Consider the following 144,179-nt stretch of genomic DNA (forward strand, 5'->3'; position numbering starts at 1 on the left):
ACTTTCATGATTCCTTTCCGTGTTTCAATCTTGCTTGCATTATTATCCAACAATCCGTAGGATAATAAATTTTTCTTCAGGCCTTTCACGTGCCGCACATCTCGAACAACTTTAATTGTTCCGTCATACATCTTCAATTTGATGGTTCCCACGCCAACGATCTCTAAGGCATGATCATTGCAACTATAAACAGATCCTCCTGAGACAGGTTCATAATGATGGAACCATTCTCTTCTTGAGGTCATGTGATATGTTGCTCCCGAATCAATGAGCCATATATCTGCAAATCGTTTTCTTCATTCCACGGTGGTTGACGCTTCACAACATAGAGCATCTCCATCATCTGAAGTGTTTGCGGTATTGCCTTGTGGATTGGAGTTTTTATTTAGACTCCAACAATCATTCTTCAAATGACCCTTCTTTCCACAGTTGTAACATTTTAAATTCTTCTTGCTCATCGACTTCGATCTACCATGTTTGTGACTGTTGCTTTGGCCACGTTCTGTTGATCTCCCTCTCATCGTTGTCATCGTTGTTAACGCTTCTGTTTGTTGCAGATTTACTTGTCTGTCTTCCTTGTTCTTGCACCGATTTTCTTCTTGTAGAACAGCAGCTGCAATATCATCAAAGACTAGGCTAGTGACATTATTGTTTGTCAAGTTGATGATGAGTTGATCATACGAATCCGATAGACTTTGAAGTAGAAGTTCAGCACGTTCTTGTTCTCCTATTTTACAACTTAAGGATGTAAGCTGAGAAAATAAAGTATTCAGTGTATTTAAGCGCTCTGTCACTAAAGTAGATTCTGGCATACGGAGAGTGTACAATTTTCTCTTAAGGAAAATTTTATTGTGCAGCGAAGTGGCCTCGTACAGTTTGGTGAGATGATCCCATATCTCCTTAGCTATTTTTTTCTCCTCGATGCTTGACAATACTTCATCTGCTAATGCTATATGAAAGTTTGCCATAGCATTCCCGTTCATTTCGATCCATTTGTTGTCATCTGTGAAATCTACCGGCCTTTCACTGATAGATGCTAGACACCCGTCTTTCCTCAGGATGGCCTTCATCTTCAATTTCCACAATGAGAAATTTCTCCCATTGAATTTTTCAATATCAAATTTCGTTGCCATAGCTTCTTTTACGGATAGCTCCCACTATTTCACTATCGTGAATAGTTCTCTGGAACCTTCAAAGAATGGGTAATACATTCTTACTTTCTTATGTTGGAGAATCCACCTTTTGGTGGCAACCACAAAGACAATAAGCAGATATTACACACTCTAATCTAGCTCAGATACCAATTATTACGGAAGACGGCTATCGGATAGAGAAAAATCGCAACTGATAATTTGAGAAAATAAAAATGAAGATAAAAGAGACACAAATTTTTACGTTGAAAACCCCTAAATAATATAGGGTAAAAACCACAGGCAACGGTAGAAGAATTTCACTACGAGAAAAATAAGAATTACAACCTCTCTCGATCTACCAAGGAGAAAACAATGATAATTCTCTCTTGATAAAAAGGAGAAAACAACTCTCAAGAAACTCTCTAAATTCTCTTTAGTATTGGAAGAAAGCTAGAATGCTTTGGGATGGTTTTGAAGCTAAATGAGCTAGGATATTTATAGTTGAAGCTTTAAGGACTAATTTGTAAATACCCTAAATTACAATGACTAATTGCATAGTTTTACCATCCAAAATTTTCAACAATTTGGTGGCCAAATTTTGACCAATTTTGCCACCCATTAATGCCACCAAATTGCCACCCATAATGTTGACAATTGATGCAATTTGGTGTGCCAATTTTCAACAAATAGTTATTATCTTATAAATTTTTACAGCGAATGCCGCATATTAATATTCACCATTAATTTTCTTTTTATGTATTAATAATTTCATGAGATGAAATTTACAAATCTTTATTAAATTATATCAAAATATTTTTTTTGAATATTAAAATTTTAAAAATTATATAATAGAATTTAAATTTTGAAATTTGTTAAAAAATGAACCCATCTTTATTTTTCATTAAAAGATTGACTTGACATATTAAATTAATAGACAAATTTATGAAAATATCTCATTTGATCTTTAAATTATAATTATAATTATAATTTTATTTTTCTCTATATTTTTAAACAACGATTAAAAATTAAAAGCAAACTAATTTTTTACAATATATAAAGATTCATGATTCATTAAAAAATTATCAAACAATGACATCGTTTTTAGGTTTAATGAAAAAATAAGTGCTCTAATTATATCATTTATTAATTTTATGTGTTTATAAATTTTTCGTTTCAAATAGATGCGTAACGTTTCTGACGGTTGTCTTTTAAGTGTCTACATCGTAGTAACCATTAAAAAAATTATCTAACACATGTCATGTTTATATTTTCTTTGAAATTTTTATTTTTAAAAAAAAAGTAATTTTAATTCTATCAATCAAGCAACTTGATTTTAATTACATATTTAATTTTCATTATTTACATATCCTATCAATTTAATTCAATTAATTTAATCACTCAGTCAGATGTCACTGTCTGACCTACGGAATTTTCTCATAATTTTAATTTATTTAGTTCAATATTTTTATAAAAATATTAATAAATATAATTTAAATATCAAATAATATTTTTATGAAAATAATAAATTATATTAGTCAATTGTGAAATCAAATATCAATGATTATATCAAAAAATAAACTGTTATTAATTATTTTAAATATTAAATACTATTTTTTATAATTATATATTAATTATTGATTTACTACAATTTAAATTATACATCTTAATAAGGTAATGGATTTGCTTAAGTGGTTAAGTATTCTTTTATCCTAAAAAAATCCTTACTTTAAATTAACTTAATCTCATTTTATTTAGTTTTTAGCAATAAAATAACTTTTAATAAAATATATTATCAACCGATTATTAAATTAAAGGATAAACTATATGAATGGTCCGTTATGTTTTCAGTTTATCTGATCTTGGTCATCAATTAAAATAGGGAATAGTTTTGATCCGTTAAATTATCGATGCATTTGATTCTTTGTTGGCCTACATAAAAAATGGGTAAAGAAATTAGTTCCTTGGAAAGGTAGGTGGGTATCCCTCACTGGCGAAATCATCCATGTAAGATGGTTTCATATGGAAAGGCAATATGATAATTTTCGATATGGGCTCCAATGCCATGTGTAATATATGGGTTCAAAGAGGAGCCACTTATGAGTTTCTAAGATCATAAAGACACATTAATTCTTTCTGAGGAAACTTGTTCCTTATTGCAGGGTTGCTATAAGTAGGAAGATTGTATTTTAGGCGGCGAGGATAAAACTGTATGTTATACTTGATTACTTGGGCCTAAGAAATTGTGCAGTAGAGGAATAATTTCTTTTCAAGAATGTTTCTCGTCTCTTGTAATTTACTAAAACTTGGCTTCAACTTTCACGAAATGTTACGTAATACCATACATTCGACTTTCATATTCTGAAAAAAAAAAAAACCAGGTTAGTAAGTCCGGATAAAATGTGTAAGATGATCTCTTAATACCACACATTCAACGTAAATCGAACAAACAAGCAACAAACCATACCATTGTAATGGGTCTATTTAATGCACACACATATCTTGGCAAACCCAAAAATCGGAGAAAATCGATCCGTGCAAAGGAAAATGTCACCAAAACTGAGGGCTTTGTATGAAAAATAACCAGTTATAGGCAGCAATTGCGGGACAGGGGGGGTGGAATCTGCCCATTTTTACCAAAATGAAATTTGAAATCCATATTTTCTCTTCAAAATTAGAGTTAGATGTTACCAAATCCAAATTTAAATCCATTTTATTGAATATCCAGGCAAAATTTGGATTCCAAGTTCCCAAACATAGCAAAAAGAGAATTTCTAAGAAAAAAGAAATTGTTCATGCGGATAAAATTAATGTTAAGGCTGGAGTGACTTGATCTAATGCAAATCTCCACCAGAACTTAAAAAAGACTATACTAGAGTTGCATCTGCTGCCCCAGTCACTATTGGAGATTCTTATGTTGGTAATTGGAGATATCATATATACGGCAATGGATCCAGTAATGGCAATCTGAATAGTGTCAGTGGTAGATAGTTTTGTAAAATATTTGCATGTGTAATTTGGAGTACTTGGAAAAGTATAAATGGCATTACAAGTTCACAGGTATTCTATGTTAATCTTGGATGCATATGAAAGGGAGTGCCATAATAGGGTAAGGGAATAAAGTTCAAAATGAGAATGAAGACAAAGCAGAAGAAATTAAGCACACAGATGAAATTAACAAATTCTACACTGTAACTGGATCCTACCTCTATATATTTTTCTAGTTGCCTGCATCAGTTTAAAACACAATTTTCAATAAAATTAAACAGAGCAAATGCCAAGGGTAGAACAACTTAAAATCCAATCTGCAGTCATATGACATTCATTCATCAACTAAAAGAGCTACTCTGTTCACTTCCAAACTGTAACAACAAAGCTATGAATCTTGCCTGCTTCATTTCAACTGGTTGAGTCCAATTTATGGACCTACTTTCAAACTCTAGCCCTCTTGCTACTGCAACTTGGGCACTTATACTGCTTGATATGTTCAGCCTTTGCGGGTGTAATTTTCACGCATTTTCCATGGAACCATCTCTCACAGATATCGCAGCAAATCCAGAACTCATCGGTTCCATAGCTATCCCCACATGCACCACAAGTGGCACCCTGTTCATCATCCTCTTCATCTTCTTCCCCACTCTCATCCTCTTCCTTGGATGGTTGAGACATCTTCACCATCTTGCTCTGAGGTTCAGATTGGCGAGACTGCAAGCACCAAGTTATCAATGTGACATTAAATAAGAGACGCATATAAAAGGAATCCAGACAGAAAACAGTCAATACCGCCTTGGCACTTGATTTGCTTTTGCTGCTGCCATTGTGATTGGCAGATTGGTCTTTCGGTTGCTTGACATTTCCTGTGACAACTTCAAATATAGTTGGAAGGTCATTTATCATCTGGAAGAGTCTTTTCCTGCAAAATAAGACAAAAGTCATAAACCCTATTAGCTGTATCTAATTTAGATTACACCGGATAAGGTAATACGAGGAGCTATTGGTTGATATTATGGAAATATCATTTAAGAGATAGCAAGTGAACAGTTATTGCTCTATATCCCCAGTAAACAGGGTCATTCCTTTTCCCAGACAACAGCCTTTGTCCCTTACGGTTTTATCTTTCAATATGCTTCCTCACCGTTACCACCAGACCACTGCAAGTATGGAACCGCAGACTCATTTTGCTTCTTTAAAATTCAAATTCAAAATCTCTGGGACAAATCCATGGGTAAATATCCCTCCTAAAGCACATTCTGTCCTACTAATCATTATCACTCAATTTGGTTTGTCCGTTTGCTTTCCAACTCTTTCCATTTGACCCTTGTTTTCAGTTCATTTTGTATTTTTTTTTAACCTATCTCTTATCTACTACAAAAAGAAAAAAAGAGCACCAGCCAGTGTAGGGAAGGCCGCCAGGTGCACTCAAGGCGCCAAGACCTCCATCTAACCCGAGGCACAAGGTGCTAAAACAGTGCCCACCCGAGTTAAATGAGACACACATATAGGTAACCATATATATGTAAAACGCATATGGAAAATTACGGAGTATATGTAAATAAGAAATAAAATAAATAATAAAATAAATTTACCTTATCCAATTAATTAAAGTACTTTTAATTAAAACATGATATTAATAATAATTCATAACCTATTTTCAATTTTAGATGTTAAAATAATAATTTCAATTCAACATGATTCATAAATTTAAATTTTAACGATTGATAAAAGTCGCATTAATAATAGACATCATCCGCTCATTAGTAAAACAGCATAGTATTATTGGCTACAAAACGTAAAACAGCACATTTTAAACCATTAGAAAATTCTAGAACAAAGACTGGCCAAATATTTAGGTGGAATCAATTAGGGAAGATCTTTTAGAATAGTCTTTTTTCTGTTTTTACCACATTTTCTTTTATCTCTCACTTTTCATTTTCCCCCAACTCACTACTCAAAATCTGATTCATTTTCTTTCCTTCTCTTTATTCTCTAAAAATATTATACTCTATTTTTGGCCTGGGAAAGCTAAAATTGGCTTCTTCTTTTTCAAGTTTTCAACTTTATTTTTCTGGGCTGATGACCTCATTGAAGCAATTTTCTAATCTTCTCTTTTTCACACGCAACAAAGACATCGGCCTCAATGAAGCCAGCTTTTTCTAGCCTTGCTTTGAAGCCCAATGCATACTAAAGCACCAAGAGGCAATCGCCCCTTTAAACCCACCCCGCCTGGGCATGTCTGAAACGTAACCCTCATTTTTCATGGCACCTGGGCAGGCCTAAGCACGCCTTGACAACACTGGCACCAACCAAATGGACATACCTAAACAATGTATATTCATGTGCCTATGTGTATGTTTGACCTTAGCTTAGCCATATTAGAAAATACACATGCAAGTAAGCAATTTCTCTTTAATAGGAAAATAATAATGTGCAAGAATTACAATAGACTTGGTTAGCATTACATGTTAGAAGAGTTGTCAAGGACACAACAAGCACTATAGGTGTTAGAATCCATATATTTCTGACGTGAAGGGCAAAAGGAAGTGCCCACCAGAGTGAAGGAGCAATATGTACAAGTATGTAGTTTTCTTATTTCTGTTTGTCTGTATATATAAAATAAGGTTAACATTTATGATTGATGAACTCTAAAGAGTCATCCAATTTATCCTACAAAACAAGGAGTTTTCCTTTTGTCGTTGGCAGAAAATAAGCTGTGTAAAGTGTAAACTGAGAGTCAATGAGCGATACTTGGCAAACATACCTCTCATTCTTGCCAAACCCAAATCGTGCACCAAAATAGAAAGCAACAGCAAGCAACCACGAATCACTGTGAACAGCAACCAATGATAGCCAGTCCTTTTCCTGCATTCCATCTCTAGCAAAGTTTATGCCCAATGCAGGTTCTGGAAGCTCAGGAGGCACCTCCTCAACAGGCAAGTTAACTTCCCATGTCTCATTTGGAAGTCCATAGAGGCATAAGTTCTCCTTCTCTGAAAATAAATTTAATTAATCCAGGGGGAAAATGAAAACCCAGAATTTTAAAGAAATAAGCTAGCTGAAATGAATTATAACAAACATATAAAACATTATCAGGTCTTAAGTCATAAAGAATGAATCATGATAGAAATATTCAATGATAATCTCAAAATTTTCTAGTAAAACATAAATATAATCTGGTAGAGAAATAAATATTCAGTTTAATCAAACAACTATTAGCACCACATTCCAGCTGTGATTTGTTAAATAGAATCAAAATCCAAACTGCTCCCTGGAACTGAAATTTAAGAAGGTATAATTACATCTGAGATACCACGTGAAATCAAGGAGGGTATAAACAGCATATTCAAATCAAAGAGTAATCTTCAACCATAAATTAAGAGAATGAAACATTTCATTCCCACTCTAAGTTCACTGAAAGCAAATCTAAAGCCGTGATGGTCGAACCCATAATGAAAACATTATAAGTTCAGAGAGTGACACTAAAGAGGACAAACAGCTCAAAGACACCAGCGCAGTCAACGTTGCCGCACCTTTAACTACCAAAATGGTGAAATATAGAGAAAAGACAGAGATAGAGAGAGAGAAAGTAAGCCTACCAGGATCACACTGTTGGTAGAACTTTTCAACATCTGCCATAAGAAAACCCAAGTAAATAAATTGAATTTCTTTGTAATTCCCAAACCAAAATAAAAAAAATTAAAGGAAAAAATAAAGGCAATCGAACCAGTGGTGAGAGCCTTAATCAAGCCAAAGCGTCTGCCCTTGAAGTCATTGAAGACCTCTTCTACCGTTCTGGGTATTGGGTGTGATATACCTTCCATTCGCTTCTCAATTTCTCTTCACAAGTAAAACTATATGAAGGTAGCACGTTGAGGAAATGTAAAACTATATGAAGGTTGCACGTTGAGGAAATGCAAAAATATAAGGGTTTTCGCTTTGATAAGAATTGCTAATTAGGGAGCAGCAAATCAGAATTAAAGCAAAATCTGAATTAGGGCTCGGTGTAGGGTTCAGGGAAGAGGGAAATTTGGGGATTTGCTTTAATCGGTAAATAATATACTTAGTGGAAGAGGGGAGGAGACGGATAACGAAAAACAAAAGCCAATGTTAGAACATACAAAAAGACTTGACAATTAGGCTAGTTTTGTTTCCACCTGTCTTCATTATTTAATGATTATTTTGTATAATTTAAATATGTAAATATAAAATATTTGAAAGAATAAGGAATTTCAAATTAAAATTCGAGTATTTTTTTAAATCTTAAATAAAAATTTTATTTAATATACAATTTTGGAATAAACTATATTTATATCACTGTTAAATTACTCATTTTCATTTTGATCATCGATCTCTTAATATTATCAATCAAACCATTAAATAATTTAGTTGTTGTCAATCAAGTCACTCGCCATTAATATTTAAGTGATAAGGTGGCGTGATAATTAAAAATTTAGTATAATTACACATTTGATCTATATTATTTATATATTCTATCAATTGAATCTTATTTTTTTTATAAATTAAAATAAATTTAACCCTCAAATTAAATATCATTCTCTAATTAAAAGACAATCAACAATGCCTAAATGGTAGGGGTGTGCAAATCCGGGTACCCGGACTTTCAGGTACCCGTAATATCCGGGTCGGTAATTTCTCGGCCCGTGTCCTGACCCAGATGTTGCAGGTACCCGGTAATCGAGTACTCGATTTTTTTTCATTTTTAAATTATTAATTTTAAAAAATATACACAAATTTAAATGTTTGAAACTTCGAGTTACATACTCCACCATCTGAACATAAAATTTAAAAGTTCGAAATACAAAATCTAATAATTCATAATATAAATAATCCATTTTATTTTTTATATTTATAAAAAATAAAAAAATAAAAACTATCCAGGTACTCGTTGAGAAACTAAATTTTGTGATATGGACCCGACCCAGGAAATGTCGGGACCCGGTAGGGTAATTTTTTTAAAAAAAATTAATCGAATTTTTTAAGTTCGGGTCGGCGAGCCGGTCAACTAGGTCGGATATTTTTCTACTACCCTACTAATTGGGGATATAGAAGATCGATCCTGGGTTTTTTGAATAGCCAAAAATATATTCAAGTAGAGGATGATAGATCTTTCAACCAGAGGATTGTCTTGGTAATCAAGAATATACCGGATGATATGACATCGTTTCATTTATATTTATCATATTAAATTTGAATATACGTGTTATTAAATAGTTATCCTTTTATAGTTATAAGTTATTAAATAATATAAAATTTATAACTTATTATTCATCTATAAATTAAAATTAAAGTGCAATTTAATATTTTAATTATTTAATATAATAATAATAAAATTATCATTAACAAATAATAATTAATTTAAAATAAAAAATAATGACTTATAAATCTCAAACATAACCATCAATCATCGCATAAATTCTTAACTTATAAATCTCATATCAAAACTATAAATAACATTAAACGTAATTAAGGACTTCAAATTATGATTAGCATACAAGGATTGCTCTAAAAACAAGGCCAATAATTAACAATGCTTTTAGTTATTAAACAATTTCAACCTCATCGATACCCTACCATTTGGTATTGATATTAGTTTTAAGTATCGACACTATATGAGGTAAGGGTGAGCGTTCGATCGAATTGAGTAATTTTTTTTGATTTATTCGAGTTTACGAGTCCTATTTTATAACTCGGACTTGACTTGAAATTTTCTTGAGTCGAATCGAGTTTATAAAATTCGAGTCGAGTCAACTTTCCGAGTTTTCATTTAAATTTAATTATAAATATTTACAATATTATGATATTATTTTATTCTAATTTAAATAATATTTTATAACCATATACAATACATATATATTTTTTCTTATTTTTTTCATATATGATTCACATATACCATATAAAGTCGAGGGATTCGACTCAAACTTAAAAATCAATATAATAATTAAATTTTTCCGAGTCGACTCTAGTTTTGTTGAGTCCTATTATAAGGATAGGGTATTGATACATTTTTTAACTTCAAACATAAAATAAATTGAGTAAAATATAATAGGTGTTAATACCTACAAATCAATATTAATTTGGGTAAATTCTAAAAAACATCATTAATATTTGAATAAATTTTTGTTTTTCTCACTGAAGTTTGAGAAGTAACATATTAGGCATTAACATTAGAGAAAATCGCCTCAGTAACAAAAAATGCCTTATAATATACGATTTTAACCAACTTTTTTTGGATTTTCCAAAATGACCAACAAAATCGCAATGCGAAATAAAAATCGCAACGCGATCTCCAGAATCGCAAATCAGTTCTCAGAATCGCAATGTGATAGTACAAATTCGCATTGCGATTTTCCAGAATCACAACGCGAATATGAAAATCGCAACGCGAACATATAAATCGCAACGCGATTCTGACTATCGCAAAGAGTATCCGTAAAATCACAACGCGTATCCGTAAATCGCAACGACAATACGTAAAATCGCAACGCGTGTCCGTAAATCGCAACGCGTATCTGTAAATCGCAACGAGAATACGTAAATCGTAATGCGTATCCGTAAATCTCAACGACAATACGTAAAATTGCAACGTGTATCCGTAAATCGCAACGCGATTTTTAAAGCGCCATTAGAATCGCTACGTGTATTTTATTTTCAAATTCCAAACACGAATATTAATTATCGGAACACTGAACCGTCCACAGTATATCCCGTAATCGCAACTCATAACCTAAAACCTAAAAAAAATCACAACACAATTCCATCTCCATCTCTCACTCTCTACGGCGAAATCCGTCCCCATCTCCGAAGATTTCCGTCCCCATCTCCGGCGAAATCCCTCACAACCATTCACGGTCAGAAATCCCTCACAATCATTCAGAAATGGAAAATCAACCTCTGAGGGTTAGTTTTTTTAATTATTTTTATTTTGAAATTTTTGCATTATTTTAGGTTTTTCATATTGAAATTGATGATAAGTTTACTGATAATTTCAATAATAGATTAACCATTTCACTTAGATTTCTTATTAAATTCATTCGATTGTTGTCAATACTGCTAAACTGTTTAGTCTTTAACCCTGTGAAGTTAGTGTTTGTCTTTGTTTTGTCTTTTGGTTGAAGTAATGCAATCCATTAAAGTTTCAATTTGCAGAAGAAGAATAGTTTCTAAACTTAAAATCGCAACACGAAAATGACTATCGCAACGCGAAACCAAAATCGCATTGCGATTTTCATTTCGCGTTGCGATTCTCTCGTTGCGATTTTCATTTCGCATTGCGATAGTCATTTGAGCGTTGCGATTTTCATTCTCTCGTTGCGATTTTTATTTCAACCAAAAGACAAAACAGTGTTGCAAATTTTAGTTTCAAGAATAAACTACTACTCTTTATGTTTATTGTTTTTGGTATATCTTCATAGTGTAGTTTTTGGTATATCTAACTTGGTATGTTTATTGTTTTTGTAGAAATTTTTTTCGGCTTCATTGACATTAAGGAATAAAGTTAGCCTAGCCACTACAATTGCTTCGAAGCTTTCACCTGCACAAAGAAAATTGTTTGAGGAAACCTGCTTCGGGCCATGGCTGAGAGTACAACATCCGGGTGGAGATGCTAATTTGACCCATTTGTGGCTTCAGACCATGACTAGCGATCTACACGACAGTATACAACGTGGTGAGGAAGAGATATGGTTTCATTTTCCACCGGCGTATACTTGTTTTGGGTAGAAGGAGTTCTGCTTAATCAATGGTCTACGATTCGGACACGATGATGTAGGTCGGTACACTCGTCATATCACCCGTCCATCATGGTTATCCCGGGTTTTTCCTGATGAGTCAATAGAGAATATGAACTTACACTTCGAAGACCTGAAGAAATTGTTTAATAAGAAATATGGTTTTACTCGGATGAATGACATCGATATTGTCCGAGTATGCCTTCTAGTACTTTTGTATGCCGGCTTTTTAGGCAGAGAGGACAGACAACCTATTCCTTATGAGCTAATATTATTAGTAGAGGACCTAAATGCATGTAATCTGTTTTCGTGGGGTTCGTATATATGGAAAGCTACCTGGACTAAGTTGTCATCTGCCTTTGATGACCGCAAAAGTTTGCGTGGCGATGGGTCGAAATACATTTTGTCAATCTTTGTTTGGGCCTTTCAGGTAAGAATTTCTATATAATGTTTTCAAAATTATAATTAATTATTTAACAATTACTAATGTTTGTTATTATATTGTTTGTAGATTTGGATATTCGAGGCTTTCCCCAGCATGCGGACATATGCATTAAAAACTTCAAATGATATTCCTAGGGCTATTTCTTGGAAGAGGAAATGTATGTTGGATTGGGAAGACTTAATAACATATGCGACAATAAATAATGTAAGTTAACATAACTACTATCATATATAAACAAGTTATTAATAGTAGACGCTTAACTTTGTTTGAGTTTTATATTTTTAGGAGGCCAACACTCCATTACAAAGACTGACACCCACGGAGGCTGAGCTTGCCACTGATTGGTGGTAAGCTAGTCAGCGTTTTTTTGATGGCACGAATGATGAGCAACCTCCACTTCCTCCACTTCGAGAGCCATCACCTCACCCAGAGCCATCACCTGATCGACCCGACTATACACCTCTACAACGAGAGCCATCACCTATCCCGTCATATCATCGAGCCTCTTCTCCACCATCACCTCATGATAGGCGACCGACAAAGATGCCACGACTTCTATCTCCCTGTTCTCTACCTCCACGGGATGAGTCCAGGGAGTTACGTGATGAGGTCAATGCCTTGCGTGAGGAGATCGGTACTCTTCGTGATAACGATGGTGCATGGCGTGTGGAGGTGTCTACTTTACGTGGTGAGGTTGTCGCTCTACGTGAGATGGTAGTATCGTTGCAGAATGAGGTTCATACTCTACGCAACGAGGTAAGTTTAAGATTTTCCATATTTAACTTGATGATAAATTTACTCGTAATTTCACTTAGATTAACTATTTCACTTAGATTGCTTAGTAAATTTATCCGGTTGCTGCCAATACTGCTAAACTGTCTATTCTTTAACACTGTGAAGTTAGTATTTGTCTTTTATTTTGTCTTTTGGTTGAAGTAAATTTATTCGGTTGCTGTCAATTCTGCTAAACTGTGTATTCTTTAACACTGTGAAGTTAGTATTTGTCTTTGTTTTGTCTTTTGGTTGAAAGTAAATTTGTTCGGTTGCTGCCAATTCTGCTAAACTATTTATTCTTTAACACTGTGAAGTTAGTATTTGTCTTTTGGTTGAAAGTAAATTTGTTCGGTTGCTGCCAATTCTGCTAAACTGTGTATTCTTTAATACTCTGAAGTTAGTATTTGTCTTTGTTTTGTCTTTTGGTTGAAGTAATGCAATCCATGCGATTTTCATTTCGTATTGCGATTCTCTCGTTGCGATTTTCATTTCGCGTTGCGATTCTCTCATTGCGAATTTCATTTCGCGTTGCGATTATCTCGTTGCGATTCATTTCGCGTTGCGATAGTCATTTTTCACGTTGCGATTTTAAGTTCCAGAAACTATTCTTCTTCTGCAAATTAAAACTTGAATGAATTGCATTACTTCAACCAATAGACAAAGACAAATACTAACTTGACAGTGTTGCAAGTTTGAAACATATTTGTCTTTGTTATCTGATGCATTTTGTGAACTATGATAGAATAATGACTTGGGTGAATACAATGCAAGTTTGAAACATATTTGTCTTTGTTTTCACTATTTAAATATCATGTCTGTTTATTTACTGATTTTTGTATTTAATTATTTAGAGGCTCGATAAGGTGGATGCTTTATGTCAGGTTTTTCTTGCACGACGGAGTTCACGCATCAGACGGCGTGCACGTGCTATTAAGTCTCCGAACACCCCAATAGTACGAAGACACCGCAAGAAGAAGCCCGACTCGCCTGTCATCCCTCAAGAGTCCACTCCTATCGTTGAAGAGGCCCCTATCATTCCTCGAGAGTCCCCTCCCACCGTTCAAGAGGCCACTGTCATCGTTGAAGAGGTCTCTCCCACCATTCAAGAGCCCGATTCACATGGCGTCATATGTAAGATTCTTGAGGAACCCTCTGACGTGCCGGACATGATGGATGAGAGTTGGCTCTCGTATGAGTTACCGGCCAGTACCATTCCGGTATCTGAAGTGGAGATGAGACAACTACCGGACACAATTCTGGATAACACCCTTTGGGCTAAGACCGCAGTTGATTTTTATCTACATGAGCGGAGCCAGGGGTGTTTCACTGACATATGCAAGCTCAACGATGATATCTATTTGTTGCTTGATCGGTCTTGGTGGGGTGTATTATTAGGGGTCGAAGACAATGACTATTACGATGGAGGGGTAAGTCTTATATTTTTCTTATATTTTAATTTGATTATTTTTTTTAAATTTATGTAAGTTACTAATATATGTCTTTTTTTGTAAAACAGCATATCGATGCGTGGGTGTCACGTCTTCTAATAATTAGGAAACTTAAGGAAAATAAAAGAAATACACTATATACAATTATGCCGACGTATTTTAACGCCGTTCACTTGAAGAATCAACGAGATGAATCATTTGCGTTGGGCAATGGACAAGCTAAACTTTATCCTGCATGGTGGGAGGTCGATAAGGTTAGTGTTTATTTTAGATTGAGTTTAAAGGTATTCATAAATAAGTGCGCAAATGAATGAATTATTACTTATGATTGCAGATGTTTATCCCTGTTTGGAACGTAAACATTGGCTTCTCGTCGAGCTTCAGATCCCATCCCTTAAGGTAATAGTATATGACAGCATGATAAATTACATATCATTGGCTGATTTAAGAGATATTATTAAGGGATGGAGCTCTCATTTGGCTAAATTCTTGGATGAGATAAATTATTGCACTCGTTCTGGAAACAAGAAGCCAAAGAAGCTCAATATTATAGTTAGCAGAGACGAGACCGCACCACAACAAACGAAAGGACCCAGAGGGGATTGTGGTCCTCTCGTATGCTTGGCGTTGGAGCGTTTGATCACAGGAAGTATAAAGTATCTACCTCCCACCGATAGAGATAGAGCTGCAGTAGGCTTGTGATTTCGGCATTATATGGGTAGATCGATATATACGAGACGCTGCCTACCTGCATCCACGTTATAAAAATGTCCATAAACAATTGGTAAGTTTATAGGCTTTTGGTTTGAAAATGTTTGGTTAAGTACCTAAAATTCAATAATTTGATGTTTATAGGTTTTAGATGTGTAGAAAGTGTTGTTTGAGCAAATGTTTGGTTTCTGCAAGTTAATCTCAGAAGTGAGCTGCGTGAAAATGATGTATGGCTGCAAAATTTGATTCAATAGTAGATGAGGAAATAAGACTTATTGCTTATTTTTTGATTGTTTAATTGATTTGTAAAAGATGATTTGTTTAATTGATGTGAACATAATTCTTATTTGTGCTTGTTTTATTGATTGAAATGTAATTGTTGATTTTGTTGATTTCAATCTGCATTATGTTGAAGGCAAAAATGACTATCGCAATGCGAAATGAAAATCGCAACGAGAGAATCACAATGCGAAATGAAAACCGCAACGACAAAATCGCAACGCGAAATTAAATTCGCGTTGCGATTTTCATTTCGCTTTGCGATTCTCTCGTTGCGATTTTCATTTCGCATTGCGATAGTCATTTCCGCGTTGCGATTTTCATTTCGCATTGCGATTCTCTCGTTGCGATAGTAATTTCCGCGTTGCGATAGACATTAAGATGATTGCGAATGTCATTTCCGTGTTGCGATAGTCAAATGAATGCCTAATAAGTGATAACAACTGAACAGATCATAGCAATTTTTAAACTCAAGTTACTAATACATGCCTAACTGAAAATGTTAAAAGTTCACACATAAAATCCACATAATACAACGTTTGTATTTAAAAATCACCTAATTTAACAGTCCCAAAAGGTGAAGCCGGTTGTGATTGGGATTTTAAAGATGATTGCGATTTTGATTATCTTTTGCTTGACACCATATGAGCTTTGGATTTTAATGAGGATCCATATTTTGGTAGATGAAAATATGATTGTGATGGCACTGGTGATCCACATGTCAACCTTGTATGACCACTTTCCTTGCACCGACTACATGTCGATCTCTTCTTCTCTTCACCCTTAGACGGTATATGATCGTGACTTTTTGGTCGGCCAGGTAGCCTTCTTTCCATGGCTGGTGGCAAAACTGTTTGTAAGTCATCTGGTATGCCTCACTCAGAAGGATGTGGAATAGGGTAGACAATCTCTCCATAAGTCTGTCGATATACTTATGTAGTGTAGCAATCCATAGCGTATGCGCTTGAATCATCTTGGTTTAGATGAAAATAAACTTTTATAACATGGCTACACGGATAACCAGATGTTTGTCATTTCATACAACTACACGTCTTTGCATTTAGATCGACAAGCCCATTTAAGTTATTATCCAGTACTTCAAACAAAGTGTTTGAACATGGTTCAACTCTCCATGACGTTGACTTCACAACACGTTTCGTTATCTTTTTTTCTGTCCATGGTGTAACATGATGTTCCAATGTTCTTGTAAATTTAAATAAATAATACTTAGTAAAATATATGATAAGTTACGAATTTAAAGAAATAATACTTGCATGGTTTCTTTTCTTGTAGTACCAATGTTGAATAGAGGCTCGAAAAAACTCCATTAACATAGTAATGGGTAATTTCCGGGAATGACGACTTAGAGCGTTGATTGATTCTGCACTATTAGACGTCATGAAACCATATCTTGCTCCAAGTTGATGTACTCTTGACCATCTTTCAAACCCGAAATCTTCTAGTGTTTGAGCACACTGAGGCAAAACACGTCTTAAACAGTTTATATGCTTATTAAAATCCACTTCCCGATAAGCTTTTACAGCCTTTCAGTATGTTCATTTATGATTTTTTATACCAGCAGACCTTGATTTTAGATTTCTATACAAATTAACACCACAGAGTCCATGAAAAGCATCTGGGAAACACCTTCTAACAGCGTTGTCAATTGAGTTTGCCCCATCGGATATGATTGCCAGATTGCTAATAGGACCTATGCAATCCCTAAGATGCCCCATAAACCATGTCTATGAATCAGAGGTTTCAGATTTGCCAACCCCGTAAGCTATTGGCAGTATCCCATTGTTAGCATCCATGGCTACTGCTAATAAGTTTACTCCAAGGTATCGACCTTTTAAATGTGCTCCGTCAACTATAATAACTGGGCGCATGCAATTAATAAACGAATGAATCTACAAAATCATATACACAAGAAATATAATCATTTAAATGTGAAATGCATGTAACTAACAAAAATGAGTCAACAAAATTATATTGATTTACTAACCGCAGCACCAATGGCGATAAACAGTAACTCAAAGCGTCCATCTCTATCTGTTTTGATATGAGTTACCGACCCAGGATTTTTCAGCTTTAAATTGTGACAATAAGCCGACAGTTGGGCAAACGATGCTTCTGGCGACCCCCTCAACAATTCCAAGGCATAACATTTGGCTCTCCAAGATTGAGAATATGAGATACTAATCTTGAACCGAGCATTCATGTCAGTCATAATTTCATGTCCCCGATATACCCTACCATTCAAAAACATTAACTCAGCCAGAAAACCACCCAACACCTTTTTGTTTGCCTGTCTATGGTGAGGAAAAACTTGGGTTCTTGAACATGTATATTTATCAATAAAAGTCCTAACTTGAAACATTTCGCAATCTTTGATCCTCTTTGCAATCATACGCCACATACAGTTTTTGTCAATCATACACCTTGTTTCGAAACGATCTTTGCTTGATTTGTTAACTTTTAGTTGATAGTCATCTTCCACACATTTCGTATACAAAGCTATCTTCAAGTCTTCCTTTGTATCAAAACAATCATCTTTCTTGATACGAATAATTTTTGTGTAACAATCAACTACTATCTTTGCCAACTCTTCTTCCGGTATCTGAAGTAATTCTGGCATATTCCAGTTATACTCCCGTGGCATTTTCTTCGGGGACTTTTCTTTGGGGATTTCTTCTTCTTCTTTTTCTTCTTCAGTGTTATATGAATTACAGAATGGATGTTCAACATGTTCATTTACAGTCGTAACTTTCTCCTCATTATCATCAACAACATCTTCCTCGGCAACAGCTGTTTCATCATCAAAATTCGGGTATTGACCAATATCAAAATCATTATACAAAGGGTCTGTTTCTTCTTCTGAAAAATCATCAAAATCCAAGTATTGACCAAGATCAAAGTCCGAGTATTGACCAAGATCAAATTTCGAATACTAACTAGTACTCACAATTTTTTCTATTGGCTCATCATCGTCTAACTGGTCAATACGAAAACCGAAATTTGGTGCTGAAAGTTGATTGGTATTTGGATTAGGGAAAGGTTGTGGGTTTTGAGATTGTGTTTGGTATTGGAAATATGGTGAAACAACATTTGCTTGGTGATGAAATTGTGGTGGAACCATTAAATTTTGAGCACCATGAACTGGGGTTGAAAAACTTAGTTGATTACTACCCGCTACTGACCCAACTTCACTACCTTTAGGTTTAACAACATACAATGTAACATCATCACTTGAAACACTAATATAAGCAATGAATCATTCAACATATTCATTGTCGGTTAACAAATAAACTTTACCATTTCTCTGATAAGATAGCCTAAATCCACTTAGGGGCTCTAAATTCAATTTATTTGCAACACGTAACATTAGAGTTTCATAAGTTAACTTTTTTAATGACAGTTTTAGTTGAAGATTCATGGCTAAAGACATATATTGTAAAACACCATGAACATTCTCCCATGACCCTCCAAAACACAAATCTATCCAAACATGATCAACATTAGATGATTTCATTATTGTAAATTAATTTACTAAACAAACGAGCTGCGAAACTAAAACCTGTTGCCGGATGGGAAAGGATGTCGTTGGATATAGGAACGGATGTCGCCGGAGAGAGTGATAGATGGAGATGGAATGAGTTGCGATTTAGGGATTTAGGTTATGAGTTGCTGCTGCTGCGTAGTTATATACCCAAAACATTTGTGTTGCGAAATTAAAACCTGTTGCGAATTCAGAAATCGAGTTGCGAATTTGAAATTCAGTATTGCGATAGTCATAATCTCGTTGCGATTACGTATTCGCATTGCGATTTACGTATTCGTATTGCGAATTAGGAAAATCACAACGCGAATTTGGGAAATCGCAATGCGATAGTAAGAATCGCGTTGCGAATCTGGAAACTGATTTGCGATACCGGAGATCGCGTTGCGAATTATCGATCGCATTGCGATTTAGTTGGTCATTTTGGCAAATCCAAAAAAAGTTGGTTAAAATCGTATATTATAAGGCATTTTTGATCACTGAGGTTATTTTCTCTTAACATTATTGATTTGTAAAAAATGGTAATTGACATTATCAATTTGTGATAAAATAGTCACTCCATCATCGTTATCAATAAATTAATGATGTGACAACATTAACAAAAAAAGACTAATATTTAGTTTTATCCTTAAACTATGGTTAAAAATTCAAATATATTCTTAAACAATAATTTTATATTTAATTTAGTCCAAAAACCTTTTATTTTTTATTTTTCCCAAATACCCACCACCACCATATTCCTCCTTCCTGTCCCACCTCACCAACTCCTAAACCCGAACTTGAAAAATTATCTACACTGCATTAAAGTTTGATCACAGAGCAAAGCCGTGGAGTTTATTAGAAACGAACATCCTATTTGATCATATGATACAAAAATCACAATTCAATCATCGATACAAAGTTTATGGAGTCATTTGTGTTTTTTTTAATATGGAAAACTTATTAAAATATTTTATGTTATATAGATAATCTTTCTAAAAAAAAATCTCAAATATCCGTTAGAAAGTCACAAACTATTGACAAGAGTTATTAGAACTAAATCCACCATCATCTTATCATATCCATCTTGCCAGTTAATCTACGGGCAGTCATGATGACCTTACGACTAACATGCGCAAGAAGGATCTCTATATAACTTATCCACCGAAAAAGAGAGAATGGATTGAACCACCTCACCTCACCTCACCTTCACTCCATTTTATTTTGCCTCCCTATAAAGATAAAACACTTTGACATCAACCAACAATCGATAAATCATCAGATGCGACTCTTCGTCTAAACTAGAAAGAGTGAACTATTTACAACCGTCACAATTTTTTGGTCTCATCTGCACTATTATATGTTTAAAACAATATGCCACGTCAAATACGTAAATTTTAAAAAACTTAGAAAAAGACTAAATCAATAAAAGAACACATAGTACAAGGACCTTGTTTAGAATTTAACTTAAAATGTAAAAGAAGAGAGAAAATATGCATAAAATATACGTAGCTTTCCGGAAAGAATTTGTCAGACATAACTATAAACGGAACAACAGTTTAAAGTTCCCTAACATGTAGTGTACAAAATGGATCAGAATTCGAGGTTGGCCTTACATCTCTCCTACATGCATGACTCCATGTTTAAACCACACTATCTTCCTTTAGGTTTGAATATAGAATTCTTTACTCCAATTCACCAGCATTTCATTAATTATTCTGTAATTAACAAAACAATTCCTTCTTCTTTCTTGTGCACTCTACATCAATAAGCGTACCTTTGATCATCTCCTTCCAAGAAAGAAACAGAATTAAAGGATCCTTGGTAATCCAAAGAAAGAATACACTACATCCATTGCTGCTAAAGCTTCTCCTCTCTGGATTGTTTACCCACCCTTTTCATGTTGTATCGATGGTGATGGGCACGCACATAGCCAGGCATGTGCGCACACCGAACGTTTCGTTAATTCTTCTGCTTTTATCTTTATCACAGTTGCTCTTCTTCTCGACCGGTGACGGTACAGATATGGAGAACCTTTTAATATTCAAGGATTCATTAGAAAACCCCGCAAATCTCAGAAACTGGAACGCTTCCATCCGTCCGTGCAACGGGGATCAAGCGAACTGGATGGGCGTGATCTGCGTTGGAAACAAAATATGGGGTCTGCAACTCGAAAACATGGGCCTGGGAGGGATGGTGAACCTCGAAATCCTCAATGAAATGCCTACGTTGCGCATCATAAACCTGATGAACAACAATTTCGAGGGCAGAATCCCTGAGATGAAGAAACTAGGTGAGTTGAAGGCTTTGTATTTGTCAAACAATCACTTTACCGGGGACATTCCTGATAATGCGTTCCAAGGCTCGAGATCCTTGAAGAACCTGTTTCTGGCGAATAACGGTCTCAGCGGCGAAATTCCATCGTCGCTGGCGGCGCTGCCGAATCTTGTAGTCCTGAAACTGGAGGGGAACCAGTTTGTGGGTCGGATACCTGATTTTAAGCAGAGTGTGAAGGTGGCCAACTTTGCTAACAATGAGCTAGAAGGTCCTATCCCTGCAAGTTTAAGCAGCATGAGTGCAAGCATCTTTACAGGTAGCTGTTGCATTCATGCATCTATAGTTTAAAAATGCTTGTATTCTTCTCCCTTCCAATTAATTGTAATTGTAGTCCATCTTTAAATCGGGGGAAGTTTGAAAGTTTTCTGTTGAGGTTGAGACAAAATTATAAGTTTTTTGGGAGGGTAAAGTTAAAATATTTTATGTTACAAAGATTAAATTAAATTATGATTTTCTTTGAGAAACATCTATTTTATTACTTAAATATTACTTGTAGCTCCTTTTAGAAAAAAATTTGTATTACTTGCAGTTTTTCTCTTTGGTATTTCTACTAATTTTTTCTTAAATTTGTAAAAATGTATTACTTACTATTTAGATAATGATATCCTTAATTTTATTATTATTTATATTTATTCTTTAAAATTTTATCTTGACTTTGTTTTTAAAATAAGATTTAAAACTAAATTTAAAATCAACCATGTTTAATATTTAACGTTTATAGTTTGAGTATTCAATTTTTATATTAATTTGAGTTAAAAATAAGTTTTTTTAGTTTTTTAGTAGTACTAGATAATTATAAAATAGTATATATTTATAATATTTATTAATTATTGACCACAGAGACACACTATATGTAGGTGTAGAGGAGAACAATATTCCCTTTATACATTGAAATTATTCGATGGATTTTATAGAATTATATGTTAAAAAGCATAATGAAAATTTATTAATATCAACATGCGATTTTACATGCACAGCGAATAATGAAATGCCAAATATATTGATGAGCATAATGGTGTCAGGTTTTCATGTTTTAACGGCTTATTAGTTGAAATGCATATATATATGTTATTGCAGACAACAAAAATTTGTGCGGGCCACCTCTGGAGATCAAATGCTCCGTGACCAGTCCTCCACCACCTACCCCACCACCGACCGCCGCCACAGCTAGCCTCCCTAGCCCCCAAGTTTCACCCGTATATAAAAGGGCAACATCAGCTCTGGAAATTGCACTGATCTTGACATCTATACTGTTACTATTGGCACTCATTGCAGCAATCATTTTCATTCTGTGCAAAAGGAAGCAAAAACGTGGAGAATCAAAGGAATGGGATGGTGATGACTCCTACAGGTTGTCAGCTGCCAGTGTCGACCAAGACAAGAATAAGTTTTCCGAGTGTGGAAGCATGGTGAAGAGGAACGTGGACTACGGGAAATTGGTGTTCTTGAAGGGCGAAGCCGATAGGTTTGATCTGCAGGATCTGTTGAAAGCGTCAGCTGAGGTTCTTGGAAGTGGGAATTTTGGGGCTTCGTACAAGGCGGTCATAATGAGTGGAGAAGCTGTGGTGGTGAAGAGGTATAAACAGATGAATAGTGTGGGGAGGGAGGATTTTCATGGTCATATGAGAAGGTTGGGAAGGTTGAACCATGAAAACTTGTTGCCACTTGAGGCTTATTACTATAGGAGAGAAGAAAAGTTGTTGGTTTGCCGTTTCATGGAGGATGGCAGCTTGGCCAGTCATCTTCATGGTAAGTTTTTGGTAGACTATAATCATACCTATGATGATAATGATTTTTTTTAAGAACAAAACAATTTTAATTATTGTTACATCTTCCTACTTTCTTCCCTAATAAATTCCCTTATCATTGAAGTTTTCGAGATAAGAGGAGATCTGAAAGAGTTTTTTTCCACCAACTACATATTTTGGTGTTTCATACACTTTGATCATCATCTTTTCTTGACATGATTATTGACAGAATCACGTTATATGTCGAAATTAAATTTAATTTTAAGCAGTCATATTCATCCAACCTATCAACCTATGAATAACAATCATGACTCTAAATCTTACATTAACATTAAAATTCACTATAAAATCTCAGGACTGTGAAATTAAAAGGGCTTCCTTCATCTTCTTTTTAAACCCTATATTTCCTAGATATTAGAAAACCAAATGACGTTAACCATATGTATAATCATCATCATTGATCATTGGTTGCGATTTTATGCTAATTTTTTTTTGATTATTTGATATAGTCCTAAAAATTCTCCTGGACTATTTAGTTTAATTAAATAATTATTTACACTTGTTTTGTGTAGGCAACCATTCATCAGATAAACCAAGTCTGGATTGGCGAACTCGATTGAAGATCGTAAAGGGCATTGGCAGAGGTCTAGCATATCTCTACAACGAACTCCCCAGCCTAGTCGTACCGCACGGTCATCTGAAATCTTCCAACGTGCTTCTAAACGAGAATTTCGAGGCATTGTTGTGTGACTACGCTCTAAGACCGGTGATGAACCAGGAGCAAGCCCACATGCACATGACTGCCTACAAATCACCGGAGCATGCCATAAACGGCCGCATCAACAGGAAAACAGACGTGTGGTGCCTTGGAATACTGATACTAGAGATCTTAACGGGCAAGTTCCCAGAGAACTATCTAAAACCAAGCTATGACAGCTACACGAATCTAGCCACATGGGTGAATGAGATGGTTAAACAGAAGAGAACCAGTGAGCTTTTCGATACGGAGATGTTGGGAACTAAGAACAGCAAGGGAGGAATGATAAACCTTTTGAAGATTGGATTGAGTTGCTGTGAAGATGATCCTGAGACAAGGCCGGAGCTGAAGGAAGTAGTGCGAGAGATTGAGGAGTTGAAGGATAGAGATGAGCGTGAGTTCTCGTCAACATTAGGTGAAGTAAATGCAGCTATCTTTGGTAGAAAGGCGAGGGGTGGATCTTTTTCATCCTTTAATCTTTGATCATTTCGATGTATTGTGGGTTTAGTTGATAGTAATTATCTTAACCCCTCTCTCTCAGTTAGTCTCTAAATCACATGCTGAACAGATTACATGAATAAACAACCATGAAAGCTGTTGATGTAATGTTGGGATCTTGATTTTAATAATATAGATCTCTTCCATGAACAAGAAGACTCCATGACATTTAGTATTAAATTAGGGTTATTAGTCAGGTCAGGTCTTCTTCAATCCCTCGGGGAGAAGCCGAAACACATCTTTAAATAAATAGATAAAAAGTTCCGTCGAGCTTAGAATTAAGAGGGAAATGGATTACGTGAGGTGAATCTTCTGGAAGGAGGTCTCAACTATGGTTCATTTTTTGTATGGCCAACTATCATTTTTGTTCATTTTTATCACTCAATGATTAATTTTTTTAAAACCATATATAAAGTTACGTTTCGGTATCATTTTGATTATTTATTATTAAAAAATTAACGAAATCTCATACTTTTAGAACAATTTATACGGAAACTATTACATTAGTGCATTTTTAAAAATTTTATGTAACTTTTTATTTTTTAAATTATTGTTTGAAATGTTAAAAACATTAAAATAAATTTTAATTTTAATTAAGAGGTATATATGATATTATCCCTTAATTTAATAGACCAACGACATACTGTTCATTTTGTAATAAAATCAAAATTTCAATATTACTTTTATAATTTTAAAAGTTCTAATTTTATAGTTTTTGAAAATTTAATACTCATTTGTGAAATTTACACAAAAAACAAATACAAGCCTATTGAACGACCCTAAAATTCACCCATTCGGCTAATCTACAAAAATTGAAAGAAAAAAAAAAAACTGCAAAAGAAGAAGAAGAAGAAGAAGAAATTGTTATTCAATTACCCCAACTCAACCGGCTAGCTAATCCTTTTTCGTTGTACTGCTGCCATATTCAGGTAAGCTGCTTTTCTCTTCCAGGTGTCTGCTTCATTTACCATGTACTACTATATATATTCTCCTAGTTCTTTTATTAAAAGAATAAGAAAAAATCAGCCTTTTCCGTTGCAGCTCTTCTGGGAAAATAATGAACACTTCCAGCAAATAGTTACTAGCTTATATAGCTAAAGTGAAGAGCTTTGATTATTCTTGTTCTTGTGAATGTTGATTACTTGATTTTTCACTATTATACTTGCTTCTACGGTCTTCGTTTTAAAGGGAATATTGTTCTTTTCAGCTTTGTTTTTTCAGTGTGAGTTCAGCCATTTATGCGTGGGTTTCTCTGGGGGTGTTGAGCAAAGTTCCCCCACATGTCCGTTAAAACCTTCTCTTTTCACTGGAGTATGAAATCTCTGTCTCCAAACATCAGTTTTCTCCCTTTGCTTCGCAGATGCTCTCCGAATGCTCTCGCCCTCTCATTTCTTCACTACCCTAGAAGCCTTTCTCCGAAGCCATGTGTTCCTCAACCCATCTTGGCTCAGTCCCATCACTGTAACCAAAGTCCTCATGATCTAACACAAGCCCAGGAGTCGATTGCAGAGTACCTCCAGCAAATGGGGCTTCCATTGGAGGAATCCATTTCTATAGCTTCTAATTCCCCCAAGTACACGTAAATGCTGGTGGATGGTGTCAAGGAACTGGATGAATGGAATGATGGTGAAGGAGATAATTTGGGGTTTAAGGAAATGGTTATTTGTATTGCCAATGAGAAGGGTGATAATGGAAAGGTTGCCTTCTTGGAGAGTGTGGGTTTGCCTCTCTCTTCTGCCATGGGCGTTGCGCATTATTTGACCTCGGAATCTCTGCCCAGTATAATTCAGAAGGTTAGCGAGAAAGCTCAGTTTATGTATATATGTTTTCTAGCTCACTTTTTGGTTTGTCAGTCAGTAATGCATTCTGGTGATCTTTGTTTTGAAAGTAACTCGAATTTACAAAATTCTAGATGTGAAATGTTTCCCTAATCTCGGAGAGGGAGATTATTGTTAGACACATACCGAGGAGCTGCATTTGTGAGGCTGATACTCTAGCTAAACAAGGGATTGGATGATTAATTTTTGTTGCTTTAGAGGTTTTTCAGTAGGGTTATGGTGGCCTATTGAGGTTGTTGGGGCTGAGCTAGTTGTGTTGTTTAAGGGTCGTTTGGTTGTATTGGTGGTTTTGATTTTATGTTCTGTAATTTTTAAGGTTCTGTTAGTTTGTCTTCTGGTTGTATTTTATGTACTTTGCCTTGATTAATAAAATCCTAAGGTACTCTTTTCCTCCTTCCGCTGATTAAGGAGCTTTCCTAAAAGATCCATTAATCAAGAAGGGGGGTTTTAATGAGGCCTGAAATTCTTATAAAAAAATATGTGAAATGTTTCTTAGGCATTATTTGAACCATGCTTATCCTTTTTGGCCTAAAAAATAAAAACATATGAACTTTACAAATGAGGAGTTTAACGAAGCAGACAAAACATCACCCTAATTTTTTCACATTGAGACACAAGTTGACAAAGTCAAATTGTGAACAATGACATCATCATGCCTTAACAGTTACCAGTATGCAGGAATGTTATGGGTCTCATGTTGTAGGAACTAATGGATATTTTTCAATTTGGGCAGTATTTAAGTAATGTTTTTGAAGGTGGTGTTAGATGGGTTAATAAGACAGCTAACCTAGAGGCAGATGCCCTAGCTAAGGCTGGAATAGGTTGATTTATGTGTTGTTGTCTAGGGCTGTTTTTTTATGTTTTTATAATTCCTACTAAGGGACTCTTAGGTTGTTGTAACTCCTATGTACTTTTCATGATTCTAATATATTTCTAAGGCACTCTTTTCCTCCTTCCGTTGATTAAGGAGCTTACTATGAGTTCCATTAATCATGAAGGGTTTTTTTAATGAGGCCTCCTATTCTTATCAAATTAAAAAAAGAGACATACCTCTTGATTTCATATGTTGATCTATGGTTTGTTGTTTGAGTGTTCCTAGCTATTTCATTTTTTGGTTGGGAGTTCAATACCCCATATTAGTTTCATTGCATAAATTTTTTTCCTGCATAATCGTTTTTCTTTTTGTTCCATATATTAGAAGTGAATGATCATTTGGGACCAATTTTTTCATGGAGATTTCTTTGTCAAATTACATCAGTCTTCTTATTTTCTTCTATAAGCACTGTATTTAAGAAGGCATATGCCTAGAAAAAAGCTTTGATTTTTTTTTTGTATTAACCCTAAAGTGATAATCAGGCCAATTTTTTTTGGTTTTTGATGGCTTGCTTAGTAGTGGGTGTACATTAGTAACCTACCATATGGTCAAGCTGTTGTCATCCTTTTCAAGATTTACTTTAAGCTGACATCTAGTTGTACTCTTGCATTCTGACATGTCTAACCTGCTGCTTTTTCTTTTCATGGTTAAAATATTTTACGAATTGGTTCACCTTTTGGGTGGTAAAAGTCTAAAGAATTCCTTTTATATATTGGCCATAACTTTGTTCTTTTGGTAACCAGCCATAATGATCGTTTGGTAGAATGCATGTTCCTGAAAGAAAAAAAAAAGAATCTTCTGCTTTAGCGCAATGCTCCTTGTTTGTGTTCTCAAGCTCTTATAGTGTATCTTTTTGATGTAGGAGAATTCTAAAATTAAACCTTTTTGCCAATCTGATCAGGAAACAGTAATGTGGTACTTATCTTGCTTCAAATGAGTTCTGCTCTTTTGTGAATCGACTGAAATGAGCTCTTCATCTAAATTTGTTTCCTGGAGTCCTTACTTATCTTGCTTCAAGGGAGTTGTTCTGAGTTGGGTTTCTAGGAGTTGCAATATGGAGGCAGATAGGTTAGCTAAACAGGGAATCGGTTGAGTGTTGTAGGCTTAGTGTTGTACTATACGATAGTGTTGGTGTGGGGTTAGGCTGATGGGTGATTTTTTCCCATTGCTATTTGCATTATGGTCATGTTGTATTTTCGAGGGTTAGAGTGTTATGTTTATCCTGTGTCTCTCAGGATCAGGATGTATTGTGTATCTTATGTAATTCTGGTTTATCAATAAAATGAGGTGCTCTTTTCCTCCCTCAATTAGTTTACATCAAATGTAAACTATGAGGGAGGTTCCTAATGAGTCCTCCTATTCCTATCAAAAAAAAAAGGTTAAGTATATGAAGGAAATAATATTTTCTGTCAGTGATGATAAAGGGATTATTGGGAAAAATGCTCGTCTAATGAAATTAGCTGACCCTATTCCCATATATAATGGGGTAAGGGGGAGGTAGGATAGTAGGTTGCCCCCAACGCCAGGTTGAGAGCAGCTTCTGTGGGAGACCTCCGGCAGTCAGAATTTTGAATTGCCCACAAGGAAGGACAAAACGACATCTTCAGGCTTGCAAAATCCAGGGAAAATAGGAAAAATGATCTAGGTAGCATTAGGTTTATTAAGAACAACAATGATGTTCTTTTAGTGAAAGATCATGATATTAAGAGAGTTTGGGATAGTTACTTCTCTGGCTTATTTAATGAAGGTGCCTCTCCCTGTAGAGATAGTACCATTGATGGGTCAGCCGACCAATATACTACGGCCAATGACTGCCCTACAAGTAAGATTGAGTTTGAGGAAGTCAAAATGGCTCTTAGAAAGATGGGGAGGGATAAAGCTGTCGGTCCAGATCAAATTCCTATCACTGTGTGGTTGGCCCTAGGAGAAGAGGGAGTTAAGTGGTTGACCTACATCTTTAATATTATTTTAGAGACTGCAAAGATGCCAGAGGAGTGGAGAGAGTCTACGGTGATACCAATCTACAATATTAAAGGAGATCCCCAACGTCGTGGCAACTACAGAGGTATTAAACTACTCAGCCATACCATGAAACCATGGGAAAGGGTGATAAAGGCTAGGTTGAGACAAGTTACTAGGGTTTCGGAAAACCAATTTGGCTTTATGCCAGGCAGGTCTACTACGGAGGCGATTCATCTACTTCGACTGCTTATGGAGAAATATAGGGAAAAAATAGAGATCACCATATGGCGTTCATTGACCTTGAGAAGGCGTATGATAGCGTTCCCCGCGATACGATCTGGAAGACCTTGGAAACGAGACGGATCTCAACTGCTTCTATCCGGGAGATTCGTGATATGTACTATAGATTTACTACATATGTCAGGACTACAGTGGGCGACACCGAGGCATTCCCGGTGGAAATCGGACTCCACTAGGGGTCGGCTCTTAGCCCTTACATCTTCGCCTTGATTATGGACGACATCTATTGTGCGACACCAGACGGTGTTCCATGGTGTATGCTTTTCGCTGACGACATTGTCCTAGTTGCTGAAACAAAAACTGAGTTGAATAGTAGACTGGCTACCTGGAAGACTGCTTTAGAAGAAAAAAGTCTAAGGATCAACATTGAAGACAGTATGTTTGTTCAAACTTTAGTGGGAAACAAAACACTAAAGATGTAGAAGTATGCATAGGAGGACACGTTCTTCCCTCAAAAGATTATTTCAAGTACTTAGGATCTATGATACATAAAGATGGGGGTGTAGATGATGACGTTACACACTGTATAAAGGTGGGATGGCTAAAGTGGAGGGCTGCTACTGGAGTTTTGTGTGACAAGAAGGTGACTCTAAAACTTAAGGAAAAATTTTATAGAATGACAATAAGACCAGCGCTGCTGTATGGATCAGAATGCTGGGCAATAAAGAAGGATCACGTAAGGAGGATTGAGGCCGCAGAAATGAGAATGCTTCGATGGGCATGTGGTAGGACTCTGTGGGACATGACACCAAACTTTGCTATTAGGATGTCCTTGGGGGTAGTGCCTGTATCCGAAAAATTGAGAGAGAGAAGACTACGGTGGTTTGGACATGTCCATTGGCGATGCGGTCAGGAGGGTAGAGTCGATTACAGTCGACGGTGTCAGAAAGAGAGGACGATCAAGGAGTAAGTGGGAAGACTGCTTGAGATATGATTTGAAGGATTTAGCCCTTACCGAGGACATGACCTCTGATAAGAAAGTATGGAGACTTAAGACCAGGGTAGCCGAGTAGTGAGGATCACAACCATAGGGTGTAACATCTCTGTCTTCTTTTTATGCCTATGTAGTAATTTCAATGACTTCTAATTTTTATATGTTTCTTTCATTGGAATTTATGAAGGCTTAGAACTAGGGTAGCGAAGTAGTGTTGCCTTAGTTTGGGTTTTAACCCATTTGACTTTATTCCTTCTAGTAGCCTGCTATCATTGACTTCTGTGTATCCTTATTTTCAGGTTTCCTCTTTTTAAAATTTAACCAAGTCTTACGTTTCTGTCTATACACAGAGATTTTTACGCAGAGATTTATTTGCAGGGATTACTTCCCATTACATATGCGCATATGAAGACAGCGTATGAAGACTGTTCAACTACGTATTTATTTATTTATTTATACATGCATTGCATTTTATCTTTATTTTTAATTTTCTGACTGCCGGAGGTCTTTTACGGAAGCTGCTCTCAACATGGCGTTAGGGACAGCCTACTACCCTATCTTCCCCTTACCCCATTGCATATGGGAATAGGGTTTTGTTGTTGTTGTTATTGCTCTTCTAATGATGATGCACTTGTCAATTCCTTCTGATGAAGATGTGCAACAAACATTATCCTTCTTTGAGAGGGTATAATATGACTTCCAATCTTTTACCTTATGTGAAATGATATCATGTTTTTTTTTTTGCCTAATAATTTTTGTTCTCTCCCTCCCCCCAATTTTTAAACTTTTCAATCGGCATTTAAGTTGTTCATTTGCTTCCTGCCATGACAAAATTAAGCAATATATGTTGCAGATTGAAGCAAGACATGGAGGTTTAGAGATGTTGACTTCATTTGATGATTCTTTTAGATTTCTGTTGGAATCATTTCCACGTCTTTTATTGTTACTGGAGGAGTCCCATTTGGAACCTGTTGTTGATTTTCTTGAAAATGTCGGAGTTCCAAGAAGATCTTTGGGAAAAGTATTTTTGTTGTTTCCCCCCATCTTGTTTTGCAAGATTCAGGGCATTAAATCAAAAGTTTCAGCTTTTGAGAAGGCATCTTTCAAAATTTAAATACTAGTTTCATTTAACTGAGTGTGATTCTCTATTTGCAAATGAGATGAATACCTTTTTTCTTTTTAGTGGATGGAATTCTATTTTAAATTTTAATATGATTTATATGTTGTTTGTCCATAATTGAAGTATTATTTTTATGAATTTTCTTCTAGGTTGGTGCTGCATATGAAGATATTGGGAAAATGTTACTAAAATATCCGTGGATACTTTCAACAAGTATTCAAGAAAATTATGAGCAGATCCTTTTGTTTTCTGAGGAAGAGAAGGTATACTGATTTTATAACCTAACTTGACCTCCTAGCTAGGGTGTATTTGATATAAAACAATGTAAGAAAGCCGTTATGTCAGTTGACATTCATGTATTGACTAATCTTAGAAAGTTTGTTGTAAAATCTGTTAGAACTAGTTAATGATATTTGGCTTATAACTCATGTAATAATTACTCTTTTCTATCTTGGCTAATAATACAGATTCTGCTTCTCTTTTCTCTCAATTTTCTTTATTTCTTCTTTGACTTCACTTGAGAGCTGTTCTTTCTCATCAACTCTCTTGTGTTTAGCCTTGACTAACCAATGCACATCAGTCTTACATTTGCCTTATATTCATGTGCTTGACTGTATACTTGGATTATGTGTGATTGTGTTTTGATTTCGTCCTGATATTCATGTTTATTTACTGCTTAATTGAGGTGCTAATGTTTTGTTATTTGTTTTGAAATTGTTAATTTAATTGTTCAGAAAAAATAACCAGGAGCTTATTTTTTATAGTTACTAAAAGAAGAAATTGTTGGAGGATATGATAGTCTCTGAAAGTTGCCATTTGAGTCTGAGAATGTATTCTCCATAGTTAGTTTTATTCTTCTCTGACACTTCCAATTGACGTAATGTACAACCTTTTTTTTGTTTTGTTTACTGCTCTTTATTGGTAAGTATTTTTTCTTTCCATTTAACCGGACAAGTAATTATGCTTCTGTCAGGCACCTAAAGTTGGTGTTTTGCATCATTTGATTACATCTCCAAGCATAAATATTCTCTATTGAAGTCATAACCTTGGCTAGAAAGTTGCATTGTCTTCATCCCATCTCTATATGTTGAATCGCCTCTTAAAAAAACAACTAGGTTTAACATAACTCTGAAAGGTGAGATAATTCACGTTTAGCAAGTCCATGCTATATGTTTGAAGGAATTGACATGCAGTACAATTATATCTCATTGCTGACATGAAAAAAATGAGGATGCTATCCTTCCCATGGTCCTACCGGTTGCTCCTGGACAGTGCCTTGTACATTTCTGTTTCTATGGATGTTTCGTTGTCGTAATTTATCTTAATGATGTTGTAACCATACATATAAATTCTAATTATTGAGGAAGTTTGAAAACTAGACTTATGGGAGGTATCCATCCCTTTTTTTGATGCTCTATATTCAATTCTTCCTTGTTGAACTGATTGACTGAAGTTTGATCACACACAACACACCCACAAGAAGACATATATTTGAAACAGAGGGAAGGGGTCGGGGTTACTGATGTCTCCTCTGGCTTTTCAATTTTTTTTATACTTCTTTCCTTTCAGTTAATTCATTAGCAATAACATGTTTTCATTGCCGTGAAACCAGATTTTTGTTGATTTCTGGGTATTAGGGAGTAGGGACAACTCCAAGAGTCCAACTCTACTGTTTTTCAGTGGTCAATATTGGTTGATTTGTTTCTTTAACTGCATAATCCTAGCATTTTGTTTATGAAGCTTAGGTGCTTCTTAAGTATAACTTGTATCGCCTCAAGGGTTGTAAAACAGACTAGTCCCCATGGATTATGAAAGTAAAATTGTGGCATTAAATCCTAACTTTGAAATAATGTATTCATTTACGGTTTCAATTAATGGACTTGATTTTGCACTGTTTTTCCTTTTGGTTTATTCTGTTTTTTTTATTTTCTTATATAATTATGGTTATTTCCCTTTTTACAGGTTGTTCTATTTTTCAAAGCTCTTGGTCTTGACCAGGAAAGTGTGGGAAAGCTACTCTCTCGCTGTCCATAAGTTTTTTTCTGCCAAAACTTTGAAGAAAAAGGTTGAATTTCTTGCAGAGTTTGGTATTTCCAGAGACTACTTTCCTATCGTCATCAAAAAGTATCCAGAGCTTCTTGTGTCTGACATGGGCAAAACACCGCTTCCTCGGTAATGCTTTTATTCCAGTACACTTTGTCTATATTAGTTGAGGTGCTGGTGTGGTGGAAGAATACACAAATATCAACCACGCCTCCCATGGAAAAAGAAAACTGTCCAAAAAGAAAATAACATAAAATGAAAATCTGAGTTTCGTTAATGCTATTGTAGATGGTATTGAAGGTATTGGCCAAAAGGAAAAGGTACTCAGGCTTTGCTTGGTATGAAGGATGGAAAATGTGTTAATCAAATGGTTAAGATTCATGACCACTTTCTTATTTTGAATCTTATCCATTTGATTAACAATTTTTCTATCCTTCCTCATTTCCATCCTTAATATCAAGCAAGGCCTAAAAACTCTTCGTTTTTTTCTATCAAGTTATAGATCACAAACGAAATGAGTTTTGATGTCGATGCCACATGTCCTTCTAATCTTGAGGTGCAGTACCTTGAACCAACTTAGGAATGGATATGAAAGTTGGAAATATAAACATTTGGTGTCATGCCTTTTTATTTTTACTTCAATTTTATGATGAAAACCATGTTTGTAAAGTTACAGATTATGCAGTGATGAAAAAAAATCATTGTTGTTGTAACTCAATCTAGTTGTTATATGAACAGGATGAATTATTTGATGGAGATGGGGCTGTCGAGGAGGGAGATCAGTTTAATGGTCTGTAGGTTTTCCCCTTTACTAGGATACAGCATCGAGGAGGTATTAAAACCGAAACTAGAATTCCTTTTAAACGGCATAGGAAAGCCAGTGAAGGATGTGGTGGGGTATCCAAGGTTCTTCAGTTATTCACCGGAGAAGAGAATAAAACCCAGATTCTGGGTACTTAAGGGAAGGAATATTGAATGCAGCTTAGAAGAAATGTTAGGGAAAAATGACCAAGAGTTTGCTGTCGAGTTTATGGGAATGTCTTCCGCTACTTAATTGTTTTAACGTTGAAGTGATTCTCACTTTGTAAATTTCAATGGCAAGGGGGATATTTTAATTCTATCGTCCTTTCAAGCTGGGCTTCACATTTCATACGTCCACTGTAGCTAAAATGTGCTTTGTTTGATCGGTTTTTTGGCCCAATATGACGTACCAGTTTTTATTTTGCAATCTACGGTAAATACTATAGTATGGGTGACGAGTTCGATTGGATATATTATTTTAATGGTCTCAGTTTAGTAGATCTTATGTGGATCATTATTTTAATGTATTTAGTGGGACTTGTCACCTCTTAGGAAATTATTTTTTAAAAATAATTTATAAAATTAATTAAAAATTAAAAAATTTATGGAATCAGTTATCTCGACGTGATTATTTCTCTTAAATTCGAAAAAACTAACCGATTAGAACCGTTGATAACAGGCAAAAACAATGGTTACCTCGAGTATTGGGCCAAATAATTCTCGGACCCTCGGTATTAAAAAAAAAACTTGTTTGATCTTCCGCTCCAGCCCATTACAACCCTTTTTCAACTGTTTGTATCTTCCCACCAGGTATTGTTGTATTAACATCAACTGCTGATTCCTTACCAAATGCACCTTGCTGCTTCTGCTGTTGTTGCTGCTGTGGCTGCATGGCCGTAAGCCCCCCAGGATTGGAACCCGTATTAAACACTGCATGCAAAAAAGCCCAAAATCAAAATGTTTTAAGTCTCGACTCACATCGAACAGTTTATGAATGAGGAAAGAAGCAACCAAGCACCACTAGATATAAAAATATAATAATATTATTATTATGTATATGTTATGCATATATGAAAGAATGTCAAAACCATTATCATTCATACTTTGGTCGCTTAAGATTTGAGATGCGTGTGTCCGATGAGGATTGCTACCAGGTAGTCCATACTGCAATTAACGAACTACATTACACTTGATGAGTTACGACAAGAAATAATGTATGTAGGCATATAAATAAGGACAACCATACAGATGCACTAGATACAAACAACAATGGCTATATGCCAAGGATCTACCCGATTTGCTGCAAAATAATGTGTTTCGGCAATCCAAACTACATAGAGCCTTGAACAAGATGTGCCAATCTCTAACAGCGTGTAAGGGAACACGAGTGAGGGCTGGGAAACAACAGGATTAATAAATTGCACTTACCTAAGTTTGCATATATGGCCAAACCATGCTCCCTTACTCTTGTTTTTATGCTTATATAATTAACCTCTCTTTCTAGTTTATTAGATAAGAAATACAAATGCTAAGGACCATCAACAGTGTGTTTAAAAAACCAGCCTAAATCTTACTTATCAATCGTATACAGAGAACCAAAGATCAAAGGCTTAGCTAACAGCTCTTTTAGTCCTTTATTTAGAGCCCTTATTTTTAATTTTCTTACTTTTAAGTCGTTTATTCAAACAAGTAAACCTATGTAACCTCTATTTAAAGAGGCTGGTTGGCAGCAATAAAATTGTCAGATTTTTTTTTTTTTAATAACAGAGGTTTGAGACTCATTCCAAAGAAGACTAAGGTTGGTAACTCCCTTTGACGAGTTGCACGCATTTGTCATAGGTCACTCTCGCAGTAGGAATCGTATAATGGGGAAGCCCCCTCTCGTATAAATTATTTATATTTATATTTATGATAATTTCATGTTTTATCAGTTTATTATTACCTCACTAAGTTATACTTAGCGCATGATGATTTTCATGCGTAGGTTATAATAGATATAAGGACGAGCAGTGATGAGCCTCTCAAGCATCTTTTTGGAAGTCATATCTATCATCAATATCAGTAAGACATCTACGATGTTATTTTTGACTTTTAGTGGCATGCATAATTATGTTAGTAGTTTTATTTATCGAATTTGCTTTTAAATAGTCTGTAATAGTAAACTATGACTTATTTATTTTGTCTAGACTAGTGTTATCAATATTATGCACGAGTAGAATAGTTAGTAGAATTCAGGCAGGTCTAAATGATTTACGAAAAATACACTAAACTATCTAATCTCTGCTTGAAAATTGAATTTGTTTTACGACAATCTATTAATTTATAATTATGTGCTTTTAAGAAAATAGATTTAAAGTTTAAAATATGAGAATTTTAAAGCGAAACAAAATTTTAAGCATTTACGCTCAATGAACATTTGTAAAGTTGATGTAACATTTATGACTCATATTTTAAGATGTATATGGGTTATGGATGTTACAAGGATAACATAATCTTTTAGTGTTTTATGATAAGCATCATCGTTGCCCATATGATACACTATTCATTTAGCACAATTTTCAATTTCATGTTGATTATCTATTAATAATTTGTCACTCGTTTTTATTTTCACTTTTCTCACAACCTATTGAAAGGTTTGGGATTTGATTTATACATGATACATCATCGCTACCTCAATATTCACATGGTATGAGGTTCATCTAATATATTATTCACGTAGTACATAGGGATGGCAACGGGCCGGGTATTGGTCCCCGTCCCCGTTTAAAAAACTCATATCTGTCACCGCTTAAAAAATCGTGAGAATTTAAACGTGGATTCCCATCTGATAATCGGGAAAAACCGCGGGAAAACGGATATCCCCGTTTAGCATAAACGGTTATTTAAACGAGTATCGGGATGGGTATATATATTTAAATTAAATATATAAATATTATATATATATATATATATTAATTTAAATTAAATTTATTAATATATATATAATAATAATAATTATTTTTAATATTTATCGGGCCGGGTATCGGGCCGGGTAATCAGGGCGGGGATTACCAAACCCTTCCCCTTCCCCGTTTAGCATAAATGATTTTTCCCCGTCCCCGTTTATCATCCCTGAATCCGACCCGTTTAATTCGATTTTCCCTGTCGGATTCGGGTTTTTTTGTCATCCCTAATAGTACATCATTCTATATATGAGTATTCATTCTAAAATGATTCATTGTTCACATTTATTTCTTAATGTTCAATTGTGCTAATTATTTCAAATGGTAAATACATTATTTACTTGATAGATGGCTTATGCACCATTGATTTATCAGTCTATTTTGATACGAGTATATTTAAGGACACTTTTGAAGTTTTTTACCCATCAAGAATATTTTGGTCATTTATACCATTTAAAATTATTATTTTTATTTCATGAGTTAAGACCCCTTTTCCAAGCTTGCTTGTACATTCCATGGTGATTCACAATTATTTGAATGCAACAAGAGATGTTTCTGAACTTTCGACATTGGAGAGTATGGATACCCAATTAGAGAGTATAGGTACTCAATAAACAATATGGATATTTAAACAAGGAGTACATGGACCTCGATATCAATACACACTTATTAGTATCGATATCAAACCCACAGTATCAATACAAAATGATGGTATCGGCACCGAAAAATGTCTCAAAATTCCCCGATACTAATATCCAACCATATAAATACTCAAGCTGAGTTGAAATTTCTTAGATTTCTTCACAAATTCATCTAATGTCAATAAATTTAAAAATTTATATTTTAAGCTCAATAATCATTTTAAAACCCTTTTAAATATTTTAGTTTAAGCCCAAATCAATTTTTAAGGTTAGGAGAATTTTGTAAGGTCATTTAGCACAATAAAACCACATGTTGGACCGTCCAAGGATAATCTACGACATAAATCATGCAAAATACTCAACATGTTTCAAAACTCAAATCCACACGTAAAACATCATATTTATAAAAGTCATAAAATCACAAAGTATCAGAAATATAATCAACTCTCACGTGTTGACTTAGGAATTCGAGACGTTACAAAACTATAGCCCACTATGACTCGTCACTAGCCCAACTGAGTGCAGCCCAAACACACCTGGACCTAGACTATACCGCTTGAGCCCTGTCTGTTATAACCCATCAAGACCTGCCTGTTAGTGGAACTGAACCGCCCAAGCTCAATAGCTTTCGACGCAAATGTTGTTGACCTAAATGGTTTATCAAGCACGAGGCCTATACGTATACTCGATTCATACATGACTTGTTTATTGACTGTTATCAATTTATATCCAATCTATTAACTGAATCATATACGACCCATTGATTAATTCATATATGACTCATTGATTTGACCTGAACTTTATATATATCCACACCTGAATCGAACCTGATTTATAACTTTTTTTTACTCATATTTGTTAACCCGAATCATTTTAATCCATAGACCTAATTTATTGATTATTGACTTTGATTGTTGATTTTGACTTTATTCTATGATTTTGATCTATTGACTTCAAATTTCTAACTTAATTCACTGGATTTTAACCCATATTTCTTTTTCCTATTGATTGATTTGAATATTCCTTTTTCTTTTTTTGAAGGTATCTAACTAACGTCAGAGTGCACCGACAAGTAAGATTTGCTTAACCGATTGTTATGGCAATAGATTCATAGCTTAATAAGCCAGTGGAATATTTTAGAGATCATATTCAAATTCTTGAAAATTAATTTATGTAGGCTCTAACTTTTGAATAAGTGTAAATCTTATTAAGCCACTGTTTGTATTATATATACATATATATTATTGTTTTATCAATGTTGATAGTTCATGGTACAATATTACATCCAACATGTGCATGTAGGTTTGAAAATGAGTCGAGTCTAGTTCGCCTAATGTGGAACTCGACTCGACTTGAAAACTTTAAAATTAAGTTCGACTCGATACGAAAACTCGTGAGTTTAAAATTATTAAGTTAAACTAGAATTCGAAATTAAAAATTGAAGCTCGAGTATACTCAAAAGTTTTTCAGCATAAAATTTTCAAGCTCCACTCAAAATCATAAATTGAAGCTCGACTCGAACTCGAACCTTAAGTACATGAAAGCCTTATATAGATTTTTTTAAATAACAACAATAACAACAACAAAACCCAATTCCCATATGCAATGGGGTAAGGGGGAGGTAGGGTAATAGGCTGCCAGGTTGAGAGTAGCTTCCGTGGAAGACCTCCGGCAGTTAGAAAATTAAAAATATAGATAAAATGCAATGCATGTATAAATACATAGTTGAACAGTATTCATATGCAGTCATTAATATCATTAATATCTTATGCGCGTCTGTAATGGGCAGTAATCCCTGCAGATAAATCCCTGCGAAAAAATCTCTGCATATAGACAGAAACGTAAGACCCGACTAAATTTAAAAGTGAAGAGAATGATACACAGAAGTCAACGATAGTAAGCCCAGTTCTAAGCCTTCATAAATACCAATAACAGAAACGTATAAAAAGTATAAGTCATGGAAATTACTACAAAGGCATTAAAAGAAGACAAAGATGATACACCCTAGAGATGTGACCCATACTACTCGACTATCCTAGTCTTAAGTCTCCATACTTTCCTATCAGAGGTCATGTCATCGGTAAGGGCTAAATCCATCAAATCAGATCTCAAGCAGTCTTCCCACTTCTGCCTTGGTCGTCCTCTCCTTCTGGCACCGTCGATTGTAATCGACTCTACCCTCCTGACCGCATCCGACGGTAGTCGCCTAAGGACATGGCCAAACCACCGTAGTCTTCCTTCCCTCGATTTTTCAGAAACAGGCACCACCCCCAAGGACATCCTAATAGCAGAGTTTGTTGTCATATCCCACAGAGTCCTACCGCATGTCCATCGAAGCATTCTCATTTCAGCGGCCTCTATCCTCCTTACATGATCCTTCTTGGTTGCCCAACATTCTGATCCATACAACAGCGCTGGTCTTATTGCCATTCTATAAAATTTTCCCTTAAGTTTTAGAGGCACCTTCTTGTCACACAAAACTCCAGTAGCGACCCTCCACTTTAGCCATCCCGCCTTTATACAGTGTGTAACGTCATCATCTACACCCACATCTTTATGTATCATAGACCCTAGGTACTTGAAACAATCCTTTGAGGGGAGAATGTGTCCTTCTATGCATACTTCTACATCTTCATCGTTTTGGTCCCCACTAAAGTTTGAACATAAATACTATGTCTTTTCAATATTGATCCTTATACCTTTTTCTTCCAAAGCAGTCTTCCAGGTAGCCAGTCTACTAATCAACTCAGATTTTGTTTCAGCAACTAGGACAATGTCGTCAGCGAAAAGCATACACCATGGTACACCATCTGGTGTCTCACAATAGATGTCGTCCATAATCAAGGCGAAGATGTAAGGGCTAAGAGTCGACCCCTGGTGGAGTCTAATTTCCATCGGGAATGCCTCGATGTCGCCAACTGTAGTCCTGACGTATGTAGTAGATCTACAATACATATCACGGATCGCCCGGATATAAGCTGTTGGGATCCGTCTCGTTTCCAAAGTCTTCCAGATCGTATCGCGGGGAACACTATCATAAGCCTTCTCAAGGTCAATGAACGTCATGTGAAGATCTCTAGACTTTTCCCTATATTTCTCCATAAGTCGTCGAAGTAGATGAATCGCCTCCGTGGTAGACCTGCTTGGCATAAAGCCAAATTGGTTTTCCGAAACCCTAGTAACTTGTCTCAACCTAGCCTCTATCACCATTTCCCATAGCTTCATGGTATGGCTTAGTAGTTTAAAATAAATAACTTATAAATGTTAGTATTATTAATAAATGTTAATATTATTAATAATTTAATTTAAAATCTAAAATTTTAATATATCATTTCTCGAGTAGCCCGTGAGCTTTTCAAGTCGAGTATCAACTAGCTCGCTTTGACTTGTTAAGAATTTGAGTCGAGTTTGAGCTTAATTCAAGTCCATTTGATTCAAGTATTGACTGAGCTTTGATCGATTCTATCTCGAGTAACTCGCAATCTGTCTCGTCTCATTTACGACCCTATGCATACCTATAGTCTTTTTTATCACAATGGATTTTTTATAATTATTTTGATACATATATATTTAATTTTTTAGGTTTATGACCAAATTTATAGACTTTGTAAATGTAGAGGGTTAAATTTGTTGATTTATTTAGGTTTAAGACCAACATAATGTGCAAATATTAGAGACTAATCAAATGAAATCATTAGTGACTAATTGTAAAATTAAACAATGTAGTAGCTAAAGTAGAATAACTCCATAGTTTGATGACTAAAGAAATAGTTTATCCTTAGTTTTACATTGTTATGTTAGAGAGATCTTCGTAATCATCACTAATAATTATACAAATTGGCTAAAGTGGACAACAAATAGTCGTTTGTCCCTTCGTAAATTACGCGGTAACTTTAACAATGTTTAATTTCATTACTTATCATAATTAATAGGGTAAAGTACACAAACGGTCCTTCTTCTATAGGATGTTATTTTGTTGAGTCAATCAATTATTAAAAGTTATAAAATGATCACCTTACTATTCACATGTTCCAAACTTGTCATTTTCCGTTTAAAAATTAACGTTCGTCTAAGCTGGATGTTAACATGCTGGTTGAGATATGATAGTCATTTGTGATTCTGATATCATATTTTATCTTATCTCAGTTAGTATATTAACGTTCAGATCAGGCTGTCGTTAATTTGTTAACAGAAAAGGATGAGTTTGAAACATATAAATGATCATATGACCATTTTATAATTTTTAATATTCGAATAACTCAACAAAGTAATGCCCCATAGTTGAGGGATCATTTTATAACTTTTAATAATCGAGTGACTCAATAAAGTATCATTCTATAGTTGAGGAAATATTCATGTACTTTACCCTAATTAATAATGAATTAAAACAACTATTTTTAGTTACGATCAAGAAACAAATAATAATAATAATAATATTAAAAATAATAATAATCTACATTTAGTAAGTTTTTCTCGTCTTTCTTATCGTTTAATATTGGTCTGTAGCGTTCCGTCAAGGTTCTGCCCCGTCGATTGTTCCGTCTCTGTTTCTTATCCTTTCTAGAATTTGATTGACTTTCTTTATCTGGAAATTTAACTCTAAAATTAATCACCCAAATGCATATGAATATCAATGTTGAAGATCCTTAAAGCATTTCAATGTCAGGTCTGAGGGTTGCCCTTCAATCTTTCCTCCCACACTTGTGGAATTCTTAAAAGAAATTAATTCATATGCCTTTCCTTTTTCCCTTCACGAATCTTGGAAGAGCATCGATTTCTTTGATGTCAAATTAACAACTTGGGTCTTTCTTGATTTCTGTAGTTTTTCTGTAAGTTGTTCTTTTTCATAATTGAACTCGTTAAGATTTTGTTTTTCGTACACTGTATGGTGTTTTGGTTACCTCTTTTCATTTTTTTATGTAAAGGATCTTGCTTGATTGGTATGGTAGGAGGAAGAATAAAAGAATCAGGAAATTTGGATGGAAGAGAGAACGTTTAGAATCTTTGTAATTTTTCTCTTCGATTGATGCCTGCTGCTATGGAACTTGTTATTTGTTCAGATACGTATAAGAAAATCTTGCTAATTTATTAAATTTTTTGTATATTTGGTTGTATATTCTCCTCTTGCTAATTTACTTTTGGATTTTATACTAAGTTTGAAAGCAATTTAAATGTTGATTGCCTCATCTTTGGTGGTGTTATATTCATAGTGTATTGGTTGACCTTAATTTATTATGCAAGTTGTGTTTACGGATTAGAGTAATTTTATTTTATTTTTCCATATTTTTTCAGGTTCCTCAGCTGTTACTGAAATGTGCAGTGGGATCCATTGCTCGGGCAATGATCTTAACATTATAGTAGGGATACAATATTGTTAGCAATGCAATTAGTATCAAATGATAGTCGGAAGGAAAATATTTCTGAAAGAGAACCCATCTTATCTCAGTCTGCTGCTTCACAATCATCGGAAGAATGTGAAATTACAGCTGTTGGAGGGGATTGTATTGTTGTTGGTGAAGATTTGGAAGAAATTGATGTTGACGAAAGCAGCCATCTTGTGAATGCAGACCACCGACAATGCCGTATATGCCTTGATAATGAAGGTCTTACCACTTAAACATGTATTTCTATTTGATAAGTTTGCTATATCCATTTCGGGATGGTGGGATTTTCATTTATGTAAGAAAGCTGAAGATGACTTATCTTGAGGCACATGGTTGCTTATTTTTCAGGGGACGACTTAATTGCACCATGTCACTGCAAGGGCACTCAGAAGTATGTCCATAGATCTTGTCTTGATAACTGGAGGTCAACTAAGGTTCATGCTTGTTTCTTTGTTGTCTTCTCTTGCATTTGAAAAAAAAATTAGATGTGGAAATTTCTGTAGCTGCTTGTGGGATATTCATGTTTGAATGACCAATTAAGGGAAGTTGGGACACACTCATAATTTGAGTCTAGTATGAAAATTATTTTTAATTATTTTTACACAATATAATTTTGTATCCTACCATACATGAATATCAAATTCTCTTGCTAAAGGAATTTGAGTTTCCAACTGATGCCTGTTCGGGTTGTGTAAACACTCCTTGCCATATTGAATTTGAAATGCCTATGAGTTTTACTATCTTTATGCAGTGAAATTTATATTTGATAACTAATAGTATTTATTCTTCTCCCTTTTGTTTCTATAGGAGGGCTTTGCATTTGCCCACTGTACAGAGTGCAGGGCATTGTTCATCATACGCGCAAATGTCCCACCTGACCGATGGTGGTTGAGATTAAAATTCCAGTTCCTTGTTGCAAGGGACCATGCATTCATCTTTGTAATTGTTCAGCTGGTATGATGATATCCCATGCCATTTTACTTGTCTGGCATTTTCCTTGAAATGTTGATTCATTTGAAATTTTAGAAAAGTCTAGAGCCCAAAAATGGATTCTGTGATTATTGTCAAGTAAAACTTGTTTGGTGTTTATTTGCTGAACCCTGAGTCTGAAACCATATTTGATAAAGTTACCATGCTACATTCTTATTTTATTTATCTTTTCATCAATTTTCTTGATTTAAGGATACTTAGGTTGTGATTCTAGATTTAGTGTAACCCAGGGTTTTGTTAGCCTCTTCATTCTAGAGGGAATGGTATTAGGTTTTCTAGCTGTTACATGTTAATTTAATTAGTTTATGGTTGTAATGTTGATAGATTCATAACTGTTCTAACCTATAAGTTGAGTCCTATAAGCATTCGGAGAATTCAGATCAGGGTGTCCATGAAAATCTTTTGTACATAACACATGCACATTTTGTAACCTGCCGATTGAAAGCAAGGATATTAATAAAAGCTTTGAAATGATGTGGCCTCATTAAGGCCCGATTTCTGCCATTTTCAAAGTTTATTTGCTTAAGAAATGTGATTGCCTAGGGATCTCTTTTATAGCATACTTCCCTTTTGTTCTTAATCTTTTGCCTTCATATTGAATGCTGCAACCATGATCTTCTTGTTTATTTGTTTAAGAAATGTGATTTCCTAGGGATCTCTTTTATCGCATAGTTCCCTTTTGCTCTTAATCTTTTGCCTTAATATCGGATGCTGCAACCATGAGCTTCTTGTTTGCTTGATCATTTTATGCCTTCGAATCTAACACCTTTTCTGTACTAGACTGTTAAACTCCAAATTTTTCCTTAAACCTTCAAAACACAGTTCAATCTGTGCTTATCTGAATACCTTGGTCTAGGCTAGCATCCATGGTGTTATCTAATAGTTGCTTACTTTATCCACCCTTTTTAAGTTTTACTTTGAACTCAAACCTCTGGAAACAACTTTGTATCCAGACATGCTGCGATGTTCTCCCAGCATTCTTCTAGTGTGCGTCCTACAGTAACTTCCACAAGTCTTTTGTTCTTTTCTTTGTTACTCAAATGTAGGTTCAAGTTTAAGATGTGGGTATTCGTTCTATTCCAATGTGTTAGTCCAACATTCATTTGATGCTGCTGGTTAACTTGCAAACGGAAACCTTGTTTTGAACAGATTGTAACTTTCCTAGGGGTGGTGGTCTACAAGTTCTATGGAGAAGAACTAAGAGAAATGTTTGGTTATGATGAACACCCTTATGGGTTTTATACAATGGCAGGTACTGCTCTCTCCCCTTCTCCCCCACCCCGTGTGATTATGATAAAGGCTTTCAGGCACACGCATTCAGTCTTACAAGTTTTGTGCTCGGTTCTCGTCGTTTCTAATCCTTTGTTGGTTTATGATGCTTCATTTTTTTGCCACTGTGTATATCATACATGCTTGCACAGTTGATTTTGCAGCATGATCGTTATACAATTACAACTATTTAGGGATTATGCTGCTTCAAAACTTCATTTCTCTCCTGGTTTTTTGTCACCTCTCTTTAATTATTGGTTCAAATACATAACAAATTAAGCATGCTTTACTCCATTTTCAAATTAAGAATTAAAGTTAAATGAAATTTATTAAATCCATTAGTAAATAAATGTTTGGAGTGGGAAAACTCACCATGTCAATTTCCAGCCGAAATAATTTGTTGTAAATCTCAACAAAGAAGCATTTTCCCCTTGTTTTCACACTTTCATCATGTGCCTTTAATCTTTATTCAGTAATCAAGGTTACTATTACAACTAGACCAATTGGAATCATAGCTCAGAAAATATTACCCTTCTGTTTAAGCCTTAAGAAATTGTATGAAACTTCAGGGTAACTGATCTTGTTGCTTGAATGAACATTGTGGTTTTCTTGGAAAGGGTGAAGGATGCTTTGGTAAAATGACAAGAAATTCATTATGGCAGAAGCTCCTCATTAAGGTGTGAGGAAATCCTTTATAGATTAAACTAGAAGGCAACAAATAAAGAAAAATAGTGTGGTATTTTCTAAACTTGTGGGTAGTTGCGTTTATAATGTCTTTGTTCCAATAACTGGTCAGCATGCTTATGACATGCTACAAGATTACACAACTGGTCAGCATGCCGAGTTTACCATCTTCATGTGATGCCAATAAAGATTTTATAGTGTATTGTATTTTGGTTTGATGTGCAGTTTTAGCAATTGTTTCGGTGGGTTTGCTCTATGGTTTCTTCATTGCTATCATATGTGGTCAGAGGATCAATGAACGGCATTATCATGTTCTTGCGAAACAGGAATTAACTAAGGTATATCGTAAAAAATAGCTGAAAAAACCCTAGTTTTTTTGTTTGCTTTGATATGGTTTCAGTTTTACACCTTAGATATTCTAATTCAAAACTAACAAAACTAAAATTCTGGTATTCATTGTGTTCCGTTTCATATTCTTTTTTTGGCCTTTCTATCCTATCAAAATCCAAAATTGTAATATATTGTCTAGATTTGTTTATTAGTGTCAAAGCAGAAAATGTTTAGCATATCACATTCCCTGATGATGTTGTCAGGAATATGTGGTTGAAGACCGGGAGGACAACGAGAACACCCCGGAACTAGACCCCAGCCATGTGACAGAGCTAAGAATGTTGGGGCTCTATTAATTTGGTGGTTGTGCATTTCATTTGTTCTCCGGTGAGCAATTTTAACTGCAAATTAATGAATTCCCATTACCATGACTCTTGTTAATAGTACAAATGCATCCATAAAGTATCACTCTCGCTTTACGGAGGTTGACGTTTGTTTCCTGCAGCCATAAACTTCATACATGAGTAATTTTCCCGAGTCATTCTTGTAAAGTTGCCTCCCGTTTGCTTCAGTGTCTCACTTCATGGTACGGGCAGGTGGGCATACGAATCTAAAATCTCCCAAGCGTTGGAGAAGTTGCCTGCACAGTATGTTGAACTGAGCTCGTGTGCTTTCCGTCAACCCGGTTTGCCCTTTGAATGCCTAAATCCGTATACGGTCGGTCGGTGTTTGTTTGTGTATGTCATTGGTTTCGCTGAGAAATATACCTTTTTTGGTGTTCTTTTCACAGATTATATGATGAGAGATATGTGCAGAATGAATCTGTTTTGGTGATCTTTGAGAGTTACTAAAGTGGCTAAATTCTTAAATATTTACGTAAATGAATCTGTTGCTTCTTATTGACCAACTGGAAGTGCTTTAATTCATTAACTTGTACGTTTTTTCTGCGGAAAATCGTGTCATTTTATCTTAAGAGAAGGCGACCTAGTATTTATATTAACTAGATTTTGAAATTATTAAAATTTATTTCACTAATATAAACAAATATTGAAATTATTCCTTATTAATTATTTTAAAGCGAATGGTCAAATTCATAAAATTCAAATTTAACTTATCACCGTCATCAACAAAATTTTACATTTCTGGAAATCCAAGCTCATCGATTCTCTACAGTATTTTCTGTTCAAAATATTAGAAATAATTGATATAGCGTAAGTATAAAATTAGTTGACAACGAAGGTTTATTTTTTTTGTTTTATTTTCACAATGAAGATAAAAAATATTTATTTACTATTCTAAAAATTTTAGTAAAATTTACCAAATAATTATTTTAGATTTAAATACCGACTTTAAATATTTTAATAGATATTTAATTTAAATATCTTAAACATTTATTCTTACAAGGAACTCAAATTTTAGTATTAAATTTAAACATCTGAGATAATATTTCAATTAAAATATCGTTTTTATGAATAAATATATTATTTTCTCTGAGAGATACGATGAGAAATATGATTTCGGAGAGAAAATTATTTTAGGTAGAAGATCAAAGAGTTCGAGAGAGATTGTCTGTATAATGAGCTTTTATGATGACCCTTTGATGATTAGTGTTAGGCCTATGGTTAAAATGACTACTCATAGATCTGGTTGTCATATTTTAGATTTTCGCTCTAGTTTATTACGTGGTCTTATTAAAGGTTTAGTATATGCACTATAACTTACTCAGAAGATATGATACTCTTACGTCATGAGAATATGAGTTCCTTGAAAGTTGCAATAAACAAAGCAATATATTTAGAGGTCTCGAGTGACCAAGAGTTGGTAGTTTCTGAAAAGCAGCAACCAATGATTTTTTGTGAGAGATGTGATGAAAAATGTGGTTTGTGATATGAGATTGTTCAAGGTAGAAGATGAAAAAGTTTAAGAGAGATTGTACCCCTCTTAGGTTGCCTGCTGAGCTTTTATGATGATCCTTTGACGATTGATGTGAGGTTTAGGGTCATCATGACTACTCATAGATCAGTAGGTTAAATAGATCTACTTTTCATATATTAGCTTTCGCTCTAGTGGAACACGTGAGCTTATTAGAGGTCTAGTTACCGATTTAAAATTTTATTGTAACTTTTTAAAATATGATGAGACATTTATAAACTTATTTATAATAGAATGACTTGTAGTGTAATTTAGACAAGTTATAGAGAAGGGGAAAAGGAAATGAAAAGAATTTGTAAAAAAATGGAAGTATTGAAAAACGTGTCCGTTCAGTCCATGTACAAAAACAAAGCAACAAAACAAAATCCAATCTTTCTGGCTATGCCCTCCTCTCCTTTCCTTCTCCCCTTTTGCAGTTTCCACTGAAACTGTGGCTCAACAATTAAACATGAATTGCAAGATCAAACCCAAGTTTTTGTCTTATTGAGAGATCAATTTTATTGAACACCCTTTTCTCAAAACCACTTAGAAACTTCTTTTTTTAAATGGCAGCCACTACTTCCCTATATGTGCTGCCTTCATCACTTGGTTTCCCTAATGAAAGCCATTCCAACAGTTCCCAATCGTCTTCTTATGCTTGTTCTTATTCTGTTTTCATCAATGGTGGGGCCCGTCTCAGGTCCCACGACAGCTTCGCTTGTGTGAGTTTCCCTTCTTCTTCTTCTTCGGCATGTTCTTGGAGATTGAATAATGGTAGGGCTGGTACTCACCGTCTTGGGACGCTGGTGGTGGCTGCTTCTGGGGATTATTATGCTACTCTTGGAGTGCCCAAATCTGCTTCCGGTAAAGATATTAAGGCCGCCTATCGTAGATTAGCTCGTCAGGTACTTCACTCAGTTCAATTGTTGATTTATTTTTTCCTTCCATATTTTAGAAGTTTGTTCTGTTAGTTTTGCATTTCCCTTCTGGGTTTTGTTGCTGGTATGCTGTCTTGCTGAAATAGTTAAGGGTAGCCCAAGGAGATGTGTATCTTGCATAAGAGGAGGAAAAGCTATTTTCTTAGGTATTGAGTTATGATAAAGAGGGAATTATTCGCGGCAGAACCAGAATTTCTGATTGAGAGCTCAAGTCTCAAGTTTTAACTTTTGGAGTTGGTGAATATGAAGGAATGTTTGGTGGGTAGATTTTAGTCCTTACAATATACAAAATTTAGTAAATGGAAAATGTTAATAAGATTATGTATTTTTTTACTTTTATGTTCTCAATCTCGAAAAATAAATAAAAATGGGTCTTCTTTGATCTGATTTAAGTATATCATTTTTACACAAACCTTATCTTCATTCTTTGACTGATTAAACTATAACATATAATGGATCATTCTGTTGATGCTCTGTTTCGGTATGCGATGCTCAGCATTATTTTTTATGTGTAAAGTTTATTTGTGTTTAATTTGATTGCACTTGGCCTTTCCCAAGTAGCTGATAGGCAGCCAAATTTTATACGTCAATGAATAGAAAACTTTAAGCTTCTATGGCTGCTCCGGGAAAAGCTGTCTTAAATGTTTTGCTTTCTCATAAATAATCCTAGTTCACTAGTATGTCACTGTTGCAATCATATTATCAATGGAAAAATACCTATGGTTAGAATATAAATGATTCAATTTGTACCTCACAAGCTGGTGTTTTCTTTTGCTTTGAACTTCCAGATATGGCTTGATTCAATCAAGCTATTTCCTTCCCCCTAGGAAATAACCCTTCTGAGAAGGAAAACTGGTATTCTCCCTAGCTGTTTTCCAGTTTTCCATTCTTTCTTGTTGTAAATGTGCTCTCATATAAATATGAAGATACTAAGTTTGTATTGATACCGTAAACAGTAATGAATTGTGTATTTTTTATACTTTTTTTTTTAATTTCTCATTGTTGTACTGACATTGTAAATTTTCATCATCATTTGAAGTATCATCCCGATGTCAATAAGGAGCCAGGAGCAACTGAAAAGTTCAAGGAGATTAGTGCTGCATATGAGGTATGCACAAAAAGTTTTAGACCAAGATGTATTAATGTTGATTAGCATAAGCCATTTAGAATGCAAGGACTGTGAGTGCAGCTTTCATATTTTTACTGCTTTGAAATACTAAGTTACAACTTCTCTTGTTTATTATATGGTCGCGTATAAAGGTCTTGATATTTATAATGTTGGTTAACATGATTGTTTTATATTTTAATCCTTTCTCTGTTAATAACATTTCAATTTGTGGAGCTGGGAGTGCTGCGGATTTTCTTTCCTAGAGGTTTCTTTGTGTGAATTACCGTGTTCAATTTCATTCATCATGTTGTCTTTTGAAAAATGAATTGCAACACTGTCAGGTGTTATCAGATGATAAAAAGAGAGCTTTGTATGATCAATATGGAGAAGCTGGAGTCAAGAGTGCAGTCGGGGGACAGTCCAGTGCTTATACGGTATTCATTTACACTTGTTTGTGTGTATTTTAAGTTTGTACTTGTAAATCATAGCAGCAAGGGATATCTGGCATATGCTTGGAAGTCTAGACATGCTTTGCCTTGTCAATTTCATTGAAAGATGTGTTTTGGTTGTTTATTTCTAAATACTGGGTCGCCTGAGGGTAAGAATAATGCCGCTTTGAATATGGAATTCAACTAACTGATCATTGTGAGAAAGTCATTTTTATCAAATTGCCTGCCTGAGTCATTATCACATTTTTGCTTGCCAATTTATGATCTGTCTCTACCTTTAAGCAGTGACATTCTTTTTGTTGCATGGTTAGGGTTTTCCCCCCTTATGGAGATTTAGACTTCAATTGTTTCACATTAGACGAGAAATAAATGTCGTGCAAGCTATCTTTTTTGTGAAAAATATCATGATTGTTGCTTTATGAACTACTGATTTTCAAGAATAAACTTCCTGCACATACTTATTGGATTTGGAAATCGGTGGTCCAAAATCATTTCAAAGAGGATCAGTTTGGAGCTAAGTTTCGAAGTTTGTTTAAAGTACAAGTGGGGAATGGAGAGAGCATCAGTTTTTGGTTTGATAGCTGGGCGATTGATTCACCTCTTAAAGTGGTTTTCCCGATATTGTTTATTCTTTCTTTAAACAAGAATGGGAAGCTAAATGAGTTTGGAGAGTTTCGAACATCAGTTTGGTCTTGGCATGTTCAAATGAGAAGAAATTTGAGTGATTGGGAATTGGATCAGTTTTCTGTTTTAATGGCTATAATTCACAATATCACTCTTTTCCATGAGTGGTCAGATGGTTTGGTTTGGAGAGGGAATGGGGAAGGAATTTATACTGCCAATTCTAGTGTGAAGTCATGCTGTCCTGTTTCGACAGCAGACTCCTTTTGGATAAAAACATTTGGAGGGGCTTGGTGCCTCCTAGAGTGGAGGTCTTTATGTGGCAGATGGTGTATCAGAGATTGCCAGTAAAACAAGAATTACAAAGGAGAGGAGTTTCAGCTATTGTAGATGTTGCATGTCCTTTATGTAAAATGGAGGTTGAATTTTCATCACATTTATTTTTTACTTGCTTTGTGGCATGGACCCTATGGAATAAATTTTTGAAATTTTGGGGAGTTTGTTTGGTATTGCATGCCAATGCTCAAAGTTTTATGCTAGCTTGGGAAGATATGGTGCCTAATTCTAAAATTTGGTCCTTTCCGGGAGTGGTTCTATGGACTATTTGGAAATTTAGGAATGCCATTGTGTTTGATGGGGAAAGGTTAGATCAGATTGATCTATTTTTTATGGCAAGATGTAGGTTGGCTACTTGGTTCTTAGCTAACTCCAAGGATGTGTCTATTCTAAAGGACTCTCTCATTTCTGATCCATCTCTTGGGGATTGTTGCTATAATTCTAGGCTTTCAATCATCAAAATTGTGTCTTGGTCTCCTCCTCCAAAGGGATTTATAAAACTAAACGTGGATGCAGCAGTGAATGGAGATTGGAGGAAAAGTGGTGTTGGGGGCATTCTAAGAGTTGAGGATGGCTCGGTGATGGGTTCTTTCCAAGAGGCTGCTGGTCCAGGTCCTCCTCTGTTGATAGAGCTTATGGCAATTAAGAAGGGCTTAACTTTCTTTGCTTCGATTCATCAGCGGTTTAAGGAACGTTTAATTGTTGAATCAGACAGTAAACTAGCAGTAGATTGGGTCAAGAATTATGATCGTCGTCCCTATGTCTACATAGACTTGTGAAAGACATTGCTACTATGTTAAGAGATTTGAATGGTATTTTTAGATGGATTCCTAGGTCAGCCAATGTTGAGGCTGATAGTTTAGCTAAGGCTGGTATTGGCTAGTTTCGCTGTTTTGATAGGCTATTTTTAGGCTTTGGCCTGATTATTGTAAAGGGAGTGTTTATGTTTGTTTTTAAACATTATGTATCTTTCGATTATTAATGAATTCTAAGGCACACTTTTCCTCCTTTCGCTGATTAAGGAGCACTTTGTGATCCATTAATCATGAAGGGGGTTTTTAACGAGGCCTACTTTCTTATAAAAAAAAAACTAGCATGCAATAAGCCTATGCAGCATCAGTGATGCTAGACGTCTGTCTGTCTATGTATAACTCAGGCGTTAGTTTTCTTCTCCCGCAGACTAATCCCTTTGATCTATTTGAAACATTCTTTGGACCAAGTATGGGTGGTTTTCCAGGCATGGATCAAGCTGGATTCAGAACAAGCCGTCGAAGTACGGTTAGTAAAGGTGATGATATACGGTAAGTTGAGATCTTTCTTTGGTGTTTCAATGATTGTTACTGGTTCTTGATCATTATCTTTGGTTATAGTGAGTTTTGATTGACTGGTTGCTTTAGTATGTTTAATAAGGTTGCTACAGTCATCAATTCTTCGTTTTGGTTTATAATTATGAAATTGACCTCGTCTAACACTGTACTTATCTTTTGCTCAGTGAGTTTATTATTTTACAGCATTTCTTGTTTTTGCTGACAGTGTTTTCTTGCCTTGTATGATCACACTATTCTCAGTGTTTTCTGACAGTGTTTTATGCTCAAATCATGCTTCTCTCTGTTCTTTTCATTTTTCTTAATACTATAAAGAATACTACAAGTCAAACCTAAAATATTTAGTTATCCCTTCCCATTATATATCACTTGCCTAAGTGCTTTCTTTTCTATAAGATTCAAATCTTTCTTGTAAGTTTGGTTATGAAGAAATATTGTTTATGTTAGATAAGACTTGTTCAAAGGCTTTTATAATCAATGTTCTAATAATTCCAATAATTTCAGTTACGACATTACTTTAGAATTTTCGGAGGCTATTTTTGGAGCTGAAAAGGAATTTGAGCTTTCCCATTTAGAAACATGTAAAGTTTGTCTCGGAACTGGAGCAAAGGTTGGGTCAAAAAAGAGGATATGCTCAACTTGTGGTGGAAGGGGTCAAGTTATGAGGACTGAGCAGACACCCTTTGGCTTGTTTTCACAGGTAATTGGAAATTTTCTTGTGTAATGGACTTTTGGTCACCTCCACAAACATTTCTCAACTTGGCATTTTTCTATGTTTTAAATGCCTAACTGCGTTTAGGATCCGCTCCTTGGTGGTAGTAGGCATTCCATTTAGTTGTAACAATGACCTACTATCTACTTGATATACATTTATTTTAGCCAATGGTGAAATTGAGGTGGATTCTCTGGATGGTCGAATGGTGGGTTCACTGGTACTTGAGTTGGTCACATTATATGCTAACAAATAAAAAACCATATTGTGTAAAAAAGGGGTGAAAATGGAGAGTTTGACTCCAAAGGTCAGTTTTGTACAAAAGAAATGTGTATTTCCTTACCACTCAGAAATACTAGGAGACCCATGTAGGCACATTGTTAAAATTCCAAGACTACAGTGATAAAGATGAAGATTACAAGATAGATTCGGGAGATATTCTTGTCAATGAACCTTTCAATCCCGTAGAGAACTGATGATGCTTTCATGTAATGTATTTACTGCCATTTAAATTTTTGTATTTTTATTGATTCCAGATGTTGAACTTGACTCAAGAAACATAGAGGAAGTAACTCCCAGGACCTTGTTCTTTTCTGTTTTTTCCTGTCTTCATGGCAGAACAGAAAGATTAAAGGAGGCATTGAACGTTAATAATTTTTGTATTGGATGTAGGAAGGTTTTAATGTGGCTGCTAGATTAGGAAGCAAAAATGTTTGAATATTATGATTTGATGATTTTTTTTCTTTTCATAAATTGCGGTTCCAACCTTGATTTCTGCTCAGAATCTATGTGGTGATTTTGTTATAAGATGTTTCTTATATAGCTTCTCCGTTGCAACATGTTAGGTTTCTGTTTGTCCAAATTGTGCTGGGGACGGTGAAATTATTTCTGAATACTGTCGGAAATGCTCTGGTAAAGGGCGTATAAGAGTAAAGAAAAATATCAAGGTCAAAGTTCCTCCTGGGGTTAGTGCAGGAAGTATCCTCAGAGTTGCAGGGGAGGGTGATGCTGGACCAAAGGGGTATGTAGATGGACTTTTTTTGTATCTTTAGTCTTGATGATGTCTTCTGTTGTTAAAGGCTGATTGCATTCTTAAGTTACATTGTTTTTCAATCATACTAGTAACTAGGTAGGTTCTTCCTTTTAAAATATATAAGCTCATTTATATCAGCCATAGTGAGCTGGTATGAGAGTTGCTCCTAGGTTTCTTGGTAGACGTAACATTAGTTTATTGGCTATATTGTAAATTTAGAGAACTGGTGGACTGGTGGTTTCCTGAAGGAAATTAAAATACAACCGAAATTATATCTTACATTCTGACAGCCAAGTTATGTTATATCGAATCTTAATGGGTGGGTGAACTTCCAGTTTTACAAATAAAGAATTATGAAGTTTGCTTTAAGTTATGATGATAGCGATTTTCATTTTCTTTGGCTATGTTGGAATGAGCTTAACTTCTTTCAACTGTACTATGATTCCACTGCTTGTACTCGATATTGATACACACACACATTATCATTGACATATTGTCACAGAAGTGTTCTTGTAATGTCCCTTTTAATCATTCCACTTTATGTTAGTCCCTTTTCTTCTCGACTAGTATTTTTTTCTTATGATATTTATTTTGAATTCTGTTATCTATTTCTCTTCTCATTGAATATAAAAAGCTTTTTTGTGTTTTTTTTGCAGGGGCCCTCCAGGGGATCTTTATGCATATCTAGATGTTCAAGAGATCCCAGGAATTCAAAGAGATGGCATAAATCTTTTGTCAACGGTTTCCATTAGTTACCTTGATGCCATACTAGGGTCTGTTGTCAAGGTAGTTCAGTGTTCTCTCTCGATATATATTCATGCATTTAATCCTTGATGCTTTATTTTTCATATCGGTTCTTATAAGTTAAATTGTAAAGTTTTGAGTGAAAAAGCATGTATTTTTCTTTATTCATGCACAGTTTGGCAGAGTAAGTTTGCATGCGGTAAACACCTGTGTCTGCAGATTATCTTTGATTGTTTGGTTCTTATTTGGTTGAAGATTGTTTTCATTATCATATTTTTCAATAATTCAATTTGCTACCCTATTCAAGGTGCTATAACCTGGAATAACTTCAATCTGAGAGATGCACATGTCATTATGCCAAAAAGACTCTTCTTTGAAGTCTCATCCTTGCCGCGCACACCTAAGTGTTTTCGGTTTCCTTAGCTGTATCTGCATATCACTGTACTCATGTTCAAATATGATTTTTATGTGGGTGTTGGGTTCGGCAAGAAAAATGAAGAACCATAGAACGTTGCTTTATTAAATATTTGACTCCTTTTCACTAAAACAGGTGAAAACAGTGGAAGGGGTAACTGACCTACAGATCCCTCCGGGGACTCAACCAGGGGATGTATTAGTCCTTGCAAAGAAAGGTGTACCAAAGCTGAACAAACCATCTATACGTGGCGATCATTTATTCACAATCAAAGTAACCATACCAAATAGAATTGGGTACATGATTAATTTTTATTAGCATTTAATTATGTGGAAATAGGATAGCAGAACTGTTGTGAATTTTTATTAGCATTTAATTATGTGGAAATAGTGATTTTTTTTAGATATTTCTTTAGGACCATATTAAGTACCTTCAGTTGTAGGTCAATATCTCATAGATCCTCCATTTTTCATTATTAAGAAACATCTTTGCATCTTGTTAATTTAGACTAGTGTGTGTGTATGTCTATATATATATATTGTTAAGTAATACAAATGCCACTATGATAGGTTTCAACATAGAATTTTGCCATTTCATTTCAATATTGAATTTTCCATTATATTTTCAAATTTATTGATTTTTTTAATAAAACAAGATGATGAAATCGGAGTACTTTGGTGCTGCAACTTGCAAATTCCCATCAATTCCACTATTTTTGTCCAAAAATCTACAAAATTGAAAGTATAGTGGTCAAGTTTGAGATATTGAAGATTTGAAGTGCAGTTGCAAGACTCAATATTGACCTATTGTATGGTGGCAAATTCGGTCTTAGTCCTAGATGGAAAGAACACGTTCTTTTTAATGGCCCAATCAAAGTTGAGAATGGTGCATTGGTGCTATACTAGGATTTTTTTTAATTGCACTTTTTGAATCTTCTTAATGGGTTGCATAAAATAGTTGATGATGGGATATATTAAAATTCGATTATATTAGGTAAATTTATGGTGTTTTAGCAGAAACCCTAAATTAATAATCTTAATCATATGTTTTATGAAAATTGTTTACTAGTTACTGCAGTTTATTATGATGATCTCGCCTGGCCTGGCCAATTATCGACTAACATGTTCCCTCAACGACTTTAATTTATCTAAATTAGTTTTTTTCAGTAACTTCATGCTGATTCTTCCTTATATTTGCAGTGCCACAGAGCGAGAATTGCTCAAGGATCTTGCCTCTCTGAGTAATTCAAGCGGCAGTCGCTCTCGAATTCACCCAAGGACTCAGCCTGCAAGTAAGCAATGGCTTTTCAATTGATATCACTTTCACCAATCTTGGTTGTATGCAAAGAGTTGTTTTCTTTCTATTACGTCTCTCAAGATCAACGATGTGGTAACCATAGATGTTAGTGGTTTATTGTCTGAATTACAAGAATTTTATGTACATATTTACTCGTGCAGCCAAAGCTACCGGAAGTGATGTCAGTACCGATGCAGAGAAAACTGAAGAAGCAGCAAATGATGAGAGTGATCCGTGGACGAAGCTAAAAAATTTTGCCGGGTAATCTCTCTTACTCTCCATGTGTGTACGAGTTCTCGCGTTTCTTCATGCATGTGCTGCTCCTATATATATATATATAAAGAGAAACCTGCAATGAGATTTGATTCTTTTTGAACTGTTCATCCAAGCCAGATCTCTCTCGGTCAATATTTCCTTGCAGTTTTATTCGAGTTTCTTGTTTAGTTTCGGGTTTGATGACCTTAAAAAAAGGGATAATTTTGCAGGTCGATTGCAAATGGAGCTGCTAAATGGCTAAAAGACAACCTTTAATTTGATCGATGCCTCTGTGGATTGGGTAACATTTTGGTAGATATTCTTTCAGCCATGCTGTCAACTTAACTGAAGTTCTTGGCTTTGCACTAAAGAAGAAAAAATTAGAGAACCCTTGTGCATGGTTATTGACATTATTCAAATTTTAGTTAATACATTGGAACGAACAAGAAAACACCATTTGAGGACATTCATGTTCCATAATTCACCTTTCGAAATTGTGAAAAACAAAAGTGGTATATGGTATTTATTTAAGAATCATGGTTCTTAAAATCAGAAACATTGGTATACAGTATTGTTAAATAGTGAAGAGTATTTAAAAAAGATAATACTTTGTAATCACATTAGTTTAATAAAAAGAATTATATGATAATGAATGTTTAAACTCAAAATCTTTAAAAGTAACAATAATTTTTAACCACTAAAATCATTTTTGGTTTCTCTCTCAAAAATGTAAATTTAGAAGATGAAGTGGTGCTTAGGCCATTGGTTGTTAATGATATCGGGCGAAAACCTAAACCAAACGGGTTGGGTGGGTGGCGCAGCACTCAGCCCAAATCAATTACTTTCCGGTTTACGTTTCCTCAGAACTTGAATTACCGCATCTTCGTTCTCTTTTGCCCTTAATCAAATCAGAATCAGATTGATTGAACAATCGATTCATATATTTCTCGGAGTGGAAAACAAAAACCCTAGTTTCCTCATAAAGAAGAGAGGTATCCCCCATTTGATTTTCTCCAGAAAGCGAAAATGGTGTTAGCGCAATTAGGAGGGAGCATCTCCCGGGCTATCCAGCAGATGAGCAATGCCACCGTAATCGACGAGAAGGTTTTAAACGAATGCCTTAACGAAATCACCAGAGCCCTTCTTCAATCCGATGTTCAATTCAAGCTCGTTCGTGATATGCAAACTAATATCAAGAAGATCGTCAATCTCGATGATCTAGCCGCCGGTCATAACAAGCGCAGAATCATCCAACATGTATTTCTCTTCCAGGAATTAGTTCGGCGTTTTTTTCCCCTATTTTCTCTTCGAATTGGGAATTTCTTTCAAGTTGAAATACGTTTTTTTTTCCGTTTTAATCTTAGTATTGTGAGCCATTGAATTAATTTTGGGAATTTCCTCCGGATCCTATTATTGTGTGTGTGAACATTTCCATATTATAGAAAATCTTTAATCCAATACTTCAGAAAAGAAGAATGATTAATGCAAGCTTTACTTCTATTATAGATGGTTTCTTAAAAGGATTTGTTTTACACTATAGGCAATTTTTAATGAGCTCTGTAGGATGTTGGATCCTGGGAAGCCATCTTTCACTCCTAAGAAAGGAAAAACAAGTGTTGTGATGTTCGTGGGTTTACAAGGTAAGCTTTATTTTTACATCGTCATGAAGATTGAATTATGGTACAGATCGTCTTGAGAACTGCCTTTCTCCTATTTTTCTCAAACTTCTTGCCATGCTTCAAAATTCAAATGCTTTGCTCAGTTAGCATTATATGTAAGACCTGAATTTATACGTTGGTATCTATTTATGACTATATTCAGGGTCTGGAAAAACAACTACTTGTACAAAATATGCATATTATCATCAGAAAAAAGGTTGGAAACCAGCTCTAGTCTGTGCTGATACATTCAGAGCTGGTGCTTTTGATCAATTGAAGCAAAATGCTACTAAAGCTAAGATTCCGTTTTATGGGAGGTATTTTTTTTCATTCATTTTTCGTGGTATGGAAATGTGGAGTCTGGTTGACTGTTTGTTTCACATAATGGTAGTTTTTTTTTTTAATTTAAGTTCTTTACATGAGGATGTGAACAGAGAATAATGTTTTCTCTTAGTTAAATTTCAACAATGGTTTAAGGCATGTAGCAGATTAATAGAGTGTTTCTTAAATGTTAAAAGGGTATAGTAGAGAAGCATGAAAATACTAGCATGACGTGTATTTAGCTAGTTTTCTTTTCTATTTCTTGACGAAATAACGTATGTTCTACACATTTGTATATATTCCTATTGCGTCCAACTAAGCATGTTATTGTCTGATATGCATGAAATGCCCTTTATTCCATCCATCCTGGTGGATTTAAATGACTTTCATTATATTTCTGGAAATATATACTGTTGGTTTATGGTCATAATTCCTGACGTGTATTTTAACTCTTGAGAAAGTATTCATTACTTAAGTTTTCCCATGATTATATAGAATGATGTTTCTTGGTATATCTGCAGCTACATGGAATCAGATCCTGTGAAAATTGCTGTGGAAGGTGTTGAGAGATTTAAGAAGGAAAATTGTGATCTTATCATTGTTGATACCAGTGGGCGCCATAAACAGGAGGCTGCGTTGTTTGAGGAAATGCGTCAAGTCTCTGAAGCGACGGTATTGCCCAGATTTGAGATATTCATTTATTCTCTGGATAATTGATGCTAATCTTAGCACTAATGATTTTTTACTTCTTCTGTATTCTCCAGAAACCAGATCTTGTTATTTTTGTCATGGATAGTAGTATAGGTCAAGCTGCCTTTGATCAAGCTCAAGCATTTAAACAAAGCGTTGCAGTCGGGGCTGTAATTGTTACTAAAATGGATGGTCATGCAAAGGGTGGTGGTGCTCTCAGTGCGTAAGTACTGTGCTTGCTGCCTTCACTTGTATGTCTACTCAAGATAATATCTTCATTTTCTTTATCATTAAGCTGAGTTCTGATGATATTTATCATTAAGTACTGTGCTTTCTGTGGTTTGTACCAGGGTTGCTGCAACTAAGAGTCCTGTCATATTTATCGGGACTGGGGAGCACATGGATGAGTTTGAGGTTTTTGATGTTAAACCGTTTGTAAGCCGCCTTTTAGGTATGCATCTTTTCTGATTGTTATGTATGTATTCTTCAGTTCTAACCAAAGAAATGAGTTCCAGAATGATGATGATTGTTTGAAACAATATCATGGTGTTTACGCTTCTGAATAGGAATGGGTGACTTATCCGGATTCATGGACAAAATTCATGAAGTTGTTCCCATGGATCAACAACCTGAGCTTCTCCAAAAGCTTTCAGAAGGGACCTTTACCTTAAGGATTATGTATGAACAATTTCAGAACATACTCAAAATGGGTCCAATTGGGCAGGCAGGTTATTATTAACTACTAGTGTTTTGTTTTAACAGTTGTAGCTTTTCATTATTTTTCCATTGTTCATATATGTGAAATCTGATGACTGAATGTTTATTTTGGTTGTTTTCGGGTCTTAGATTCTCAGAGGTGCGTATCAATAAAAGTTTAGCATTTGATGTCAGACATTTTTGTAATTGTTGCAGTTTGCCGCTAAGTATTATTAATAAAAGTAATTCTTGCTTTATAGGCGACACCTTAGTTTAGACTAGGACAACTTTTTTGGAATAGACATAGATTTATGTAATAAGAGAGGAGATTTTTGCTTGATAATTATAATATAAGCTTTAATGAAAGGCCATTGCTCTCCTAACATATAAACCAGATGAAATAGGTGGCACTCCCTTCCATGTTCTGAGATCCGCCGAAACTGCTGCCTCTTAATTTATCTGGTATGAATTTTACATTCTGATAAACTATACGAGTGATTTTAATACTGTTGAGTTGTTGATTTGCTTGAGAACATTTTAAGCTAATAATTTTGTTTTGGTTGCTTTTCTGCAGGTTTTCTCAATGCTTCCAGGATTTAGTTCTGAACTGATGCCGAAAGGTCGTGAAAAAGAAAGCCAGGCAAAGATCAAACGCTACATGACCATAATGGACTCAATGACGAATGAAGGCAAGCAAATGTTCTGCTTTATTCAATTTCTTGAGAGAGTATATAGCTGGAGTATAGTATTTTAAAAAATCACCGGCTTTTCATTCATTGCTGATTGTTTATTTGTTGCAGAGTTAGACAGTTCAAACCCGAAGATTATGAACGAGTCAAGGATGATGCGGATAGCAAGGGGATCCGGTCGTCATATTCGAGAGGTAATGGAAATGATGGAGGAATACAAACGACTAGCCAAGTTATGGAGTAAGATGAAGGGGCTTAAAATCCCGAAGAAGGGTGAAATGAGTGCCTTGTCGCGCAACATGAATGCGCAGCACATGAGCAAGGTCCTCCCGCCTCAGATGCTTAAGCAGATCGGAGGTATGGGTGGCTTGCAGAACTTGATGAAACAAATGGGTTCGAGCAAAGACACGATGGGGATGTTTGGAGGTGGGGAATAAGCAACTTTTATCGGCAACATTGATGGTCTACTTGTAAGTTAACTCGACACTGCTTGTAGTTAAAGTATTGTGCTCGGTAGGCGATGAAAGCATCTGCAGTCCTTTCGGGTGAGACACTTGATGATGAGTCATGGATTAAGGCACATTTCTCTTTTAAGGTAATAGGTTTAAAACGAAGCTCCTTTGATTACTCTGTTTTCTTCTTCCAATTATCATTTTTAGATGTACCTTGTTAGTAAGAAAGTTTGATTCACCTTTTATTAGTAAGAAGGATGATTGTATTTATATTTGAGTATTTAACAGAGATGATCAATAAAAGAAATGCATGTTTTCTAAATAAATGGGATTCAGCATTTATTATCACGATTTTATTTCTTAAGTTTATCATATATATATATATATATAGATAGATAGATAGAGAGAGAGAGAGGGAGTCTACTTATATAATACGTAAAATTTAAAAGTTTTATATTGATTTAGAATATATATAAAATCGTTTTGAGAATTTGGATTAAACATTATAACAACATTTACGATAATTATATTAATATTTACGATAACAATATTTACTATAATTATATTTAACGGGTTCTTAGTTGGGAAGGAGAAAGCGATGCTGCTCTCGCACTTGCAACTTGCCGATGACTTGATCATCTTCAGCAATGCTTCCTTAGGGCAGATCAGGAACATTAAAAGGATTCTGCGTGTTTATGAAATAGCATCAGGGTTGCAGTTGAATTTAGGGAAAAGCAAGCTCTTTAGGATAAACATGGAGAATAATGTCCTGAAAGTGTGGACAAACAAAATAGGCTGCGCGGTCGGTACTTCCCCACAGAATATTTGGGTTTACCATTAGGAATGAAGGAGAATTCTTACTCAATGTGGAAGCCTATAAACCAGAAGTTCAAAGACATGCTATCCAGCTGGAAATCGAACTGCTTTTCCGTTGCAGGCAGACTGGTTTTGATAAAATCTGTCTTGAACGCTCTGCCCTTATATTTTCTATCATTATTTAGGATGCCTGCAGCATTATATAAGAAACTTAATTCCCTAATGACAAATTTTTTGTGGAGGAGGGTTGATGAGAGGAAAAGAATACATTGGGTGAGCTGGTCTAAGATAAGCACTTCGAAGGAAGAGGACATTTCATAATTCGGAGGTCTCTTACGGAAACTGTTCTCAACCTGGTGTTGGGGGAAGTCTACTATTTACCTCCTCTTACCCCATATATACGGGAAAAAGGGACAACCATTTTTATAATCTGGATGGGAGCTTCATTCTCCCTGGAAGACCAATTTCATCTCAAGCCTATTGGCTATGGAGGGACGTTATAAATTCTTTTTACAAAGAGGATGACTTTGGTCACTGCTTGAGGAAAAACTTCAAAGTGCAAGTGGGGGATGGAGAATCTATACTTCTTGGTGGGATATTTGGCTGGAGGAAACTCCGTTGAAGGAGAGATTCCCGAGGATTTACGCGCGCTGTCTTGGAACAAAAATAGCAGGGTAGCTGATTTCAGCACGAAAGGAAGATGGGGTTGGTAATGGAACATTCCCCTACGAAGAAGGCTGCAGGATTGGGAATTTCCGCAATAAGAGAATCTTATTTTACGGCTGAGTGAATTTAGATCAAGTGATATGGAGTCTGATTGGTTAGCAGGATTGGGAATGGGGAAGTAGTGTATACAGTAAAATCTGCAGAGCCATGTTAGCTAGGCAGAAGAACAAGTGCGTTGAATGGAGTAAAGTAATATGGTAGGGATTCGCTCCACGAAGAGTGGAAATTTTTCTTTGGCAAGTGGTTAATGGGGGGAAGGCAATTACGGATTCCTTGTGCCCGTTATGCAAGGAAGAAAATGAGACAGTGCATCACCTCTTTATAGGGTGCAAAGTGGCAAAGGATATATGGTGTCGAATTCTGAGGGTTTGGAAAATTAGTACAGTATTCCCAGGTGATATATCTCTTTCTTACTTTCTTGGCAAAATGCAACTCATGTCCCGGTTCTGAATCCGACGTGGAAGATCATGCCATTTGAAGTATTTTGGACAATATGGAAGTTTCAAAATGAGGTGGTTTTCAACAATGCTTCCATGGATACTTTACAGGTTCTCTTTTTGACAAAGTTTTGAGCAGTCTCATGGTTCAAGGTCTGCTATCCAACGCCATCGGTCCCCTTCGATGTTTTGGTTAATGATTTGTCTTTAGCCGACAGTGCCTTCTGTTCGGCCACTCAGATTACAGTGGAAGAAAGGTGGTTACTACCACCACCTGGATTCATTAAGGTAAATGTGGATGGGACGATGTCAGATTCTTGGAGTGGAGGCGGTATTGGTGGGATATTTCGTGATCAGAATGGGGATTGGCTTTATTCTTTTTCAATAGCAGTAGGGCAAGGACCACCGGTGCAAGCAGAATTGTTAGCAATAAGACATGGTATTTATACTTTTCTCGAGATGGAATGCAGCAAGGAAAAGAGGCTGATTGTAGAAGGTGATTGCAAGACAGCTTTAGAATGGGTGAAAGATCCCCTGAAGTGTCCTGGCCCCTTCTTGAATCTGGTTAGAGGTATTGAAACAATAGTAAAGGAACGGGCAATTGTTCTTCGCCACGTCGGGAGGAGTGTCAATGTTAAAACAGATGAATTAGCGAAGCAGGGGATTGGGTAGGAAGGCTAGTAAGAGGGAGGAAATTCTCTGGGGTCATTTTTTGTGTTTTGAGATTAGGGAAGGTTGTTTTGTTGCTTTAGGTTGTTGGTAGTTTGTTCTTCGTATATATTTGGTACTGATGTAAATGATTTAACGTTGAAATAAAGTCTAAGGTACTATTTTTCTCTTTCCGTTACTTTTCGGATTAATCCAAAATAATCCGAGAAGCATGAAGGGGAAGGGGTTTTTTTTAACGAGACCTCCAATTCTTATAAAATATATATATATATATACACACTGGAAAATACAATGATGTAATGCTTGCCGAGATGAATTTAGATTTAACAATTAAAACATTATGATAAAAGATAAACGCAACATGAATATATCGATGTGTATGAATCGATTAGTTCAACATTTTAACCACTAAAATCAAAATGGATCTTAACTAAAAATGTTACAAAACTACATGAACTAATTTATTTCATTCGTTAAAGGAATCGTTGTTGTTCCTAGAGGTCACGAGTTCGAGCATCAGAGACTGTAACACATTAATTGAACATTCATTGTCAAATGATTAAGAATATTTAGAACATATACTACTTTGTAGTCACATTCTAATTATATCTAAAATCAAGTGAGTCGATTTGAATCATGGATTAACAATACATATATAATTAATGATGTTAGGCAAAAACTCCAAAATCAAAATCTGAATAATCCTTCTTATAGGATGATATTTATTTATTAATTAAAAAGTTTAAGAGTTCATCATGTCTTCGAAGTAAACTCAAATCAATAATATCGTCCATACTTTTTAATAACACTAATTTTGTTATTTGATCAATATTGACCAATACGATACTGATATGATACTTAACAATATTGATCTGACCGTCCACATGTGAAGAATGACGTGATTGAGAAGTTGAATTGAGTTTTTCTTAATCGACTTCGAAGGCTCTAGTGCTAATATATGAAGAGAATGCAGGTTTTGTTTTCTGTAACCTTTTTTTACATTATAAAATTGGTTACAATGCCGGTGTTCTGATGTCACTATAAATCCTCTTCCCCTCGAGTATTCTTATTAGCTTCTGATAGAATCCACATCATTCTTAGTTAAGTGAATCAATTTCTTGTTTTTTGATTCACATAATTTTGTACACGTGTTTCTTAAGCTCCATTTTTTCTGACGATGTATCCTACCAATTCTTAGAATTGACAAATGCTAAAACCCATTTTTTGATACTTGAAATATTCTATCAACTCTAAAAGTGTTGTTATTGTAACATATGCTTCATAGTTCATGTGACTAAGAAGTTCTATGAATCATAATGGTTCAATGGAGTAAGCTATCCTTGAAAATTACTAGTTTTGAGTTAAAAAAATACGTTAAATATACGATCAATTCGAAGTAGTAAAGCAGCCGGTTATGGCAAATTGATTAAGTTTCAATTTGACCCAGGGTCAAGCACAGGAAGCCTGCAATGTAGACTGATCGATTTATCAGTTTGATGCGTACCGGGAATGAAGAACTGAAATATCACGGTCAGACAAGAGCCCTACGATGCGATCCCGTAAAACGTACAGTCCGGCTTCGCCAGCTGACATTGGATGCTCCTAGAAAAGTGCTTTACACTCACTTGAAAATGCTGTGCATCTCCCCTCGAAATCGTCATCTCTGACCGAGTCCGAGCACTCAGATTCCTATCATCAGATGGAGCTTCAGCTTGTTCTCCAATAACCAACAACTTACGAAACTCGGAACCAATCGTGACCAGAGTTGTTGAGATTTGCACATGTAGATCTCCATACTTGCTTATAGACACATTCAACAAATCACCAACATGCTTCATCCGTTCCACAAGGTTCTGCAACTGATTCAAGTCTGGAACTTGAACCAGAGTCTGAGGTAGATCTTGTGCCAGATCAAGTGCAGTTTGAAGCTCAAGCACTTCAGCCCTAGACAAAGGTTTCGATATCGGTACATCCTGAACGACAGCAGACTTATAACCCTTGGTTTCAAAGGTAAGAAAAGGCATTGGCTGAGTACAGTTGAGGGGCAACTTCTTGACCAACTTAATTTGGAGACGGTTGGCAGTAGGTCCGTTACCAAATTCAGTACAGATGCTTACACTACTTCGAACAGCACGAAGCAAAAGGGATACATCAATCGCAAAAGCGATGCGGTCCTCATTCTGACTCGAGATGCGATAGTCATCAAAGAGAGCATGCTTGCGAAACTGTGCAATGCACTGAACCCCATCGCCATTGAGAAGGTTGTGAAGAAAGATAGCATGGTCTCGGGTAAGAAGTAAGTGGCATACCTTGCCCATTTTGTCAAAGGCTGATAGAAACCTCTTTTCTAAGAGGCCCACTCCATGTTCGGTCAGAAATGCCTTAAACTTCATATCAACCTTCCACTTTTCTAGCAAAAGGGTTAACTTCGTTCGTACTTAGTATCATGTATTATTTTTTAATAAACCAAGGTGCTCATAATACTTTTAAACCATTTACAACAAACATATACATTGTAGACGCAACTGTTCAAGCTTAAGACTTCAGGAGAGAACAATGTCGAAACGATTTTTCCTTAAAAGTGAGACTTTGAAAACCACATTAATTCTTAATTATCCTCTTTTTAATTTAAAAATAAATGTGATTTAAAAGACCTCTCGTTTCGAAAAATTTTGGATTTTACTTACCATCGAAAAATACGGTTCGACGAGTCGCCACCAATCTTTGATTAGGGAGTGATTGGGCACCAAAAAATAATTGTTACTTTAAATAAGAATTAATTTTAATTAAAACAACAAATTGAGGTATGCGTTACCAAAAAATGAGTTCGGGAGTCGATTACGTGTGGGGAAGGATTAGCACCCCCACAACGCCCTAAATCGGTACCTAATCGATTAATTAACGTCTTTGCAATGAACTTTACAAATTCGAATTTAATTTAATTTTTGATCCCGTAAAACAACAAAAAAGTGAATTTTACAATATTCAAAAACACTCAAATAAATTAAATTAAAATTACCTAGTCATTTTAGAAAGATAAAGAATGTTCGATTATTTAAAAATATCGAGACAAGATCTTATATGAGTTGTAACAATCTTTTCTCGATAAATTTAAATAAACGAACATTTCCTTTTCTTTCGTTCCCAAATTTTAGGTGACGAATCAATTTTTAGTTTCACTTTCGGGATACACTTTTAACTTAAAATTGTCATAACGGCCCTCTAATAAGTTAAGACAGACCACTCAAGACAATTTTAATTTAAAAGGATATTACCCTTAGTTCGATTATGTATTATGTCGAGTTATGCAAATGAGGTTACCATGCATTAAATAAATAAACAATGCAACAACCTAGATCTAGATGAACATGCGAGTACAAACATAATATTTACGTGTTCATATTTAAGACAACGAATATAAATCATGCAATACACTTTCATATATAAAGATTGTACACACATGGTAAAGATTATGTTCAATTCCTAATATGGTAATAAATATACCACTACGAATATATAAATGTGTATGAGGAAGACAACAATATAATGATTGAAACAAAAGGTAAGCAAGTCTAAGGTTAAAATTATGCACTGAACAAAAATAAGGTCATGAATCACAAATAATTAGATTTCAAACATTATGATTAAAATACAACCATAGACGCATGTAGGACTAGAATATAAATTTCAGAAATATCATGTCCAGAATACAAACAAGTGAAAGTTTACAATCCCAACATTAGGACCTAAATAAAAAGACTGGAAACTAATGACCAGAATAAGCAAAAGCAAGAATTAAGACCCTAAGCATAAACATCATTTTTCTACAAAAACATTCAATAGGGACAGAAACAAAATTATTCAAAAAAAAAAGAGTCAAAGAATGGTTCATTCAAAATTATAAAAACTACAAGCACAATATTATCAACACATTAAAAATGCACGTGCACCATATAATTTCAAAACTTTTGAATCACAAAACAGTTCCAGACCTGTTAACAGATTAAGGGTGCGTTTTGTCACCTTCTCGCCAGAACGAAAGCTGTCGTCCACCGCCACACTCGGGCGATCGTTAACGCCGAACTTCGAGGGAAGCTCCGCCTCAATATCGGGAGCTTGAATATGGCCTTGGTTTTGCGAGAAACGGTTTTCAAATCCACAGAATGGTCGATAAACGTCTCATCTTTTCCTCTCGGATTCGCTATCGACCACCGTTAAATTGGCGTCATTTTTAACTATGTGGTTCCCCTCACTATAACGGAGTCTTCAACTGCTCGGATTGTCGGATAGATGTCTCAATCCCCTGAACGGTGTGTCGGCCGAAGGAAAGAGCGCCCCTCTTCTCTCTTTTATTTTCTCTCTGTTCTCACCACCACTGCCCCAGCTCCCCTTTCTTGTTGCTATGCTCTCTGGATTATTGATTTTCAAATGGTCCTCTCCCTTGTTTTTTTGTTCATCCTTCCTCTAGTGGTCGATGAATAAAGATTACTAATGACTTTTGTTTTTTGTTTTCTTTTGTTTCCGTGTGTGATCTCCCTTTTCTCATTTTTTTGGTTCTGTGATCTTCTCCTTTTGGTCTCTGTTTTTTGGATAAAAAAAACTGATTCCTCCCTCTCTTTCGTTTCCAGTAATTTTTTATCAATAAAAACTGACCCACTTTGTTTTGGTTAACTCCCGATAACCATTTTTTCGGTTTTCCCGGACTTCACGTGGACTGGCTTAGATGATAATGTTATTGGGTCATTGGGCTTGCCTTCAACGGATTAGGTTCTTCTTTAGGCATGCCATTGCTTCGGGTACGCTCCGACATAACCCCGGACAAAACGTATGTCTACAGCTGCCCCTCTTTGCCCATTCTTTTGCTAACAAGAATAGGACAAAGATAAAAAAGATAATGTGTTTTTATCCAGTTCCATCTTTGGGCTTTGGAACTTGATGAGGGATTTGCTCCCTCTTTCTTTCAGGAAGTATAGAACTCGAATAATCTTTTGTAATCGGGTCTGCTCTCTATTACTTCAGAGAGTATGAGACTCGAACAATCTTCAATAATCATGTATGCTCCCTATTTCTTTAGAGAGTATAAGACTCGAACAATCTTCAATAAACGGGTTCGCTCCATCTTTCTTTCAGGAAGTATAGAACTCGAATAATCTTCTGTAATCGGGTCTGCTCCCTATTTCTTCAGAGAGTATGGAACTCGAACATCTTCTTCTTACGGGTTCGCTCCCTCTTTCTCTAGGGAGTATGGAACTCGAACATCTTCATCTTACAAGTTCGCTCCCTCTTTCTCTAGGGAGTATTGAACTCGAACATCTTCTTCTTACGGGTTCGCTCCCTCTTTCTCTAGGGAGTATGGAACTCGAACATCTTCTTCTTACAGGTTCTCTCCCTCTTTCTCTAGAGAGTATGGAACTCGAACATCTTCTTCTTACGGGTTCGCTCCCTCTTTCTCTAGGGAGTATGAAACTCGAACATCTTCTTCTTACGGGTTCGCTCCCTCTTTCTCTAGGGAGTATGGAACTCGAACATCTTCTTCTTACGGGTTCGCTCCCTCTTTCTCTAGGGAGTATGGAACTCGAACATCTTCTTCTGCTTTACTACTTTCTTGTGAAGACTTTTAGATGATTTGCTTCACTACTCTCTCGTGAAGACTTAAGTTTGATTTGCTTCTAAGGTCGAACCTGAAAATTAAACATTATCAATCATTAATGTGTGCTTGAAAATTTGAAAATCATTATACTCAAAAATTTAGAATTTAAGAGAATCTTTTCGAATTCATTTCTCTTGTGAGAGCTTGTCTTGCCGCAACTAAATGCGAGAGTCTTCCTTGACTTGACTGTCATTTGAACCTCTCACTTCCTGGGACATTGAATCGGTTAATAACACCTCGCGCGCATTTCCTTTTCTTTGTACTCGAGAAATTTTACTTTTTCTCCTACATCTGATAGTCTGATGGTTTGCTCCAACACTCTTTCGAGAAGGCTTAAAAAGGATATGCTTCACTACTCTTCGGTGAAGGCTTAAGATGGTTTGCTTCACTACTCTTTGGTGAAAGCTCAAAATGGATTTGCTTCACTACTCTTTGGTGAAGACTTGACTTTGCCCCAATCTCCTGTGTACAAGTCACTTTAATCGAGTGATTCCTCTCTTCATACACGAACATCTCTGTTTTTCTTCTATATCTTATGGTCATCACTTTAGAGTAATGCTTCTTCTGTGGATTAGACCTCTCAATTCTTCAGGGTATGTCTCTCTAAATGCGATTCCTTGTATTTGAGGTTTGAAATCTTCCTTTCGACTTGTTGGCCTTTTGACATCCTGCATCTTCTCTTTTCACTGGAAGATCTGTTAAAACCATGTGTTTATGCATGAAACACGAACACGAATGCAATTAAATGTATTAGTGTAATGCATTTTGTTTTATGCAAACGATGTTCCCATGAATGCATAAATGTCGATTCCATCTTCATTTGACTTCAAAGTGATGAACTTAGTCTTCTTATACTTGATCATTCCTATATACCCGTGTAGCAACTCATAGTTTCCAACTTTCATTTTTGACGAGCCCTCTGATCTTCTTCTATCTCCTTGTCGTCTTTGTTATCTATCTTTATTTCGGAGAAAGTGTTTTTTCTCTCAACTTCTTGCTATGGTCAGAAGCATGATTGTGTTGCCCCGTTGTTGGAGACTATGTACATGACTGCGCCAAACTCCACAAAGATCAATGGGATAGTAACATCTATTCTGCTTTAACTCATATCACAAGGAGGATTTATCCCAATTTTTCATGTCACCACGTCATTTCTCATTTTAACCTTGGAGTTGCGTATGACAACCTTCATCTCGGATAATAGAAACAATACATGATCGCAACATTGATTCAGCATCATATTTACTGGTTCGTAAATCATTTGTCAACACATTCATCTTTTCTTGTGGCTTCTGCCCATATCTTTTAACTAGAGAAGCTCTTTGCATAACGTCCAGTGTTTTTGTACGGGATTACAAGAATACCAAAACTCAATGAAGATTAAAGTGGGATGTTTCGGCTCGCCAACATTTATGCATGTGAAATCACCAGAATAATGCAACTGATGATGGACAAAATGATCATATATGGTAAACTCTACTGTCATTGTTTCACCATTTTCATTCTTCATACATTTTTATCCCCTTGGAACCATTTTTCATTTCAATGATCGTTCCACAGGTCTTCATTGGCTTCCAAAGATGCCCCATAATAATACCTCTAACTGGAACAAGCCTTCACTAATGCCGCAACATTATCTTATTCAGGTAAGAGCCTTCAAAATGCCCCAACACCTCAAATTATAAGGCTCATTTTCAATGCCTTCTTGGTCTGAATCTTATCATCTCAACATGATATGGGTTCAGTCGTACCCCGACATTATCTCATACTGGTACGGGCCTTCAAAATGCCCCATCACCTCAATTTGTAAGGCTCATTCTTCATGACTCCTTGGTCCAAATCTTGTCATCTCAACATGATGTGGGTTTAGTCATGCCCCAATGCGGGTATTCATGGCTCATTTCGTACCAAAATCTCTTGACTTTGAATGCTCAAATTATCATGCCGCTACACAACAGTGTTGTCAAATAGCTTGAGGGCTTTTCTTCACGCTGTCATTGACACTTAAGAAATGATCAACCCTTCTAACGCAATGTCTTGCTTTTTGTTATGAGCTGATATATGTGTGCCTCTCTCTTCAAATAAAGTGATTATCTTATTCTTGACTGGTCACACTCTTGCATTTTTACTATGCACTGGGATATATGCCCCTTTCCCATATGGTGATTATTTGCTTGACTGGTTACTGACAACGTCACAAATAAGTGTTACAGCTCCATTCCTCAGTCCTTCTGATCTCTCGGACTATTTTCTTTCAACACTGTGGAATGCTTCATGTTCTGGTATCGCTTATTCTTTATTCAATGGAGGCAAAAAGAGAATCGTCAGCCTCAAGGACCTTTCACATTTGAGACTATCATGTTTGAAAATATTTTTCCCTTTTCTCTTATTTTAGGGATCAAAGAATGAAATAATTTTGTAAAACACTGCCCCTTAATTCAGGCTCACAATTGAATCAGACCATAAACAAGAGTTCACGGAATATCAAAAGAATCAATAGCTCTTTAATATTTTCAGGGTTATAGCTCTTTGACAAGTGTCAAAATTGAGGGGTTGGCTTCCTATTTTTTAACGTTTCGGCCAACAAACTTACATTTCTTTCTCGGTCCTTGTGAACATCACAACATGCCCCTCCTTCTGGCTTGGTATTTTAATCGGATACGGACAAAATGGTGCAACTAGCATAATCAATTACTAGACTTTCTAGAACACTTCTATTTCAGTTCTCTGAAATCTTCCATTTGTTCAAGCTTCGTAGACTCCTCTAACAAAAGCAGTACAGAAATATCGATCTAAAAATGAAATTTCTGAGTGCTCGTGTGAAATTGACTATAACAGGTGTTACTGGACTCCTTTAGTCCATCTTTACCGAAACTCCTTATTTATAAAATTGATTTAATATGCCATTGCCTGGCTAACTAAAATCACCTTTATTGTAATTTGCCTTTATCGGGCTAGCTGAAGGGTTCATCTCATCACAAAGTCTTTGACTTGGCAATCACAGTGGAGCATACACCGAATTGCCAAGTACCCAATCAAGGTCATGGTTTGAATATAATATATTCATAAAGCCAGAGCTTTTGAGTTTCCTCTATAACCAATTGCTTTAGCAGAATAGCTCAGCTTTATTGTATACACATAATCATTTTTATCAGGCTAGTTGAATTCTATCCATAAAGCCGGGGCGTTTAACCAATTGCTCTAGAGGGACAACTCAAGCTTTATTATATACATATAATATTATAATCTAGGTATACGGATCCAATTTCTTAAGCTTGTCAAGAAGAACCTGTCATAGTCTAGGTGTTGTTGAAAGTCAGAAAATCTCATCGTTAGAGTTCAATTTCCAAGCAACTGACATGAACTAGATTCACCTATTCAACTATTCCATCCGTAAAGGTTATAATCATCATTGAACATCGTCAACAAAAGTATGATCTAGACAGTTTTGTAATGTCATACACAAAAGATGCCCCATGTTGTCCGCTCCTATGCATACCTGAATACCAAGCCTATGGTTCATTCCATTATGATAGAAGAAGTCTATATCGGTCCCTGCAATAAAAATGTATGGTGTTTGATTGTATCTTCTGGGGATAAGGTCAAGGTCTTTGTTTTATCAGGTTTCAACCTTGCCATTTTGTCAAAAATTTATAACTCTAACCATTAAAGAGCTTTTAATTCAATTGATATTCAAAGAATTTCAAATCATGAATTTGATTCAATGATTACCATTCTTAAAGTAACATGAGTTCATTTAAATATCATTATAAAACAAACTGAGAAATGATGAAAAACAAGTTCAAACATGACGTTGCAAATGGGAAATGCGATTATGGTGGAGCACAACCTTCACTTGTTCAACCAAAAGGCCCTACTTTCCCTAGAATGGAGGGTGCCCCGTTGGATTAGAGTTTTCATCCTCATTATCTCCCCATATCTCAATCATTTCTCGTGTCAGGACTCCTTTATCAACGAGATTTTCTATCTCTTCCATCAACGGTATGCACTTGTCAGTGGGATGACCTAATGCCCCCATATGAAAATTACAAGCACTATTTGGGTCGTAGCCAAAAGCGGATGAGCTAGTTTTCATTCTTAATGGCCTTGGAGTGAGGTACTGATTCTTGATTAAAGGGGATAACAAGTCAAAAATGGGCACTTGAAAAACCTTGAGGGTCGTATTTTCTCAAGACATCTTCTGCGGCCAGTCTCGGACTACCTCTCCTTTAACTTTCTTCTTGTCATTTCCCACTTCTATCTTCTTTTTTAGCGTTAGCGAGGTCTCAAGAGTTGAGTCTTTTATCTCTGCTTCACATATCTCGCTTTCCTTGATTTTATTTTTCTCCTTTTCAACACTCTATTTGGCATGTACTTCACTTGTTTTAACCCCATCAACTTCATTCTGGCGATTAATTTTCAACTGCTGAGCATCCACCTCTATAACTCCATGAGCCAAAAGATCTCGAACCTGTCGCTTGAAGTTGCTACAATTCTCGATGGAGTGTCCTCGGGCTCCAGTATGATATTCACAAGTGATATCCTCATTATACCATCTCGGATAAGGGGGCAACAAAGGCTTGGCCAGACGTGGGACAATCAGTTGGGCTTGGAGAAACTTTGGATATATCTGGCTATATGAAAGCTCTTTTGATCCCACTTTCTCCTTGCCATTATTATGATCATATTGAAGACCTTGTGACTGACCACTGGAACGTTCGCTTTGAAGGCTTAACGTTTGACCAACATCTTGGGAGAGACATTGATTTGTAGATCTCTCTTTATCGACAAGTTTTGAGCTTTCGGGGAGCTTAAGTTTTCCATTTTCAAAGCATAACAACCCTTCCGTGATGAAGTTTTGAACTTTAAATCTCAGGATCGTACATTCTTATGTAGAGTTGCTAAACTCTTGAGAATGATAACCGCATGATCTTTTGACAACTTGCCAGTCTGGACGCAAATAAGTGTTGCGCCTCGGAGGAAAAGGCTTTAAGAGCCCACTTTCAAAGAGAAAGGGTAACAAGTCTGAATATGAGATCGGAATCGGAATCAGATGTGTCATCTTCTTCTTTTTTCTATTCTTTTTGGCCTTCTTTACTGACATTTGAGCCTCATCTATGCCTCTTTTCTTTGAGTCTAGCTCCACTTTCGTATTAGAAGTTTCACCCTTAACTTCTGCTTTTCCCAATATGATCTCCGTAGCATTTTCTGGAATCATACTTGATTTTTGGAGTTAACTTGAATTACCACATCCCCTAACAGGTTCTTGATCAGTTGCTATCATCATATTGGTTGCACCACTAACATTCAGATTCTCACCCGAAGTCTTCATCTGTTCTTGATCATTTGCTATCATCACATTGGTTGCACCACTAACATTCAGATTCTCACCCGAAGTCTTCATCTTTTCTTGTGTAATAGGGTCATCTGATGATTTCTCCCCATATATCACTGTAATCATCATGCTCATCAACTTGGACATCTGTCCCCTGGATTCAACTTGGAACTTCCTTGCTTCATCAATCATTTCTTGTTGGGTCCTTACGAGCTATTCTTGAATTCTCTCGATCTTACTAACTCGTGCTAAGATCTCATTCATTATTGTCTATCTTTCCAGAAACACGTCTCAGGGTAACTTCAATTTAATTTCAGAGCTTCTGCCACATCATCCTTCACGAGTTACTCTCATATTTTCATGATTTATGCATGTAAAAATGCTTAAATTAAAGCGATGTGAATGCAAATGTGGATGCAAAAATGCAAATGCAAAAGGTGTTAATCCCAAAAGTGACCACTATAGAACAACCTTCATTTAGACAACAAGATTTCATTACACCATGTAATAAAAATACAATTGTGATTCTTCATTTTCTTGGACCATACTCTTCATGGAATCTGGCATTGCATCTCCAAAATGGTCGGTGTATTTTATCACATTTGATGAAATCAATTGTCCTTGAATTGAATCTTGGGATCTCCATCTCCACTTTCAATGGAAAGTGCTCTTCACGTCTTTGTGAAGGGTCTTCTCGTCCTTCGCATTACTACATTTATCTCCTAAGAGAACATCTTTAGGATATCCTTCTTCATGAATCGTTCTTCAGTCAGGTTCAAATTTCTTCATTCATCGGATGTCCTTCTTCATGAATCATCTGAACGCCTCTGGATCTCCCGATTTTGATTACATATTTAAGAATTTCTTGCCTCATTATGACCAACCTTCTTATTAGTCAATCACTTGCGAATTAACACCTTTGGATGACATGAAGATGCAAATGCGATAAATCTCAAAAATAAAATAGACATAAAACAAAAAAATGGGTTAGTAGTCATAAGATAAGCAACAAGATAATAAGCACCGCAAACTTCAAATAAAACCTACCCTCACATGCTGACTACCCAATCATGCTTAGTAGATCCTATCCAACATGATATCTACCCCCATGCTTTTGTTATTTGCAAAAAAAATCCTAACCGCATGATATCTAATTCGCATGCTTGTTCGAAAAAAATAAACCTAACCGCATGATATTTAGTTCGCATGCATTTATTCGAAAAACGAAAATAAATGACTCAAAAAGCTTTTCCTTGTGTACCCTCCTCACGGGACTCTTAAGGTTCGTGTTAGGCTCGACCTAAGTTCGAGCTCTATGTTCACTATATGCTGGGTTCGGTTCTAAAGTAATATGTTCTCGAATTGTCCTTGCCGGTGCCCCCTTGGGCTGTCGAACCCTCAATCCTAGCTCATCACAGGCTTTAGGGGATCGAGTTCAATTTCGAGGGAACACACCTCCTTATGTCCGTGCGGAGGTGAATACCATCACGAGGACCATGAGGCGTGAGCTCCAGGAGCGATCCACTATCCCATGCGGAGGTGAAAACCACACGAGGGCATAGTCTCTCACTCCTACTTAATTAGGATGGAGCGGGGTTTTAACTCATGTCATGAAAATGCAACTGTGCAATGTGTGAGGAAAAGCAAAAAAACACATAATAAAAACACTCAAAAATCAGTTCTCAATTCACAAATAATCTGAAACCATTAGCAAACAGATCAGTACAACTATTTAATTGTTAATCGAATTAAATTAAAAAAAAACCAAAATACAAACAAAACTTATTAAAAACCAAACAAGGGATCAAAAACCAAATTAAAACAAATTTATAACTTTCAATTGCAAAGACAATTAATTAATTGACTATCGGCCTGACTTTCTAAAAAATGTCCCCAGCGGAGTCGCCAAGCTGTCGAAACGATTTTCCCTTAAAAGTGAGACTTTGAAAACCACATTAATTCTTAATTATCCTCTTTTTAATTTAAAAACAAATGTGATTTAAAAACCTCTCGTTTCGAAAAATTTTGGATTTTACTTACCATCGAAAAATACGGTTCGACGAGTCGCCACCAATCTTTGATTAGGGTGTGATTGGGCACAAAAAAAATTGTTATTTTAAATAAGAATTAATTTTAATTAAAACAACAAATTGAGGTCTACGTTACCAAAAAATGAGTTCGGGAGTCGATTGCGTGTGGGGAAGGATTAGCACCCCCACAACGCCCTAAATCGGTACCTAATCGATTAATTAACGTCTTTGCAATGAACTTTACAAATTCGAATTTAATTTAATTTTTGATCCCGTAAAACAACAAAAAAGTGAATTTTACAATATTCAAAAACACTCAAATAAATTAAATTAAAATTACCTAGTCATTTTAGAAAGATAGAGAATGTTCGATTATTTAAAAATATCGAGACTAGATCTTATATGAGTTGTAACAATCTTTTATCGATAAATTTAAATAAACGAACATTTCCTTTTCTTTCGTTCCCAAATTTTAGGTGACGAATCAATTTTTAGTTTCACTTTCGGGATACACTTTTAACTTAAAATGGTCATAACGACCCTCTAATCAGTTAAGACAGACCACTCAAGACAATTTTAATTTAAAAGGATATTACCCTTAATTCGATTATGTATTATGTCGAGTTATGCAAATGAGGTTACCATGCATTAAATAAATAAACAATGCAACAACCTAGATCTAGATGAACATGCGAGTACAAACATAATATTTACGTGTTAATATTTAAGACAACGAATATAAATCATGCAATACACTTTCATATATAAAGATTGTACACACATGGTAAAGATTATGTTCAATTCCTAATATGGTAATAAATATACCACTACGAATATATAAATGTGTATGAGGAAGACAACAATATAATGATTGAAACAAAAGGTAAGCAAGTCTAAGGTTAAAATTATGCACTGAACAAAAATAAGGTCATGAACCACAAATAATTAGATTTCAAACATTATGATTAAAATACAACCATAGACGCATGTAGGACTAGAATATAAATTTCAGAAATATCATGTCCAGAATACAAACAAGTGAAAGTTTACAATCCCAACATTAGGACCTAAATAAAAAGATTGGAAACTAATGACCAGAATAAGCAAAAGCAAGAATTAAGACCCTAAGCATAAACATCATTTTTCTACAAAAACATTCAATAGGGACAGAAACAAAATTATTCAAAAAAAAGGAGTCAAAGAATGGTTCATTCAAAATTATAATAACTAAGAGTACAATATTATCAACACATTAAAATGCACGTGCAACATATAATTTCAAAACTTTTGAATCACAAAACAGTTCCAGACCTGTTAACAGATTAAGGGTGCGTTTTGTCACCTTCTCGCCAGAACGAAAGCTGTCGTCCACCGCCACACTCGGGCGATCGTTAACGCCGAACTTCGAGGGAAGCTCCGCCTCAATATCGGGAGCTTGAATATGGCATTGGTTTTGCGAGAAACGGTTTTCAAATCCACGGAATGGTCGATAAACATCTCATCTTTTCCTCTCGGATTCGCTATCGACCACCGTTTAATTGGCGTCATTTTTAACTATGTGGTTCCCCTCACTATAACGGAGTCTTCAACTGCTCGGATTGTCGGATAGATGTCTCAATCCCCGGAGCGGTGTGTCGGCCGAAGGAAAGAGCGCCCCTCTTCTCTCTTTTATTTTCTCTCTGTTCTCACCACCACTGCCCCAGCTCCCCTTTCTTGTTGCTATGCTCTCTGGATTATTGATTTTCAAATGGTCATCTCCCTTGTTTTTTTGTTCATCCTTCCTCTAGTGGTCGATGAATAAAGATTACTAATGACTTTTGTTTTTTGTTTTCTTTTGTTTTCGTGTGTGATTTTCCTTTTCTCCTTTTTTTGGTTCTGTGATCTTCTCCTTTTGGTCTCTATTTTTTGGATTAAAAAAAAACTGATTCCTCCCTCTCTTCCGTTTCCAGTAATTTTTTATCAATAAAAACTGACCCTCACCCCACTTTGTTTTGGTTAACTCCCGATAACCATTTTTTCGGTTTTCCCGGACTTCACGTGGACTGGCTTAGATGATAATGTTACTGGGTCATTGGGCTTGTCTTCAACGGATTAGGTTCTTCTTTAGGCATGTCATTGCTTCCGGTACGCTCCGACATAACCCCGGACAAAACGTATGTCTACAAACAACACTCCCTTTAATCACTAATATCATTCAATAGGTTATAGTTCCATGTAGTTCAGAAGACACAATCACAGAAATGCCTTTCAAATTCTATAAATACATTGATAAACAGGTGCGTCCATAAATGGTTATCAATTTATATGATAATAGTTAAAACCTTATTGCAGAAAAATTTCGATCATAGTTGACGATGGAAGGACTTGAGTAAAGGCATAAATCTGCATTTTTAAAACTAGGGAAGTTTTATCCCAAACCCATTTTATATGGAAAATTAATACTAGCAGCTTTCGACGGTAAATGAAATACATAAAATTTCCAGAATCATTCGACAGAGAGCTTAAAAAATCTAGAAGAATAATAAAATGATCTGATAAGAGTTATTTTGCTACTTTTAAGTATAATTCCAATTCTTCAAACTCTTCCCATCTAGCCCTTTAACCTCATGTTTGAATACTTGTTATCTTTTCCTATTGATGCAGAACCCATGAGAATATGGTAGCAGAAAGAATAAGAATTGGTTTCCTTCATTTTCTCAGGAAACAAACGGAAAGATATGGGGGAGGGAGAGCTTACCTTTTGCGAAATGGAAGATCGCGCCAATCTTTACGGAGTGCTAGAAATGCAGGAGGGAAATTAAACCAATAGCAACGCAATTTAGGTCATACATTCGTAATTTGGTCCAATATTTTATTAATACAAAAATCATTGAGTATACGAAAAATTAGATGATCATTTTATAAATTTTAATAATTATAAGATTTAATAAAATAATAATCTAAAATTAAAATATTATTTTTGTAAATTTTAATAATAGAATACTCGATAAAACGACTATTTATAAACTGGAGACATATTTATGTACTTTACCCATAAAATATTTATTCATTCATTAATTTACAAAGAGAAGTCGTGTTCATATTGAAGGCTCTAGTTTTTTACATTTGGTTTTTTTTTATATTTATATTTATTATTATTATTATTATTATTATTTATTATTATATATTCCAGGCTCAAATTACAACCCAAACATGAGCCCAATTCTGGCCCAACTGAGTAAACCCATCAGAAACCTTAAAACCCAACTAGGGTTTTCTATCCTAGTGCTGTCGCCGCTTTGCTTCTCCACCGTTGGATCTAGCATTGATCCAACGGTTCAGATGGTTCCAGCAGAAACCCTAGGGTTATGATACCATAGGGCCACATGGCCGCCGTTCGTCAGCCAGCCGACACCTTCAATGCCAGGTGACCCAACCAGCAGCTGCCGACGCCTTGCTACCTTGACACCACCTCATCAGAATGCTCCAGAAGCATCCCGAGGTCATACACGTCGCTGCTCTAGAGGTGAGTCACCACTGGAAGTTTGGTGACTCACCAAAGCTTCCTCTATTGACTGGTCCGACGAGAGCCTCTTCGAGACTATATGACCACACCTGCAAAAAGAAAAAAAAAAGAGACAGAGAGCAACGAAGGCAGTAACCAACAGACCACAGAGAGCAACGAAGAGATACCGAACAGACAACAGAAAACAGAAAAAAAAAATAATATTAACCCTCAGCAGCAATCAAAACAGAAAGAAAGAAAGGAGAAAGAACTTACCGAAAAAACCACGCGGTGACCGGAGATGCTACGTGCCGACGAAACATTCGAAATACCCGAAGGTATTTTCATAGATTTGCTCCGATCAGGAGCTTTTTAAGAAAAACGGTCACCGGAACCGTCATTAGGACGGTCCGATCTACGTTTTGGTAAAAAATAAAATTTTCCGGCCATCGGATGCGGTGGCCGGCGGCAAACGACTGCCGACTGATGGCCAGCCTTCCTCCGATTGGAGGAATCTAGAGAGAGGCGAGAGAGAAATCTCTCTCTCAGTTTAAGAGAGAGAAGAGAGAAATGAGAAATGAGAAATGAGATGCTGGCCCTTCGGGCCAGCCAGCATAGGGTATTTATACCCTCTCTTAAACGGCGTTGTTTAAGGGAGGACATGTGTGTAATTTGGTATGGGTAAAACCCTTTCCGCAGCCATTATAATTTTATAACCTTATATTTTAGTCACTGAACCCAATTTTAGATCTTTATAATTCGGTTCTTTAATTTTAATTTTATTTATTTTAGTCCTTTATATTAAATAATATATTTAGGATAAATATCACATTTAGTCCCTCATAGTTTTATAAATTTTATTTTAGCCCTGAATAAATAATTAAGGTTAAATTAAAATATTAGGATATAGATTTCTTAATATTTTGAATTTGATCTTTTATTTTCAATACTTTATATTTTGATCATATAATTTTAATTTTATTTATTACATTGCAATTTTATTTTATTGTTATATATTTAAATTAATTATTATTATTATTTTAATCATATTAATATATTATTTGATTAATTTTATAAAAAATTTTATAACAATGTTTATTTATTTTTTAATATCAAAGAAAAGGGCAGTCTTAAAGCAACTAGATGTCTGTTTTCTGATATTTTTAAATAAATAAATATTTTACTTTTATAAATTGTATATATTAATCTATTTTTTTAGATAAATGTTTTAATATTTATTTATTTTTTAATATCAAAGGAAAGAGCTGTCTTAAAACACCTAGAAGCTCTTTTATGATATTTCTAAATAAATAAATATCTTATTTATATAAATTAATAAATTTACTTAAAATTATAGTAATAAATTTAAATTAAATATATTTTGAATTTTAATTTCTAATAATAAGAGACAATTTATAATTAAAAAGTACCAATTTTGGGCGTTGTAGGGGTGCTAATCCTTCCCTAAACGTAACCGACCACGAATCCCTTTTTATTATTAAAAAGAATGAATTTTTGGTTAAAACGCAGATCAGTTTATCTTTTAATCGATGTTTTCTTAAAAACTCTTTTAAAAGATGATTTTTTAGGTATTCGACCTACCTAACCCAAAAGGCCGATGGCGACTCCCAAAATATTTTTTTTAAAAAAAATCAAAATCATTAATTTATTCACATTATTTTCCCGCCAAGTAAAAAATTCGTACCCGGACGAAAACCGGTTACGACAGCTTGGCGACTCCGCTGGGGACGGTCTATCTTTAAAACCAATTATTAATTGTCTCTATCAATTAGAAAATTAAAAATTCATATATTTAATTTTTAATTCTTTCTTTTCAAAATTTTTATATATATACTTATTATTTTCATAATATTTATATGTTATTTTAATTAATGCTTTATTTTCAAATATTAAATTTTATTATTTATTTGTTAGAGGTTTGAATATTTCTCCTCACACACAACACTTGCTTTGCATAACATAAAGCTTTCTAATCAAGCTTGTCCTTTTTTAAGTGGGAGTGAAAGCGACGTCTTCGTGAGAGTTTATTCTCCGTGTCAGACCTAGCAAGTAGCTTTTGGGGTTCATATGCTCTATGTCTTCGTGAGAATTTATTCTCCGTATCAGGCATAAAGAAATATATTCCCTCGAATTGAACTCGATCCGCTTAAGTCTGTGATGGACTAGGATTGAGGGTTGACAGCCCAAGAGGGCATCAACAAGGACAATTCGAGTACCTTTACTCTTAGAACTGAAAACCTGCATATAATAAACCCTAGAAACTCTCCCGATCTGAAATCATGCCAGTAGGTATACACAAAGGAAAAATAAGCTCTAGCTTTTAATTTATTTTATTTCCTTTTCTTTTTCCTGAATAAATGCATGCGAACTAGAAATCATGCGGTTAGGTTAAATTTTCCAAACAAAGCATGGAACTAGAAAGCATGAGATTATGATTTATACCTTGATAAATAGAATTTTTCTTTCCATTAATTGGTACTAATTATTCAATTTTTGTTTTCTTATTTTTCCATGCATGTTACATTGTTCTAATTTGTTTATATTCTTTTGTCTGCATTACATAATCATGACATAATCAAAAGGTGTTGACTTGAAAGACTGTTCATCAAATTGGAAAGAAATCGTAAATGGACAAAAAGTTTTATGATCAAACAAAATATGATGTGGCTAAGGAAAAATATCCTGAAGAAACTACGAGGATCGAGGGAAGTTTTGTACATAGAGAATCGGTTATATTAATACCAAAAGTATTACACAAGGATCCTACCAGATTGATACCAAAAGCAGTCTATGGTAAGAACATCAATCAGGGCATTCAGAGTAGTGGAGGTTTTTATGAAGCTCAAGCATGTTATTTGAAGGACTTGAACGACCAAAACAAGAAATTAAGCACATAAATGAAAACCATGCATGAAGATTTTCAGAAGATCAGTCAAACCTTTCAAAATGCTGGCCTAGGAAGTACCCCAAAAGAGTGGATAACAGGGGTCACCAAGCTGAAAAAGAACTGCAACATATATGAAGATCTTGTTCAAAAACTTCTTGGACAGAAAGGTTCTCTTACAAGGGAAAATGAGCAACTCCGAGAAGTGACACAGAAGATGAAAGAGAATGTCATGGAAGAAGTTGCAGTCCAGACAAGCAATATGTCCCTTAAGCTAGTAGACTAATTTGGCTTTGGAGAAATTAGGAATGAAATATATCCCTATATGTAAAGTTTTGTTTGATGTACCGAAACTTTTACGTTCAATGAAATCTGTTCTAAGATGATCACTCTTGAGTAACACCTTTTCATACATGCATTTGTATTTTGCATTTGTATATTTTTACGTTTGTATTTACATTTACATTTTTAAATTTACATCATGCATTAAAACATATTTAATTAAATAATAATGTTTATTTATTTTCAATATCAAAGAAAAGGGCAGTCTTAATATAATTGGATGTCCTATTCTGGTATTTTAAATAATTTACATTTACATTTTTACATTTGCATATTTACATTTGGCATCTTTGCATTTGTAATTTTATGATTGCTTTTGTATTGCACAATTTGTATTCTTATTATTACATTCACATATTTACATTTGCCTTTGGCATTTTTGCATTTTTATGTCATAATACATTAAAACATTCATTCATTAAAATAAGGATTTCAAACGAAGTGATCTTGGTTTTTCCTTGAAGCAAGAACGTTCAGCACTACACAAGAAAAATGTCTAAAGAAACTGAAGATAGGCTATCCAAATTTGAGATAAAGCAGAAAGAAATACAAGAGGAATTGAGGAGCAAGTTGGCACAAATTGAAGTTAATATCACAAATTCTCATATCGACCTAAGTTCGAGCTCTATGTTCACTATATGCTGGGTTCGGTTCTAAAGTAATATGTTCTCGAATTGTCCTTGCCGGTGCCCCCTTGGGCTGTCGAACCCTCAATCCTAGCTCATCACAGGCTTTAGGGGATCGAGTTCAATTTCGAGGGAACACACCTCCTTATGTCCGTGCGGAGGTAAATACCATCACGAGGACCATAAGGCGTGAGCTCCAGGAGCGATCCACTATCCCATGCGGAGGTGAAAACCACACGAGGGCATAGTCTCTCACTCCTACTTAATTAGGATGGAGCGGGGTTTTAACTCATGTCATGAAAATGCAACTGTGCAATGTGTGAGAAAAAGCGAAAAAACACATAATAAAAGCACTCAAAAATCAGTTCTCAATTTACAAATAATCTGAAACCATTAGCAAACAGATCAGTACAACTATTTAATTGTTAATCGAATTAAATTAAAAAAAACAAAATACAAACAAAACTTATTAAAAACCAAACAAGGGATCAAAAACCAAATTAAAACAAATTTATAACTTTCAATTGCAAAGACAATTAATTAATTGACTATCGGCCTGACTTTCTAAAAAATGTCCCCAGCGGAGTCGCCAAGCTGTCAAAACGATTTTCCCTTAAAAGTGAGACTTTGAAAACCACATTAATTCTTAATTATCCTATTTTTAATTTAAAAACAAATGTGATTTAAAAGACCTCTCGTTTCGAAAATTTTTGGATTTTACTTACCATCGAAAAATACGGTTCGACGAGTCGCCACCAATATTTGATTAGGGTGTGATTGGGCACCAAAAAAATTTGTTATTTTAAATAAGAATTAATTTTAATTAAAAAAACAAATTGAGGTATACGTTACCAAAAAATGAGTTCGGGAGTCGATTACGTGTGGGGAAGGATTAGCACCCCCACAAAGCCCTAAATCAGTACCTAATCGATTAATTAACGTCTTTGCAATGAACTTTACAAATTCGAATTTAATTTAATTTTTGATCCTGTAAAACAACAAAAAAGTGAATTTTACAATATTCAAAAAACACTCAAATAAATTAAATTAAAATTACCTAGTCATTTTAGAAAGATAGAGAATGTTCGATAATTTAAAAATATCGAGACTAGATCTTATATGAGTTGTAACAATCTTTTCTCGATAAATTTAAATAAACGAACATTTCCTTTTCTTTCGTTCCCAAATTTTAGGTGACGAATCAATTTTTAGTTTCACTTTCGGGATACACTTTTAACTTAAAATGGTCATAACGACCCTCTAATCAGTTAAGACAGACCACTCAAGACAATTTTAATTTAAAAGGATATTACCCTTAGTTCGATTATGTATTATGTCGAGTTATGCAAATGAGGTTACCATGCATTAAATAAATAAACAATGCAACAACCTAGATCTAGATGAACATGCGAGTACAAACATAATATTTACGTGTTCATATTTAAGACAACGAATATAAATCATGCAATACACTTTCATATATAAAGATTGTACACACATGGTAAAGATTATGTTCAATTCCTAATATGGTAATAAATATACCACTACGAATATATAAATGTGTATGAGGAAGACAACAATATAATGATTGAAACAAAAGGTAAGCAAGTCTAAGGTTAAAATTATGCACTGAACAAAAATAAGGTCATGAACCACAAATAATTAGATTTCAAACATTATGATTAAAATACAACCATAGACGCATGTAGGACTAGAATATAAATTTCAGAAATATCATGTCCAGAATACAAACAAGTGAAAGTTTACAATCCCAACATTAGGACCTAAATAAAAAGATTGGAAACTAATGACCAGAATAAGCAAAAGCAAGAATTAAGACCCTAAGCATAAACATCATTTTTCTACAAAAACATTCAATAGGGACAGAAACAAAATTATTCAAAAAAAAGGAGTCAAAGAATGGTTCATTCAAAATTATAATAACTACAAGTACAATATTATCAACACATTAAAATGCACGTGCAACATATAATTTCAAAACTTTTGAATCACAAAACAGTTCCAGACCTGTTAACAGATTAAGGGTGCGTTTTGTCACCTTCTCGCCAGAACGAAAGCTGTCGTCCACCGCCACACTCGGGCGATCGTTAACGCCGAACTTCGAGGGAAGCTCCGCCTCAATATCGGGAGCTTGAATATGGCCTTGGTTTTGCGAGAAACGGTTTTCAAATCCACGGAATGGTCGATAAACGTCTCATCTTTTCCTCTCGGATTCGCTATCGACCACCGTTTAATTGGCGTCATTTTTAACTATGTGGTTCCCCTCACTATAACGGAGTCTTCAACTGCTCGGATTGTCAGATAGATGTCTCAATCCCCGGAGCGGTGTGTCGGCCGAAGGAAAGAGCGCCCCTCTTCTCTCTTTTATTTTCTCTCTGTTCTCACCACCACTGCCCCAGCTCCCCTTTCTTGTTGCTATGCTCTCTGGATTATTGATTTTCAAATGGTCCTCTCCCTTGTTTTTTTGTTCATCCTTCCTCTAGTGGTCGATGAATAAAGATTACTAATGACTTTTGTTTTTTGTTTTCTTTTGTTTCCGTGTGTGATTTCCCTTTTCTCCTTTTTTTGGTTCTGTGATCTTCTCCTTTTGTTCATCCTTCCTCTAGTGGTCGATGAATAAAATGATCTGATAAGAGTTATTTTGCTACTTTTAAGTATAATTCCAATTCTTCAAACTCTTCCCATCTAGCCCTTTAACCTCATGTTTGAATACTTGTTATCTTTTCCTATTGATGCAGAACCCATGAGAATATGGTAGCAGAAAGAATAAGAATTGGTTTCCTTCATTTTCCCAGGAAACAAACGGAAAGATATGGGGGAGGGAGAGCTTACCTTTTGCGAAATGGAAGATCGCGCCAAACTTTACGGAGTGCTAGAAATGCAGGAGGGAAATTAAACCAATAGCAACGCAATTTAGGTCATACATTCGTAATTTGGTCCAATATTTTATTAATACAAAAATCATTGAGTATACGAAAAATTAGATGATCATTTTATAAATTTTAATAATTATAAGATTTAATAAAATAATAATCTAAAATTAAAATATTATTTTTGTAAATTTTAATAATAGAATACTCGATAAAACGACTATTTATAAACTGGAGACATATTTATGTACTTTACCCATAAAATATTTATTCATTCATTAATTTACAAAGAGAAATCGTGTTCATATTGAAGGCTCTAGTTTTTTACATTTGGTTTTTTATATTTATATTTATTATTATTATTATTATTATTTTTATTATTATTAATATTATTATTTATTATATATTACAGACACAAATTACAACCCAAACATGAGCCCAATTCTGGCCCAATTGAGTAAACCCATCAGAAACCCTAAAACCCAACTAGGGTTTTCTATCCTAGTGCTGCCGCCGCTTTGCTTCTCCACCGTTGGATCTAGCATTGATCCAACGGTTCAGATGGTTTCAGCAGAAACCCTAGGGTTATGATACCCTAGGGCCACATGGCCGCCGTTCGTCAGCCAGCCGACACCTTCAATGCTAGGTGACCCAACCAGCAGCTGCCGACGCCTTGCTACCTTGACACCACCTCATAAGAATGCTCCAGAAGCATCCCGAGGTCATACACGTCGCTGCTCTAGAGGTGAGTCACCACTGGAAGTTTGGTGACTCACCAAAGCTTCCTCTATTGACTCGTCCGACGAGAGCCTCTTCGAGACTATATGACCACACCTGCAAAAAGAAAAAAAAAGAGACAGAGAGCAACGAAGGCAGTAACCAATAGACCACAGAGAGCAACGAAGAGATACCGAACAGACAACAGAAAACAGAAAAAAAAATAATAACAACCCTCAGCAGCAATCAAAACAGAAAGAAAGAAAGGAGAAAGAACTTACCGAAAAAACCACGCGGTGACCGGAGACGCTACGTGCCGACGAAACATTCGAAATACCCGAAGGTATTTTTATAGATTTGCTCCGATCAGGAGCTTTTTAAGAAAAACGGTCACCGGAACCGTCATTAGGACGGTCCGATATACGTTTTGGTAAAAAATAAAATTTTCCGGCCATCGGATGCGGTGGCCGGCGGTAAACGACTGCCGACTGGTGGCCAGCCTTCCTCCGATTGGAGGAATCTAGAGAGAGGCGAGAGAGAAATCTCTCTCTCAGTTTAAGAGAGAGAAGAGAGAAATGAGAAATGAGATGCTGGCCCTTCGGGCCAGCCAGCATAGGGTATTTATACCCTCTCTTAAACGGCGTCAGGACATGTGTGTAATTTGATAAGGGTAAAACCCTTTCCGCAGCCATTATAATTTTATAACCTTATATTTTAGTCACTGAACCCAATTTTAGATCTTTATAATTTGGTTCTTTAATTTTAATTTTATTTATTTTAGTCCTTTATATTAAATAATATATTTAGGATAAATATCGCATTTAGTCCCTCATAGTTTTATAAATTTTATTTTAGCTCTGAATAAATAATTAAGGTTAAATTAAAATATTAGGATATAGATTTCTTAATATTTCGAATTTGATCTTTTATTTTCAATACTTTATATTTTGATCATATAATTTTAATTTTATTTATTACATTGCAATTTTATTTTATTGTTATATATTTAAATTAATAATAATTATTATTTTAATCATATTAATATATTATTTGATTAATTTTATAAAAATTTTATAATAATGTTTATTTAGTTTTTAATATCAAAGAAAATGGCAGTCTTAAAGCAACTAGATGTCTGTTTTCTGATATTTTTAAATAAATAAATATTTTACTTTTATAAATTGTATATATTAATCTATTTTTTTAGATAAATGTTTTAATATTTATTTATTTTTTAATATCAAAGGAAAGAGCTGTCTTAAAACACCTAGAAGCTCTTTTCTGATATTTTTAAATAAATAAATATCTTATTTATATAAATTAATAAATTTAAATTAAATATATTTTAAATTTTAATTTCTAATAATAAGAGACAATTTATAATTAAAAAGTACCAATTTTGGGCGTTGTAGGGGTGTTAATATTTCCCTAAACATAACCGACCACGAATCTCTTTTTATTATTAAAAAGAATGAATTTTTAGTTAAAATGCAGATCAGTTTATCTTTTAATCGATGTTTTTTAAAAACTTTTTTAAAAGATGATTTTTTAAGTATTCGACATATCTAACTCAAAAGGCTAATGACGACCAAAATATTTCTTTTAGAAAAAAAATCAAAATCATTAATTTATTTACATTATTTTCCCGTCAAGTAAAAAATTCGTATCCGGACGAAAACCGATTAAAAATTCGTATCCGAACGAAAACCGATTACGACACGTATCATCGCCAAAAAGGCATGGATTTCTAAAATTCTCAACGCAAATTAGAATGAACTTATACTGCTATGGTGCATGACAAAATCAAGATCACAAACTCTAATCCCATCAAAGAAAAACTAATCAATGGAGACGAACAAATCTCTGATAAAAACACAAAAGAAAACAAATCATTATCAGTGGATGTTTTCACTGGGAGAATGTAGAGGAAACAAATGCAACAACTCAGGTTCTGCTCCTCGCCGCCGCGTATTCAATGGACCGCTTTGATTATGCAAATAAAGCCCTCTCTTTTCCCCCTCCTCTTCTTCTACAACTGTGGACCTCGTTCGCTTGGCGTTCGACGGTGGTGGGCTGAGGAGTGGAACGAAATCCAGCGTCGAAATGGGTGATGAAACCGACGACCCTCTTTGTCCGGCACACGGGGAATCGTTCTTTCCGTTGGTGTTGCGGTTGATTTGGAGCTTGTCGAGGGCTCGTCGACGTTCGTGGAGGCTAGAAATGGGCTTCTCGGCGCCGGTTAGGAGCTGGACGATGGTGCGGAAGGTTGAAGGGTCGGCCTGGACGAAGGTGGTGGTTTTTGAAGAGGAAGCCATTGAAGAGGCGGTGGTGGTGTTACGGGGGGCTTGCTTCTTTCTTTTAAAGGGTTTGAAAAGCTTCACGGGACACTGCTTTTATGGGGCAATGTGTCCTTAGGAGAGGGAATACACTCTTGCTGCTGTAATAATACTGAATAGACGCGTCCAAAATGTCAAATTTATTAGTAATTGTTATTAATGTCTTGGTTAACTAGGAAATTTGATATTATTTAAGTAAAATTTTATATTCGAGTTTTTATGATTGTAAAAAATATTCGTAAATGGATTTATCTATTAAAATTAAGTATATTATTTGAGTTAATCTAGATTAATCAGGGTCAATTTAGATTAATCAAAATTTTATAACAGAGGACAATAAAAAAAAGTCATTAGTAATCGTTTTTCTACTACTTTCTCCCTTTTCTAGTTTTTCAACTCATTCCTTTGAATTCTAAATCTTTTAGAAATTCTAATTTTGAATGATTATTAATATTATAATACATTATTTATTTAATCACTAAATTATTAATTTGATTTTTTATGTTTTAATACAAGAATTGAGGATAAAATTGAACTTTATTTAATATTAAAATACAAAATTGATTAGTATTTATGAGCATAGATGAATAATGGTGTCCTAGCCTTGAGTGAAGCAAGTAATATTGTAAATAAGAAGAGATATATTTTGAATTATTCGAGATTAATTCGGTCAAAGTTCGATAAATACTGAATGTAATCGACTCGACTCGAGCTCTTAATGAGTCGAAAAGAACTACTTGATAATCGACTCGAAAAGTTCGTGAGCGACTCGAAAATATAATATATTAAGATTTTTTAAAAATAAATTATTAATAATATTAACACTTATGTGTTTATTTTATAAAAAATGTAATATAAGGTTTTTATTTATTTAAGATTCATGTTCGAGTTTAGGTTTGAGGTTTTAATCGAGTGGAGTTAAATTTTTTTCCTTTTCGAACTTTTACGAGTTTCAGCTTATGATTTTGAATTCGAGTAGAGTTTAAAAATTTTAAACTCATATATTTTTTAATCGAATCATGCACTATTTCAAAGTTTTTGGGATAAATCGTTTACAGCTCGGGAAACAAGTACTATAATTTTAGTAAATTTGGAAAAGAAAGAAAGCAGAGAGATTGGAAAAGGTTAGACGACTTGGTGAAAAGAGAAGCGAAGGGGCTGGGACGCTGCACGCAATTAAATTAAATACAGGGTTGACAATTAAACCGAAAGAATTTAAATATGCCCTATCTAACACGGCTTTGACCTCTCACCATACCTTTTCAATTTTCAACCCACTAACACAATTAATGACAATCTTTTCTTCTTTATCCAAGTCATTTTTTAAGACTTAAAAAAGGATCACTTTTGTGTCAATTTAATAAAAAATCATCGTATAAATAAAATATTATTTATCAATCACCATTTCGTAAATATTATATGATCTAACACCTGAGAGAAGGAGGCTCATTCAGTGAAACACGCTTTAGGAGTAAGACCCGATTGGTAGGAAACGTCTTAATTGAAAGACTCGAATGGTAGGAAACGTCTTAACTGAAAATCGTTGACACCTAATAAAATCACTGATACCCCTGAAAGGTACATCCCTAGAGGCGTGTCTTACTGGGGTTTTCTGACAACCCTAGAAAGCGCATCCCATGGGACGTGCCTTCCCCCTCTCGCCCTAATTTTCTGCTTATTTCCCCGACTGACTAGATATATAAACTCCCTCCCCCAACTCACATAAATCACTCCTAAATATTTCTCATTCCTATCTATTTTCAATCTAGTAAGGTATAACTATTTTTATAATTTATTATTTTATTCATTAATATTTTTATTATTTAAGTAATTAATTATTTTATTATTATTTTATTTTAGTATTTATTTTTTATTTGATTATTTAATTGTAAACTTATTTAGTTAATATTTATTAATTGCAGTTAAAAAAATATAAGACACATTGTTGTGATTATATGATGATCATATTTTGAATCATTTTACCGATATAGTAAGAATACAAAACTATTTTCTTTTTAAATTTATGAATATTATGAAATCAATTATATATTATTAAAATTATTAAAATTTATTTAAATAATTTTGAAATTGAAGTTCAAATTTTAATGGTTAAAATTTATTTGTTAGGAAAATGATCATATATTAAAAGTTTTTATTCACAACAAAAAGATGGAAACACCGAGGCATATCTGGTCATATTTGTCTATGGTTGAATTCAGTTACTTAGCAAACATTGAAGGATGTTGTAAACTTGAACCCGCCTAGATTTTTGTACTAATTGAGAGATTGAGGCCGGAGACACACATGTTCCATCTACCATGTGGGGAGTGTATCATTACGCTAGAGGATATTTCAATGCTACTGGGGCTCTTGATCGATAGAACTACCATTTGTGGTGTGACAGATGATGATTAGGGGGTTTATGCAGGGTGTATATTGGAAGTTGTCCGCTTAGTTTAAACGGTGGCCGAATAACTTTAGAGTGGTTGAAAAATGAATTTAAAGAGTTGTGCGAAAATTGTTCGGAGGACGAGGAAAAAGCATTTGCCCGGGCATATATACTACAACTCATTTGAGGTATATTGATGCCTGACAAATCTCGAAACCAAGTCCATTGTATGTGGTTGAGGCACCTGATCGATTTTGAAGTAGCTGAGACATTGAGCATTTTTGTTTAGAGAAATGTGTCGAGTTACGAATTATAAGAAGACTACTATTGACGGTTATCTAATGATTCTTCAATCGTGGGCACGGTACCACCTGAATTTTTTGTGTCAAATCACGAATGAGTCATATGTCTTCCTGTTACTTTCAAGGTATCAATAGTAAATTTATTTTTAAATAATATTTTTTATTATTATAGAATGACATATATATATATATATATATATATATATATATATATATATATATATATATATTAAATAGGTGGTCAAGTAATAGAAAAAATCATCGTGATATCCCACAATAATAACAAGATATTAGATTACTTATTGACCAAAAAGCTGGTGCAGAGGTATGTTTTTTAATTTTAATTTTTTATTTAATTGTATTTATATAATTTGAAACTCATTTTAATTTTGATAAGAAATAAATAATTTTGTTTTAGTTCAAATGGTTTCCATATTTGGACGACGAATTAAGGGTTTGCATCTCACCTAACCTTAGTGAGATATTGGATGTATGGGTGGCAGTTGTGCCCCTTATTTGTTATGCTATTGTTGAGTGACATTCAACTGATCGTGTGCTTCATCAGTTTGTGTTTACACAATTTATTCTAGAAGCACCAAGGAACCTCGACAATATGCATAACATCGATAGACGAGACTATAAAGAGGTAAATTGGTTAGTGAAGCATAGAGACTGGTTGACGATGTGGAAGTGTAACATCCTCTATACCGGGTCAGTGATTAAATTGTGAAATTTTAAAAGTTATTGATCAAAGTAGATAAATTGAAAGTTGAAGGAATTGATTGAAATATTTGGTGTAGGATCATTAGCAAAGCATGGGGAACTAAAGGGGCAAATGGGTCTTTTGGCAAGGAAATAAATTAAATGTTTTTTTAAGGATATTTAAATCCACGTGCTAAGCTTATGAGAGAAACAAGGTTCTGGATATTTCTTTCTTCTTCCTTCTCCTTCTCTGCCGTGAAGCCAAGCTAAAGGTGAGTTTTCTTGTGATCAAATTCTTGATGAATTTAAGGTTTCTTATTGATCCTTAGTTGATAACTAAGCTTAAGGAAAGCTTAGATTATCTTAAAACCATAAGATGAGGAGTGTGAAGAATTAAAGAAAGGAAGTAGAAAAGTGAAATTTTGGAATAGGGTTCTTAATAAGAATTAGAAGTGAAATTTGACTTGTTATTAAGCTAACTAAGAGGTATGAAGTGTTAGAATTCAAATTAGAACATATTGGAATTTGGGTTAGATTCTTAAACTCTACATGGAGAATCGGATTTCTAAGTTTTGAAAGTATGAAATGAATAATAAGTAGTTTAAGTAAGAGTATGTAAGTTAAGGATATAAAAAGAGGGGTAATATAAAGTGTTAAGTAGACTAAGAAGAGATTTTCGTGCTAAAATGACAATTCTGAGTAATGTGCATCGATGCACATTCATTATGCACCGATGCATCAATGATAAATCCCAGAAATTGTTTAAGGTGCATCGATGCACATGAAGTGCATCGATGCATTAATTTAAAAAAAAAAAAAACATCGAATGCCATCGATGCATCGATGCATAAGGAGTGCATCGATGTACCCCATTAAATACAAACATCGAATAAGATTTATGCATCGATGCATGGTGTAATGCATCGATGCATACCTCCATTAAAAGATGAAAATGACTTTTCTTTTAGCCTAAGAATGATAGCTTAGAATATACTAACTAGTATACTGATAAATATCAATGAATTACTATGTAGATACCGAGCCTAAACGAGTTCTGGAACCATCAACCAGTAGGATCAATCGAGGAAAAGACAAAGAAATCTAGGTGAGTGCATTATGTGACCTGAACTCATACCATATGCATTATGTGACCTGAATATACAAGAAAAGTTATATGAGTTATGTGATAAATATATGAAAATAATATACCTATGCGATATAAATTATGTGAATGGTGAAATCCCATGTTATGTAGATGAGAACTATAGGTATAGTTGGCATGCCAAGGGTAGAGGGTCTATGTGGTCCTTCGGGACATATATGTATTCTTTGGAATATGTGTGAGGTCTGTTGAGACACATACTTGATCTTTGGCATATGTATATGATTCTTAAGGAATGATATATAGTCCTTCGGGATATATATGTATTCTTTGGAACAGGTGTGAGGTATGTTGAGACATATACTTGATCTTTGGCATATGTATATGATTCTTAAGGAATGATATGTGGTCCTTCGGGATATATATGTATTCTTTGGAACAGGTGTGAGGTCTGTTGAGACACATACTTGATCTTTGGCATATGTATATAATTCTTAAGGAATGATATGTGGTCCTTAGGGACAACTTTATATGGCACTTCGGTGCATTTCTATGCGGCACTACGGTGTAATTCTACGTGGCACTTCGGTGCATTTATACGAGTTGTGGTGACAGTATAGTGCATAACCTCACAGTACTCACATACCTTAGGTTCTCAGTATGGTATCATGGGCAAACAATCTTATTAATATAAATTCATGAATGTCAAGTTATTATGATGAAAGGTAAAGAACATGATGATATAAATTGCATGGTTAAGTATTTGGTTTTCATATCATTCCATTTAATTATAGCATCTCCAGTGCATTTCTTTGTTATCATTATTATTATATTGTCTCACTAAGTCGATGACTTAGCTTGTGAGTGTTTCACACGTAGGATCAGATAAAGTAGACGATCGAGGTTAAGCGGTTGGACAACATTACTCCTGCAACTATCAGATCAGAAGCAACTTAATCAATAGGTTATTTTGTTATGAAAATGGATGTTGGCATGTAATTAAAGAGTTAAGTTGTGTATGCTCTGAATATTTTGGTAAACTTATATTACCATATGTATATTATTCTATTTTTCGTATTATAAGTTCAAGTATTTTACTATTATTTGTAATTAGTTGTGTTTTAAAAGACAATGTAATATCTCTGACTCGTATCCGGGTTGGGATACGGGTTGGGGGTGTTACATTTAATGGTATCAGAGCTATGGTTTAGTCGATTCTAGGCATAAACCAGAGTCTATAGAGTCTTTAAATGGAATACATGCCAACAAATAGGGAGAACTTCTGATCTGGTATAGTATGAGTATGTTGTTTTGCTAATAGAACAATGTGTTTATTCTTATTAGATGTCCGAAAATAATAGCTCCCGAAGTGAAGCGGGAGAAGATAGGCATGTTGAAAGTAGTAATTCACCTGCCCTGACCAGGCAAGGTGAAGAACAGGCATCTCAAGGAGTGCCTGTGCAAGATCAAGATATGTTCTTCAGAATGCTAGACGCTATTCTAACGCGTCTTTAACCTCCTGCTCCACCAACTCAAAGGATGAATGTAGCAAAAGAGTTGAGAGGTTTAGGAGTTCCCGAATTTAAGGGAGAAACCGAAGAAGGTCCGGTTGCGGCAGATCTTTGGTTAAATGATTTAAAAATCATGTTGGATGGTCTCCACTGTTCTGAAGTGGATAAGTTAGTTGGAGCTGTCTCGTTGTTGAGGGGTCAGGCGAGGATATGGTGGACGAACGTCACCATAAGGATGCCCAGTGACCAGTTGACTTGGTCTTTGTTCTTAGATGAATTTAAGAACAAGTACATAGGATAACAGTTCATTCGGCAGATGAAGTAGGAGTTTTTGAATTTGAAACAGATGAACCGCTCTGTATATGAGTATGAATGTGAGTTCAACAAATTGAGTAGGTTTGCATCCGAGCTTGTGCCTACTGAAAAAGAGGCTTGTGAATGGTTTGTGGAGGGTTTACGCCCTAGATTGAAAGCGATGCTGATAGTATTGAATTTGTCCTCATTCCAAGAGGTGATCAATCGTGCCAAGGCTCTTAAAAGAGCTCAGAATGAGAGATTCGGGGATTTTAGATTTCATACATAAAAAAGAACGGGCACTTCTAGCTCCGCACCCTCAAAAAGAGTAAGAGACTCCGGATTTCGATCTCAAGCTAGATCAGAATCAGTTGCATCGTCTGCTAGGGGAGCAAGTCAGACAAGACCTAGACAGATGCAGTCAGTGGGATCTGGTGTTGGGAGATCTACTCCGAGTCAAGTGAGACAGTGTCAGAACTGTGGGAAAAATCATTCTGGGGCTTATCGGATGGCTGCTGGAACTTGTTTTCGATGCGGAAATGTTGGACATTTTATCTGGGATTTTCCATTAAGGGTTGGTGAGCCTACACCACCTGAAAGAATTGGTTCTACCTCACAAAGAGGACAAGGAAGAGGCAGAGAAAGGAACCAGTATGAATCCTCTACTCAACCTGAAGTTCGGTCAACTGCACGGGTGTACAATCTAAAGACAAGTGAAGACCGTGATGATCCGGATATTATAGTAGTTACTTTTCAGCTGTACGATAAATTAGTATTGGTACTGATTGATCCGGGTTCTAATTATTCTTATATAACAAGTAAGTTAGTAAAGGATTTAAGGATTCCCTTAGAAGCTATGAGTAATGAGATTATAGTAACAAATCCTTTAGGCCATAGTGCTCGGGTGAACAAAGTCTGTAAGGGGTGTCCCATAAAGATTCAGGGAATTGAATTCACTGCTAATCTGATGGAATTACCCTTTGACGAGTTTGAAGTGATTCTGGGAATGGATTGGTTGTTTCGTTATTATGGAGATGTTGATTGCAGATCGAAAAAGGTAACCCTGAAAAGTCCAAGAGGAGCAGATATAAGTGTGAGTAGTGAAAGGTTTAACCCTTTAGTAAATGTAATATCAGTAATGTCAGCTAAGAAGCTGTTGCTACAAGGATGTCAAGGATTTCTTGCAAATGTGATAGATTTACGAGCTACAGAGAAAGGATTGAATGAGATTTTAATAGTTCGAGAATTCCCTGATGTTTTCCCGGCTGAGTTGCCAGGATTACCTCCAGATAGAGAGGTCAAATTTTAAATTGAAGTAATGCCAGGAACCGCTCCAATTGCAATGACACCTTATCGGATGGCTCCGAAAGAATTGCAAGAGTTAAAGAATCAATTGCACGAGTTGTTAAAAAGAGGATTTATTCGACCCAGTGTGTCACCTTAGGGAGCTCCGGTGTTATTTGTTAAAAAAAGGATGGATCAATGCATCTCTGCATTGACTATCGATAACTCAATAAAGTGACAATCAAGAATAAGTATCCTCTTCCACGCATCGATGATTTGTTTGATCAGTTAAAAGGAGCTTCGGTATTCTCGAAGATTGACTTACGTTCCGGCTATCACCAATTGAAGATTCAAGAGAAAGACATTCCGAAGACAGCTTTTAGAACGAGATATGGTCATTATGAATTCATTGTAATGCCATTTGGAGTAACGAATGCACCTGCTGCTTTCATGGATCTCATGAACAGAATTTTTCATCCCTTCTTGGACCAGTTTATTGTTGTCTTTATTGATGACATACTGGTGTACTCGAAATCTCATGAAGAGCATAGCACACATCTGAAGATCGTCCTGCAAATTTTAAGAGATAAGAAGTTGTATGCCAAATTGTCCAAATGTGAATTTTGGTTAAATGAAGTAATTTTCTTGGGGCATGTGATCTCCACAGACGGGATTAGGGTGGACCCTCAAAAGATTAAAGCTATAATGGATTGGAAAGTTCCTAAGAATGTGTCTGAAGTTCGGAGTTTTCTTGGACTTGCCGGTTACTATCGAAGATTCGTTAAGAATTTTTCGATGATTGTGCTGCCTCTAACAAAGCTAATGAGAAAGAACGTACCATTTAGTTGGACTCCTGAATGTCAAGGAAGTTTTGAAGTTTTAAAGGAAATTCTAACAGAAGCTCTTGTATTAGTTCAACCTGAAACTGGAAAGAAGTTCATAGTGTTCAGTGACGCGTCCTATAATGGATTAGGGTGTGTGTTAATGCAAGAAGGGAAAGTGGTAGCGTATGCATCGAGACAGTTGAAACCACATGAAAAGAATTACCCCATCCATGATTTAGAAATGGCTGCTGTAGTATTCACTCTCAAGATTTGGCATCATTATCTATATGGGGAGCATTGTTACTTATATACGGATCATAAGAGCCTGAAGTATCTGATAACTCAAAAAGAACTGAATTTGAGGTAACGTAGATGGGTAGAGTTCTTAAAGGATTATGATGTGATAATTGACTATCATCCCGGAATGGCTAACGTGGTAGCAGATGCTTTGAGTAGAAAAATGTTTGCAGCCTTGCGAGCTATGGATGCAAGATTATCTTTAACTGGAGACGGTGGTCTATGTGCAGAGTTAAAACTTAAACCAGCATGGTTGGATCGAATAGGAGAATTGCAAAGCCAATATGAAATATGTTTGAAAAGAATAGAGCAAGTAAAGAATAAAGAGATTAAGGATTTTGAGGTGAAGTTTGATGGGAAATTGTATTATAAAGAAAGAATTGTGATACCAGACGATGAAGAGTTGAAGAAAGATTTATTGGCAGAGGCTCATTGCAGTACATTGACGATGCACCCAGGTGGAACCAAGATGTATATGGATTTGAAGGATCAATTTTGGTGGCCAGGGATGAAACGAATCATTACTGATTTTGTGTCCAAGTGCTTAACATGTCAGCAAGTCAAAGCAGAGCATCAAGTTCCGTCAGGATTATTGCAACCGCTTTACGTTCCTCAATGGAAATGGGAAAATGTTACGATGGATTTTGTTTCGGGATTACCTTTGACTCCGAACAAAAGAGAATCAATCTGGGTAGTTGTTGATCGATTGACTAAGTCAGCACATTTATTTCCGGTTAGAACATATTTCTCTATAGAAAAGTACGCTGAGCTGTATATTAGAGAAATTATTAGATTGCACGGAGTGCCTATTTCCATAGTCTCTGATCGAGACCCTCGATTCACTTCTAGATTCTGGAAAGCTTTGCATGAAGCGTTGGGAACTCGCCTTAACTTTAGTACGGCCTTTCACCCTCAGACGGATGGGAAATCAGAGAGAACTATTCAAATATTGGAAGATATGTTGCGAGCATGTGTTATTGAGTTTAAAGGGTCGTGGGAGAAATATTTACCACTGGCGGAGTTCGCTTACAACAATAGTTATCAATCCAGTATTAAAATGGCACCTTATGAGGCGTTATATGGGAGAAAATGTCGTACTCCATTAAATTGGCATGAACTCAAAGATAGAAGTGTTCTTGGTCCGGATTTAATTCAAGATGTAGAAAAGAAAGTTTGAGAAATTCAGCATAACCTCAAAGTGGCCTATGATCGGCAAAAGTCCTATTCTGATCTTAAAAGAAAAGAGATTGAGTTCGAGGTTGGAGATAAAGTTTTCCTTAAAGTGTCTCCCTGGAAGAAAGTATTACGTTTTGGTTGGAAAGGAAAGTTAAGTCCTAGATTCATTGGGCCATATGAAGTTGTTAAGAGGATAGGACCCGTGGCATATCAATTATCCTTGCCACCGGAAATGGAGAAGATCCATAACATCTTCCATGTGTCCATGTTACGAAGATATAGGTCCAATCCCTCGCATATCATTGCACCAGAACAAGTAGAAGTCCAATCAGATCTGACATATGGAGAAGAACCAATGAGAATATTGACTTATGAAGTCAAACAGTTAAGAAGTAAGACAGTTCCGTTGGTCAAGGTTCTTTGGAGAAATCACAAGGTAGAAGAAGCCACGTGGGAACGTGAAGAAGATATACGACTTCAATATCCCCATCTATTCGTACAATAAAAATTCGAGGACGAATTTTCTTAAGGGAGGGAGATTTGTAACATCCTCTATACCGGGTCAGTGATTAAATTGTGAAATTTTAAAAGTTATTGATCAAAGTAGATAAATTGAAAGTTGAAGGAATTGATTGAAATATTTGGTGTAGGATCAATTAGCAAAGCATGGGGAACTAAAGGGGCAAATGGGTCTTTTGGCAAGGAAATAAATTAAATGTTTTTTTAAGGATATTTAAATCCACGTGGTAAGATTATGAGAGAAACAAGGTTCTGGATATTTCTTTCTTCTTTCTTCTCCTTCTCTGCCGTGAAGCCAAGCTAAAGGTGAGTTTTCTTGTGATCAAATTCTTGATGAATTTAAGGTTTCTTATTGATCCTTAGTTGATAACTAAGCTTAAGGAAAGCTTAGATTATCTTAAAACCATAAGATGAGGAGTGTATGAAGAATTAAAGAAAGGAAGTAGAAAAGTGAAATTTTGGAATAGGGTTCTTAATAAGAATTAGAAGTGAAATTTGACTTGTCATTAAGCTAACTAAGAGGTATGAAGTGTTAGAATTCAAATTAGAACATGTTGGAATTTGGGTTAGATTCTTAAACTCTACATGGAGAATCGGATTTCTAAGTTTTGAAAGTATGGAATGAATAATAAGTAGTTTAAGTAAGAGTATGTAAGTTAAGGATATAAAAAGAGGGGTAATATAAAGTATTAAGTAGACTAAGAAGAGATTTCCGTGCTAAAATGACAATTCTGGGCAATGTGCATCGATGCACATTCATTGTGCACCGATGCATCAATGATAAATCCCAGAAATTGTTTAAGGTGCATCGATGCACATGAAGTGCATCGATGCATTAATTTAAAAAAAAACATCGAATGCCATCGATGCATCGATGCATAAGGAGTGCATCGATGCACCCCATTAAATACAAATATCGAATAAGATTTATGCATCGATGCATACCTCCATTAAAAGATGAAAATGACTTTTCTTTTAGCCTAAGAATGATAGCTTAGAATATACTAACTAGTATATTGATAAGTATCAATGAATTTCTATGTAGATACCGAGCCTAAACGAGTTCTAGAACCATCGACCAGTAGGATCAATCGAGGGAAAGACAAAGAAATCTAGGTGAGTGCATATGCATAGCATAAATATGTATTCTATTCAGTTCTAGACTTGTGATAAGTCTAGATTCAATATTATGATACTTGACATGAACTCATACCATATGCATTATGTGACCTGAATATGCAAGAAAAGTTATATGAGTTATGTGATAAATATTTGAAAATAATATGCCTATGCGATATAAATTATGTGAATAGTGAAAGCCCATGTTATGTAGATGAGAACTATAGGTATAGTTGGCATGCCAAGGGTAGAGGGTCTATGTGGTCCTTCGGGACATATATGTATTCTTTGGAACAGGTGTGAGGTCTGTTGAGACACATACTTGATCTTTGGCATATGTATATGATTCTTAAGGAATGATATGTGGTCCTTTGGGATATATATGTATTCTTTGGAACAGGTGTGAGGTTTGTTGAGACACATACTTGATCTTTGGCATATGTATATGATTCTTAAGGAATGATATGTGGTCCTTCGGGACATATATGTATTCTTTGGAACAAGTGTGAGGTCTGTTGAGACACATACTTGATCTTTGGCATATGTATATGATTCTTAAGGAATGATATGTGGTCCTTAGGGACAACTTTATATGGCACTTTGGTGTATTTCTATGCGGCACTACGGTGAAATTCTACGTGGCACTTCGGTGCATTTATACGAGCTGTGGTGACAGCATAGTGCACAACCTCACAGTACTCACATACCTTAGGTTCTCAGTATGGTATCATGGGCAAACAATCTTATTAATATAAATTCATGAATGTCAAGATATTATGATGACAGGTAAAGAACATGATGATATAAATTGCATGGTTAAGTATTTGATTTTCATATCATTCCATTTAATTATAGCATCTCCAGTGCATTTCTTTGTTATCATTATTATTATATTGTCTCACAAAGTCGATGACTTAGCGTGTGAGTGTTTCACACGTAGGATCTGATAAAGTAGACGATCAAGGTTAAGCGGCTGGACAACATTACTCCTGCAACTATCAGATCAGAAGTAACTTAATCAGTAGGTCATTTTGTTATGAAAATGGATGTTGGCATGTAATTAAAGAGTTAAGTTGTGTATGCTCTAAATATTTTGGTAAACTTATATTACCATATGTATATTATTCTATTTTTCGTATATAAGTTCAAGTATTTTACTATTATTTGTAATGTGTTCTGTTTTAAAAGTCAATGTAATATCTCTGACTCGTATCCGGGTTGGAATACGGGTTGGGGGTGTTACAGGGAGAACCGACATCAACGCTTGCCTCATCGATAATATATAACAAAAACTAGTTTGATGGTTTTAGATGGCTATATTAAATGATTCAACGCAAACAGGAAGTCATTCTTACTTTCAGCGGAAGCACGAGGGGAAATTCATCGTCGTCGAAAAATGTTCGACGTCACAACATCATTGTCCCCCACTACTAGACGAATAACAGGTGTTTCCAAGTCATCCTTAGCTATGCCACTAGAACCATCGCACCAGTAACCATCGACGTCGGTTTATATCCCTAGCTCTTCAATTCACATTAGGATACCGCCATTTCAGACGCCATCACAACCGGTTCAGATGTCATATCTGTAAGTCTAAATTCCATATCAATTTGTTTAGATGTCACTACCATTTGGTTACGCACAGAGCCCGCAGGGTTTTATGACACCCACTACCGGATATTTTTCGACTATGCTTACAAATCTAGCATTTAGTTCATACACAAATTATATTGTTACTGGTCTTCCACCACAAATACCTCAACCGTAGTATGCGCCACAAACATCGATGTCTGGTTTTTCATAACTTTTTTAGTTCTTATCGAGTGGTGGGATCTTCAGTAATACACCTCTAGGGTCATTATTCTATAGAGGTCATATATCAATATTCAACCCTTATCGAGACAATATTGTTGAGAGTAATGATGACGATGAGGAGGAGGAGGAGGAGGTCGATGACGAGGATGAGGAGGAGGATCGGTACAACGAAGAGCATTATATAAGAAGAAACCCTCATGAAGTAGACAACCACAACACTATAGAACATATTTCATGAGACATTGATGAATCTGACTCTTTTAGAGCAATCTTTTTATTTATTGTGTGTTTACTATGATTATTTACCTCTTATTTTGTTTTTTTATTATGCATTTATTTTAAGTAAGATTTTTCCTCTTAATTGGTTTTTGCCTCTTATTTTGTTTCGTTATTCTATATTTATATAAAGTAAGTTTTTGAATGGTGTTTAATGTCTTTTTGCGAACGAGGATAAACAAGACACAATAATTTAGGTAGGCTTGTTTTATAGGATAGCTTTCTAAGGCATATATATATGTGTGTGTGTACGAGGTGAAACCTAATTTTAATCTATTCAGGCAAAAGCTTTAGTTGTTTAGCTAAGATGATTACTATTCAGACAAATATTTTTTATTGCAAGTATTTGAGTATGTCTTTTAACAAAAAAAATCACTTGGGGAGTTGAAGCTTAAAAAAAGAAAGGTTAAAATCGAGAGGAAAATAATATATTTTTATATTATAGATTGTAGTATCATTTAAGAGGTTTCTTGTAACATCCCCAACCCGTATCCAACCCGAATACGAGTCAGAAGTATTACATCGACTTTTTAAACCATTTTCTTATTTCAAATAGAGAAATATTCAAACTTAATTTAAAACATACTAAATTGTTTACATATAACTATTCAAAACGTTTACAAAATTGTTCAGAGCTTATACAATTTATTCTTTTAAATACATGTCAACTAGATTTTTATATACTAAAATACATATTATTCATTTATCTTCTGATCTGACCTTTGGTAGGGAGAACTGAACTGTCTTGCTTCCCCATCGATCCATAAACTCTTCAAAACTTGAGTGTGAAACACTCACACACTAAGTCGTGAATTTAGTGAGGCATATAAAAACCCAATATAAACTACAACTAATTCACACATGCATATACATATATTGTGACACAACACAATGTTTGAAAAATTACTACTATCATATATATATATTCACATAATAATTCATATAACACTTGCACACATATAAATACATAATATCCTTATCATTATTCCTATCTTTATTGTGATCAATATTAATTTTCATTCATTCCTTTAATCACGTGGTCTTGTCCATCATATTCATACACACAATGTCATATCATACATCCATTAACCTATAAATCATATAATACAATTCATATCACAAATATCTATATGTCACATGTAGTATGTTTATTGTTATCTTTTTGTTAGCTCATGTACACATGTGAGAACTAAAGATATGCGAGTACTATGAGGTTGTTCACACAAATGTTGTCACCACAGCTCGTATAAAATCCACTAAGTGGCATATGAAATCTGTTTCCCGAATGACCTATCCATATGTTCCGAAGAACATAGGTAATTGTCCATATGTCCCAAAGGACATAGGTTATCATGTCCATATATCCCGAAGGACATAGGTAAACTATCCATATGTCTCGAAAGACATAGGTAACCCTCGACTCTTGGCATGCCAACTATACCTCTAGCTCTCCTGACACTTAACATGGGCATTCTCTTGTATATCGTTTCACATATTCACATAGTCATATCTCATATGCTTATAGCTTTGATCATATCATTCACATCATATTGCTTATCTTTTGTGATCATGTAATCACATCACTTATACTGGTACTCATAGAACTCATATCGTTTTTCATTTAATCACATAGCTTATTATAGTACAACTCATATCACATTTTCATATTCACATATCATCTGGCTTATTTCTTATTCTTATATATATATATATATTCTCATATACATGTAAGCACATATTTTTTTATCTTATAACATATATTACATATGCATGTAATCTTATGATTTATTATCAAGTAGTTCAAATAACATTATTATATCATTTCTTATATGTTCACCATGTTATATCATATAATTCATAGTTAGTTTCACATAAATTAATGTATATCATATTATCATGTGTTCACATATATCATGTACTCTTATATAGCTCTACAGATCTTTAGCATATAACTTATCTTATATGTTCATATCATTACTTTATATTCAAGTTTCCTCATTGATATACTATTCCCATTTCATTATATAATTCAATCTTATTTAGTTTCTTTAATTCTCTAGAAATTTTATAACTCTATTATACTAATTCTCATAATTAATCGTATTCTCCTATTATTATATACTTTATTCTATAACCATATATTCACATAGATCACATAACACATATACACTCATACAATCAAGCATACATACATTTCATATTAATCACATACTTGTAATCACAACTTCATGTACTATACTATCGGAAATAGACTTATCGCATGTCAAACTTTCATATAATCCTATGAAATAAGATGCACTCACCTTAGCCTTGCTTGATTCTAGCACTTTCTTTCTCTCGATCATTTCTAATTCTTCAATTGTTCCGGAACAGGTTTATATTCAGTATCTACATAATCATACATGGATCCATATTAGAATTCTAATTGATATACTCTAATCTTTCATTTCTTAGACTAAAAGAAATGCTAATTTCATTCTTGTATAACGTAGGTATCGATACACTCTATAGGGTATCAATATATTCCTTAACTGGTATATCGATACACTACCTATATATCGATACACAAATTACATTTGATGTTTTTCCTATTCAAGGGGGTATCGATACACTCCTTAATGTATCGGTATACTTTGAATATTTTATGTATTTTTCTCTTGATGTATCGGTACATATTGAATATATATCGATACACCTTACCCAAAAATCATATTTTGAGCCCGAAAATTCCCTCAATTCATCACAAATACTTCATGTTTCAACCCTTTACACATTCATAACTCATATACACATATTTAAACCCATTTCTACTCATTAATCACATCTCTAACCCCAAAATCCTATCTTCCATATGGAATTCAAGAATTAAACTCAATTTTCAACATGTTCTAAATCTAATTCTAACCCTTCATATGTCTTAATTATATTGATGACAAGTCAAATCTAACTTTCAATTTAACTTTTCAACTCTTCGTCAAAATTTCATTTAAAAACTCCTTAATTTTAATCTCTCCTAAGTCTTTCATTTTTTGTTTTAAAGCTAACTTAAGCTTTAATTAAGCTTTCTTGCTATCCCAAGAACAAAATCCAACTTTAAAACGAAAGAAAATCTTAACTAGGTACCAACTTACCTTATGCAAGAACCCACGGTGGAGAGGAAGAAGATTCTAAAGAAGGCTCTGGAGAAATTCTCCCTTTCCCACGTGCTTATTACCCTTTATAAAGGGAAATAAAAATCTTCCCTAAAAAATGATCATAATACCCTTATTACTTTCAAACTTTATTATTAAATCCAAAATCAAAAAATTTCAATTAAGAACCTAAACTTTCAATATTTTCTGAGTTTGGTCACTAAGTTTTCAAAATTTCTATTTTGGTCACTGACTCGACTTTTGGGATGTTACATTTCTTCTAAGCGATGATGTAAACCTTTGTGGTACGATTGAGACATACTACTCTTATTTTGTATCTCATGTGGATTTGTTTGTAGAGTTTGAGGATGTTGATGATGATGCTTCGAGTTTAACTACCCAACAAATTAAGTAGAATGAGTTCCGAAACATAGAGATAGATGATGAACACCCAGAATCATGGTTCAAACGCAATTGAGCATCGTAATATCATTAATAAAAGTTTATTTTAGGTGTATGTGTATGATTTTATTTACTATTTTAGGTGTATGTGTATGCTTTTATTTATTGTTTAAAGTCTGTGAAATATGTGTGGTATTTCTGGTTTGTTGGTTTTGTATGCTTCATGTCATGTTTAATAGTTTGTTGTTTAATATAATGTTTATGGTTTGTTATTTTTATAGTTCATATCTATAGCAAATCTCATATTGAATCTAATTAGTCCTACTAAGAACAAAATCCATTACAATATTTCTTTCACGATTCTAGAAACAATAAAAGCAACCTCTAAACGTGTAATCACATGAGCAATATATTTGTGAAATCTTTTCGATGTACGAAACCGAGAAAATTTTGGCAATAATTGAGATAGTTATGTTTATATAGTGGCAAAACTCTTTTTTTGCTTAATCTTTATATGCATTAGGTTTAGGTTGGACAAGACTTGATATCCTTCTTGCAGCCTCTCTTTTATGTAAAACAATTGTATACCTAAAGCATAAGTTGCTTCGATGACACCCATGGTAGAGGCTTGCTTCAAGATATAACAATCAATTTCAACATTGACATAATATTTGGAAAAACACTTAACTATACCTTCCCTAAACAATGCATCTGGATTTCAAGAAACATAAGTATTTCGTACGAGCAACCATTCAGAACGATCCAAAGGTTTCAAGGTATACCGACTAAGTCGAATATTTGCAAATATGAATCTATAATTTGATGCCATGAAAAAGTCCCAACAAGTTAAACGAAGGTGGAGAAAGTCATCAATAGAATTAGAAGCAGCGCAACGTAAAATCTCAACTAATATATCATTTTGGAGATAATATAATGAATATTTTGCTGCCATTGAAAACGATGGAAAAGCCTATGAAAATGATATATAATATAATCAGAAAGATGCACGAAAGGCAAAGTATTGAGGACCACTTTCTTCATCTCTCGTATATATAGTGTCTGACGTTGGATAAGATAAAATCTGAAGAAAAAGAAATGCGTATTTCAATGAAAACTCTTTTCCCATTTTAAGAGAATCTCTGACATGTCATAGTGTTTCCCATTATTATTCATAGAATCTCTTCCATGTTATAGTTTGATGTTGCATTCATCACATCACACCTTCTAATTATGAAAGATTGACAGTCTTGTATAGTTTGACCCCTTTTATAGAACTTCATGGATGCATTTAGAACCATTCATGGAGTAATCTGTTAGATTGATTCTCTCGATTTTTATGCCTACATTAATATTACATCTAATTTTAAATATAGGAGATGAAATTATTGATAATTATTAGATTTTTTTAAAAGACTGAAACATATATTTAAAAGAATATTTTGGTTTTATTTTTCTTCAAGACCTTTAAATGTTTTTGTTAAGATTGTGTTAATATTAATTATATCTTATTTTTTATTTAATAAAATCCTAGTATCTTGTTATAAAAAAAAGTAACCCTAGTATCTCTCAATTTACTTCACGCAACGTTGTATACTATTATAAAAACGAATGATTATCCTAAATAAAATATATTTTGTCCATTCTTTTATGCTTCATAATAATTTGAGTTTATTTTTCTTTATTTTTTTGGGTAAACTACATATTTAATATTTAAACTATCACTTTTATTTTGTTTTAATACCTAAACTTTATTTTTTTTCAAAATCATACCTAAATTTAATTTATATTTCAATTTGATACCCTCCATTAAATTTTTGTTGACTAATTACTTATTTTACTGATAATATCCATTCTAAAATTTTGTTTGTGTCCACTTTATTTTTATTATTAACATATGCATATGCACCTTAAAAAATATTTTTAGATCTCACACAAACTATATTTAGGTATTCAAATTTAATGGTACTCAAATTCATCCTCAAAAAAGACATAATTTCCAGAATCTAGTCTATTTTTTTTAGTGGTCCTCAAAATAAACTAAAAATGTCCCCTTTCTCAACACCTTTTTGATAGTCTTTTACCAAACATGTTTTTTTTATGATTGAAAATAAAACTTTATTTCAATTTAAGAAACAAGTTTTTCAATTTCCAAAATAAATAAATAAATAAATAAACATTATTTTCATAGAAAAGAAGTATAAAATAAATATATAGATATACTTTAAAAACCAAAACATAGAATTAATGTTTAGAATAAATCATCTCGTACAGTGTTGAAACATAATTGAAAAAGAATTGTTGAGACTGCATGCATCCTCCACAAAAAGGCCCAATAACATGAATACCAGTGGTTTTAATTTTAAAGAAAAAATTGGTTGAGTTATTTAACATGATTAATTTAAATTAACTCGAAGATCAGATAAATTTTGTATAAAATAGTAGAGCAAAGCATTAGGGGAAAAAAAGCATAATACAGAACACTTAAATATGATAAACAACACACTTAATATTTCGGCAGTCATAATAAGGAGTTATGTTAAAAGGAAAATCATTGAAGTAAAGCAATGACTACAACAGGATTACATTAATCATTTTATTATAATGTATTCATTGAAATGCAAAACCATAGTATTCTTGTATGTAAATGAAAAATAAAATCTAGAGAAAATATGACAATGTTACCAGGAAGTTGAAACAGAACCAAGTGTTGATGCATCAACTTTCGAGATCGGCCAAACCGAATGTTCTTTCAACAGCTTTGCACCAAGAATCCACCTTCTTCTTCCTCTTTTCTTCGCTTAATGTGGGGGAGAATGTGGTTGAGGTGCTGAGCTTATGCCCCGAAGCAAAGAGTTCGTCTTCTTTCCACACTCCTACAGCTATTCCAGCAGCATATGCAGCACCGAGAGCAGTTGTTTCTATGTCAGCTGGCCTCACCACGGGGCTTCCCAACAAGTCCGCCTGTGATCAACCACGATTAAAACACAAAATCAGATGATCGGATGAAGAGTGCATGAATGGTTTAGATGGTCTCTTCGATTTTATACACACAGAGGTATCCATTGCCAGGCAGCTGAGATTCTAAGAAAAAGTACTAAGCCAAAATGTGTAAACGATGCATCGAGAATGTGTCATGGTCCAGGTTGAATGGTTACAATGTTGATATGAAATTCGCAGGCCTAACTGGAACGCTTAAAATTCATTGGCAGCAACAAGCAATATAATAGCTAGTGAAAAGGAAAACAAAAAACAACAGGAAAATAATAGGGCCCTAACCTGAATTTGCATCAAGAGGTTGTTGACAGTGGCACCACCATCGACCCTAAGCAAGAACTCCCCCTTTTCAGTCTTAACCTCACCCTTCTCTCCTGCATCTTTGTGCATTGAATCCAATACATCTTTCACTTGAAAACACATGCTTTCGAGCACCGCACGAGCAATGTGAGACTTGCTTGTAAACCTCGTGATTCCGATGCAAACCCCACGAGCATCATCTCGCCACCACGGAGCAAACAATCCATTAAAAGCAGGAACAAAGTAAACCCCACCTGTGGAATCGACCTTTGATGCCAAAGATTCGATCTCACTTGCAGATGATATTATTCCAAGACTGTCTCTTAGCCACTGAACTGCAGCTCCAGCAATAGCAATAGATCCCTCCAAAGCATAGTTGGTCGGTGAATTTGGACCAAGCTTGAATGCAAGCGTGGTTAGTAGCCCATGATTCGACTTAACAGGCTCAGTGCCTGTATTGAGCATGATAAAGGCACCAGTTCCATAAGTGCTTTTGGCCTCACCCTTTAGGCAAGCTTGACCAACCATTGCAGCATGCTGATCACCAAGACATCCGGCAATAGGAACATCAAAAACAGGCCACCCTTTGCTGATTTTACCGATGACCTCGGCATTACTCACAATTTTTGGAAGAATTTCAGCTGGTATTCCAAGAGTTTTCAATGTGGTTTTATCCCAATCAAGGGTTTTGAGATTCATAAGCATAGTACGCGATGCGTTAGAGACATCGGTTACGTGTAATCCGCCATTTACACCACCGGTTAAGTTCCAGATTAACCATGTGTCTATAGTACCAAACAAGGCATCCCCGTTTTCAATAGCAGCTTTAACCTCAACCTTGTTCTCCATCAGCCATAGCAGCTTCACTGCACTAAAATAAGTGCTTAAAGGCAAACCACATGATTCCACAAAATGTGTTCTCCCTCCTGATAGTTCTTTCTCCAATTTCCTAATATGAAGATCAACTCAAACATAAATTACATAGAACTCAAACTAGGCCGTTGGCAGCAAAACTAAAGGAATTCGTGCTTACAGAAACCAAGAGAATATAAATCAAAACAATTCGAAGTATGAAAAACTTCTCTCGCTCATGATTGAAACCTATCAATAATCCAAAACTTTAACAACTAATTCAAAGAAAAAAAACAAAAAAGTAAGCAACATCAAAGATAGGGAAGAAGAACGAGATGAAAATAGATCCAGAAGGGATGGACTGAGGGGGCGGATGGAATTTGAAATTTTCAAATTCTTCTACATTTAAGGTTTTTTCTATTGATAATCTGTTTCGGCAACCTAAAATTCTATAAGTTCGCCTGCGTCCACCCTAAAATTCAGTATGCTTTCTTATCCCCGAACAAGAAATCAGCCAACAAACAGAAAAAACTAGAGAATGAGACTGATAAAAGAAAAGGAATACCTGCAAACGGAGCTGGTACGAGCATCCATCCAAACGATCGCGTTATAGAGAGGACAACCAGTAGATTTGCTCCAAACAACAGTGGTTTCTCTTTGATTGGTCAATCCAATTGCTTTGAGTCCACTGTCAACATTGTGTCCATCAGCAGTAGCCTTGTCTACTGCCTTTGAGATGCACGATCTCACGCTCTCCAATATCTCCATTGGATCATGCTCCACCCATCTAACATCCCCCGCCAAAGCAAAAGTAACGTCAATAAACACATCAACAAATTCCAATAAACAAATTGATCAGGAAATCGAGTTTTGAAAGGAGTACCCGGCTTCAGGGTAGAACTGAGTGAACTCGATCTGGTGGGAACCGATTACTCGAGCAGATTTGTCGTAGATTAAGAACCGAGTGCTGGTGGTGCCTTGGTCGATGGAGGCGATGTAAATTTCTCCCGGCATTTTTTGGCTAACTTAGATGCAGAGATTAGTAACAAAGAGAAGCGAGAAAGGTGGACGGCTATATATTGGAATGGTCGTGGGTTGTTATTTATTTTTCTAGGAAAAGATTTCCTTATTTTCTCGGAAAGTATATCCAAACATGATAATTTTGGATAAATCTCAAATCGATAATGGCAGTGAATTGAATACTAATTTCATATTCAGATTTGCAATATGTTGTCTTCTATAATTGATTTCGGGTTTTAACGATTCTATTTATTTGGGAAATGATCATCCAGCTTAGTTGGTAGAGCGCAAGATTATTAACTTTGAGGTCGTAAGATCGAGTTTTACTGAGGACATTTCATAATCTGAAGGTCTCTCACGGAAATTACTCTCAATCTGGTGTTGGGGGCTGTCTATAATCCTACTCCCCTTATCTCATTACAAATAAGGGTCAACTAAATTTTCTTCTGTTTATTTCAATTTTTGTGGGATCGTTTTTAGATTTTATTTATAACAATGAATATACTATTAATTAGAGAACAAAATATTAAAACGAACAGAAAATAGAAAAATGCCATTCAAAACAATTTACAAAAATTAAATTTACCATTATATCTTATTAATATTTTTCTTTTTATATTTTATCCTTTCATTTACATGCCGAATTGAGAGGTACAAAAATCATTAGAAAAATACTTCAATGACAGAAGAGATACTAATTCCGACTTTTAGGCGGAAATTTCAAAGTATGAATAATTCAAGGCAAGAAGAGATGACACGTGTCGTTGACTTTAATGACATGGTTGTGTACACTACACGGTCCTCTCGTTTGGGTCACGGAGGCCACGTGCGTTCCCTCTTGGCCTACGAATATGTATCGTCAAGTTATTAAAATTAGTGTAAATTGCACGTTTATTATTTAACTATTAATTTTGGATTATTTTAGTATATAAGTTTTTAATTTTTCAAAATCATACCTAATATTTAGTTTTTGTTTTGTTTTAGTACTTCACTGTCCAAAACTTAATGTATTTAATATCTAACTACCAATTTTGGTATGTTTTAGTACCTAAACTTTTAAAAAAAATTCAAAATTTAACGTTAAATTTTGAGCAGAGATATTAAAATGAAACAAAAACTAAAATTTAGGTATGGTTTAAAAAAAATAAAAGCCTATATACTAAAATAGACCAAGATTTGATAATTTAGGTACTAAACACTCAATTTACCCTTAAATTTACAATTTAATGATATATAAAATATTCAATTTTTAAAAAATTAATATAAATTTTAATTATTTTACATTTAATGTAACTTCTAAAGTTAAAAATATTATTTATTTTTTATCTATAAAATTAAGGGTTAACCACACAAATGATTACTTATGTTTGTATTTTATCCACTTTTGATCACTGATTTCAAAAAATATAAGATATGGTCACTTTCGTTTTTATTTAATTAAGATGCAGTCATCCCGAATTAACTCCATTAACAAAGTTAAATATTTTGATATAATCACACATTTAGTCCTTGTTATTTACATATTCTATCAATTTAGTCATACTACTATAAATTAAAATAAATTATATTTTTTAAATAAAAATAAAAATAAAATACTTTTACACGTCATCAAACTTTCTAAAATATCATTTTGAATTTGTCGATCAAAAAAATTAATTTGACCTTTTTACCTTGTCATCATCTAATCGATTGTCATGTTAGAGCCATAAACGGGTGCCGTTTAGATCCATTGTTGATAAGACATTTAAAAATAGAAAAGCAGAAAACAAGAATATCTTTGGTTTAATCTCTGGGATTTTAACATTATTAAACTCGAATGATTTCAACAACCAAGCTGTTAACCTTAATGATACGCCTTTTTCACAGTTATGAATAAGGTTCCTTGTATGATTTTATTGTTTGGTGTTGGTCGTTTGCCAACTTAACATTAAAATGGTACCTTTCATTGTTTTTTATTTTTATTTTTATTTTTCTATCTATTTAATTTTTAATAAGATATGTTTTTTTATTAAGTTAAGATGATTATAAAGTAATATCTATTCTAAATAATTTCAACCATTTGACAATGAACGCATAATCATCCTACAGTAACTGTTGGTGTTCGAATCGTAACCTCTACGAATAACAACAATTTTTGAAAATACAAAGGGAAGTTCGGCTATATTAGCATTTGATGGATTAATTTTATACATCATTCATGAATTAGATAATGGTTAAGATTTCATGACGATGAATTATTATTTAATTCATTGATATCGGATATTAATATTATAATAAGTGTTCTTGTGCCAATCTTTGGAAATTGCCCTTTAACATAGACTAGCCTCGACGAAGCTATTGTTCTTGTTGCAGTCCATTGTGAGGATATATACACGAGATTTTATATGGGAGGAAATAAATTTTTAAAATTTTATTGAAGAAAAATATATTATTACAAGAAAATATATAAAAATTTAAAATCAAAGATAATTTAAAATTTTAAGGGGATGATTTCTCCTACAAGTCCCCTTCTACCCATCCTTATTCATTCCCAAATCAAGGGTCCATGTAATTTACATATTCTGCCATGAGAGATGTGGGAATATAAGCACTCACGTAACTATACTATCAAGGATGAGTCGAGAGTAGGGATGGCAATTCAACCCGAATTCGACGGGTTTCGACCCGACCTGACCCGATCGGGTCGGATTTTTTTAAAAAAATTTCGGGTTCGGGTCGGGTCGGGTTTTTTTTAAGTGCAATGTTCGGGTCGGGTCGGGTTTAGGGTAAAAAAAATCCGACCCGACCCGACCCGAAAAATATATATAATTTTATCTTATATATTTAGGGATAATTACAATAATATCCCTCCATATATAATTTTTTTCAATTAAGTCACTGTTTTCATTGAATTAATTTTTTTTTTATTATTATTTCGGGTCGAGTCGGGTCGGGTCGGGTTTCTAAGTCATGTATTCGGGTCGGGTCGGGTCGGGTGAAACATTAATTTTGTCGGGTCGGGTCGGGTCACGGGTGGAGAACCCTTTCTTCTCGGGTCGGGTCAGGTGGCCCAAAAACCCGACCCGACCCGACCCATTGCCATCCCTAGTCGAGAGGCGTGTGAGAGTAGTTGTTCCCTTAAAAACTTAAAATTATCATATATTTTATTAAAAATTTATTTTCGTCAATTAGAATTTTATAAGTATACCCCTCGTAAAATTTTAGAAGTTCATTCATTGATATAAAATCATAAGTCGGTCCCTGCAAACACTTCCTAATCCAATTCATATGCTTTGTGTTGACCTCGTTGCTTTCGTCGTCTCACAATGTCATTTTGAAAAAGTTTCCCAGGTTAGTCTAGCGTCCAAGACGGGAAAAAGCGTCAGCCAACTTGTTGGCATCACTAGTAATGTGGGAGAAAGTAAGTCTGGTGTCCAAAATTTGTAACTTTAGTTTTATTTATTTCTTGCGAAATGGAGCTCCAAACTCTAAAAGGTAGTTTGTGCCAAACATCTATAATGGGAAGTATAGATACCAGAAAATGCTTCAAAGTGGGCCGATACTCCACCATATGAACAATATCGATATTTCAATCAAATTTATCTTGATTTCTTTTGAGATTTAAAGGGTATCGATACTTTAAGAACAATATCGAAATCAGAACGTAAAAATGACCTATTAAGATTTGAGGATTCATCCTAACATGGCTCTAAGCATCCCATCTAACACCCAAATCAATTCCTAAGACCACAAGCATTATCAATACATCATTTGGCATCATTTATAACCATTTTCAACGTCAAATTCATAGAATACATATCAAACATATTTGACTCATAAGACGCAACATTTATGGTTCATATGCTATACACTAACAACAAAAATGTATTACATTGACCAAAAAAAATAAAAATAAGGTTCCATAATAACCTCTTCAAGACTTCTCATTTCTCTTGTTCCTTCCTTCTTCACTAAACAAATAAGCAATAAAAGGAATCATGATACAACTAAAGAGTAAAGGGAAGGTAAAATATAAGTTGGCAACTTTCTAATCTTCTCAAATCCTCCATGAATCCCCCAAAAGCTTATACCCTTCTAAAATTCTTAACTTCTTCGGACCTTTATACGAAGATCCAAATCTCATTTTGAAGCTTGGGAGATGAGGATGAATCCCCCAACACCAATGTCTTAGGATGAATGTGGAGAAACAGAGCAAATATGGAGGGTATGGGCGTCGAAAAATGATGGAAGAAGAACGGAGACACTGCGACTTTCGATAGGAAGAATTGCATGGTCGAGTTGTAGTTTCTTCACTACACAATTACAGCAAAAGGTTTTCACGTTACATTAAACCATACATGTCTTGTCATTTACACTTGCTGTTCAAGCGGATAACAAACACTTACAACATCAGTTCTACTTTTATTGCTATTTAAGGCAAAAACCTTGAAAGAAATAGCCAAGGCGAGATTTCTGTAACAATCGGACATCAAATACAGATTTATTCGACTCAATTTCAGTGTTTCAAATAATACAATATCAATATCATACACGCACGCTTGTCTCTATACCACATTATCCAAATAGGCTTTCATATACAAATTATCCAAGTTTTGAATGAATGCTTGTCTGATTCCCAATGCCGACAACCGAACCACGACAAATTTTGTGCTGGTTGTTTAATTGTTCATCTCCTCACTTGCCTTCTTGCGTTTTTCTTTCACTTCTAAGGTCTTTATCGTACCGAAAACTAATTCCAAAATCTCACACAACTTGGACAGAAGAAAGATCAAAAGCTTCTTCATGGTTTCCAAGGTGCCGGAGGCAGTGGCGGTGTGGGAAACATTGGTGGAACCGCACAAAAAATGGTATTCTTGTTGATCCCGATTGACTTGTCACCGTGCCACAAGTGCAGCAACCAAACCTGCATTGCCAGCAGGAGCCGGCTCTGTGTAGATGTAGTTGGTGCGAACGTCACGGAATCCATCATGCTTGTCAGGTCCAGCAACCATGGCTCCCACAAGTGAGTGTTCTGGTAGGGCTTCTTCGTATCCCTCCATTTCCATCCCCCTTTACAGCTATATTTGACATTATTCTTGAGGATAGATGCACCCCTATGGTGAACATGCTTTGGGTAATGATTACCAAAGCCCACAACGTAGCTCATTTCCGAGGATTTTTTCCAAGAATATAATCGATCTGCCAAAATAACAGCCAGATGAACAAACTATGGGTCACCCTGCCCTAAAATGCCTTGGCCAGAAGAACATACTAAAACATACCTGGGTTTTGGTAAATTCACGCAGGACATCAGTTGAATAGAAATTTGGACCACAGTACCATCCGAGTGTATCAGCAGCATCAAGATAATCACTGTATAGGGCGGCTAAGAAGGCTGCATTGACAACGTATTACAGAGGTTGAGGCCTTCCATGGTTTAACTGAATCAAACCTCCTGCGTAAATGTCCAAAGTTGATGTGGTCACGGAAAAGAAACATAACCAACACATTAGGGTATCGCATGGTCAAAAAGAGCAGGATATGCTTACCTTTCGTCCTATTAAAGCTAGTAAAAACCGGAAGGAATGAGCACATAATTATGCTAGTTTGATTATGAAATGTACACAATATTTCCTCATATGGATACCCAGGACTCAAACAATCTCAACCGGCTCAGAAGCACCTAAAACACAAAAACGTTGGTTATATTAGCAATGAACATGGAAGCTTTTTAAAGGAAGTCTACAGATAGAAATCAACAGAAGCCCATAACCCTAGAAGCATATTGTGGCAAGTAGTACACAGTTACTGTAAAAATTGATAAACGCTCCATTCTAAATAGATTGCATATCAAAGTAGCTACTTATTATCCCACAGCTAAAATACAAATTCCAAGCAAACTTTTACTGGAAAGATTCTTTATATCAAATCATCAAAAACAGGGCGGACAGCCATACAAGGAACAAAACTATAAAAACAAGTAGAAGGGTTACCTGAGCACCAGCAAGCTTATTATCCCAGCTAAGAACACCATAATCTGGGCCACCCCAGAAAGCACCAGAATGCTTGGCAAGTTTAGGATGAGTAGCTAACTGACCCAGGCTCCCCACAAACAAACTCATCCCAGTAACTTGAGGAATTATAAAAGAGAGCAGGGTCAGAACCACCAGCACTATATCTGCCTCTTTGATCCCTAGCAAACTGAAAGAGTGTCCTGGCACCATGGACAAGCTTTTGAGAGTATGCCTTGTTGTCTTTGAAAACGATGGAAGCAGAAGCCAAAGCAGCAGCCATTTCAGCAGCAAGATCGGATCAACTATATACAGGACGCGGGTAATCAATGTCCTCAGGTCGCATCCAGAAATAATGATCATTCGGGGTACTGCCTCCAGATGTATCTCCTACCCCGACCAGTGAATCCATAAGTCGGCATATGAAATTAACAAAGGAATAGCATTAGTAATATGGTCAATTGCAAATATGGTAGAAATATAATGAACACAAAGTATAAAAGTAAAACTGTACCTGCGCTGCAATCCAGGGACCATAGAGGTCCTGGGAATGACTTTCATTTTCTTGTTGCAAAACCGGATTTCCATTTGAATTATCCGCAGTCTTCGATGCACTTTCAGGCCTCTTATCATATTCCTCCTTCGAAAGACCATATACACCAGAATGAAAGCAGATATGCTGTAATCCCTCGTATTCCAATAGCTGAGCAAATCCATCAATGCCAATGAACGGAAGTAGTGGTTTATTGAGATCGACTACAATTGCTAGTCTTGCGAACTTCCCTATAACATCCCGAAATTCAGGGTCTGTGACTAATTTACAAATTTTGAAAACTATATGCTTGTTTTAAAAATAAGCTAAAAGTTCATAGATTTAATAGTAAAGCTGGAAAGTAACAAGGGTATTATGGTCTTTTCTAAGAGAAGATTTTTATTATGTCTTTTTAAGGAATATAAAATGTGAGAAATGAGGAAATCTATCCATAGTCTTCTTCTTCAGCTTCTTCTTCTCCCCGTAAGCATCAGTTAAAGGTGAGTTTAATTTCAGCTGTTTAATTCTTGGATTTATAAGTTGATTTTGATTCTTTGATTATTATATAAGCTTAAGGAAAGCTTATATAAGCTTTAAACATCAAGAATAAAGAATTAAAAAGGAAATTATAAGAAGGGTGTAGAAATGAACTTTTGTTATAGAAAGATTTTTGAAGTTCTAAAGATGGATTTGACTTGTCAAAGGGTTAATTAAAAAGTTAGAGGTGATAGAATTGAATTTAGAACACATGAAAAATTTGATGAAATTCTTTGATTCAAGAATTATGGTGAATTATGAGATATGGTGAAGTGTTATAGTATCATAAGAAGGTTTAAATATGTATATATAAGCTTTAAGGTATAAGGAGGGATTAATAAGTAGAATTTAGGGTTAAAACAAGATATTTTCGCGCTTAAAATGTAATTCTGGGTAGTGTGCATCGATGCATCTTCAATGTGTATCGATGCACTCTCAAATAAATGAACATCGAATGCAATTAGTGCATCGATGCATAAGGAGTGCATCGATGCACCCCCTTAAGATTAAAATATCGAAGGTAATTTGTGTACCGATGCATGAGTAGTGCATCGATGCACATGTTAAAGAATGCATCAATGCACTGTAGAATGTACCGATGCACTTCAATGAGAAATGTAATAAATCTTTCTTTCAGTCTAAGAAATGATAGATTATAGTATATCAATTGGATATTGATAGTATAAATACATGATTGTGTAGATATCGAGCACGAACAAGTTCTGGAACGATTATCAAGTTAAGATTCGATCGGAAGAAAGGAAAGCACAAAAGTGGATTGGAACTTAGTGAGATCAAGGTGAGTGCATATTAGTAGTATAGGATGTTAAATGGAAATAAGACTTGCGACAAGTCTACTTCCAATAGTAAAATGCATGAATTCATAAATAGAAGTATATGTGTGTATGAATTATATGTGTTGACATGTTATTGTATATATGGATTATATGGTTGATGTGAATATATGTTATGTTATGATGATATAAACCATATTAGATGATAATAAATTATATGAATATAAAAGATAAGATCTTTGAGATATATATAGAAATGAAATATAACTACGTGAATACATGATATGAGATAACTTAAGTAAAATATGAGAATATGGTAAAACTGAGTTTACGAGAAATGATATGAACTAAGCAAAGGAAAAGGTTACATAAATAATAAGAAGGTGAGTTGGGCAAGTACATAGTAGTATGATCAATTAAGTGATAATATGAACATATAGGATAAGATAGATGGGAAAGATTCATATGCTTAAATAAAATTATGATACATTAGTTGTATGATAAAAGCTATGGAGTGATATGAGAAGATTATAGGAGTTATATGAAATTGAATTAAGTAAATAGATTAATTTGTATATAAAATAAATAATAGAAGTAATATATATATATATATATATATATATATATATATATATATATATATATATATATATATATATATATATAATATAGGTTATGTAATGTAAGTGCATACTAAGAAATAAAGAATAAGATAGATGATACGATATAAATTATATTATGAATTAGTGATATAGGAATGCGATATAAATATGCAATAAATCTTATGTGTTATATAATAAATATGAACATATGAGAATAAGAGATAAGATAAGTGACTTGGTGATAGAAGTTATATGACCATGAATTATGTAAATATGAATAATTTAAGTGATATGTAACTATGAGTACTTGAGTATGTATCTATGTGATGTGATACATGAGGTTATATGAAATATTATATTATATGATTATATGAGTATATGAAAAAGAATATAGATTCATGTAAGTTATATAGAAATGAGTTGTGTAAACATGCCTGATATGTATGACATGTTTATAGGAACACATGAGAAATGTTAAATGCTATGAGATATTTGAATACGAAATGATATGAGAATTTACATGAACTACGTGATTGCATGTATATGTAAATGAAGCTACGAGTTTATATGAATATGTGATCTGTTTACATGAATATGGAAAAAAATATAAAAGATAATGCCCATGATATGTGTCATGAGAGCTAGGGGTATAGTAGGCATGCCAAGAGTCGAGGGTCTTCGCGGTCCTTCGGGACATATATGTATTCTTTGGAACATGTATGAGGTCTTTTGAGACACATATTTGGTCCTTGGCATATGTATATGATTCTTAAGAAATTTTCTACGTGGTCCTTAGGGACATTTTATATGGCACTTCAGTGCAATTCTACGTGGCACTTCGGTGCAATTCTACGCGACACTTTGATGTAATTCTACGTGGCACTTCGGTGCATTTATACGAGCTGTGGTGACAACATTAGTGCACAACCTCAATAGACTCGCATATCTATAGTTCTCAAAAGTGTACATGGGCTAAATAAAGAGATAACAATGAAGATGGTACTTGTGAAGTATATGTTTTTGTGATATGAATTGTATTATATGATTGATATGATGATGTGTGTATGGTTTGAATGAGTCATATGTTGATGAAAAGTATGATTAAAGGATATAAATGATAATAATGTGGATAATAGAATAAGATTAATGATGGAAATAATGTGTGATGTGTATATGTGTACATTATATTATATATAATGATTGTGTGACATCATGAAGTAATATGTTCATACATGTTTAAGCAATTAGAGGTTCCTTTATAAATTTAATGCCTCACTAAGTCATAGACTTAGCGTGTGATTGTTTCACACGTAGGTTAAAGAAGCGAGAAGAGAAGCGAAGAAGAACAAGACAGGTCAGCATCTCACTTACAAAATTTCAGATCAGAAAATAGATGATTTAAATGTGTTTGGTTAATTTGAATATAGTTGGCATGTACTAATTGATTGAGTTGAATATGCTCTGATCGATTTTGATTATTTTGGTCAATTTATGTAAATAAACCGCTTTTATTTTAATGAAAGTTTTAAATTTTCTTTGAATTTTGTCAAGAGTCAATGTTTGAAAAGTCAATGTGATACCTAAGACTCGTATTCGGGTCGAGTACGAGTTGGGGGTGTTACATTCCCCCTCTCACCAACGATCGTATTGTAATCAATATTTATGACCCTCCCAATTTCTGAAGCTATCATACGAAACAAAGATTTACAATAATACCTGTAAGGGATACTAAGGAGGCGAACCCACGCCATAATCTGGGAGGGATAGTTATGTGATGTGTTAAAATTACGACTCCATGGCTGCACAGTCAGGTAGCTCTCGAATATCATCCACAGTCCTTCCATCAGAGCTTTCGTGTTCAAACCGAATGAGATAGTAGTCATTCTCTAGGTCCACCAATTGAAACTTACCATGAGGTTACCATAACATCATGATTTTGTTCCAAAGGACCCTATAACCAGTTTTCTTTTCCCAAAAGTCGAACAATTATTGACTTTTTCATATTTGCATCAATCGTATCATGCACCCTATCGGAGAAGTGAACCATAGGGTATGGCCTTTTTCTATCTACGTGGACGACGCCCTCCTGTAGTTCCACATCACAATCTAGAAAAATAGCATCAACCGATCCTCCATCCCCCGCTGCCCCCATAAGTGTTGCAGCATAGGTTTTTGAAGCACCTCCTTCTGTGCCGTTTGAGCAAGGTTGTCCAGCATTAACCGAACCAGAACCAGTATCACCCACGTCCATCATCGACACCTCCTTCGCGCTCATCTGAATACCCCCCACATCTTATTGTAAATTCACAATCAAATCATCCCCCGCGACTCCATCTCCCATATCATTCCTAGTTTTCTTAGCACTACGTTGATTCTCCTGTGTAACCGGAGACCCCGACCATTCAAGAGTCACCGAAAACAACCCGACGCATCAGGCGCCAACGGCACAACATTAATCATGCAAAACCCTAAAATTACTTCTACCTAGCACATATACATTATTTTGTATTTTATTATTAACAACTTTAGCTAATAATAAAACTAATAAATTATCATAATTGATTTACCTCAGTGGTTAGTGGAATCGTTGTTGTTCCTACATATCATGTGTTCGAACACCAACTACTGCAACAGAGTGATTGATTAATATTCATTATAAAATGATCAAGAGTGTTTAAAACAAATATTAATTTATAATCCATTATAACTTAATAAAAAAATAATGAATTACTTTTTTTATTTAATAATAATAGGCGCGGTTGATGAACCTAGAAACGGTACCAAGTCCAAGGGAAAACGACAGCCAACCTGTTTTCTGTAAGGTTTGATTGATATCCAATTCATAAAATAATTATTTCTTTTTCTTTTTTCAATTTTATTTTTCAGATTTCATCTACCGGTAGGTATTTAGAATTGCTTCGTTATTAGAATTTTTTAAAGTCTTGGGAAAGTAGGTTTAAGTGAATAAAATTTTAACTACCGGAATAGTTTAGGTATATATATCGAAAGATAACATCATTCAATAAGTTGAATTTATTTATGGGTAAAGTATATAAATGGTCACTGAACTTTTCAGATTTTTGCATTTAGGTCTCCCAACTTTTAAAACTTGCAACACATTCATCAATTACATTTTAAACCCCAAATTCTAAATTGTTTCAATTACATTCTAAACATCAAATTCCAAATTACTTCAATTACATGCCCAACCCAAAATTCATAATACATTCTCAAAATATGGCATATCAAACTAAACTTCAACCTTAAACCCTAAAAACATTACCCTAAATGCTAAATTTCTCACCAATTAACCCAACATAATCAACAACATTTTAGTTCATTTTAGGTCTATAACAATAAGTGATTATGTTGGGTTTAAGATTTAAAAGTTAGATTTAACCAACTATAATTGAACAATACTCAATTTGATTCGAAAAAATTATTTTTTGATCTGAATTGATTCAACAAATTTGATACAAATTGACTTTGAGTTGTAATTTCATAAACTCAACTTAAAAATTTTCAAGTTAAAATCGAGTTGTTAAATACAACTTGAATATCTCAAAATTTTTAGTAATTAGTGGATTAACTTTTAAGTTTGAGTCAAGTCTCTTGACTCTGTATGATATATGTATATCACATATGGAAAAAATATGAAGAAATATATTTATTGTATATGGTTAAAAAACTATTTAAATTAGAATCAAATAATACTATAGTATTATAAATATTTATTATTAAATTTAAACAGAAACTCAAAAATTCAATTCAATTCGACTTGATTTAAATTTTATAAACTCAACCCGAAAAAATTTCGAGTCAACTATTTTATAAACTGAACTGAATTAGAATCAGATAATATAATAATATGATAAATATTTATAATTAAATTTAAACAGAAACTCGAAAATTCAATTCAATTCGACTTGACTTAATTTTATAAACTTAAATCGAAAAAATTTCGAGTCAACTATTTTTATAAATTGAATTGAGTATTTAGGTCCAACATGATGCTAAACCCTAAACCCAACATAATCACTTATTGTTCACTTATAGTTGGTTAAATTTTTTTGGAACGGTTATGTTTTGAGGGTTTAAGGTTGTTGCTTCAAGTTCAGTTCGTTATAGCATATTTTGAGAATGGATTATGAATTTGGGGTTGGGTATGTAATTGAAGTATTTTGTAATTTTAGGTTTAGAATGTAATTGAAGTATTTTGGATTTTGGGGTTTAGAATATAATTGATGATTGTGTTGCAAGTTTTAAAAGTTGGAGGACCTAAATGCAAGCGCCTAAAAATTTTAGTGACCATTTATATAATTTATCCTAACGGTAGTGAAACGGATGTTACGTCGAGGTCATGTTGCAAACGAATTAAATGTTTGGTGATTGTATTGCAAGTTTTAAAAGTTGGAGGACCTAAATGTAATCATCTGAAAAGTTAAGTGATCATTTATATACTTTACATTTTATTTATTTAGATTTAATCCAGGTCTCAAAATGTATTTACCTGGCTTTGGGTTTCACAAAAATAAAGTTAATCATGCAAATTAAATAATTTTTTTAGGTAATATAAATGGTTTTGTTTTGAAGTCTAAATCCAATAGGACTAATTTTGTTATTCTACCGACACATACATTGCAGCTTATTTATCACATGGATTGAATTGTATCTCTCTCTCTCGTCTTTCGCTTTCATTTTGGAATTTGGCATTTGTCCCCTACCCTACAAGACACATCACTTAGCACATTTTCATATATTATAAACAAATAAATCTTATGATTTACGCTCTTGACAATTACGCTAAATTCTTCTACGTAGCGTTTGGTTCGTTAGAATGTTTATGAGGGAATTTAAATCTGTGAATGAATTGTAATCTGTCAGGAATTGGAATCCAATTTCATATTTTGTTTGGTTGGCAGGAAATGGAATTGGAATCCAATTCCATATTATGTTTGGTTCGCAGACATGTCAGATGAATTTGATTTCAATAATGTAAAATGACAGAATTGCCCTTCTTATTTTTTTGCTTTATTTAGTTTGTTTTATAACTTACATGTAATAATATATCATAAAAATTAAAAAATATTAATTTTTTATTTTATTGATTGATTATTCATTTCAATAAATTATAAAAATCATACTAATAAACATCATAATTTAAAATCATCGCAATCAAAATATGTTAATAAGTTACCAAAAGATAGAGCAATATTTCGATACATTTCAATCGGAGTATGTTAATTAGTTACCAAAAAATATACCAAAAACTATTTTTATTCAATATATGAATTAGAAACCTGACCCGACACGACACTAAATAATAAAAAAAATTATTTTTATTTAATAAAAATATTAACTTAATTGAAAAAATATATATAGAGAGGGGTATTATTGTAATTATTCCTAAATATATAAGGTAAAATTATATATTTTTTCGGGTCGGTCTGGTTTTTTTCACCCTAAACCCGAACCCGACCCAAATATCACACTTAAAAAAACCTGACCCGACTCGACCCGAATACCACACTTAAAAAACCCAACCCGAACAAAATAAAATTTCACCTGACCCGACCCGAATATATTAATTAGAAACCTGACCCGACCCGAAATAATAAAAAATATTTTTATTCAATAAAAATAGTGACTTAATTGAAAAAATATATATATATGGGTATTATTGTAATTATTCCTAAATATATAAGGTAAAATTATATATATTTTCGGGTAAGGTATTTTTCACCCTAAACCCGAACTCGACCCAACCCGAATATCACACTTAAAAAAACCGACCCGACCTGACCAAAATAAAGTTTCACCCGACCCGACCCGACCCGAAATAATAAAAAAATATTTTTATTCAATATATGAATAAGTTACCAAAAGATTGATGAGGGTAGTATGGTCAAATTTCAATTTCCTCCAACAAGGGAATTAAATTCCATCGATTCTTGGATGGAATTCACTTTCCCTCATTTAATGGAAAGTTGAAGCCATGAGGGATTTCAATTCCCTTGAAAAACTTGAACCAAACATGGGAAAATGATAGAATTGGATTCCAATTCCCCACTTCCAAAGGATTCCATCCAATCAAACGCCACACTAGGGTTCAAATCCATTCGACTATTACTAATTTAACTGTTCGTAATTCTTTTGTTTTAATCGACCATAAAAAATATAAAATAGTTATTAGTACTAAATTTTTTAATCGTTTATTAGTTAAATATCGCTAACACTTTAACGATGGCATGTTAATTCTAAGACTAATATTTAATTTAATACTAAATTATAATTAAAGTGTCAATTTCATACTTTTATAATTTTTAATGATAATTTCAAAAGAAAATAAACATGTTTAGTTTTTTGAAAAATGAATTTTATTTTCTGTTTCTGAAATTAAAAAAATATATTATTTGATACACCAACAAACCTATAATTTTAAAAACACTTAAACTCGAAAATAATTTATATGAAAATAATATCATTTCTCATAACAACTTAGCATTCTCATTTTTTTTTTTATCGAATTTCACTTTGTCAATTAAAAAGAGAGGTTAGAATTCACTTTCACCCACGGTAAAGCTTTTAGTTTTATCTTAGAGCCTTTATTCTATTAGTTGTTCCTCGTTTAAGACCTCAGTTCAAAGTGATCTCATTCAATCATACTGTTAGATTTATTAGACAGTTAAGTAGTTCGATGCTAGTTGACAATTAGTTAAGAATTTGTTAGATTTAATATTGGGTTATAAAAGACACAGTTTACCTTTAATAAAAGAAACAGTTTACTTTCTCAAAACTATTCTGCTTTGATAATCCTAAATAATCGTCTCTTGTTTCACCTTAAATTGCTGCCGCTCGACAGCATCCGGCCACGGAGTTGTTTTTTTCAACACGTACTTCAATTTCCTCGATATGTCTTGTCCCTATTTATTTTTGTTTAAAAAAAACATCAATCCTTGTACCTTAACCCTGAGCTCTTCACAGTATTGTATACCATGCCTCAAAAATGGCTTTAACTGAGGTATAAGGATGAGTCGATGAAGATTTCTTGAGTTAGCTCAGGAATTTACGAGTTTATTGATTTTTACTACTTTTCTTCTTTCTTCTTATTATTTTTTTGGTTTATGAATTGCAAGTTCTTTTATTAATGAACAATTCGAGGAACATCAGGAGGAAATGAGTTGCACGAGTCGAGGACTTCGGTTGGACGTAGTAGTTGGCATTGCTCGGGTTGGGTCGAGTTTTCGGTCAATTCAATTTGATAAAAAAAAGACCTTTACTCGAAACTTGACTTATCTTTTGAGGTAAAATCGGTACCCTGCCTGAGATAAATATATATTTCTTAATTTTATTTGATAAAATAGGGATATAATTGAAAATAATAATATATAGATGAGTATTATTACATTTTCCCTAATTATAAAGTATAATTACATTACTTTTCGGCTCGAATCGAGTCAAGTGTTTTTCACCTCAAACTCGAACCTGACCTAACTTGAACTCATTATCAAAAAGACTCAATCTGACCCGACCCGAACCCATTTTTTTTAATCTAACCTAATAAAACTAAGTCGTGTCAGAACTCGTCGAGTTTGGATCTTGTGTTCATCCCTAGTTTGAGGCACCCATCACTCTCATCAGCAAAACCAAATTTGAATCAAATCAAAAGGTTTGTAAAACTTAAGGGGGGTAAATCATAATTTGTAAAAAAATAGGGATCTCTTTAAATTTAAATGTGTGATATAGTTAAAACAGAATAGTAATAATATTCAATTGTATTATATTTATAAAAGCCTACAACATATACAAATTACTTTAGCCCACATTTTCAATTTGGTGCTTAATTAAAATGAATCGGCCTACTAAAGTGTTTAGACCAATATTGGCCCAAAAGATATTAAGTAAACCTGAAGTTCAAATCTCACATGTTAAAATCAAATTCAATTCAGTTAAGGCCCAAACAAGATTCGAATTAAAATTTACATAAAATCCTCCATTGTTCAGAAAAGTTGAACGTAACAAAGTTAGATGGGCTAAATTCAGTGTCTGTAGATAAATACCAAAAGACAAAAATAGCTTTCAATAAAAAAAAACTATCGGAACGAAATAAGCTACCTCAGCAATTAAAGAATGGTTGTTGTACTTAAAAGTTTCGAGTTAAGCGCAAATGATTAAGAGTCACTGGAACATATACTACCACTTGTAATCACCTTAGATTAGTAAAAAAAAATTATCAATAATTTTTAAAGTAGATGTTTAAAAGCTTTTAGTGTCACTATATAGATGCGAAATGTTACAAATGAATGTAATTATACGTGAGAACACGTCAAGTGGTCTCAGTAATTAAAGAAAATGTTCTTTTTATAGATTATAGGTTCGAGTAATTGCGTCTACAAGGTGTGTGTACGTTTTTAATGATTAAAAAAGATTATGAATATATATTATCTTACCAACACTACAAATTATAAAAAATATATTATTATACATGAGAAACAAACTAAAACTTAAACTATGACCATGCATAAAACTTGTTATTCTGCACAATATAGTTTTTATTAAGAACCAAAAAATTTAAGGAAGTGTTTGGCAAACAACTGTTAGCTGATAGTTGATAGTTAGTCTAGTAGTTGGTTTAACCAACTAATTTGATTAGTTGATTTGAGAAATTGATTTGATTAACTGTTTATATTGAAGTGCTTAGTAAAATTTAGTTGATAACTGATAGTTGATTGGGTAAAATGACAAATAAGGGTATGATACATTTAGTTGTTAAGTGCATATATGTTTTATAATACTTTTGTCTTTATTTGGGTGAAATTATTCGGATAAAATGCTTTTGAAAATGAATTAAAAAAATTTTAAGAAAATTAGTGAATATTTTTAAAAATTTTGAATATATTTTTTGAATTTAATATTTATAAATAGTAACCTTGTGAGATTGATACATACTTTTAACCTTGTGTAAAACATCAACAATACATTTTTTTTACTTTCATGTTTTGTTATATTTTCCTAACTAAAATATACTTGAGAATTTACAACTAAAATAGAATAATAAAATAAAATTTCACTAATTCATCATGAGAGAATCAAGTGGATTAGGATGGAGGCTCTTTCATTAGATTATGTTTTATGACAATGATGTAATTATGGGAATAATAAGGTCAAATATATCATTTAACATCTTTTTTTTGTAACTAGCTCTCCTTAACTGTTGGATTTTCCAGCGTTTTCACTTTCAGCTTATTTTGTACAATTAACTCTTTCAAAAAGATGTTTATCGAACACTAAAAATAGAGGGTTTGACTACCAATCATCTATATGTGCTCAAATAAGCTAACGGCTCTTCAAAAAGTTTTTTACCAAACACCCCCTAAATAAATAAAGTGTAATATTTTTTTTGGTTTAATCGTCTATATATGATTTATTGATAAACTATTTCTGATTGAGTATTGTACAAACTCATTATAATAAAAGCGATATTTTCAATCAAACTTATTTCATTCGCAAAACGTTAGGATTCGAGCTCCATTTTATTGCAAGAATTTCATGGGTTGAAACACTACGTTAGGCCCAAAAGGCGAGAGAATAACTTAATCTGATTCGGCCTATTCCCGTTACGTTAGAAACCGCATCCATCATGCTGAGGGTTGTTTTGTTTGCAGTTATTCATTTGTTGATGATACTATTGACAGGACGACAATTTAGGATGAATACGATGAGGAAGCAAAAGAGCATCCAGGTTCTTAGAATGAAAACGACAGAATAAATTGATGAGGAATGGTAGTGAGTGCGTTGGAATTGTCATTTTGTGGATAAGTCAACGGGAATCACGAGATACCTTGTTTGGTCATTAACTCCATGACTTCATAGTCCCAACAAAGCTCTTCTCATCTGCAGGTCTCCAAGAAATCAATACTGTCAGAGTGTCAAACTATGGGGTCACCTCACTTTTCACCTCTTCCATTCAATCCCATCGCTGCTGCTGCTCCTCATCCTTGTCTCTTCATTCTCATCTGCACCCTCCCTTCTGTGTTTTGCCTTGTCTCATTTATGCCATCTGCAATTTCTTCGTTATCTCTTCACCTCTCCTATTTCATTTCGCTGCCGTTTATATATAATAGTACGAGTGATTATAAGATAAAATTTCAGTAATTTATAATTATTTTAACTATTAATAATGTATATGCATTTACATATGCATCGACTTAAACTTAGGACTGCAAGATAAATTAACATTTCATTTTAACCATAGGTTAAGTAATATAACAACATTTTGAGTAATATATCTATTGGTTACTTAATCTAGATTTAATACTATAACATGATTTTTTGATCTAATTTATATTATTTATAATATTGAAACTTTGATACTATAATTTATTATACAACATAATATTCTTGGATTTTTTTAAAAGAAACTAACATCCAATACATTTAATATAACATCAATATTTATTATGTTATCTTACTGAACAACTTAAATAATAAAAATTGATGTTCTTTTCAAAAAATTTAATTTCGAATAATTACATTTATAAAATTCACATCTTTAACTAACATAAAATTTGCTTTCCTTGCCTTACGTAACGGGGACAGGTCTTATTGATTGTTAGGGTTTGATAAGAAGGTTTGACCACTGACAAGCTTCACTTGGACTGCAATTTAAAAAGGTTGGACCCCTTGGTCTCACATTAACATGTAATTATGATGCTACCAACTCCACCCATCTTCGCTTTTCAACCACCTCCACATTCTTCGACCATAGTAAAGTGTTGTTTTAACATATATGTTATATAAGAACTCGTTAATAATGTAAGTTATTAAAAAATTATTGTTCTCTTTAAAGATCAAGAGATTAAATAATTATATTTGTATTTATGCATATATTATTAATGATTAATTTTTTTTAAACAGATAATATCTCAAAATCGCTACATACTATTAAAAAACATGACTATTATACAAGGTGTTGAGTGATTACTATGGCTATTCGTGCTGTAGGCAGTGTTGAGAACAGTTAGAATTTTGAGGTGGTTCACATTGTAAGAGGTGCCGACAGCCATACAGATTTAAAATTTTATTACTGAAATACCTCATAATCACTCGTGCCGCTTGAATGAAGTTGACGTCTATGTGCATACACTTTCAAATTAGTTTTCAATCATCTTCGACATGGCTTGAATTGTGCAGACAAAATTAGGATATTATAAAAAAAAATTAAAATTATATAATCATCTTCAAAAGGTATCCAATGAGGGGTTAAAATTGAATGGACCCAATCCATGGAAAAGGATGGCCAAAATTTTAATGGTTGAATTTCTCAAATAATGTAATCTCGAAATTATTTCGTGAAATAGAGTGAATGCTACAGTATATCCGAAGACGCTGGGGGAGACGCATTCAATGCGTCTCCCATATGTTTTCACTATGTAAATATACAAAGGGTAAATTACACAATTAATCATTCATATTTTTATGTTAGTCGTGTATATATATATATATAAACTTTATATCTACTAAATATTCAATTTAAATTGGTATTACGAATATATTTGACATTAATTGTAACACCCTCAACCCGTACCCGACCCGGATACGAGTATGAAGTGTCACATTGACTTTTCAAACTTTGACTCTTGACAAAATTCAAAGAAAATTTAAACATTTCATTAAAGTAAAAGCGGTTTAGTTACATAAATTGACCACAATACCCAAAATCAATCAGAGCATAACTAATTCAACCAATTAGTATATGTCAACTATACTCAAAATAACCAAAACATTTAAATTCTCTATTTTCTGATCTGAAATTTTTGTAAGGGAGGTGTTGACCTGTCTTACTCTTCTTCGTTTCTCTTCTAGCTTCTGTAACCTACGTGTGAAACAATCATACGCTAAGTCTATGACTTAGTGAGGCATAAAAACTTATAATGCACTTTATAACATATATCAATACATGCATGTTCTGTTCTATCATGCTATACCAAATTACATGATTCTCTCATATCATGAAAAATCATATCAGATTAATTACAATAAATAAATACATACACATAACTCATCATTAACAGTTTATCATGTAATCACATACTTTTATGCTTAACCTTTTCAATCAAACACTCTACACACACAACATCTATCATTTCTATAACATTTATCATATCACTAACTATATTGTTTATATCTCTTGATTAGCCCATGTACATACGTGAGAACTAGATATGTGAGTTTATGGAGGTGTGCACTAATGTGTCACCACAGCCATATAAATGCACGAAGTGCCACATAGAATTGACCGTAGGAACGTAGATTGCCCGTAGTGCCATATAATAATGTCCATAAGGACCACATATCGTTCCTTAAGAATCATATACATATACTAGGGATCAAGTATGTGTCTCACCAGACTTCACACATGTTCCAAGAATACATATATGTCCCGAAGGACCACATATCATTCCTTAAGCATATACATATGCCAAGGATCAAGTATGTGTCTCACAGACTTCACACATGTTCCAAAGAATACATATATGTCCCGAAGGACCACATATCATTCCTTAAGATCATATACATATGCCAAGGATCAAGTATGTGTCTCACCAGACTTCACACATGTTCCAAAAAATACATATATGTCCCGAATGACCACATAGACCCTCGACTCTTGGCATGCCAACTTCTTGTAAAATACATATATCATGTAATCCATATAACTTACACTTCCTCATATGTTCACATGGTTCACATCACATGAATCATATCTTTTCATATAGTTTATTTTATTCTTATATTCACATACATGTAATACATATCAGGCATGGTTACACAACTCCTTTCGATATAACTTGCATGTACCTATATTCTTTCATATACTCACATAGTCATATAGTATAATATTTCATATATAATATGAATCAACTCACATGGAACTACTCAAATACTCATAGTTACCTATCACTTAAATTATTCATATTTACCTAATCCATGGTCATATAGCTTCTATCACCAATTCATTATCTAATCTCTTATTCTCATATGTTCATATTTATCATATAACACATAAGTTTTATTGCATATTATATTTCATTCCTACATCACTAATTCATAATATAATTTGCATCATATCATCTACCTTATCTGTATTTCTTGTATGCACTTACATTACCTAACCTACATTATACTTATAAACCTGAATATATTCTATTATTTCTTTTATATACATTAATCTATTTACTTAATTCAATTCCGTACAACTCCTATAATCATTTCATATCACTCCATAGCTTCTATTATACACTAATGTATCATAATTTTATTTAAGCATATGAATCTTTCTCCTATCTTATCTTATATGCTCATAGTATCACTGAAGTTCAAGTCTCCTAGTTAATATATTATTTATGTAACCTTTGCTTACTTATTCATATCCTTTCTCATAAACTCACTTTTACCATATTCTCATATTATTACTTAAATTATCTCATAACATGTATTCACGTAGTATATTTCATTTATATATCAAAGATCTTATCACATAACTTATCTTTTATATTCATATAATTATTATCATATCATATGGTTTAATCATCATAACATCATCACATTCACATCAACCATATAATACATATATACATACATGTCAACACGTATAAATCATACACATATATTCTATTTATGAATTCATGCATTTTACTATGGAAAATAGACTTGTCGCAAGTCTTATTTCCATTTAACATCATATAATACTAATATGCACTCACCTGGCCTCACTAGTCCATTCCAATCTCTTATCTTCCCTTTTTATCGATTTTACTTGCCAATGATTCCGGAACTCGTTTAGGCTCTGAATCTACATAATTATACATTTTAAGACAATTATTAGATACCTACACCTTGTAATTTGATACTAGCAACTTAAACGAACTTATTAAACCAATATTTCCAATTTTCCTTTAGGGGGAATCGGTTCCCTCCTGTGGGGGTATCGGTTCCCCTCTGGCATTCTGGAATTCCATGTTCGTTTGAGGGGGTATCGATTCCCCTTGAATGGGTATCGATTCCCCTAGCCCAGAAATCCTATTTTGAGCTCGAAATTCACTTCATTTCAGCTTAAACCTTCATATTTTACTTCCTTTAATATTCCTAACTTCCATACACATATTTAAACTCATTTCTATTCCATAATCACTTCTTTAAACCCAAAATTCCATCATTTACATGGCATTCAAGAATCACACTAAATTTTCAATGTGTTCTAATTCCAATTCTAACACTTCATACTTCTTAATTAGATTGATGACAAGTCAAATTCATCCATAAAACTTCAACAACCATACCATATCAAAATTCCATCTTAAAACTCATATTACAAATTCCTTTATCTTATTGTTTAAATCCCATATAAGCTTTCCTTAAGCTTATTTAATACCCAAAGAATCAAAATCCACTTAATATTTACAGTAATTAACTATAAAAACCCAACTTACCCATTGTAGCTAAGCCCCACGTGAAGAATAGAAAGCAAGAAGAAGAAAGCTTCCAGATAACTCTCTTCCCACGTTTTTTTTCACTCTTATAAAAGGAAAAAAATATCTTTTAAAGGAAAAAGACCATAATACCCTTAATTTCCTTTAATAATTACTAAATAACCTTCATCATATATTTTCAATAATCATTGAATTATTTCATTCTTCTACTTTAGTCACCAAATTCTGAAACTTTTCAATTTAGTCACTAACCCGGTATTGCGGATGTTACATTAATTTAATTATAAAACTATTTTTATTTAAAATACATGAGATATTATCATAATGATACTATTTTGGACAACAATTTCAATTAGAAATTATGTAAGCACGATGTTTGTTTCTTTAGTACACAAATTCAATGCTTGGACTCCAAAAAAAATTACTCTTCGTAAATTTATGAAAAAATGAAAAAAATACCCTTTAGTACACAAATTGAGTGATTAAATTGAAAAAATTAAAAGTACAATGAGTGAATTTGGAGAGAGAGTAAAGTTGAATGATTAATTATGTAATTTACCCTTTGAAAATATGGGATACGCATGGACTGCGTCTCCCATATTTTTTAGGCTAAATTATAAAATTAATCATTCAACTTTACTACCTCTCCAAATTCACTCACTATACTTTTAATTTTTTCAATTTAATCACTCAACTTTTGTTTTACTCCTATTTTGATCACTCATCGACCATTGTTCAAGTTGTTATATAGAAGCCAATTTGATCCATCAGCTCTAACATTGAATTTGTGTACTAATTTACATAAGAATGATTAATTGTGTAATTTACCCTTTGTACAATTACATAAGAATGAAATTGGTGAAAAAATATGGGAGACGCATTGCACTCCATGTGTCTCCCCCAAATTTATGTATAAGTCGCTTGGATTTCAATGAGTCTTCGAATTTACTGTAGCATTCACTCTATTTGACGAAATAATTTCGAGAGTGCCCTATTCGAACAATTTTTTTTCAACTGCATTATTTGAGAAATTCAGCCATTTTAAAATATATACGATTCAGTTGCATTCATTTGAATTGATAAAAAAAAATAGCATCAAGTCAAAGAGATGACATTATTATAATGAAGTGGGTGAAAATAATAAGCCAAAAGTTTCATCATTCTTGTTAAGTACACCACCTAATTGTAATTTGATTACCAATTACATACATAAATTGGTAACCAAATCTTGTTAGCAATAGATTCTAGTTGGAACGACCTAGAGAACTCGGCCACTCTACTATTACACACTATTCTCCGCATGCTTATCCTTGTTAAGCCCAAAATATCATTTTTTAATAATTAATATTTAATTTATTGATAAATTAATTCAATTAAAATATTACAAAAATTTGTTATAAAAATACTTCTCTTAACTAATTTATTCTAAATTTATAATGTCAAATTCAGACTGTAACGTTATTTAAGAGATATAATATTTTATTTTATTAAAGGTAAAATTTTAAAATTAACCTCTAATATAAATGATTATTTTGACCCTTAGTCTTTTTTGAGAGTGTTTTGGCCCTTAAAATTTTATTTTAGGGTGAAAATACTCATAATATTTAATCAAATAGTCACTTTTACTTTTATTCCTTTTTTTATATCATTTTAGCTCACAACGTTTCATTTTAGGATAAAATTTTTCTTGTTTATAAACGTTAATCGTTTGTTAACTAACAGTTTCTATTCACATAGAAGTCTTTTTGGCTCTAAAATAAAATACTGAGAGGTCAAAATGCTACAAGAAATAATAGAGATCAAAATAATCATTTTGATAAGCGTTAATATTATGATTTTATTAAATCAACAAGTAATCTATAACTTAATATGTTAAATATATCAAAGTTAAAGTTATAGAATATATCTCTTTTTATATATAAAAAGCAAATTGAAATTATCAAATAGCTTTAATTACAAAACATTTTATAAATATTTCTTTTCTTTTTTTAAAAAAATAATATGGAGTAAGTATATGGTAATATATGTTCAAAGAAAACTCTCAGCCTTTCGACATTGATCGTTCACACCACTAATATCTACGATGCTCGGACTCTGATCCTTAAGGAATAACAATAATTCCACGTTACTTCGTGCTATAAATATTTCTTTTACTGTATTCTGTTGCCTTTCCCCCCCCCCCCTAAATGATTAGGTGATCAAAGCAGTCTCTTTCACTCAAAATTCTCTCTTTCTGGGTGTATTGATTACTTAATTTTACGTATTTTGCACGAGTAAATGCAATAGTGAAAGAGATCCTTCTCGACTCCCCACCACTGACTTGGAAAGAAAAAGGACAAAACCTCGAGATTAAAGTCTCGCCTCCATACACAACAAATTATAATAGACTTTTGTTTTTTCTAATGCTTCCAAATCTACAGATGTTAATAATTTGTCAAACATCCAAAGAGAATAAACAAGTCTTCTTTTTTTGCCCTTCGCGTTGAAAACTGAAGGTGGAGAGTACCGTTTAGGGGAGAATTCACGAGATTGAATCCAGATTCAGAAAAGAAGTTATGAGAACAAAAGATGTTCAATAATAACGGGATAGAATTTAGATGAATTGAATTGAATGAGATGAGAAGAAGTTGGAGTGATGGGAAAGAGAAGTTATTAACTTATGAGACCAATTTTTTAAAATTATAATTAGATTCTTGATTATGGGCCTTGCACATGTATCCTTCCTATTCAGGCTCAGTTACGGGCATAGCTAATCAAACTCTCAACATTGTATCTCTATCTCTCTAGATTAATTAATAGTCGATAACTCGATCAAAGATTTTAATACAATAAAGTAGTCAATTTATATTATATTTAATATACAAATGGTGTAAGTAAGTATATCTAGTTTAATATTTAATTTAAATTTTAAAATCATAAATTATAATATCTTAAATTCTACGTACGAATCCTTAAATTAAAAATAATAAATCATATATAATATTAAAATAGAGGAATTAGATAAAAATAAATTTTATATATGTTAAAGTTTTATTGATTATTTGTATTTATTTTTAATGTTTCTAACAAGTTGTTAAGGATCTAAATGAGATGTATTTTGTAATTAAGTGTTGGTATTTAAGTTTATATGGTCACATAAAAGTTTGAATCAATATATGATAGTAATAAGTAGGATACTAAATATGAATTTAAGAAAAAATTATATTAAATGGAACATCAAATGAATGAAGAGAGAGAGAAAGGATAGGTAAAACGGGTGGTGGTATCAACAATTAGTCTAGTGAGATGAGACACTATATCCATTAAGTATGGCCAGGAGTTCGAACGTTGTCGTTTGTGAATGAAGCAAACTAAGTTGGGAGTCATCCTGCCTCTGCAATACTAGATCTAGATTAGTCGATCAATATAATTAATACTAATAATTAATTCAAAAAAAAATGGGCGGTGGTAATGAGCAAGCAGCAGCTGTGGTCACGGGTTTCTCTTGACCAAAGCATCGTCTAGTCTCCCCCACAAAAACCTCAATTTGCAAATCCCCCCTAAACCTACAACCCAAATTTTATTAATCCCTTTTTCTTTCTCCATATCTTTCCATTCATCGCCACCTCCCTACCAATTCTCTTTTTTTAACCCTACAATATTCTACGTACAATTTCTTTTAACCTACGTACGCATATACCATGTCAACAATATCATCAATTTCTTTTAACCTACATATAGGTCGCACAGGCCACATGGTTTAACGATGATTCACATGAATCTAGAATGGGATTTTTTTTTGAGCAAAAACAAAGATTCGACATTGATGCACTGGATTTTGGATTGAGTCCAGTTGATGAATTCACGAATCTAGTTATAGGGTTGTTTGGATCTATTGATTATGTTTTACCGGAGGTCCTTTTCTCAAGGGAGAATCACCACGAAGAGTGATATCTGATTATCGAGTTATTTGGATCCATTGATTTGTCTTCTTGTTTCTTGTTGGATTTGACTTTAGAAATTGAATTTTAATTAGTATAACTAAGATTAACCAGCTTCATTTTATCTTTAGATGCCTATCCTCTCATTTTTCTATGAACATGTGGTGTTCTTATTTGTTGTTGGAAGTTAGCAATCTTTCATTATTCTAGAAATACAACATGAGTCCTTAAAAGAAGACAAATGGAGCAGAGATGTCTAAAGAAGACAAATGGAGCAATGGACCAAAACTTAATCAATGTATTATCTACGTGAAAATGATGTAGTTTTAATTTTATACTTACTGTATCACGTCAGCAAATTGTTAACCTTTAGTTACCACATCTTAATTAAAACGAAACGAAAGTGACAAAATCTTATATTTTTTGAATTCAGTAAGTAAAATTTTGTAAAAGTCAAACAAAGGTGATTATTTCTGTAGTTACCCTTAGTTATATAATTAAGTGCACGCTAGAAAATTTTCATAGTTCAAGTTTTGTTGAGCGGATATAGAAGTGTTTAATTTGAATTTTAAATAATTGATTTTACAAGAGAGTTACATGTGCATACAATAATAGTGTAAAAGTATAAATAAATGTTGAGTATAAATATAATATACTATTTTCATACAATTCGAATTTGAATCATAAAATCGAGTTAGGTATGTCAAACACTGTTAGTACAAATTGTTGAAATTCTATAATTTAAGTCTGTAAGGTCAAGTTCGAATCCTACCACTGTCACTCTTGATGAACAATCTATAAATTCCTATTTTAATCCTTTAATTGGGTCTTAAATATACTTTAACTCTGTACTAGATGAATCACCCCGGATTTAATTTTTTTTATAAAAAGAATAAATAAAATTGAGTCAGGTACAAAATAAACCCTTAATGGGAGATATTAAAGTGGCGGTGTTTTGGTTCAGGTGTCAACAGAAGAATGTTGAAGAACGGAAGAATCCTGAGATTTCTTAGCACTGTATGGTCACAATATTTTATTGATATCAAAGCATTATTTAATATGGATTTGGAGGTTTGGTGAGGGAGGGTTGGATTCATCAACTTCTTCAGAATGGAAAATTTTACAAGTTCGATTAGACATTTTTTATTTGCAGTGTTTACTTATTAGGTACCAAAGATGATGCTACCAAACGTCACTAACCCATCCAATATACTACTTCCAAAACGTACTTTGTTCTCACGGATGCTACCATTAAATAATAATTTATCAAGCAATCATGTTTTTTTTTAGTGATTTTAGGTTTGGGTAAGTGCGTATGTAGGGTTTGTATTGTTAATTAGTCGATAAATTTTTTAATATGTATTACATTTTAATTACCTTAAACTATAAAAAATAATTAAATAGCAGAAACTCATTGAATGGTCTTAGAGGTAAAAGGAAGTGTTGTTCTCGTGAGAGATCTAAAGTTTAAATAATTATATATGTAGAATATGTATACGTTATCTATATTTTTTTAATCAATACTATCGTATAATTATTTTATACAATTAAAAACATTAAATATAGAAAAAAATTCAGAATTTTCAAGCGATGACATGGTAATTTACTCATTTAAAAATGATGGTTATATCAGAAACTTGAAAATTATTTAAGTGGTGAATTAAATGAATACGCTTTTTTGGAAATTTTGTACCGCTTAGCTCTTTATTGGACTATTTTAAAATTCTAGCGTTGTAAAAGCAATTAATTATATAGTTTACACTTTTATTTATAGTTTTGAAGGTCTTTAACTTTAGAAACTATAATAAATTTCACATTAAAAAGGACATAATAAATCAGTAATCAGTTGGTCTAGTGGGAATGAGACACTAAGTCCCTTAAATAAGGTCAAGAGTTCGAACCTTAGCGTTTGCGAATGGAGCAAATTAGGTTGAGAGGATCATCCTCGCCTCTCCAGTTCCGATCTGGATTAGTCAATCAATAAATCAAATACTAGTAATTAATTAAAAAAATACGATAATAAATTTAATAAAAAATATTATAAATGGGTTTAAAAATCTCTATTAGTATTAAATTTTTTAAAAATGTGATATTAAAATTCTTGATTGAATTCCTTCACAGATTAATTAGTGTCAATTCAGTCAAAAAAAATACTTTAATTTACGAGATAACACATATTATTATAATTTGTTTTATCGTTTTCATATAAAAATGAAATAAAATAATTAAATATAATTATTTAAAGATTAAACATAAGATTAACATATTTGTATATAAATCCTTTACAACTCCACTTATAATCACTTCATTAAATAAAATTTTACAAATATTTTTTTAATATAAAATATTTTATCTCACATTATAAATGTGAAATATATATGTATATTTCAATATACGTACACACAGCATCAAATTTATTTACTGTCTTAAATTAAAAAGATCATTTACAAATAATCTCTAATATCATAATGCTAACAGAAAAATATTTTGAAAAATAAAACATAATGTTACGAGACACTAAATCCCTTAAGCAATGTCAGGGGTTCGAATCTTGACAATTGTGAATGGAGCAGACTGAGTTAGGAGGGTCGCCCTCGCCTCCGCAGTACCTGATCCGAATTAGTCGACCAATAGATTAGAAATCGGTGGTTATACAAAAAAGGAATGATAATCCCATGTTCTCAATATTTTTGGTCTAATAACAATTTAGGTCATTATAAATTTAATTATTAGATAAATTAGACATTATTTTCTGAATTGTAAGTTTATATACATAATAAATCATTGTATTTTTCTTAAAAATTTAATATTTCGATCATTATCTATATCTAATTCTGGCTTCGCTCTTGTGTGTCATCTTCTTATTGAATGTATTAATTTATCAAAGAAATATGACATGTGATTATATTGATTTAGTTTTTAATGACACATGAGCATGTCACGTCAATTATCGTTAGTCGTTTAACAGTTCAATGATCTAAATGAAAGTTTTTTATTGCCATAACCAAAGTAAAAGCATCTTAAAAGTTCAATGACCACTAATGTAATTTATCGTAATAGTAATAATATAAAGGGTAAACAATGTCGATAATCTTCTATATTTTCGATCTGACCGACTTTGGTCACAGAAAAAAATTAAGGGGAAATGATCACTAACGCCATCGGTCCGTCCGATTTAAGTCCATTAACATTATCAGTCCGTCCGATTTCAGCCCCTAACGTTATCAACTCGTTCGATTTTAGTCCCTCAGTCATGTATATGACTTCAACAAAAGGGACTTAAAATAAAATCTGGTTAAACAAAATTAATAGCATAAAGACTTAAACTGGACAGATCGATAACGTAAGATAACATTAACAAAAGGTACTATCACCATAATTTTCCCCAATATAAATGAAGAAATGTAATTATAAAAGGGAAAGTGCGGTCGTCGTCAACGTACTTCACAAATTCAGCCTAACATGGTGCGCAGCCCACAATTACCGGCAGCTACTAATTAATTCATTCATTGTGCATCTTTTTGTAATTACTTAAAACCACCATGAATTCTAGGTTTATAAACAATTTAGTTTCTCTCAAATTAAACAAAGTAAAAACAAAAACAAAAAAATCGTTCACAGTTTTTGTTAATATATCACATGATATGTTGTCTATTTACGATTCGTTTGGTTTTATTGTTTTACAATTTTGAAGAAATTAGCGAATACTAATAAACACGAACCAACTTACATCACTAGTTAAAGGAATCGTTATTGTTCTTAGAGGTTACGGGTTCAAATATTAGCGGCTGTAACAGCGTGATTGAGCATTCATTTTCAAATGTTTGAAAGTATTTAGAACATATACTACTTTATAATAATATTAACT

The 144,179-nt window shown here is 34.0% G+C and overlaps 9 protein-coding genes and 1 pseudogene across 14 annotated transcripts; 5 read left to right on the forward strand and 5 right to left on the reverse strand.

Annotated features, from left to right (window-relative positions):
* Window positions 1-4,367: 4,367 nt before the first annotated feature.
* Window positions 4,368-8,127, reverse strand: LOC120195942 (PHD finger protein ALFIN-LIKE 7-like). The gene is made up of 5 exons (XM_039197868.1): window positions 7,852-8,127; window positions 7,724-7,756; window positions 6,889-7,117; window positions 4,914-5,043; window positions 4,368-4,835 (listed from the first exon to the last, which is right to left on the reverse strand). Exons 1-5 carry the CDS (start codon window positions 7,946-7,948, stop codon window positions 4,563-4,565), a joined length of 762 nt encoding a protein of 253 aa, XP_039053799.1. The 5' UTR covers window positions 7,949-8,127; the 3' UTR covers window positions 4,368-4,562.
* Window positions 8,128-20,930: 12,803 nt separating this feature from the next.
* Window positions 20,931-24,395, forward strand: LOC120195923 (pollen receptor-like kinase 4). The gene is made up of 3 exons (XM_039197853.1): window positions 20,931-21,663; window positions 22,485-23,156; window positions 23,728-24,395. Exons 1-3 carry the CDS (start codon window positions 20,982-20,984, stop codon window positions 24,393-24,395), a joined length of 2,022 nt encoding a protein of 673 aa, XP_039053784.1. The 5' UTR covers window positions 20,931-20,981.
* A 7,192-nt stretch (window positions 24,396-31,587) lies between these two features.
* On the forward strand, window positions 31,588-34,581 carry LOC120195891 (transcription termination factor MTERF6, chloroplastic/mitochondrial-like). The gene is made up of 3 exons (XM_039197832.1): window positions 31,588-31,701; window positions 33,401-33,610; window positions 34,220-34,581. Exons 1-3 carry the CDS (start codon window positions 31,667-31,669, stop codon window positions 34,533-34,535), a joined length of 561 nt encoding a protein of 186 aa, XP_039053763.1. The 5' UTR covers window positions 31,588-31,666; the 3' UTR covers window positions 34,536-34,581.
* A 7,800-nt stretch (window positions 34,582-42,381) lies between these two features.
* On the forward strand, window positions 42,382-47,374 carry LOC120195890 (E3 ubiquitin-protein ligase MARCHF8-like). Of its 3 annotated transcripts, none has more exons than XM_039197831.1 (8): window positions 42,382-42,531; window positions 43,158-43,468; window positions 43,598-43,683; window positions 44,057-44,203; window positions 45,389-45,491; window positions 46,418-46,530; window positions 46,786-46,902; window positions 47,051-47,374. In XM_039197831.1, the coding sequence occupies exons 2-7, from the start codon at window positions 43,246-43,248 to the stop codon at window positions 46,876-46,878; spliced, it is 765 nt and encodes a 254-aa protein (XP_039053762.1). In that variant the 5' UTR covers window positions 42,382-42,531; window positions 43,158-43,245; the 3' UTR covers window positions 46,879-46,902; window positions 47,051-47,374. The 3 variants fall into 3 exon arrangements, with proteins under 3 accessions (XP_039053762.1, XP_039053761.1, XP_039053760.1); XM_039197830.1 differs by having other exon boundaries at window positions 42,389-42,539; window positions 43,159-43,468; window positions 46,786-46,909; window positions 47,028-47,374; XM_039197829.1 differs by having other exon boundaries at window positions 42,389-42,539; window positions 43,159-43,468.
* A 1,418-nt stretch (window positions 47,375-48,792) lies between these two features.
* Window positions 48,793-58,051, forward strand: LOC120195888 (chaperone protein DnaJ-like). Of its 2 annotated transcripts, XM_039197827.1 has the most exons (11): window positions 48,793-49,338; window positions 50,411-50,479; window positions 50,821-50,913; window positions 53,065-53,186; window positions 53,715-53,910; window positions 54,768-54,943; window positions 55,612-55,741; window positions 56,250-56,410; window positions 57,314-57,405; window positions 57,572-57,671; window positions 57,896-58,051. In XM_039197827.1, exons 1-11 carry the CDS (start codon window positions 49,000-49,002, stop codon window positions 57,939-57,941), a joined length of 1,524 nt encoding a protein of 507 aa, XP_039053758.1. In that variant the 5' UTR covers window positions 48,793-48,999; the 3' UTR covers window positions 57,942-58,051. The 2 variants fall into 2 exon arrangements, with proteins under 2 accessions (XP_039053758.1, XP_039053759.1); XM_039197828.1 differs by lacking the exon at window positions 57,896-58,051 and having other exon boundaries at window positions 48,794-49,338; window positions 56,250-56,387; window positions 57,572-57,665.
* A 586-nt stretch (window positions 58,052-58,637) lies between these two features.
* On the forward strand, window positions 58,638-62,314 carry LOC120195960 (signal recognition particle 54 kDa protein 2-like). 2 transcript variants are annotated; one of them, XM_039197893.1, is made up of 9 exons: window positions 58,638-58,922; window positions 59,487-59,531; window positions 59,582-59,640; window positions 60,166-60,316; window positions 60,409-60,557; window positions 60,685-60,785; window positions 60,901-61,058; window positions 61,605-61,719; window positions 61,831-62,314. In XM_039197893.1, the coding sequence occupies exons 1-9, from the start codon at window positions 58,692-58,694 to the stop codon at window positions 62,154-62,156; spliced, it is 1,335 nt and encodes a 444-aa protein (XP_039053824.1). In that variant the 5' UTR covers window positions 58,638-58,691; the 3' UTR covers window positions 62,157-62,314. The 2 variants fall into 2 exon arrangements, with proteins under 2 accessions (XP_039053824.1, XP_039053823.1); XM_039197892.1 differs by adding an exon at window positions 59,206-59,305 and having other exon boundaries at window positions 58,642-58,922; window positions 59,487-59,640; window positions 61,831-62,312.
* A 3,940-nt stretch (window positions 62,315-66,254) lies between these two features.
* LOC120195810 lies at window positions 66,255-88,080 on the reverse strand. 2 transcript variants are annotated; one of them, XM_039197747.1, is made up of 2 exons: window positions 80,572-80,592; window positions 66,255-67,229 (listed from the first exon to the last, which is right to left on the reverse strand). In XM_039197747.1, exon 2 carries the CDS (start codon window positions 67,210-67,212, stop codon window positions 66,364-66,366), a length of 849 nt encoding a protein of 282 aa, XP_039053678.1. In that variant the 5' UTR covers window positions 67,213-67,229; window positions 80,572-80,592; the 3' UTR covers window positions 66,255-66,363. The 2 variants fall into 2 exon arrangements, with proteins under 2 accessions (XP_039053678.1, XP_039053677.1); XM_039197746.1 differs by lacking the exon at window positions 80,572-80,592 and adding an exon at window positions 88,045-88,080 and having other exon boundaries at window positions 66,256-67,229.
* A 2,614-nt stretch (window positions 88,081-90,694) lies between these two features.
* Window positions 90,695-91,118, reverse strand: LOC120195924 (VQ motif-containing protein 11-like). The gene has a single exon (XM_039197855.1). The coding sequence runs from the start codon at window positions 91,112-91,114 to the stop codon at window positions 90,695-90,697; it is 420 nt and encodes a 139-aa protein (XP_039053786.1). The 5' UTR covers window positions 91,115-91,118.
* Window positions 91,119-110,846: 19,728 nt separating this feature from the next.
* LOC120195777 (glycerol kinase-like) lies at window positions 110,847-113,513 on the reverse strand. The gene is made up of 4 exons (XM_039197699.1): window positions 113,308-113,513; window positions 112,990-113,211; window positions 111,555-112,521; window positions 110,847-111,239 (listed from the first exon to the last, which is right to left on the reverse strand). The coding sequence occupies exons 1-4, from the start codon at window positions 113,436-113,438 to the stop codon at window positions 110,994-110,996; spliced, it is 1,566 nt and encodes a 521-aa protein (XP_039053630.1). The 5' UTR covers window positions 113,439-113,513; the 3' UTR covers window positions 110,847-110,993.
* A 4,628-nt stretch (window positions 113,514-118,141) lies between these two features.
* On the reverse strand, window positions 118,142-119,846 carry LOC120195925 (annotated as a pseudogene).
* Window positions 119,847-144,179: the final 24,333 nt, after the last annotated feature.

The sequence above is a fragment of the Hibiscus syriacus genome, unplaced genomic scaffold (assembly GCF_006381635.1).
Source record: "Hibiscus syriacus cultivar Baekdansim isolate YM2019G1 unplaced genomic scaffold, ASM638163v2 tig00117021_pilon, whole genome shotgun sequence".
NCBI lineage: Eukaryota > Viridiplantae > Streptophyta > Magnoliopsida > Malvales > Malvaceae > Hibiscus > Hibiscus syriacus.

Coding starts and splice junctions, on each gene's coding strand:
- LOC120195942 (XM_039197868.1), bottom strand. CDS start 7,948: ATGGAAGGTATATCACACCCAATACCCAGAACGGTAGAAGAGGTCTTC. Junction 7,118..7,723: donor CTACCAACAGTGTGATCCTG/GTAGGCTTACTT, acceptor ATTTATTTTCAG/AGAAGGAGAACTTATGCCTC. Junction 4,836..4,913: donor GCAAATCAAGTGCCAAGGCG/GTATTGACTGTT, acceptor TGGTGCTTGCAG/TCTCGCCAATCTGAACCTCA.
- LOC120195891 (XM_039197832.1), top strand. CDS start 31,667: ATGAGCAGATCCTTTTGTTTTCTGAGGAAGAGAAG. Junction 31,702..33,400: donor TGTTTTCTGAGGAAGAGAAG/GTATACTGATTT, acceptor CCCTTTTTACAG/GTTGTTCTATTTTTCAAAGC. Junction 33,611..34,219: donor GGCAAAACACCGCTTCCTCG/GTAATGCTTTTA, acceptor TTATATGAACAG/GATGAATTATTTGATGGAGA.
- LOC120195923 (XM_039197853.1), top strand. CDS start 20,982: ATGGTGATGGGCACGCACATAGCCAGGCATGTGCGCACACCGAACGTT. Junction 21,664..22,484: donor GAGTGCAAGCATCTTTACAG/GTAGCTGTTGCA, acceptor ATGTTATTGCAG/ACAACAAAAATTTGTGCGGG. Junction 23,157..23,727: donor CTTGGCCAGTCATCTTCATG/GTAAGTTTTTGG, acceptor TGTTTTGTGTAG/GCAACCATTCATCAGATAAA.
- LOC120195777 (XM_039197699.1), bottom strand. CDS start 113,438: ATGCCGGGAGAAATTTACATCGCCTCCATCGACCAAGGCACCACCAGC. Junction 112,522..112,989: donor CGTACCAGCTCCGTTTGCAG/GTATTCCTTTTC, acceptor TCTTCATATTAG/GAAATTGGAGAAAGAACTAT. Junction 111,240..111,554: donor ACCTCTTGATGCAAATTCAG/GTTAGGGCCCTA, acceptor GGTTGATCACAG/GCGGACTTGTTGGGAAGCCC.
- LOC120195924 (XM_039197855.1), bottom strand. CDS start 91,114: ATGGCTTCCTCTTCAAAAACCACCACCTTCGTCCAGGCCGACCCTTCA.
- LOC120195888 (XM_039197827.1), top strand. CDS start 49,000: ATGGCAGCCACTACTTCCCTATATGTGCTGCCTTCATCACTTGGTTTC. Junction 57,406..57,571: donor CCCAAGGACTCAGCCTGCAA/GTAAGCAATGGC, acceptor TTACTCGTGCAG/CCAAAGCTACCGGAAGTGAT. Junction 57,672..57,895: donor AAGCTAAAAAATTTTGCCGG/GTAATCTCTCTT, acceptor ATAATTTTGCAG/GTCGATTGCAAATGGAGCTG.
- LOC120195890 (XM_039197831.1), top strand. CDS start 43,246: ATGCAATTAGTATCAAATGATAGTCGGAAGGAAAATATTTCTGAAAGA. Junction 43,469..43,597: donor TATATGCCTTGATAATGAAG/GTCTTACCACTT, acceptor CTTATTTTTCAG/GGGACGACTTAATTGCACCA. Junction 43,684..44,056: donor ATAACTGGAGGTCAACTAAG/GTTCATGCTTGT, acceptor TTGTTTCTATAG/GAGGGCTTTGCATTTGCCCA.
- LOC120195810 (XM_039197747.1), bottom strand. CDS start 67,212: ATGAAGTTTAAGGCATTTCTGACCGAACATGGAGTGGGCCTCTTAGAA.
- LOC120195960 (XM_039197892.1), top strand. CDS start 58,692: ATGGTGTTAGCGCAATTAGGAGGGAGCATCTCCCGGGCTATCCAGCAG. Junction 59,641..60,165: donor AAGATTCCGTTTTATGGGAG/GTATTTTTTTTC, acceptor GTATATCTGCAG/CTACATGGAATCAGATCCTG. Junction 60,786..60,900: donor GTTTGTAAGCCGCCTTTTAG/GTATGCATCTTT, acceptor GCTTCTGAATAG/GAATGGGTGACTTATCCGGA.